At 38.5% G+C, this 144,179-nt stretch overlaps 1 protein-coding gene and 1 non-coding gene across 5 annotated transcripts; one reads left to right on the top strand and one right to left on the bottom strand.

Annotated features, from left to right (window-relative positions):
* The first annotated feature begins 38,538 nt into the window (after nt 1–38,538).
* LOC115030488 (small nucleolar RNA SNORA48) lies at nt 38,539–38,678 on the top strand. The gene has a single exon (XR_003836083.2). It is a non-coding gene; the product is annotated as a small nucleolar RNA SNORA48 (small nucleolar RNA).
* Nucleotides 38,679–47,045: 8,367 nt separating this feature from the next.
* On the bottom strand, nt 47,046–111,086 carry Lnpk (lunapark, ER junction formation factor). 4 transcript variants are annotated; one of them, XM_021155622.3, is made up of 14 exons: nt 110,456–110,590; nt 105,238–105,326; nt 102,608–102,649; nt 100,666–100,853; nt 87,589–87,647; nt 83,675–83,715; nt 80,687–80,770; nt 80,551–80,602; nt 69,530–69,727; nt 64,066–64,171; nt 62,696–62,766; nt 61,821–61,991; nt 60,284–60,366; nt 54,262–54,435 (listed from the first exon to the last, which is right to left on the bottom strand). In XM_021155622.3, the coding sequence occupies exons 2-14, from the start codon at nt 105,262–105,264 to the stop codon at nt 54,427–54,429; spliced, it is 1,131 nt and encodes a 376-aa protein (XP_021011281.1). In that variant the 5' UTR covers nt 105,265–105,326; nt 110,456–110,590; the 3' UTR covers nt 54,262–54,426. The 4 variants fall into 4 exon arrangements, with proteins under 4 accessions (XP_021011279.1, XP_021011278.1, XP_029328627.1 ...); XM_021155620.3 differs by lacking the exons at nt 60,284–60,366; nt 110,456–110,590 and adding an exon at nt 110,957–111,086 and having other exon boundaries at nt 47,046–54,435; XM_021155619.3 differs by lacking the exon at nt 60,284–60,366 and having other exon boundaries at nt 47,046–54,435.
* Nucleotides 111,087–144,179: the final 33,093 nt, after the last annotated feature.

Genomic DNA, 144,179 nt, shown 5'->3' with positions numbered 1-144,179 from the left:
AAGGATAAAATATTTACAGCATAGTTAAGGATTGGGCTAATTTACTAAAATGGCAGTTATATGTTGTCCTCTCTAGCCCCGGGCAGTTGGCTAGGTTTCGGGTACCTCGCACAATCTCCCTCTTCTTGAGCCACTCACCCTGTCAGGCTTCCTGATTCTCCCCAAGACCTCACCACCAGGTTCCCTTTCAGTTGCCCCTACCTGGGGATTCCAGCTGCTATTCCTAGGGCTAACCCGGCCCTACCAAATGTTCACTTTGCTCAAATAACTTTGCTTTGGGTTATTTTGTTCACAGCACTAGTGCCAGAGAAAGGTGACCTGTTTCATTTTTAAAACATGGAGGATTTATCTACATTACCAAAAGAAAAGTTACCAAAGCAATGCAGCTCTTTTTCTGAAGGAAGAGGTGGAGAAATGCCTCATTGAGGGATATAAAATTCTGAAGGGAGCAGAAACAAGGTTTTACAAGACTATTTCAGATAATGTCAAGTACAAGAACAAAAGAACATAAACTAAGGCTCAGAAAGGGTCAGACCCTCAAGGAATTTAGGCGGAATTTCTTTAGACACAGAAGCAAGTTTATAGACTAAAAATCAGAGGGTTGAAATGGGGGAAGGCTGTTGTAAATTTATTTGAAGCTGTTAGATAAAAATTGTTCCCAGAGTTATGCTTGAACCATAGATCATAGCTTCTAATTCTTAGAACAAAGCAACCTGAGTGGTGTAATGGGCTCTCTTTTAGACATGTCATTTTTTATCTCCTTTCAAATTAGTTCTTTAGCAACCTGGCCGAGTCTTAGGCTCTATAATCTGAGGAACCCCATGCTTCAAAATTACCAGCCAACATTGCTCTTACAGATGAGAAAAATCAAAGTGTCCAAATATACCTGTTTGCCATAGGATAAGCAACTGGTCCTTCCCTGGTTGAGTAGACTGGAACCCAGGGCTATGGAATAGCAAAGATGCTACTTGCTATATTAGACCTTGTGTTTTAATTTTTTTTTGAAGCTATAGTGTTGACATTCCTGTTGACTCCAGACACCACCATTGTTACTCTTTGCCTACTACTTTAAAAGACGCCTCGTATTTTCTGAGTCATTTACTTGATGGTCCTGGTAAAAGTAGACTAGTTTGCTCAATGAAGGTGATGTATTCAGCAGGGAAAGAAAATGTTCCTACAGGAACATGAAACTTGAGTTAGTAGCTGTAAGATGGGTAGAAGTTGAATGTGTGCCAAGGGAAGATAAACAGGTAAGAGAGTGGGACAGCAGAGGACTCAGGCAGTGTCCTTTGCACAGGCCAGCTCACACAGATAAGACCAGAACAGGTCAAAGGGACAAGCCATTTGGGCTGGCTAGTTTTATGTCAACTTCAAGAATTATCTGAAAGGAGAGGGACTCAATTGCGAGAATACCTCCATAAGATCTGGCTGTAGGACATTTTCTTATTAAGTGATTAATGAGATATGACCCAGCCCATTGCAGGTGCTACCATCCTAGGCTGGTGGTCTTGGGTTCTGTAAGAAAGCAGGCTGAACAAGCCATGGAGAGCAAGCTTCAAGGTACCATTACTCCATGCATCAGCTTCCTGCCCTGTTTGAGTTCATGTCCTGACTTCCTTTGATAATGAACAGAATTATGGAAGTGTAAGCCAAATAAATCCTTTCCTCCTGTGGTGGTTTGACTAAGCTTTGCCCATGGGAAGTGGCACTATTAGGAGGTGTGGCCTTATTGGAGGAGGTGTAGCCTTGTTAGAGGAAGTGTGTCACTGTGGGGATGGGGCTTTGGGGTCTCCTATAGATGCTCAAGTCTGGCCATTGTGATCCAGACCTCCCCCTGGCTGCCTGCAGAAGACAAGTGCTTCCTTACTGCCTTTGGATGAAATTGTAGAAATCTTGGCTCCTCCAGCATCAAGTCTACTTCCTACCATGATGATAATGAACTGAACCTCTGAAACTGTAATCTAGCCCCAATTAAATGTTTGCCTTTGTAAGAGTTGCCCTGGCCAGGATGTCTCTTCACTAAGACACCTCCCCAACTTGTTTTTCATTGTGGTGTTTTGTTACAGCAATAAAAAGCCTAACTAAGACACCTTTTGGGGAAATTTTCAAACAAACCTCACCAAAAGCAATGGCTAGCATAGAAGAAGTCATGGCATCTAGGAAGGTGGGCCAAGGTAACTGGAGACAAGAGAAGGATCCAATGTTAGCTCTAGCAGAGGACCTGACTTCAATTCTCAGTACCCATGCGGCAGCTCATAACCACCTGTAGCTCCAATTCCAGGAGAGCTAACACCTTCTCCTGACCTTTGCAGGCCCCGAGCACATGAATGGTGCATACTACATTCATTCAGGCACTCATATAGACTCAAAAAATAAAAACAAGTAAGTCCTTTTTTAAAATACTGAAATAGCGGACTAAGCGTCTTAGTTCATTAAAGCAATTAAAATAAAATACCACCTTCTGGCTAGGTTATAAACAACAGAACGTCATCTGGCCATAGTAGGGCAGGTCAACGATCCCATCTACTCAAGAGACTGAGATGGGAGAGGCACTTGAATTTAAGAGTATAAGAAATCTAGGTGTTACCATGAGATTCCATCTCAACCAAAAGGAAAAGAGGGAGGTTGCTCACAGAGACTCTCTGGTACCCTTTTCTTACACAGTGGAAATAATTTCCTTGCCCTCTGCAGCCTCTTGTATAAGGCTGCTAACTCCAGCCATTAGATCTCTGCTCTCCTGGTTCACTTTCCCTGAAAGGTTTTTTTCTCCTAATGGTATCGCCTTACAGGCTGAGATTTTAACATATTGACCTTAGGGGAGACTCAAATATCCAGACCATAAACAAACACATAATGGTGTGAAGGGTGCTATGTGAAAAATATTCTTATCTGTAAGTAGTGGGTTAAACTTGTAAATCAAGCAAACAAACAAGACTTTTAAGTAGCCACGGTATTTGTTGCACACTCAGTATTTACTAGGCTGGAGCCCTTAGAAACATCTTGCTTTTTTCCCCTCTCTCATTGCTTTACGGTTTCTAGAGCATCACAGATGTCCGACGTCAGCGACTGAACCTCTGTGTTCCTCCAAATTCAATACTGAAGTCCTATCTCATAAGAGAGGAGGTTCCAGATGGGGTTAGGCAGAATCCTCAAGGATGGATCTGGTAACCTCCTTGAAGAGCTTACTGGGTATCCCACAGCTCCTTCCCCAATGTGAGGAAAAAGTCCCTTCAGATACCCAGTGTCTCAGTATCTTTTCTTAGGCTCCACATCCTTCAGTACTGTGAAAAAAAATATTGCACTGGTCGTAAGCTGATCTCGCCTGATAGGTAGGATGCAGTTGTAGCCCTCCACCTTGAGTCCCTTTCAAAGCAGTCCTGCTAAGGCCTATATCCCACTACTAGAGCTTTGTACCAACCACCTTGATGCAGTCTAGAGTAGAGAAGGGCATTGAATGCTTGTTTGGGTTGAAATAATTGAATTCTATATCTTCAAGAATGAAGCAGATGGGTTTGCTTATTTTTTAGTAACCCAACTCTAAACAGAAGTCACTTTGTCTGGTACTCAATCCAAAGCTAGTCATCTATTCCAACACTGAGGACAACTGTGTCAGGTGTTAATACACATGAAACCCTGTGTAGTAAAAATGACTGGTGACTGCATAATAGCGAAGACTACAACAAATGGATCGTCTCCTTATTGGCTGACCTTACGATCTGACCTCACTCCCTCTGTGTCCCTCTACTTCAAGATCAAACAGATTGAAATCAGAGAAAGCTGATGACTGATAAGGTGTTTCTTAAACAGAAGTAGTTGGATTGTGAGTGACGACAGTGGACAAAGAATGGTTTTTTCACCAGGAATAACATGGTGGCTGAAACATGGGGATAAGGGAAGAAAACAGCTCTTAGCCAACCTCCTCTTAGACACCAGGGCTTCAGTTATCTCTTTCAAGTTTGTTTAAAAAAAAAAAAACCCAAGATAATCTAAACGTAGTTCCCAGTATCTGAGATGCTCTTTTTCTATTCTGAGTATGCTTTGGAAATAATGTCATCCATGGATGTAGTTCAGCAAATAAAGTCTGCATTTACTAAGTTAGCATGCATCAGGAACCTTGCTGCATAAATGCCCCATTCTATATTGTCTCTCATTGATCCACACACTCTATGAGGGAGCTCTTAACTCTGTTACAGATGAGAAAGTCGAGGTTCAAGGAGCCTTATGATCCACTTGGTAAAGCAAAGGTTTACCCTCAAGTCTGGCTAATGACTCATACTTGATGTAACAGGACCATGCTCCACACCCCCTACAGGACTCTTGGAGACTTGGTTGCAGCCTTGGTTAGACTAGAGTGTTCCCAAGACCTTTGTCCTCAGAGTATATATTGAATAATACTTCCTTAATCTCTCTGCCATTTAGCAACTTGAAAAGCACCTTTCGGCATAGCATCTCAATTGATTAATAAAAGTTCAATTGATTAATAAAAGGTCAACAAGCAACTCTCACTTTTCATCTTATCAGTAAGGAAACTGTTGAGGAGAGTAGTTAGAACTGAGTTAATGTGGTCAGAAATGATGAACACTTTGTAGGTGGGAGGGGAAGGACATGAACTCTGGCACACAGGTAATACGACAGGGACCAAGGTTAGGCTTTTCATTCCCGTGGGAAAGCAGCCATGCTTGTGAGAACACTATCAGCACTGGGTCTACCTATCCACCCAAAGCAGGAGTGGTAAACAGAGGCCAAGGTCGGCTCTAAGGAGCCCACATCTTACTCCTTTGGAAAATATTTTTTGGCTCATGATGAACAGATTAAAACATTCCAAACTCATAGCAGGACTTAAGTCAGAATCCAAAATATTTCTTTTCAATTTCCACAATGGTTTTCTCCTTTCTGAAAATTTCCCCTTAATTAAGTGCCCGTCTGTTCCTATGCATCCTCATTTATTTTCCAAAGTACAAAAAAAAATTATATGCTCATTCTCCAAACTGTGACATCCCTGTGCCCTTCCCAATTTTAGATCTCTCCAGTATATCTGCTTTTTTAAGGCTATATTCTTGGTTAAGGAGAAATTAGATGATATTTGGCTAGATATCCAAGGAAATACAAATTCTACCCTTTCCATAGGGACTAAGAGACAGAAAACACACAACGAGAAATAGTACAGATGAAATGTAATACCACTTTCTTATCAGCCAGATGTGTTCGTCTTAGATGAATCCTATTTCCTATATACCAGTCTCAGAGGAAATCCCTCTGGCTCTTATGCTATATTTGTGTTCCAGGAGTAATAGTGACAACCTTGGATTCCATTCCTGGAAATTCTCCCCTGTCGACCTGCCAACACATACCAAATCGTATCTTTAGAGAGCATAAAGTTGAAGTTCAGTATATAATCGGAATGAGCTGTGGTTACAGTGGAGCTAACCCTGTGTTCTCTCCTTTCAATGCACTCCACTCATGATCAGCTTCAGACAACTATAAAGCAACCAACAAAGCTACCAGAGAAAAGGTTCACAAGATGGGATTGGATATATGTCAGGGAAGATTCTTCCTCCTCCAATGAAATGGATAGATGGGATTGGGCATATGTACAGTAATGAAAGTTCTGAGATGCTTAAATGCAAAGTCAGGGGTTTAAGTAGAGCCCCAAAACCTCAAAGCTCCATATCCCAGTCTACAACTTAACAGATAGAAAATACCTCATTTTCCCTCCAAAGAATAGATAAGCATAAGAAATGCTTGCTTGCTTTAAAATGTTCTCTTATTATCCGGGCAGATCTTGCACATCCTTCTCCAGGGTCTAGCCTGATAAGTGTAGTCCTTGCCCTTCATCAAAGAATATTCTCTATACAACAGAAAACCACAACCTTTCAAAATGCAGAGCTGTGGAACTCAGTCTCAACAGATACATTTACAAAACACTTCCACATCTAAGACTTGGGGAATATTTTGGAAGAGGGAGCAGAAAGATTGGAACCTCAGAGGATCAGAATCTGTTGTAAAATTGTGTCTCTTAGAGATGTCAGAAGCTACATCCATAAAGTCTCACCAACATGACTGCTAAACATTGGTTGAATAAGGACAACATCAATAGGCTGTTAAACAACAATGGAACACTGAAACGTAGACAGAAGAAAGCCCAGAAGGCTCAACCCCACACAAAGAACGACAGGCAACTAAAGAAGGGTGAGAGTGGGAGAAACAGTCTCCCTCAGAGAAAAGCACAACAACTGATTATCAATACCAAATGTCAGCCCTGAAAAATAAATATAAATAACATTGTACAGTCAGAGCAAGTTATGTTTATATATTTGGGAATACATGTATAAATACATGTATGTATATTATATAATAAAAACTAATGAAAGAAAGGCCAGGAATTTGAAAGAGAGGAAGGAGGGGGCACATGTGAGGGATTGGAGAGAGAAATGATGTAATTACTTTATAATCTCAGAAAAAAAAAGAAGTCGATAAATAAAATTGAAAAACTGTAAAAGCCATTCCTCAGCCACCTAGTTCAAATGTTATAGAAATTAAATATGATGATGATAATTGAATGTAGAAGGACCCAGTCACATCTGAATACTGAAGATCTGGTAGTTGAAGCTCATACTCTGGAAGTTTTAAGTTATTGGTTTTGAAGTTCTTTTGTGGCTGCTCTTCTTCAGAATTTTTAATCCAGCCTCTTAACTTGCTAATTCTGTGTACTAAAAGCTGAAATGTGTCCAATTCTACTTCCAAAGAATGATGGTGTACCAAAGACACTTATTATGTTAAAATCTGTTTGGGCATAAGCTGGAGTCTGGGATGTTTAAATTACCATTTTTAAAAATTAGACAATAGTATTTCCTCAGTGGCCCTTATATCCCTTGGAATCACAAGTCCGGAAAACAAAGCCAGGTAATTTGGACACATTTCCTAGGACTTAAAAATAGATTTAAATGTCTCTTAATAGAATCTTAGGAAAGATACCCACAGATACTGCTCTGGCCATACTATGTAGTGTTTCTCTGTGACAAAGAAATGGCTCCGTGGCCTCAATGCCCCCCAACCTGTGCCCAGCCCTCCTAGACTTTGGACACATTTGAGTGTGTGAACCCTGCTTCAAAGCAATGAGTCTCAACTGGAGATTATATCAGGATTCCCTGAAGGGGCTCTCTGTGTCAGCCTCACCTTCCTCCCAGATAGCTATGGACAAGGGCGGCAGACTTAACTATCTTCCCAGCGGCTCTCAACCTTCCTAATGCTTTGACTCTTTTTAATACAGTTCCTCATGTTGTGATGACCCTCCTAACCATAAAACAATTTTTGTTCCTACTTCATAACTATAATTTTGCTACTCTTATGAATCATAATGTAACTTTCCGTGATTTTAGATGGTCTTAGGGGACCCTATGAAAGGATCAATTGACCCCAAAGGGGTCACAACCCACAGATTGAGAATTGCTGATTCAAACCATCAGTGAAACAGAAAGGAAAGGTGTTACTGTTTCCTGAACATGATAATTTATATTCCCTTCCTAACACCAAGGCAATAATAAATTCTACTATCAGAGTGTGTCTCACAGTCAAAGCCTTCCACTAATTTGCCTAATTCATTCAAGCAACCTATCAATAGAGAGGAGTGGAGAAGTCTTGCAAGCTAATCATTTCACACTGATAAAACTGTTAAGTTATCCTAGTCCAAATAGCCAAAACAATGTCATGTGGAATAAAGCCTTACTTTCTAAAGCCTAGAATCTTAGGGAAAAACTAAAACTAAAACTAAAATAAATTAAAAGTGTAGCCAAAGCAATTTGTCCTATAGGTTCATCAGTGTGGTTGCTGGCATCTCAATATCTGAGAACAGCCACCTTTGCAACATACTCTAAAACAAGCCAAGTTCCCAGACTTGCTCTAGAATGGTGCTGCTAAAGATGTGACCTGAAAGGATGTATTTTTATCTTATGTATATGAGTAGTTTGTCTGCAAACGTCTATGTGTACCACCTGCATGCCCTTAGAAGCCGGAAGAGGGGATTAGATCCCTTGAACCTGGAGTTGCAGAAAATTATGAGCACCATGTGGGTACTAGAAACTGAAACTCTTAACAGCTGAGCCATCTCTTCATCCCCAAATTGTGGCCTATAGACTAGGCATCTGAATGTCACTGGAGAGCCTGACAGACATGCCAGTTCTCAGACCCAGAACTGTGACCACTAACGAGAAGTCAAGTCCAGCAGCCTATGTTCTCAAATCCCTTCGGGTTATTCTGATATGTGTACTAAGTTTCAAGAATCATGGATAAGGCTTCAGAATTTTCTGGAAATCTGAAAAAAAAAAAACAAAACAAAAAAACAAGATTCACGTCTAACAAAACCCAAGGTGACACAATCCTATCCCATCACCGAATCTCACTTTGAACAACACGACTCTGAACTGAAGAGAGCAAAACCTCTCTTGGGTTCAATTGCCAATCAATGAGTAAGCTTTAAGTATTGGACCAGGCCTCCAGCATTTTTCAAAAGCTTCTCACGCAATTCTAATGCATCGTCAACTGGAGAACAAGCTCTACAGGGGTCTGCAGCTCCCTCAGCCCCCTGATGTCCTCATTCTCTACTCTGGAAGCATTCTGAGCCCCTTCCTGCCTTAAGAGTTGGAGCCAGAGATCTCAACTGTTTAAGTCACTTTTCAAAGTGCAGTCTCTCATCAGCTCAGTGAGATTTGTAACAACAGTTGTTGTCCAACCCGTCTTGGACTCACATCTGAAGATAAGGGTCATTTGGGGATTACCGCTAGGGCTGGTGTCCATGATGTTTCTGCCAGTAAGTAGAACTTGCTGCAATGAAAGTCACTTACTCTCCAGAAAGCACAGTCCCTGGCCGGGGACAAGACACAAAGCTATTCTAATATTCTTAGTGTCACAGCAAGGCCCTTCCAAGTAGCTTCAACAGTGGCCAAGGAGATGCTAAACCCATTAACCTAAGACCATACAGGTACTGGGATGGCACCAAGAGTCAGGGAACATGGTAGATACAGGAGCCTAAGGCATTCTCAGGGTAAATGTTTGAGGAGATGGTCTCTCACTATACAAAACCACTGTAGCGACTTTAAAGAAGTCCTGATGAGGAATGTGGGTAAAGAATAATATTTGACCAAAACAGTTATAGGCCCAATGGCTAAAAAATGTCTTGACTTGAGACTGTTTTTCCCCCTGGAGTGGCATGTACTACTGACAGCTCATCAAACAAAGGGAAGCAGAAAGAATAGAAAGTGCATATTCATGTGTAATAACAGACTAAAAGACAATGTAGGAACAAATATTGACAGACAAATATTTTCCTAGAGAAAGTGGTATGTATATTTTAGCTTCATAAAAATACACTTGAAAGACGAAAAAAACTTTTTTTTTTCCATTTTGGCTTCATTAGAACAACAAGAGGCTTTGTGTCTCTCATCAAAGCACACCCAGATCCTTTTGTCATGTCTGAGAAACTATTGATTCCTCTATTAAATTGTGCTATATGGAAAAATCTTGACAAGAGCAATATCATTTATTAGACTAACAAATATGTTAGTTGAACCAGCTTTGGAGACTTCTAAAATCCATTATACAACTGCAGCTCTTTTTCAGAGACCAGGATGTATTACAGAGACCAATTCTCAGGGCACAGTATGACTAATTTACTGGCACATTCCAAGAGACCATTATATCTTAAGAAGTATAGAAAAATTATAACCTTCAACTTTGGGGAAAATCACAAACAGCTGATGCTTCTGTACTGAAAATCTCAACAAGCCAGGTCCACAGCTCCGAATATCTCAACACTCAGCATTTTCAGACACTCACAGAGAAAACCGGAAGAGGAACAATGAACAACAGAGTGGACCCAAAACCTGGGCTGCTTTTGAGCTTATTAATCTGCACAAGGTCATCAACATGCCCCACCTCGCCCGCAGCGCTGTCTGTTCATTCTGAGCTTTCCATACCCTTGTCCACTCTGCCTGCTTCAGTCCTGTTTCATTTTTCCTATGGACCATGCACTCACAGAGCCCCCTTTAAGCCCTAAAACACTATACCCTAGTCCTAGATAAACGCATGATCCTCCCAGAGCTCACCTTATTCAGCCGCCCAGAAAGAAAGCAAGTCTTACTCAACAAAGACATATGAATGCCATAGCCAGCCCAGCTCCCAGTGTCACGTTCTTCTAGCTCCCGGCTAAACAAACTTTGTCTGTTGTGATTCAGGACAAAGAAATCCCACCCCATCTTAACTTAAAACACTTCTATGACAACCTAGGACCCTCACCTGAAGATCTTGGCTATGCTAAGGGCATTCAACAAAGGATGCATGGTCAGTGCCCAAGGTTTTAAACAGACAACCAAATCTACCTGCTGCCAAATGTACAGCCAACCCCTCTGAACTGTGGGCTTGGATTGGGGAAAGGTGGTCTTTGAAAGAACTGACTTTTGAAGGGAGTTAAGGAAGATTCCAAGGGGAACTCCAGAGTCCTCAGACCCTTGCCCATCCTCTTAGCCTACAGACAAAGTGGAGCTTCCTCATAAACCTCCCCAGAACCCACAAGAAAGAAGGAAACTGCAGTACCTTCACCCACATCAAGATGAGAAAGGCTTGCCATCAAGTAGGCAAACCAGAGTTGTGACAAAGTCAGCCTTGGTCAGTGATCTTTGCTAGTGTGGCAGCCTCTGGTGTGCAGCAGAAGACCCGGAAAGCAGGTAGGGGACTGAAGAAAAGGAAGAAGAAAAGGGAAAAAGAAAAGTCTCCATGTGAAGAAGAGAATTCTAATGTTTACCCATAAGCAGTTCTCTATGCCCTCTAGGACTTTGTGGTTCATGGAGGCATTGCTCTTCCAAGCACTTAGGTAGGTCCGTGTGACCAGTTAGACCAAAGCGAGCAGCAGCGAGATGTAGTGTTTACTATGAGCCCCTTCATGACACCCTACCCGGATCAGGGACAGCAGAAGCTCTTGCGATGGGAGGCAAGCTTTATCAACACTTTGTCACCAATGGTGACACCAAGTGTCACCCAGATCTCCAGACCATTTTGCTTCAGAAAGAAAGAAATTCTACTTTGTCAAGCTATTTGATTTTAGAGGGTATTTATACTAAAGCATACCCCAGCCTCTCCTGTGGACAGAGAAAGGGTAGGAAGCAGAGAAGTGTTTGAAAATGAGAAAGAATAGAAGCCAAGGAGAAAGAGGGAGATAAAGGGGAGAAAGAGAAGGAGGAGGACAAAGGGGAGAGCCAACTATAATAACCCCTCATATACACTGCCTTCTGTTAAAGTGACGGAGACATGTGTTTCATAACAACTCCCAAGGGAGAAGGCAGTGCTCAAGGGTCACAGCTTCCCACTGGGATGCTTGTGTGTGCATTCATCTTTCTATTGAGTCACACCTAGTGCAATACACATACATACATTAATTACTTATTCATTATCAAGCACACACCAAATGCCAGATATCACAAGGCAATAGAAGAGACCAAAACACAGACATGGTCGCTGGCCTTATGGAGCCTATAAACTACTGTTTCCTCCCCCACCCACCCTTTAAACTGTCGGGAGCCCCTTCCGACTGCACCTGGCAGAAGGACAGAATGATTAAAAACTCAGACACCAGACAGTGATAAGTTTGGGGCAGAGCTCCGGAAGCTGCTTTGGCTGGTTCTGCAGGAATCAGCTAATTGGTCTGGGTAAGTTCATGAGTTCCTTTTCAGTTGCTGTAATGGAATTATCTGAGATAGATAACTCCATGGAGGAGAGCTTTGCATAGCCTCACAGTTTCAGAGATTCAGTCCTTCCTGGTGGTTTCTGTCCATTATTTTAGCCCACTGAGTTCAGGGTGTGGCAGAGAGGAGCAGCTCATAGGGTGGAAGGTCAAGAAGCAGAAGGGTGGGACTTTCCTGGGTTTCCCCTCTGATTCTGTGCCCTGGTGCATGCGACAGTGCTCCCCATCTCTTCAGTCAGTCCTCGCTGGAAATGTCCTCACGGACACAGATGTGCCACACCAGTGCAGGTGATCCAGTCAAAGCAGCAACGAAGATTAATCAATCACCAGGAACCCTCGTGGGCCGATTTTCTCATCTCCAACACAGTGAAGTTAGGTGTAATGACCTCCACGCCACTTTGAGTGTAATATAAAGTCTAGTAATAACAACAGCAATAGCAATTGATATTTATTGGCCGCTTATTACACGCCCAGCACCCACTGAGCCTGGCCTATTGCATTTAATCCTTCTTAATCATTCACCACAGGGAAGGCATTCTGCTCTTTTCCTAGCTCACAAATAAGAGGGGAAGAGACCTTTCAGGCCCATAGACCAGTAAGTACCACATTGGAACCACAACCCGTAGGGAAAGCTGGCAAAGTCATGAGCCCACACACTTAACTATAGTGCAGGTGGCTATCACCATAAAATATGTCCTTCACTGTGGCCAAAAGGAAACTAAATTTGGGAGCTGGAGAGATGGTCGAGCAGCTAAAGGTGCCAAACCTGAGTTCCACCTCTAATATCCACAGAGTGGAAGAAGAAAACTGACTCCCACAGGTTGACCTTTGACCTCCACATACCTGCTGGGATGCATGCACCTCCCATGCATATAAATAAATATACAATAAAGAAAAAAAAACGATGCTGCTTTGAATACCTATGCAAATAAATAAATAAATAAAATATCCCTCTGACAAATTTTAACACGGGAGACAACACAGCTGGGTTTTGTTGGTGTTTGGTTTGTAGCTTTCTCTTGGAGGTATCAGTGAGACATCCCCTCAGGTCCTAAAAAGAGCAAGCGCCTGCAGAAAATGCAGAATAGTTGTTTTACGTCTCTGCTCAGGAAAGATGTACTTTCGTTTAAAATGTACCATGTTCCTGCTCTATGTTCATCCTTCGGCCTCATCTAAGGCATAGAAAAGACAATGTGTTTTCTCTTTAAACAAGACCCGTCTTTCTCAGTCCCTGCAACCTCTGGGACAACTTCTAACCTTTCCTTTGCTGCCCTTGGATGGGTTGGACTGCTGGTAAGCTGCAGCCTGGGGTTCGCAGGTCTTAGGGGCCAGACACATCTTACCTGAAAGTCCAGCTACCATCACTCTTCATTTCAGCCTCTGTTGGTTACTTGTGTTCCTGTCTGTCCTAAGAACTAAATAAGAAAACAAGCCAACAAACAGGTATAGACATTTTTCTCTAGGTTTGTAATGGAAACTTCAGGCCGACTGGGTATTTGGTGAATCTCGGAGATCTAACTTTTTAATTTAAAAGTTGTTTCGAAAGAGCACTTGAGTAGAAAGTCTAAATAACTGCCTGCCAGTTCCAACTAGCATGCCTGGGACCCCAACAGTGAGAGAAGGCTATGCAACTGTTGGCAGGAATGAGACACCGTCCAACACATAACCTGGAGGCTGGATCACTTACAGACAGTGCAATTGGACAGCTCATTCTGCTGTCAAGATGCCCCTCCAAAGGGCACCACACACATCCTCGTGTTCATTCTGTTTGTCCGGAACAGTGTCTTTACAATGCTTCCAAGTGCACTGAGTATTTTCTGAACAGAAGACCTCATGTAGAATACACACGCTCATGTAGAATACACACTCTACAGCTTGTCGTGAACTCAGACGATCTGGCAAACAGGAAGTGTGCCCCTCCCCTCAGATGATCCTGGCAAGTGCAGAGAGAGCAGCAGCCGATCTTGGTGAGCACTCAACAGCCTCATACACGGGCCTGTTGCCTGCTTGTTACTTCCCTGGATACTTTATGCTCTTTAGTCAGTCTGTTTAATCCAGGTTGCTTAGTAACACAAGGAGATTATGCACAGGCTATGTGTGCCAAAAGCCTGTCTATACTCCTGACCCGGTGGCTTCCTCACTCTTAGCTTCACCTAGCACTGCACCACTGACCCTAGAGAGTAATGCTCACCAAAATATAAGTCTGTACCTAACATTCCACTCTCAGAGTATACGACAACTCAGCTCCATGAACCCCTCAATCTGATTCTGGATGCTGACATCTGTGATTACTTCAGATGCTGGGTCGGTGTTGCAGGCCGTGTAGCCAGTCCAAGCTTCACTAAGTTCATACTCAATGCATAGATCCAAGTGGCTCCTTGTGTGCCTACACTGCTCCAGTTATGAAATGTGTCCTTGTGAAGTTCACCTCTAGTGGGGGTAAAGACACAGAATAAATAACACATGATACACCAGATGTTGCCATTACAAGGAAAATGAAATAAAGTAGAGGGATTAGAGAGCGTTGAGGGTCCTAGTTATGATACAGTGATGAAGGAAATTTTTTAAAAGAGACATTTGGGCAGAAACCTAAAAGAGATGAACTCGGAAGCCACTTTCATATTTGTGGGAAGAGTGTTTCAGACAAGTGGGGGAGTGAGTCAGAAGCCCTTGGGCATGATGTGCTCAGACGAAAGCAGAGCCAGTGTGGCTGGAAATGCACACGCAAAGGAAATGGGAAGCAGTACAGTGAGCGAGATGACGTAACACGTCGAAGAATTGCTAGGTCAGCCTGGTTAGCGCTTTGAAGGCCACATAGGGACTTTTGACTTCTAATCCAAGTGGAAAGAGGAAGCAATGGAGGCTTCAAACATATGATTGGTAGAATCTGAATTAAATTAAAAAAAAAAAAACATTTGATTATGTCTACACAACGTGCACATGAACATTCAAAGCCAAAGCCTTGTTCTCTATAGACAAGCTTGAAGACAAATCTAAATGCATATTATCTGATAAGGGAATAAATAAATGTAGTATATCCATACAATGCAATGGTTTCCAGAAATTCAAAGGAGTGAAAGAATCGTGATTTATGCCTGTGATCCTAACACACAGGAGAAAGAAGCAAAAGGGTTGCCAAGAGTCTAACCTGGGCTATATGATGAACTTCAGGCTAGACTAGGCTATGGAGTAAAATCTTGTCTGAGAATGGAAACAATAGACTTATCCTATAATAGGGAGACAATATCTCCTCCAGACATTGTAGACCATCAAATAAAAAGTCCAATGCCACATATGAATCACCTCTTTTCAAGGTGTTGGTCCTGCCTTATTAGACTCTCACGAGTATTACAGGCTATTGTTATGCTCACAGTTACACTTCAGAACTTGATGATAAGATCCCACATTCCAGTATCATATGACACAGAGAAATCAAGCTGGTACCAACCCAAAGCTTCACCCCTACTGGCTGGTGTTTACAGTGCTGGGCGAGTCTAAAGATGCTACAGGAGGGGGACATCATCAATAGTGTTACCAAGCTGTACACTACAGTAACCATGAGCCTGGCGAGGTACCAATAGCAGCATAGCTGTCATGGAAGCAATCAACCACTCCATAAGATAGAAGCCATGTCTGGTACCATTAACCAGAAGAAAATCCATGGCTAGGCTGTGTCATAGTCCTAAGGTAGAATCTAATACTATTATTCTGTTAAATGGATATAGTAAATAAACTGCCTCCTAAGTTCTTATCGTTATCCATAGCTAAGTGTGGCTCCCAACCCTCACCAGAGAAGCTTCTTTTCATAGTCAATGCTAACACGGAGACCCACAACTGGTCAAGATGATGAGAATAAGAGATTTTGGAGTACTCAGCTCTAAATACGACTCTGAAAGACAAGACAAGGCAAGAGCTGATGGCATCAGAGACTCTGACTGTGATTGGAGCCTAGTTTATGACAAAATGAAAGAAGCTTGTGACAGCACATTGGCTACTGAAGTCAAAATCTTAAATGTGTAATGGTTCAAACCCACTGAGTCTACCTTTAGAAATGTAAGCAAAGGAGATGTTTGAAAAGTCAATACATATCCGTTTCTCATACTGTTATTCTATAACCACTAACAACTTAAAATACTTGAAGTACTATTAATAAAATAAATTAAAAGCAAATAAAAGGATTATAAACAAAGCATGTAAAACACATTAAGAGGAGCTGGAGAGATGGCTTAGAAGGTAAGAGCACTTGCTGCTCTTCCAGAGGACCTGGGTTCAGTTTCTGCACCGACAACTCACACCTGTCTGTAACACTGGCTCCTAAGAATCCAATGTCTCTGCCTTCCAGGAGTATTTGCATTCACGTGCACATAGCCACATACATATACATACATGTAATTAAAAATAATAAAAATGAATCTTAAGTCAGGTAGTAGTATCACACACCTTTAGTCCCCAGCACTCAGAGGCAGAGCAGGTACATCTCTGCGTTCAAAGCCATCCTGGGTCCATAGAGGGAGTTCCATGACAGTAAGGGTTACACAAAGAAACTCTGTCTCAAAAAAAAAATCTTTAAACAAATTAAGATATATTATTCCATGTAGATACTATCCAATCACAAAAATAGTGATTTACTAATATAAAAAGAAAATTAAGGTGCACTGTTAAATGTAAAAGAAAAAATTTAAACTTACTAATGATATTTATAAATTTAATAAGAAATTTTAAGTCCACAGCATCTTATATAATTCCATTTGAAATATAGAAAGTCATGTATGCCAATTCTCCATTTTAAGAACATTATTATTTAATTATATATGTTTATGTGTATGTGCACACGTGCACATGTTCTTGCATGTAAAACACCATGGCATACCTGTGGAAGCCCAAGGACAACACAAATAAGTTGGTTCTCTCTTCTCTGTGGGTTCCTGGGTTTGAGGTTGGTTGCTAGGTACCTAAAAATCCTACAACCCAGAAGGAGCTAGACTTGGCAACCATTATAGTTCAAAAAAGCTCACAGAAGGGATTTTTAACTTTCCAAACACAAAAAATGAGAAATGATCATTTATGTGTATTGAAATGTCACAATAGGAATCCATCCCATAATCAGCCTCCAAACGCTGACACCATTGCATACACTAGCAAGATTTTGCTGAAAGGACCCTGATATAGCTGTCTCTTGTGAGACTATGCTGGGGCCTAGCAAACACATAAGGGGATGCTCACAGTCAGCTATTGGATGGATCACAGGGCCCCCAATGGAGGAGCTAGAGAAAGTACCCAAGGAGCTAAAGGGATCTGCAACCCTATAGGTGGAACAACAATATGAAATAACCAGTACCCTGGAGCTCTTAACTCTAGCTGCATATGTATCAAAAGATGGCCTAGTCGGCCATCACTGGAAAGAGAGGCCCATTGGACTTGCAAACTTTATATGCCCCAGTACAGGGGAATGCCAGGGCCAAAAAGTGGGAGTGGGTGGGTAGGGGAGTTGGGGGGAGGGTATGGGGGACTTTTGGGATAGCATTGGAAATGTAAATGAGGAAAATATCTAAAAAAAAAAAAAAGAAAAGAAATGTCACAATGTACCTTGTAAGTATATGAATTACCATGTATTAATTAAGAATTTGATCTTTAAAAATAATGATCAATGGTTTCTCAACAGCTACTATGACTTTACCTCAGTCACCAAAGCTTGGCTGTCAATGAAGGGTGAGCTTTGTCTCATACACATAGAAGCACCTATCTCACTGCCCTGAATGCATTTGCAGGTCTCTGTTATGAGAAAGCATTCACAACTGACAAGTGACCTTTGAACCCTGAGATCCAAGACCGAAGCCAAGCATCCAGAGTCTCTTCTTCAGTTCAAGGACTCTGTGATTCTGTGATGTCCCTATTGTAAAACTGACCACTGACAAGACGACACACCTGTGATCATGGGTGGCACAAAGCCATTGTACCAGACAGCCCAAGCCCTTGAATGGCCTCTGAAAAATTCCTTTGTCCCTCTCTTCCAAGATCTGACTCATGTTTTCTCCTCCCAACCAGCTCACTGGGAGAACGGCAATACAGTCATCCTTCCATATCTGTGAGGGATGGATGGCAAGACCTGCACCCCCCATATATACTGAAATATGTGATGCTTAAGTTGTTCATATAAAATGATATATTTGCATATGACCTATCTACTTCCGTTCGTAGGATCACAAGTCATCCCTGCGTGGCTTACAGTGTCTAACTCAACACAAATACTATCTAAATCATTGTAATAAATTCTTTAGAGAATAATGGTAAGAACAAAATGTCTGTATGTGCTCAATACAGATACACTTTTTAAAAATATTTGCAGTTCTTGGTTGGCTGAATTCAAGATGTGGGACCATAAATACTGACGATCAAATGGGTTTTCTATGGCAGTAAAACCACTCATGTTCTATAGTGTAAGCTCCTCCCTCTGTTTCACTACCTGCTTCTACCAAAGTAAAGAAATACCCGGGCTCGTTTTGTGAGTTCTGTCATTAAAGGAAAGGTCGTTGGCAATCAGTGCTGTGCCCTCCAGAAAACTTTCACAGTGAGCAGTAAAAGAGTGAGGCAGCCCGACCCAGACGGTTTTCACCTACAGAGCCACGCCTGCGGTGTTTTCTGGTGGCCTTTTTGTTGCTGAGGCTGGGGAAGGGAACAAGAGGGACAGCTCCTGCTACCTCTGGTTCCCAATGTTATTTTTGCATAAATGGGTTTTATCCAAAGCCTTGCAGGAGTGTTGATGCCCCGGCACTGATTCCTGAGAACGGAGAGAGCCAAAAGGGAGGGCCATGACTGTGCCTGAAAACCTTTTCAAACTGTGTTACAAGCCAGCCCCGCCGCACAGAGGGCCCCTATTCGGCTCTCTACATGGTCCTGAAGTCTCTTCAAAGCACTCAATTAAAAAATGTTGCTTCTATAAAACTCAGGGCAGACTATTATGGCGCAAACAGCTGCCATGTGATTAGAAACACAGGAAATGGTCTGAAGATGTTTGGTGCTCTAAATCTCTTCCTCTGCATCCCACGTATGGTACCCAGGAAACGATGCAGCCTGTTAACTTGTGGATTTTGTTTTCAAAATACCATTGAAAGATATGCACTACAGCAATGTCTGACCTGCAGAAAACTGTAGAGAGCGATCCGACTCAAGAGCTTGGCGCTCACTTCGTTCACCTGGTGCTTTACAGTGTGTTTTGTAGCATATGCTTCTTAATTCTTGAAGACATTTCAGACAATGCACCTAAAGCTTGAAATTTTGATTTTTTTCGTAACATTGGTCTGTAGACATTTCACAATATTACTGATGCAACACCATTAACCCACAGTAGCGTCCCAGGAAATGATTCTGTGCTAAATAACTGATGTACACAAGATTGCCTCCTGAGGGCAGCTCTCCAGCACCGGTGAGGGAAGAGTAAGTGCCGATTTGGGTTAGTGAAACACAAAATAATTGTTAGGAATCCTTACTTAAATTCCTACAATGTCCATTTAGGGCATTCTGCTATTAAATATATTATCAAATAGTAACATGCTAGGAAAAATAACTTTAATCTCCTATAAGACCTTTCTGAGTTATTAATCTATTTTTTATAACTCATAATTCTCTTAAAAGTATAAACTGTTCTATCCTTTAGAAATAAAGCTTGGGTTTGTTTTTGTTTTTTTTTTCTACTTTTCTTTTTTTTTTAACTGCATTTCCCTGGTTTTCTACAGCATATATAACACTGATTTTACAATGTTTTCTAAGTGTAAAAGATTTTCAAGTAATGTGTGGTTTCCTTCCTCACAGTTTTACGAAAAAAAAAAAAGCCACTATAGATTGTAAGCAATGTTTGTCTTCCTGCCTATTCAAGACCACAATTGAGAAAGTTGAATTCCAGATCTTTAAAAATGACTTTAAGTCTATTTGCACAACTAAACTTGGTTATGAAGCCATGTAATCATTCTTTAATTTTCCCCCGTGATTTGCGTGGACTTCAGGTAGTAATCTAAGCATTCCCTTCCCTAAGATGGATCAGGGGATGCACACACAACATGTAGTCAACACTTGGTTTTGTTTAAAGACACTTGTTGATTTGAAAAAGAAAAAAAAAAGATGAAATTGAGCAATGTTCCAGCTTTAATACATTCCGCATCATCATGATTTTGATAAATAACACAGGCGTACTGAAGGACTTTATAAAGCCTCGTGCACAGGAAGCTTGGGGAGAAGAGTTGAAAAGAGCTGAAAAGAGTTGAAAAGAGTTGAAGAGGCAAAACCTTCTCTTGACAGGAGGAAAAAAAGAAATCTAATGTGATTCTGTGGGAGGAGCAGACATCTCTGTAAACGGAGAACAGGAAACAAGCAAACAAAATATAAACGTTCAGAGGGAAAACTGTCTGCACAGTATTAGTGTTAACCTTCCTCCATGATGCCCGACGTTACAGGAAAAGCACACTTCTTTCCAAAAGCTCAAGGGAAGGAGAGTTTTGAGAACAAGTGACAGAGAACTCTAATGTCTTATAAAGTCAAATGCACTCACTTTCCAGTGTGGTCCCAGCAAGGCACACCAGGATTAGATTAGATATGCATTGTAATAGTCAAGGCTTGCTAAGCACTGCTCTTTAATGTGTACCTCAGCACATTATATTTACTTATACACTGTTCTAGATAATTCCATTGTTTATACTTAAAATTAGATTTATTTTCTATGCTCTTATTTTAACAGTATGAGTCCCTAGAGAAAAAGTTATATTGGTTTCTAATATAGCGTTCCTTTATGTGTGTTTTGTAAATGCCTATAAGACTCTATAACCAAAAGCATTCACCAGGAGGCAGCTTACCCAGATCTTAGGCACAGGCCACAGAGAAAATAGCCACTAACGGGTTATAACGACAAATGCAAATCTAGTAATTAAACGCAAACTCACATCACCCTAAATACTTAGTGCCACAGTTAATGCCTGCTTCTTCCCCTGTTGCCATGGAGATGAAGAGCAGCTGGTAGGCCCTGTGTCTGTGGTTCCCCAGCTAGCCATGGCTGCACATCACAATTACCTAGGGATCCCTGGAAAGTCCAAACGCTGACTTACTTCCCTCCCTGAAGTTCTCACTGGGCGTCGGCCCTGGAAAGATCGTCAACTAGGTTTTGCATATTCATCTCCAGCATTTTCATAAAAATTTGTTTTCTCCAAATTATTTTCCAGTCTAGTGCCATGAAAGAGTGAGAAGTTATGTGAAACATTTAGTCTATGACATTTTTTTAAAACTCTTACGTTTGTCCAGATGTTTGAATTGATTCAACTATTTAACAAAAAAAAATAATGTTGCATCTGGATAGGAATTCAATAGCAGACCCTATGCCAGTGTATTCCTACAAAAATACGCTGCTTTATCCTCTTCCAACTCTTTAGCAACTCAGACCAACAGCCACAGGGGTTCCCTGAGCAATTTATAACATTAAGTAACTTTGATTGCTTATTAATTGATTTGGTTTTTTTAGTTGTCTACCCAATGGAAGAGTCTATAAAGACATTTTCCACTGTAAGTCTTTCCATTTTTTTCCCCTTCATTTTGCAAGTAAATAAAATTAAGCTCTAAGAGACCAAGACATACAAGGAAAATAAGAGGGAACGAAGCTACAATGTTCTCTGAATGAAGAGCCAAGCCCAGCTCTAGGCTCCCGTACGAGGTATGTTTAACCTTATTGAGAAATGGAATTTTCCCATTAATGTTTGGGCTGAACCTGTAAATACAAGAAAAGTACGTGTCTGCTGGAGATTGAATGCCCTTTCCAGCAGATGAGAACACATTGAGAGTTTATAGCCTGTGCCGCAGATTTAGGAACTCATTGCTTTTGTTGATTTGTCTACCAGGCTGGGTAACCAGCTCCTCCGAGACTTGCAGCATTAGCACCACACCGAGGCCCGGGAAGCAAGATTAAATTAAAGAATGAGCCTAAGTCTGTAAAAGTTTTGTACCCACAGAGGTACCACAACCACTTATCTGAGTGAATAACATTTTGGCTACAGATGGGTTTTTTAAAGGCATCTCAGGTCTTTACTGGAGTGATCAGGCTTGGCAGGCACGATTCTGGCATCCCATCCTATGGATAGATTGAACCTCAACTGGGCTCATCAGTCCAAGGAGAGGGAGGAAAGCCGGAAGTGAGTTCGTCCCCAGTAGAATCCCCCTAGGTAAGTAGAATCTCTCCACCCTCTTTCTCTGATGCGGTGGACATTTGAAGGGCTTGAAGGGGTTTGTTCCCTTGCCTGCGCGCTGCAGGTTCTGAGCACTCTTCACACCTCCCATCATCACGGATGCTCCCCTCAGAGGTTCTCCTCTCCCGAAGTGAAATGTCTCTTGACTTCCATTGAACCCTGAGCCGAGCCACCTACCCGCAGCCCGCCCATCTATGTAAAACGCTGCGAAGAGGATATAAGCGGTATAAAATCTTGATAGAACAAAATAAAATGTGCACCAATGTGCATCTGATAGATGCAGCAATTGATTTGTGGATTAGGTTTTTATTTTCAGCCCATTGAAAAGAAATAATGTATGGAGGCAATCTAGTACTAAGCATTTTAGAAAATCTATTTGAGATCATTTCTGCAGAAGCCCTGACAGTTTGTCATAAGAGGGGAGGAGAGCAAAGGATAATTGTCTCCAGTCTAGTAAAACACAGAATAACTGCCATCACACTTGAGTGAGCTTATAGCCAGCCGGTCCCAGGGCCTCCAGAAGATAGAGCAGTTAATGTTCCCTTTTATTTCAGAGGTTATGTCACTTGTATCACAGATTTATACCATGATACAGCAATTTCATCCAAACAGATGGATAATGATGTCAAAGGCAGAAACCCAGTTTTTATTGAGTTTTGCAAAGATTGCTCAGATAGCTGCTTCAATTGAAAAGCCCCAGCAGTACCTCAGCTCTTAATCTTTGTAATCTCAGTGGTATTAAATTTCATCATTTTTGTTTGAAGGAGGAAAATTCTGCAGTAATGGCTTCCTAATAGGAAACACAGAGGCGGCAAAGCCGGGGGGGCTCTCGGTGCGGCTGCGCCATAAGCACTGCTGATTTATAGGGCTGTTTATGACAGAAAGGAAAATTATCTTCTGCAGGTATAAATCAGGTAAAGAGTAGGAAATTGAACTTAGATATCATCTTGTCAGGTGCTTAATGTCCTTCCTCCTGTCACTTTGGATAGGCCCAATTTGTAGAATACTGCACGGGTAAAGGATGACAATTAACAGTGACAAGGCCGTAATAGATGAAGCCATAAACCCGGCCTGCTGGTGCGCCATGCTATGTATGATTTTAAGATGAAGTGGTGCCAAAAGTATATATTAGCTCAAACCAACCATTTCCTGTGTTCAGCAATACCCAGCGTGGTACTTGTTTGTCACTTTCATTGAGATCTACATACTACAGTTTACATATTAATGAACCCATAACACCTCACCTTTCCTGAAAGTCAAAGAAGTTCCACTGCGGCTTATTTGTTGTTTACTTATCAGAAACACAAGGATTATTCTCCTAAGGAGCAAATAAGGAGGTCTCTCATTACGATGATCACATTTCTGGCGACCACCCAGAGGGAAGGGAACTTAAATTCTCCAGACTGTAGGGGGCCGGGGCTGCTAGGGCAGTGCCTGGCATGGGGGCGTGGCAGCAGCTTAGTCCTCAAAACCAGTCTAGGTAAGCATTCAAAGTCTCTGCCCAGAGAGCCAAGGCAGAGCTAGCTCTTTGCCATAAAGGCTGCAGAGGTTAGAGCCTAGATAGGAGGTGAAGCTGACCGACCTTGGGGCTCGGGCCACCGAAGGCAATTATCTGCAGAGTTTATGAACAATATAACAAGGAAATGAACTCGAGGACAGCAGCCGTTTTAGCAGCTCTGTTAAGGCCAAGTGGAGAGTCTGGCTGCCAAGAATGGAGGGCTTCTTGTTGTGGGCTCTGTTTTGTTTCCCGTTCCATCAAAGCCACACAGAATATTTGGTGTGACAGGGAGATTCTATTTAGAGTGAGCGAGGCACAGCACTCCAAGGATCCCCGGTCTCCTGATTAAGTTTCCACTGCTGGTAAATGAGATTCAGTTACACATTGGAGCCCAGTCAGTAAGCTGGCAGATCCCAGGCAAAGAACAGTTTCAGTGTGAGAAAATCTACCCCAGCTCTGATAAACAGTAATTGCTAATAGTAATGATGTCCAAGAGGAAAATGAATTGAGAGAACATCCTTCCCCAGAAGAAACAGGTCTAAGGGATTCCAAGACGCTTACAAACACGAGGAAGTTCTAAACCACCGTTGCCAATAGCTGTCATTTCCAGAGGACTCTTGGCACCTGTTGCAACATACAAGAAGAAATATTTCAACTAAATCTCCATGGCAGGACTCAGCCTAAGCCTATTGGCCTTCATCTGCCCACTCAGATTGTCTATTAAATGCTACATTGACATTGAAAGGTATCATGCAGTTCATACTCAAAGGATGACATTTGAACCACTGTTTATTTCAAATCTATGTTGGTTTTTTTTTTTTAAAGAAAGAATATTCTGCTCCTTAGATCCCCAGGCATTCTTATCTGGTAAATAAAGTTTTTTTTTAAGTATACATTGGTATTTGACATCTGGTTTTAAATCTATACTGTTTTCCAGCCAAGAAGCATTCATCTGTCTGATTGTGAGCATTAGTTAAGTTCCTGATGTCAGTGAACAGTTGGGAGAGGTTACATTGGGAAAGCAGACAAGTGAGCAAGCTAGGAACCAGAAAGGGCAGGCCCAAAAGGAAAGGGGTCGGAGGGATGAGAGGTCAATGCTAGTGAGCCCTCGCCCTCGACATCTAAGAAAGGTGAGTTCAGCAGTAAATGAGGCAGGGACTAAGAACAACATCAATCACTAATAGTGAGGCAGAGTGGGGAGTCAGCCATCTGCAGATTGAGAAAGGATATAAGAACCAGAACTGATCATAAACGAGGAAAGTACAGTTGCAAATGGACCAGAATTTATGGAGAAGTTAGGTTGACCGTCCCTTCCTAAAGTAGTGCCCTGGGGAAAGGATATCCACAGGACACTAGGTGGACATTAGTTTTTAAAATGAAATGCAGAGGTCAAACCACAGAAAGTGGAGAAAACAAGGACAGACTTTTTTCAGATGTTAGGGTAAGAGGAGAAAGCAAAGGAGAGGCATGGGAGAGGTGGAGAAGAGAAAGAATTCTGTGGGAAGGGTTGAAAGCTGAGATCTCTGGGCTGGTGAGGGGACAGAGTAGAAGTGGGGGCTCAGGCAGGGGTTGGAATAGAAAGGCATATGGCAGGTCTTGGGATGGGAGCTAGAAAATTCTTAGCAAGACAAAAGGATCCAGCTCTAAATATCTGTCAGATCACAGAGGTAAAGAATGCCAAAAATACCAAAAAGGAACACAGCAGATGTACATTTGTAAAAACACCGCTTATTATGTTAGGCTTTGAGAACCCAGCAATAACACCTAATTAAAAGCCAGCCAATAGAATAATAATAAGCTGGCACTATTTAAAAATATCTTCTTTTTAAATGTTATTTTATGTATATGAATGTTTTGCCTGTGTGCAAATGCACCTGCACCCTTTGTGTGCCTGGTACCTGCAGAGGTCAGAAGGGGGAGCCCAATCTTCTAGGACTGGAATTACAGATGATTGTGAGCCGCCATGTGGGTGTTAGGAATCAAATCTGGGTCCTCTGAAGAGCAGCCAGTGCTCTTAACCTCTGAGCCATCTCTCCAGCCTCTTTAAAATATTTTCTTATTGTTAAGTAAATTAGCCTGGAAATGTCAGCAGTTCTTGGAGAAATTTGCAACCCTTAATTTTGTTCATTTAAATGTTTTTAAAGATTGCTTTATGTATATAGGTATTACAGAGAACCATCTCTCTAGACCCAATTTGAAGTGTTGAACATAACCGCCAACATGTTCAAGACACTTAGATAAGATATGTGACCAAGAATGGATAGTCACTACTAAATATCAACAATTCAAGAGAAAACTTGTTTGTGGGGCTAAGGATCAAACATGGGGCTAGAGCTTGCTTGGCAAGCACTCTCTTGAGCTCCACCAGAGCCCCCAATGTGCTGTTCTTGAAGGATACCGTGTCTCTCAGGCACACACACTAATCCTATGACCCTGGATTCTCACCAAGGCAGATAATCTCCTTTCTTTACAAGCAGGGGCCTCTGCATACGCAGCTAGTACAGCGTTCGAGACTTTTCCGAATCTGTTGGATTCAGTATTTGTGAGCAGGGAAGACAAGTTCACAAACAACCAAGACTACAGATAATCTAACACGTTTAACTAGCTTGCTACTGTGAATGCTACTGTACGTAAACTGTGCACAGTGAGGTGCAGCTGAGAAACCAGCTCTCCTCCTAGGCAGCTCACATTGGTAAAGCTCTGCAGCTGGGCTTCTTCCATAGACTTTTCTCTCTTCGTTGATCACTGACACCTACGAGGAGATAGCGTAAATCACATTCATCTCTTTTCTTGGCAGTTTTCTCTTGACTTCTTAATGCTGTTTGGCTTCTCTGCATTTAACAATTTGGATTAAGTTAAAATCTAATAGAATTAGGAATCCTAATTTATAAAATAAATCTTTCAATAAGCTCAATCATTTTTATCAAGATTATAAAAAGCCCTAAAGTAAGTATAGGAGTATAAGAAAGGAATATACTATTTGCTCACTGTAAAACACAAAGCCATGTTTAGAAATTTATGAGGCTAATAATTTTCAAGGCCTGGATTAATATTTACTCCTCCCACATAGGAGAAAAGATGTGCACTAACTTGACTGTGTAAGGTTTTCTCATGCAACTCTAAGAACAAAACCTCTACTCTTAGATAAACTGGTCTCTACAGTACATGATTGTGCCTTGTGCCCATGGGGGAAACTGAGCAAAGAGAGCTGGCTGGCTATTCAGAAAATACCTAACTGAAAATATAGTGCCTGAGTTGACCTCTGAAGGATTTTAGAAGTTTAATAAAATAAAGATGAGATGAAGGAATCCTAGTTAGAATGGCAGGAGCAATATCAAGAACATCAATTCTATGTGGACATGTTGTTAGTTATCTCATCAAAATATTCTTGCCTTAATGGAAAGTATTATGATCAAAGATAGATGATAGATGATAGATGATAGATAGATAGATAGATAGATAGATATGATAGATAGATAGATAGATAGATAGATAGATAGATAGATAGAGATGATAGATAATAGACAGAGAGACAGTAGAGAGATAATAGATAGATAGATAGATAGATAGATAGATAGATAGATAGATATGATAGATAGATGATAGATAGATAGATAGATAGATAGATAGATAGATAGATAGATAGATAGATAGAGATGATAGATAGATGATAGATAATAGACAGTAGATAGATGATAGATAGATAGATAGATAGATAGATAGATAGATAGATAGATAGATAGATAGAGATGATAGATAGATGATAGATAATAGACAGAGAGACAGTAGAGAGATAATAGATAGATAGATAGATAGATAGATAGATAGATAGATAGATAGATAGATAGATAGATAACAAATAAAAATCGTGAATAAATATATTTTTTAAAGATTCAAAGAAAAGGTTAAAAAAAAGATGCCTTTTCATCTACTAAATTTTGAACATACAGAAACGTGTAAGGTCTAGTCCTTAATCTCATAGTTATGACACTGTGTGTGGAAAGGCATCATCAACCCAACAAATAGTAAGTCACTGTTGTCTGCCTTTAAAATGCTTTGAGCAACCAAACGAGCAAAGCCAGACTTACAGCATCACATGAACTCTGTGCATCAACGGAGTATGACATCCAAGCAGGCATCCAAGCAGAAGGATAATAAGATCAAAAGAATAATAAGAAAAGTATAAGTGTTAAGTCCTTAGCTTTTTATCAGGTGATAATGTTGGCTTCTCATCAAATCTCCAGATTTCTCCAATGTAGAAATTATCTCCACGTAATAGGAGAAGAAACTGGGGCACAATGGGTAGGCACTTGTCCAAGGTGACACAGAGAACAGATTTCAACTCTGGATGGCTGGGTCTATTCACATGTTGTTAACTGAAACATCACCACAGATATGTAGTGGATAAGATGAAGAAAATGTGGTGGGATTAACTCCACCACTACTCCAGTTTGGAGAACATTTGGATTCCATTTGGAGGACCCCTCAAAGTCATCAGGAAGGCAGTCATTCTCAAATATATGCTGTGCATCTGCAGTGCTGCCTCTGAGACACTGCTGGCTCCACCAGGGAAGCTGAGTCTCTGTTTGGAAATTGTAGTAGATGGCTGTTGTGGTTTCTGCTCAAAATTTCCATTCTCTTGAGAACACTACCCTAAGTTCCTTCTCAGCCATGCGTTTAATATAGGGACAGCCAGGTTTACAAAAGACCTCCTTGGAATCTGGGATTCCTGGTACTGGAACTGAAATGGTAATTGATGGACTTCGTTGTGTTGGAGGTGGGCTTGGTTGCCATTATTGTCTGTTTCCTCCACCCTGTAGACAACACTGCCTATAACTGTTGGTACGACCGGTGAGGGTCAAGCCAGCAGGCTGAGAGAGACATAGCTGGAAACTGGAGAGAACAGTTCTGAAGGGATTTGAATGTCTCGATGAATGTCTCGATGCTACTATCCTTGAGCTCAAGTCACGTACCTCTTCTGCCAGAATTAAGGCATATGAGGCAAATCTGTGGTCTCCTAAAATAGTCTCGTTTCTCTTAAACTAATTTAACTTCTGCCACTTAGAGTTAAAAAAAAAGAGTTCTAACACAGACATAAAAGAGTCATATACATACAAAAAAGTCATAAAAGACATAAAGGAGTTATATACATACAAAAAATAATAATTTTTATAAAAAAGTTGCTGTCATTGGATGGATGGATGGATAATAAGTAGGTAGATAGGTGGACAGATAGATAAATGGATGAATGGATGCCTGATAGATAGATAGATACATGCATACATACATACATGCATGCATGCAAACATATACATATATATATATATATATATATATATATATATATATATGTACTAAGATATATGGATATGCAGATAACTAACTGATCAGGAAACTCTTTCATGAATGTGATTAGCAACTGAACATTCAGTTATTGTTGCCAAACTTCATCTGAAGCTCTTAGGGCTTTAGGGCTTCTCTGCTGCCAGGACTTTTTGAGTTATGTAATTCTATATACTAAAAACCATAGCACTTTCCCAATAGCCCAAGTTCTTAAAGAATCTGCGAAAGATGTATTCTGAGTCCAAATGGTATATAAGTTCCAATTCCATAATAAAGAAACTGACTTTTAACTAAACATGGCAGAGTGTAAACCCCACATGTATACTTTTTCCCTTCAAAGTCATTAGTCTACAGCAGTGCCTCTAGTCTTCAGAGGCTGTGATCTCTCAGAGCAATACCGGAACTCTATTTGGAGGTAGTCTTCCTGGATTACCACCTATTTCTGTGAATATTCATAATGGCACCAAGTTTTTTACCACTGGAGACGAGTCTAGACTTTTGGAGTGAGCCAAACACTGAGAGCCAATGTTGTTGATTAAGCTAGTAATTGAGCTTAAAAACCACTTGGCATTAAAATGGTATTGGATATAGAAATGAAGATAGGTGTTTTCTTTCATTATTTATGAAACTGCCTTGTACTTTTACTAAGTTATATACTATTTACATTTTATATATAGTTTACCTACAAAGTAAAACTTTAAAATAGAGGGCTGGAGATATGGTTCAGTGGTTAAGAGAACTGGCTGCTCTGCCAGAGGACCCGGATTCAATTCCCAGCACCTACATGGCAGCTCACAATTGTCAGTAACTCTTGTTCCAGGGAATCCAACATCCTTATATAGACATATATGTAGACAAAACACAAATGTACATAAAATAAAAAATATTTTTTAAAACTTCAAAATATTATTTGTATGATTCAAATAATTTGTCTAATAGATTCATAAATGTAAATATAAAAGACCATTTTTTCCTACGTCTAAGGAAGGTCTGATAATAACACCAATAGATACACTGTCATATGCTTTCATATATGTTATGTAACCTTATATTTTAATATCAAAATTTTATTTTAACTTAAAAACCATCATTTAGCTAGATATCATTTTATTAGGAACAAGAGGGAACAATATGCAGAGATTCTTTATACTAAATGTAATTATTTCTTTTTTGGAAAAATAGAGCTGTTGTGGCATTAATAACGTTGCAGGGTTGTCTTTTAAAACATTTCCTCCCTTTTCAGGACACTCACTGGAAGACACTGGAATGAGCAGGAGTCCAGGCTCTTCTCATGCCTTCAGAAAGGCTGTCATGGTGGAGCTCTTCCAAAAACTCCTTTCCTTGTGTTCTGTGAAGCCATCCACGCAAAGGCTTCAAAGCAATCTCCCAAGGTCCCCAGAAAATACGTATATCTGATTTGAAAATTATCCTATCAACAAGACTGTACCAGTATTATCTTTACTAGTGATTTCATAAATAAATAAATAATAAGCAAGCAAATAAACCCCAAATCTTTTTGAAGCATCACTCAGGCACCCCAGACAGAGATGTCACACGCATGGCTCAGATGGCTGCTGCGTTTGTACTGTTACCCTGTCTCGCATTCTGAGCAAACACAAAGGCTATTTTCCCCGAAGGGTTCAGAGGGCATACGATTTCATTTCTACAGAAAATTGTTTCTCAGGATTTCAATCTTCTTAGCTGGGGATGACAAAACATAATATCAGAAACACTTATTCCTCTTATCTACCATATTTTCAAAGCATAAATAAAAGCTCCGTACACATTTAAGACAGGTGGATTCCAACTTAGGGATAAAAACAGATACGCGGCATGAAGAAGTTTGATAATGTGAGAAGATGTAATTGAAAGATTTAAGGGAAGATCGATGCGAGAGCCAAACCCTTTAAAAATATTTTTGGATTGTCAGTCTCGTTTTATTCGAATGGCGTTCAATTTCTCTAAATCTGGGGTTAATGAGACAAGTGACGAAAAATTAAATTGGATTTTTAGCAAAGGGGATTCAAATGAACACCATTTGGCTAAAGCTTCTCCTTCTTCTATTTCTGCGCACAGGGGTGAGCAGTCCTTCGGTTTTCAACCTCATTACACTCTTGTTCATAAGGCCTGGTATAAAAACTTTAAACCTCAAATGTTTTTAGAATAAAACAAACCATGCATCTACGAAAAGATGAGCATAATGGCTTTCTGTAACATGCCTGGCGCATTTCAGAGCTGGCCTTGCACGGCATTGGCTGAGCCATTCCCATTAACGTTAATATCTTCTTAAGCTTCTACTGTTCTATCATTTAGGCAATAATTCGAGGATCAATTTAATTTCACAGGAATCTCACTATTCCAGGCTGACTTTGTCACAAAGAAATTTTGTTCAGCTCACTTAAGATTGCATGGTGACTCTTTTCTGGAGAAAGAGAACACGGCCACACTCATGCATCTACTGCCTATCTGTCGCTCCACGTGTCATCATGGACGAAAGTAGATGTAAAATAGGATTGCTTCTGAGATATCAACACCATCTGTCTTGTCTCGGCCTCCGGCGTATTTGCAAAAAAATCATACAAACTCAGTCATCTAGAAAAATATTACGGCTGATCCCTGAAGGGGCCACAGCTACCCTGCTCCATTATAGATGCCATTTTGGGTTAAGTCATTGCCTTAGTAGGTCTCTTATAATGCATTGATTTTTAATTCAGGAGTGTTAACATAGTGTGTCACATGTAGGATATCCTTTAGATATCAGGTGTTTCAGAAGACTACATCTGGGTTGAGGTAAAATCACACTGGATCACACGAGTTCACTCGCTCCATGCTCTTAACTATGAAAGCATCAGCAGACAGCAAGAGTCTTGAGTGCTAGGACAGTGGACCGTGGAGAGGGAACAAAAGTAAGATTCTATTTCAGAATTATTTCCCATAGATTTGGGCAACTAACTATATTCTTAGCACCAAAAAGTGCTTGTAATGGTTGCTAGAAAATTCGGAAAAGGGCCTTTCTACTCCTAAGCAGTACTTCACACACTCTCATTCACTGACAAGGGGAGGGCTGAGGAGTGTGAGCTGTGACCGTCACACTAAGACTCAAGCTTTGTGGAACTTCTCAGCTTCCATGAAATGCATGGAGACTGTATAACAGTTTTAAATACACATGCACCAAACAGACACTAATGCACATAAAAGGTCAGTAGGTTCTGATATAATAACAGTGGGTGATGCTCTCAATTCTACATAGGTCCTCTAAAACAAAAATCAAGGACATCTCCGAGTTAAAACCACACCACAGAGGAAATGACTTAGTGGCTATGTAAAGGATATCCCATGGGAACGCTACAGAATACACACTCTTCTCAATAGCCCATGCACTGTCTCCAAAATAGACCACATTTTAAATCACAGATGGTCAAAAAAGTTGCTCGTAAAAGTTATCAGATTATACTGCAATAAAACTAGGATTCAAGAGTATAAAAAGTGCTCAAGCGCATGCAGGCTGAACCCGTCTCTTGAACAGCCAGTGGATTGTTGAAGAAACTGTGGAGGAACTTAAAGAGGATGAAATGTAGCTTAGCGGAACCTGTGAGACACAGGCAGGAACAGCAAAAGCAGTTGTAAGAGTGTGTAACTGTGGGAGCCTGCATTAAGGCAGAGGGGTCACAGATAAAGACTCATGCTTTGGCCAGGAGTCCTAGAAAAACACTTTCAAGCCTCAAAGCAGTAGGCATCAAGAAATATGTTTCCAAGCAGAAGCTACTATCACACACACACACACACACACACACACACACACTCCATCAAAGAGTTGATTCTGCAATAATAAATTCCAAGAGTGAAATAGGAGGCTATCATGGATTCTAAGTGAAATCCAAATGACCTTTAGAGACCATTTTGAAAACTTGCATTTGCATTTTTGCAATAGCAAGGAAATGGCCCACCCACCAAATGGAGGAGTAGATGAGGAAAATGTTGTACTTATATATACCCCTAATTTACATATCTATAAGGAAAAGTGAAACCATGACATCTGTAGGACTATAGATAGACTATACCAAGGGAAGTAAGCCAAGGACAAGAACCAGTCCCCGGGACTATCAAGGATACTGTTATGCTTGCAGACAGGAGTCTATCATAACTGTCCTCTGGAGGCTTTACCCAACAGCTGACCGAAACTGAAGCCAAGACCCACAGTCATTAGACAGAGCTCAGGGAGTCTTGTGGAAGAGTTGGGAAAGCATTGAGGGACCTGAATAGGATAGGGACTCCGTGGGAAGACCAACAGAGTCAACTACCCTGTACCCTTGCAGGTTCTCAGAGACTGAACCACCAACCAAAGACCATTCACAGGCTAGGCCTAGGCCCACCCACACATGTGTAGCAGATGTACAGGTGGGTCTTCATGTGGGTCCCCCGACAATGAGAGCAGGGACTGTCCCTGAGTCTGTTGCCTGCCTCTGGATTCCATTCCCCTAGCTGGGCTGCCTTATCTAGCCTCAGTGGGAGATGATGCACCCAGTCCTACAGTGCTTTGATGTTCCAGAGTGGGTTGGTACCCAGAGGAAACTCCCTCTTCTCAGAGGAGAAGTGGAGGTGAAAGGTGGAGGGGCTATGTGAGATGGGAACTGGGAGAAGATGGGGAGCTGTGATCCATATGTAAAGTGAAGAAATAAATTAAATAATTGAAAAAAAGAAGGAAAGAGACTTGAAAAACTAGAGCTCCCAAAGCTTAAACATCTGTAATAAGAAATCAACAAAAAGTAAACCTACTAATATATTCTCACAAAACCCAACGTCCTGACTTAAAAGATATTATAGAAATAACATTTACATTGAGAAACAATTTAATACACTGCCACAGTAAGATGATAGGTAGGAATAGGCAGTATGAATGAAGGGATAAAATGAACTGTTGGGGGGATTTGTAGAAACAAGAGGAAATGCCTAAAGGCTACAGAGAAGCACAGAGCAAGTGCCTCTGAGACTAAGCACATGGCTGCTACTTTCTTAATAGCTATAAGTTCTGTGTTCTTATGTAACTTGCTACAGGGGATCTCTAAGTGTCCTATGTGCATTCGTTTTTTTGACAATCTAAACATGAAAGAACCCTAAACAAAATAACCTCCAATATTGAACTAGCTTTTCTAACTTAGAAATGCTTCATTCAAGAGACTCCAACACAGCTTAATTTTCTTTTCACACTTCTTTGTGTGCGCACACGGATTCATGTACACACCACTGTGCACATGTGGAGGTCAGAGGGCAACTTTCAAGAACTGGTTCTCTCCTTCTAGCATAGGAGTCCCAACGATCAAACTCAGGTTCTCAGGCTTGGTAGCAAATACCTTTACCCACTGAGCCAATGTGCCAGATCTAATTTAACTTTTAAATGATGAGCTAGTAGAAATAATTATAGATATTATAGAAGACAATAAATTTAAATATCAATAGGTGTGAGACTATTGCTTGTTACCTCAATAAAAGAAGCAGTCTCTGTTTTAAAATTCCATTATAAACCATAAAAACTCCCAAACAACAACTTGGGCTATTGCCAAGGCTACTGGCTGCTCTCCACACAATCATGGTAAAGTGCTATTGCCGAGGACAACGCCTACATGTCTCCATGAACACAGTGAAATCGAGCTGGTGCCTATCTAGAGCCTTTGCCCCTAATGATTAGTGTTCACAGTACTAGAAGGTACTTCCCACACTAGCAGAGAAGAAAGATAAATATCAACCCTGCTACCAAGTGTCCAGTCCACTGTGGTAGCATGCAGAGGGAGGGGCGGGGGAAGGGCAGGGGGAGGGCTGCACAGATCTAAACCAGATCAGGTCCCAACACTGAGATGTTGAGGTAGACACAAGCTCCTACTCCTAATGCAATGCCTGCATGACACACCGATGGGATGGTGTCTCAAAAGCTGTGTAGCCAACCACTATCTAAAAGCTGTGTAACCAACTACTATTTAATTGGATTTAAGTCTCACCCAATGAGTTGGAACCCATGCCTGACACTACTCAGATGGCCAAGAATCTGAGACTAGACAGGCTATGGACCTAGTGGGACACCAAATACTGTTCTTCTGAAGACATGTAGCAATGACCTCTAACAACATTCTGCTATGCTCACAGATAAGTGTCTCATGCAGCCATCATCAGAGAAACTTTCTCCTGCAATAGATCGCCATTAACACAGAGATCTCCAACTAGATAATGTCCAAAGAGTGAGAAACCTTGGAACAGTCCGAAATGGGAAGTCTTCAACAGATCCCTTCTCTTGAGACTCAGGGAACATGGGAGAGGAGGAGTCAGAAAGGTCTTAAGAGCCTTGGGGAATGGATAATACAGAGAAAATAGTGCCTTCCTGACACAACAGGACTGGTGCACATATGACCCTCAGAGACCGAGGCAGCATGCAAGGGGCCTATACAGGTCCAAACCAGATTGGGTCCCAGCACTGAGATGCGGAAGTAGACACGAGTTCCTATACCTAATTCTAAATATACCTTCAATTAACAACCACTCACAAAGGAAAACTTAGTTTCTCCAAGGGAGTCTCACTCGGTATACAAACCACATATAAGGGCAGGCCCAGGCCCAGAAGAAAATGGCTAACACAAAATGAACTCAAAGGTATTTTGGGAGATTAATTTTTGTCTCATATTGCTGTGTCTGGGCATTTTTTTAACCTTACTGTTATTTTGCTTGTATATTGTGGTTTCCAATTTTGAATTTTTATGCTCAATGTATGTGTGTGTGTGTATGTGTGTGTGCGTGTGTGTATTTCTCATATATTCTTTCTTTCTTTAGTTTGTTCTTTGCATTTTTCCTGGTTTGCTTGTCTTTTTTATTTGCCTGTTGTTTTCTTAAGAGAAAGGAAATGAAAGCACGAAGTTGGCGGGGTAAAGAGATGGGGAGGAGATGAAGGGGAAAATTATGATCAGAATATAGTGTATGAAGATAACTCTACTTTCAATTTAAAATTAAATTAAAAAAAAAGAAATTCTAACATAAGACAAGGCATGGGAAACATGAAACTGGTAATCAAGTTATCTATTAGGGGATGACCACAATTTGGAGAAACATGCTCAAGAGAATGTCTTCATTTACAGCCCTTTAAGGATACATTTGTGAGAGTCAACCTTTCTACCTTTTTGAAATTATTCAATTAATGCATGGACAACAGTCTACATTCTAATCCATTGTTTTGAAGAAAGAAAGAAAAAAAGACTCTCCCCCAGGCCTCTTCTCGATTTTAAGTAGCAGCCCTGATAATCTATTTTAGTCAACACAGAATAAAAGCAGTGGTTGACTTCCATAACTGCCTTTGTTCTACCTTGTTGGCCCCTTTTTGCCCTATTTGAATAGCACTGTATCTCCTTCAGAGTCCATTCTTAATGAGGTTATTTACCTTGCATACCCAATGAGATTGTACCTTATATAATAAATTCTCTGCTCTCAGGTATGTCTGAGGGGCAGCCTATTCAGCTATTAAAAGGTATAACCTTTCAGCTGAGATAGGTCTTAAGGCTGGACACAACTTCTATACTGAACTCCCAATTACTTAAAGATGTCACCATAGCATACAGAGCTATTTACATTTACATACACTAGTGGATGGGCCTTGCAAACACCCACTAACTACAAAATGACTTTTTAAAGCTCATTTGCTACCACACGTATAAATGTTCTTGCTTATGTATGTTAATGAAATACACGTGTGCTAATGATGCAAGCTGGGCATTAAAGAATAATCATTTTAATGCGTTAGCATTGCTATCAATTATGTGTGCTAATGAAATGCATGTAGCTACATCCATTTGGACTGTAAATTTCCCTCTGGTCAGTAATTGTTCTTACCCCTCCACCCAGCTGTTTACCAAACATTGTAACATTGACTACCTCAATTTCAACTTCTATTATTACCACAGTGGAAAATAACAAGATCTGAGAAAGATCTGAAAGTCTAGAAGTAACCAAGGGATAACCCACCATTTTGACAATAAATTTAGTCTTCCACCATTGATTGGCGGTTGAGACTGTTGGTAGTTGAAGAGAAATGGGGGAGGGCCTCAGGTACTTCTTTGAGTCCATGCACCATTTGAATCATGTACCATGAGCCATACCATTTGAAGATATTATCTAAACATATTTTAAAGAAATATAGAATTATTTTAATTAAAAATTGCAATAAAGCTTTCCCTCAAAATTCTGACTTTCTCACCTTTTGTCCTATTTTATTCTCTTTTTATTGAAACAAGTTCTCACCCTATAGCCCAGGCTGGCACAATGAAGCCCAGGTTGGCCTCAAACAAACACAAAACCACCTTAATTCAGCCTTAGATAATGAGATTTTAGGTGTGCTCCTCCATATCCCTGGGCTTTTGTGCATCTCTCTCCCCCAACCCCCAGGGCAGTGTGTGAATGCAACCTCCCTACTACTATAAATTATGCAGTCCAAGCCTTGGCCTGGGTAAACCACCTTTGTGATTATGGTGTCTGCCCTGCCATGTGAATATTCTTTTGTATGTCTTAATCTCAGATTCTCATTACTGTAATCAGTGTGCTTGATGGTGCTGCACTAACCTAAAAAGCATCTGTTTCTAGTGATCTCCAAGTATGGTGCTGGTCAAATCAAGTAGCTACATGAAGAAGAATAGAACTTGGTCCTTATCTCTCACACTTCACAAAACTGAACTCCAGATGGACCAAGGACCTCAACAGTAAGACCCAATACCCAAATCTAGCAAAGGAGAAAGCAAAGAATATTTGAATTTCCTGGCACAGAAAAAGACTTTCTGTCAGGACATCAATGGCGTAGGGAGTAAGAGCAACAGTTTAAGGCCTGAAAAGATGGTTCCGTGGTTAAGAGCACTGACTGCCCTCCTGAGAACCTGGGTCTCATTCCCAGCACCCGCATGGTGACCCATAACAATCTGTAGCCTCAGTTCTAGGGCACTCAACACCTTCTTCTAGCCTCTGCCAGCACTAGGCGCCAGGCATGCACACGGTACACAGACCCTCATGCAGTCAAAACACCCATATACATACATAAAAACTTAAAAGACCAACAATCAATAAAGAGGACCTCATAAAACAAATGCTCTATACAGCGAAGGGCATCATCATTCAAGTGAAGAGGCAGCTTACAGAATGGGGGAAAAAATCTTTATCTCTGACAGAATATCTAGAATATACAAACTCAAAAATTAAAATCAAAAAACAACTCAGTTTGAAAAAACAGTGGCATGGAACTAAGCAGAGAGTTATCAAAAGGTAAAATACAAATGGCTGAAAAACGTTTTCTTTAATGTTCAACATCCCAAGTCATCAGCAAGATGCAAATTAAAACTACTTTGAGATTACTCCAGTTTAGATAGATAAGATTAAAAAAAAAAACAAAAAACATGCTGTTGTGGGTGAGAGGCAGAGGAACATTTGTGATTGATGGGAGTGCAAACTTGTGCAGCCACTATGGAACTCAGTATAGAGATTCTCAAAGAAGCTAAACTAGATCTACCACATGATCCAGCTATCCCACTCCTGGGCATATACCCCTAAAGACTCTATATTCTAATATAGTGATACTTGTTGATCCATGTACAATGTTGTTCTAGCCACAATAGCCAGGAAATGCAAACAGCTTGGTGTCCATCAGATAGTGAATGAATAACGAAATGTGGTATATTTTCACCGTGCAATATTATTCAGCAGTCAAGAAAAATAAAATCCATGCCCCCCCCCCCGGCAATGGGCAGAGAGACACCATGTTGGTGGTGTTATTCTCACATCTGGCAAGGGCAGAGATGGCAGTTCTTTGTTCATCCTAGCTTGATGCCTGGCTTGGTGGCCAAAGGTGCCTTATGCCTAGGATTCATAAAAAATCAAATCAAATCAAATCAAATCAAATCAAATCAAATCAAATCTAGGCAACACAGCACAGGAGGAGGAAGACAGACAAGACCTGCCCTCCAATGCCAGCACAGACAGGCCATAGACACCCACTTGCCACCATGTCTCACACACACAGATGGAGGATGCCACCCAGGGGCCCACCAGTGTGTGACCAGCCTGCAGTGGGAGTCATCACATGCAAGTAAATGGTGGTCAGATAGGAGAGACAAAAGTGAAGCATCTTGAGCATTTATGAAGAGAGAAGGAACTGGAGACTCAAGGGTGGAGAAGAGTAACCTGTTGTGAATGGCCATTCCTGCCACATGGGGCCATGGTGAGGTCCCAACCCAAGCTGCCACTGAAGGCCACGTCTGAGTCCAAGGCAGCACAGCAGCACGGGTCGGTGTTGATGTTCTTGGCTCATATTACCACTAGAGAATATGGGGATATCCCTTGTTAGGTCAGCCACCAGGGACCACGTGAATGTTCAGGGGCTGTACATCACTGGTCTTGCCTCTCCGTGGATACAGTGCTCTAGAGAGCTGGCCCCATCTCTCACCAGCAGCAACACTTGGAAAGCAGGCCCTGTGCTCACCAGGCAGCACACTGGAGCTGGTCCTGGTGGCAGAGGTGTGGATAAGCTGGCCCCGAAGTGAGTGTGAGAGAGTTGACCCTGCCACTCATCTGCTGTGAGGTGGCACAGGCGCAGAGATGATGCCCCCACCACCACCTTCTCCAGCAGTTAGGAAAGCTGCCAATAGGGTAGTGTGCTTGGGAGAGCTAGCCCTGCCCCTCACCAGCCGCTCTTGGGAGAGCAGAATAGCGCAGTAGGGAGCAAATGGGATCCAGTGAGCCAGTCTGGAGGACAGAACAAGGGAGAGCCGGCCCTGCCACTTGCAGACTACAACAGTTCAAAGACCTTGACTGGGCAGCACAGTGGAGCTGTGGCAGGAGGCACAGGCACAGGTGAACTGGCCCTGAGGGCGTAAAAGCAGGAGAGATGACCCTGTCTCTTCCTGGTGGCTGTATTGAGTAGCCTAGCCAGAGAAGCCCTGAAGAGCTCACCATGGTGGTGCGGAGAGGGAGAGCAGGCAGTCTGACCAGCTCAGATCCAGGGCTCTGAATTGGCCCACTCCAAAATCTATATCTGTGAACTGGTTGGGACTAACGAAAGGGCCAGTCATACTGATTCAAAGCCACAGAACCTCCATCACGCCATGGCAACAACAGGGAAACCAGGAGAAGTATCGATGAGGATCCAACATTGATGCTGTCACAGAAGCCAGAGATCTTGAACCAGACCAATGACTCATTGCAATGAACATTTGCAAGTGAAATGTATGGAAAGCTAAAATAATGTCTGCCCTGGCAAAACAAGCACACTAGTGTAAACTTGGTGACACGGGAGTGACCAATCACTTTCTAATTGGATTTAAGTTCTACTCACCAAGACAATGGGTACCATTATCAAGTCAATAATCTTGTTAGACAGGTCATAGGCTCTGGGGAAGAACATACTGCTATTATTCTACTAAGTGGACATAGCATCAAACCAACTCCTAATTACTTGCCATTATGCCCATAGACTAATGTAGGTCACACCATCATAGAAATTGATTTGCTTCTATTTTCATAAAAAGTTGGTAGGTTAGGAAGGGGGAAGAGAGAAGAAAGAAGCTAGAGGAAGTTTTATTATTACTATTATTATTTCTGCAAGAACATCAAGCACTGTTAATAGGTGGGCCATCTCTCTAGCTCTACAGAGTATTAAAAAAGATGAATAAACACCTTTAAACAAAGACACAATAATTGTTTTGAATCAACACTCAAGAACTGAGATCTGAAAGGAATTAGAATCGTATGAAAGTGAAAAGTTAAAGTACAAATGTTGCTTTTGTTCATTCCCTTCCGTGGTATTAGGGACAGAATCCAGGGCCCTACACACGCTGGTAAGAGCTTTTCACACTGACCTATAGTGTGTGCTGCATCTACTTAATAGTATAAATCATTGAGACAAAATACAAGAAAGTTTTCAATATAGGTTTACTGGAAGGTGTTTTTAAGCATGTGGAATTTTAGCTTTCAGCCAGGAGACTCTTTAGCTCATTTTACATTATAATTCTCATGCTATAGTTACCCTCAAGCTATGAAAGACACAATTCCCTCAGGAAAAAAAAATGAGTCAGATGTTTGAAAAATAATGTATATGGAATCTGGTGATTCTATGAAACACAGCATAAAATTAAAATAAGTTAAAAAAAAAAAAGAGTCCCCTGACTTTTAGAAATGATGCCATTCCCTGCAAAGACTGATTGTCAGATCCTAGGAATGCTCCTGGGGGTGTCAGCAGATGTGGTTGGAAAAGGGTTATCCAACCCTCCTTACTCTGCTGAAGTTCTTGGCAGAGCTAGAATCTCATGCTCACCCATCTATCAAACATCTGGCAATAATCTGGCAAGTACATATTTGTATGCTCTTTGCAACTACCACAGTACAAGGATTACATTTAAACAGGGATTATGAAAAACACATGTACATGCATAATGAACTACAGGAAAGGCTGCCCCGCCCCCAATTCAACAGAACACACCAAGTACTGCGGATGAAAGTTCTGGGTGAGCAGAGGCTAGTAACCTAGAGATGACACATGACACATGACACATGAGAAAGTAAGGTGCGAGGCCAGGCGCCCAGACTTTATAGATCCACAGATTACACCAAGAAGGCAACTGGCTATCACCTATTCTCTACGTAAAGTCTGGGGTGGAGCTATGGGTAGCAGCCATCCATACCCTTCTCCTCCCAGCTTCTACTGTGCCAAAGCGAAGACCCAGAGGCACAAGAAAAGATAAACTAAGATTTTTACCATTCTGGCAAAAAGTTTAAAATCTCGATGTAGGTGAATATTGATATTGGGGGACGGAGTATTACTGAAAAAACAAAATTCACTTGAAGTGTGGAGAACCATGTTTTGCTACAACTGTGCTAAATAGACAGCCGAAGCTACCTAAGGAACACTGGTTCCCAGTGAACTTCCAGACAGTATAGAAGTCTGCATTTTTTTGTAAAATCAAAAAATCAAGCAAAAACTCATACCAAAAAAAACCCCCCAAACTTGGAAACAAAATCAACAGCGTGGACTGAGAAATACATTTTGATGAGATAATAAATGCATAATTCTTTTCAGGCTTTCAGGGAATATCTTTTTGAAAAGGTATTCTGTTGTGGTGATTGGTCATTTGGTTGGTTGGTTGGTTGGTTGGTTGGTTGGTTGGTCAGTCAGTCTGTTGGTGGTCACTTGGTTGATTGGTTGAGTGGGTGGGTGGTTGGTTGGATTTTCAGATAGTTTTCTACTCTGTAGTCCATTCTAGCCTTGGAACTGTCCTGTCTGTAATACAGGCTGGGCTGGAACTTGCTATCCTCCTACCCCAGCCTCCCAAGTCCTGGGATTACAGGCATACAACATCATGCTTAGCTGAAAGACAATTTATTAAATGACACAGAATCAAAGAATGTAAAGGTTTTAGAAATTCATTCAACATCAAGAATAGAAGTGTAATTTATGCACAGAGCAACTTCAACCATCTTTTGTGTTGTTTCAAATGTTCCATTCTGTGCTTTATAGGGAATGCTGCAAGCAGAAAGAATACAGTGCTACTTACTACTAAGCAGAGAAGTCATAGGCAGCAGAACACTCGTAAGTTTCTTCATAACATCCGCAACAGAGCTTGAGATATCCTGACCAACAAGTTCTTTGGTGTATTCTTTACTCCTTTGAATACTGAATAACCCATTATTATAAATAATTATTACACTACATTTAATCATTTTAAAGTACATTAGATAAAGGAAAATGTTAGTAAAAATCTAACCTCATCAAATGGTTAAGAAGAGATAAAACATGAAATACACCTCAGATACCTAAGTTCAGATCTTGCCTCTGCCACTTACTGAGGGACTTCACATGAGATACTTAACTTTAGACATCAGTTACTTTATCCACAAGATGGAGATAAAAATTATTCCAAAGAAGCCTTCTAAGATGAATCTAAGAAGTCTTACAACAGGCTGGATAAATATTAAGCACTCAATTAACAGTTCCACACCATAGGAAACTAACACATAGTGCCTCCGATTACACTGCTAAAGTTAGACCTTTAGAACAAGTAACTCTAAAGTAATAGCCCTACAAAATCTCACATATACTATATATAATTATCTACATGTTAATCTCCTAAATAGCGAAATTAATTTTCAAATCTATTACAAATTCTCCTCAATTCTCAACTTGTGAAGCTGGAATTTTATTTGCAGTAACTGTTCTTTGTAGCCTGCATTACTACACACGAGAGCAGGCTCACTTCTAAAGTTCTATCCAAAGGCAGCTTTCAAAAACGATTGCACACACTTAAGAGTCTCCATAGAGTTCAGGTGTGAGATGCTCAAAGAAATATTTTAAGAAATCAAAGATTATGGCATCATATTGAATATAAAAAAATAAGTACTTATTAGAAGACAAAAGCTTTGACTCATTTCTCTTAATTAGAAGAATTAATGAGCTATGCATGTCTATATATGTGCACATAAAGGAAGGCAGAGGAAATATGCAAATGTGGGGAGAGGACCTTCATGGTGCCAGACAAATGGAGAGTGCTTTAAGCTACTAGAAGTGATGTGGGCTTCCTAATTCTTACCCCTGTACTGTTCATAAAGCGTTCATTCCTCCTCTTCATTTCCTAGGTAACAAAGGTCCCTAGATTTTATCTCTCCCACTTTTAGAGCTGAATTTAAGCCAACTCTTTTTCGAAGACTTACTCATATAAAAATGTTCTGAATTTGAAACTCAAGAGTATTAACTGAAATCTTCTGATCTTCCTGTAACAGTGATTTGCTATAGGCCATTGTTCTAGTTTTTAATTTATTTTAAAATACTAAATGTAGATAAAATAATGAAAATTAGCAGTTAATTTTGATAGTAAATTTAGAAAATGAGGAAAAATGCATATCTTACAGCTGAAATAGAATCAGTCAAAATATCATATTTTTTCAAGTTCTTTGAATGTGCAACATCACACACACACACACAATTATCATATTAAGATCAGACCATATGTACTGTGTAACATTGTATCCACTTTTCTCTTAATACTGAACCAGTATTCCTCACATCATTTTAAATTTTAAAAACTGTATTTAAAGGTTTAACTCTCTCCTTCCATTCTAAACATTCTGGTATATTTTTTCACTATAATAAGTACTTAAAACTAAAAAAAAAAAATGCAGAAGAAATTAAGGAGGGAAAACTGGGGTGAGAAGAATCAAGACTAGGCATCCTTGCAATCATGTCCTGAGATGCCTACATGGGACAAGAAAATTCCTCAGCATTGGCAGCTGCTCCGTTTCTGTAAGTAAGTTGAAGGGCTGCCATCTCTCGCTAGTGGCAGGTGTCTACAGACAACAGCAAGTGGACTGTGATGGAGTCTAGAATGTGGTAGCAGCAGCTTCCGGTGAAAAAGAGCTACAAGAAGCCAATTCTGCTCCCACATAGGGAATAGCTTGCTCAGACCCTGTTTAGCTTTAAGAATATAGCTACATATATAGCTGTTATTATATGATGTCTAAAGAGTACAAACTGAGTGGATTAAAAACTAAGAGAAAGAAAACAATGTGTCAAAAAGATAGAAAGCTGTCAAATAGCTTTGCAGAAAGTTTCCGTGCTGGGGACGAGGCTCAGTGGTAGAGCGCTTACACTAGGCCCTGGGTTGAACCTCCAGTAAAAAGGTTCAAAAAGCAAAACAGAAAAAGACATGGATAAGATAAAATTAATTGTATGATATCATTACAGAAGCAGAAGATTCCTGGGGGCGGGGAGAACTGGAAACAACTAAAGAGTAAACTGGAACGGAAGGAATAGAAATGTAATATTCACAACCACATGTACTGTGCTTCCTCACAGTATTCTAAATTTCAGAACTTAAGTGACATATTTTAAGGTGTTCTTCCATTCAAAAGTAACCACCAATAAAGCCATCATGAGTCCAAAAGCACACTGAACAACACTTTTACATTAATTTTACCACTCAGTAAGTACAACATGGTTTCTTTTGTGCCTAGCAGAGTGGCTTCATCCATGAGGATTAGAACTCTCTCTGTGTGAAGGAAGATCCATCCAGTTTTACCTAAGTCTAAACACACTATGATGCTGAGCAATCTGCATTCTCCCCAGCACCATGGCCTCCCTCTGACTCCTGCTCCTCTTAGGAAATTAAATGAGCTCGGTCTTCTGGTCCTGGAACAATGTGTGCACACATATAAAACTGCATTTCCAGAGGCTTCTGGACTCCTTGAATCCCACAAGGAAGGGGGAGTTACAGAGAGCTGGTAAAGTGGCAGTCATGGAGCAATTAGGGCAGGATGGGAACACAGCAAGAACTGTTCCATTCTGGGCACGCTGGCCTGGCTTTTAAGTCTGACATGTGAGTACTAACGGAGGCCCTCTCACTGTCCACAGTGTCTCTCAATGAAAGAACCCTCTGAGAAGTCACTAACTTCCTCACATCATTCTGATGCACAGTGTGCAATCAAAAGGCCAACTTGGTCTCCTGTCTGTCCCATGCACATTTCAATTTCACTTCACCACTTACGTGGAGTTACTGTTCTTACCTCAGAACTTATGGTTGAACCCGGCTATTAGACAAAACACAGGCACCATGAGCTCCTGAGACCAGGGTTTCAGTCTCTTCTCTGTCACCCATGCCTGGCTCATAGGTAGCATTCATTAAAGGGAAAATGAATGACTAAATGCACAGGGTAGAACAGAAGTTCTACAGATGGCAGAACCTGTATGCAGCATTCTATTACCACAAATGGGTCTTTACTATCACTAAATATTCTTTCAGTCAATTACAGGAATATGTAATAAAAAAATTGGTAAAACGTCTTTGAGCTATGTTTTAAAACTTACCCCTAAAACATAAAATAGCTTTATATTAATCTGTTATCAGAGCAATAAGTAGCAATCTTTATTAGTGGACAAGTGGATCTTATTGGAGACCAAGCTTATGCTGGAAATAAATTATGAACTGCTTATTGTATAAATTACAACTATTTCCAAAAACACTAAACTTCACAAATTTCACAACTGGAACTTAAATGCATTTTAAAATTTTTCTTTTTTGCAATAATTGCACGGAAGATGGAAACTAAAGCACTATTCCATATACCAAAGGTAACTGCTGCGTCTACTGCTCATGTCAGGCTGATGTATGACTATGAAACAAAGGTCAACCTTCTGCACTCATACATTATCAAATTTGAAAGCACAGTATTTGATTCTGACCAACCTTTAAACTGCCCACAATATGTGTAAAAAAAGAGATGGAGTTTTACCTTGGTTTTCAAAAAAAAAAAAAAAATGAATCCATGTTTTGGAAGCAGAGAGGCCAGAGGTCAGGGGCAAGGTTAGATGTCAACACCATGAATCTCACAGTGTCTTAGCTTATCAACGAGGTCTAGTACAATGATTACAAGCAAAAATTGCTATACTAATGAAGACAAAGATCTAAAAGATTAAATAGTCCAGGCCCTCTGACAGAGGGCAGTACTTGGTGGGCAATAAGGCAAAATTAAGGACATAAATCACTCTTTAGAGCTTATAAAACCCCACGGTGCACAAACGGTCTGCATGCCTTGGGGACGGACTGTTGAGGACAGAAGTGGCAGCTGCCATACCTCTCACGACTCTCGGGGAGTACAGCAGCAGCCTGAAACCGAGCTTGCTGACCAGAAGACAAGCCATCACTTCTGCTCCTCTTCCGACCACGCACACTACGATCCTGCTGACATTCGATTTAGTAGTCATGTGGCATATTGGACTCATAGCTAGTGTTTGTTGGGTAGATAAATTGGTTTTATCAACCTACTGAAACCTAAACAGCTTCTGCTCTCTCCATCAGTGGCCAGCAGGAGGGGAGAACAGAGAACAGTGGAAAGAAAAGCTTGGCTTTCAGTAGTCTAATTTCACTGCCCAGATGTGGTTTATTATTACATTATTTATTTGGGGTGGGGGTACATGTATGAAGTCCATATATGGAGGTCAGAGGACAACGTTCTAAAGTCAGTTCTTTCCTTCTACCATGTGAGCCCTTGGAGCTGAACTCAAGTAGTCAGGCTTGGCAGCAAGTGGCTTTGCCCACTGATCCATCTGCCTAGCTGCTGTTCTGAAATAAGCTGTACTACAGGAGATTACCATATTTAAGGGGAGAAAGGTTTCATGAACAATCAGAGGGAATTCAGATCTTCAAAAACCAAAAGGAAAATGTGCTGAAAAGGAACAACAAGAACCCATACACAATATTCAATCAAAATAGGTCTCAAGAATATTGATTTTATTCCAGTTTATATTCAATTTCAATTACAGGACTCAAAGTATTCTATTCTGAAAATCCATACACTGCATACACTGTAGCTATGTGAACACATAGTTGAGAATAAGTTTATTCCAAGTATATTTGATTTCTTTTGAAAGGTTGTTTTTATAAAGCAAGCCATTGCAACTTTTTAAAAGACGCTCTCCTTTATTAGGTGAGCAAAGCCTTTGGAATTCTTGCTAATAGACAGTAAAACATGAATAACCAGTTTCAGTTTTGGAAACAGCTTATAGTTCATAAAATACACACCGAATGTCTTAATAAAAGCACGGGATCCATTTCCATTTGCTCTGTTTTGCGTTGAGGCAAGAACCCAACTTTAAAGTCTATATGCTAACCTATATTTTGAAAAAGGAAATAGTCTTAGATTATGTTGCATAAAAGTGTGTGTGTGTATCGAGGCCCCACTAGACGCAGATGTCAAAAAGTAGAACTGTAAGTAAGCTCTAAGCAAACATCAGTCATAGCATCAGATGGGTTAGAAGCAGGCAAGTGAAAATCAGTCCAGAGCCAGTACTCTGAGGCAGGCTCATCTCTGTGAGTTTAAGGCCAGTATGGTCTACACAGCAATCCAAGATCAGCAAGAAATACATAGTGAAACTGTGTGTGTGTGTGTGTGTGTGTGTGTGTGTGTGTGTGTAGTGTACTATGTATACTCTTAGATTGATATCTTTACATATCTCATAAGAAGCAGGAAAAGGATTGTTGAACTCAAATGATCTTACCCGAAATTCTTAAACCCAACCCAAGTATCAGGCTCTTCTGAGCATTGCCGACTCTCCCACCTCATCACATGTGTTTAGGTCATCTCCAGCTTAGTTCACTCATGTTATTGAGGCTCCCCTGTATCAGGCACCAAGAGAACAAAAACAATATATTCCAGCCCTCAATTACTGTTCCCTCTCTAGTCCCAAATCCATCATTCATAGGAGCTTCACACAGAAACAGCACGCCAACCTCGTGTGTTAGTTAGCAAAGGCAAGTCCACCACTAAGTAACTGGAATCCAGCTTTCTGATTATTTATGTAATATGTCTGTGCCAAGTACTGGTTTACTGTGGTTTGAGATCAAGAAGAATATAATAACTAAGAAACATAGTCTGTGTTCAATATTCCATGAGAACTGAGAAGCAGACCTAATAAGCAACCAGGGTTCTCCCATACAAATGATATGTGAGATACCATCCAACCATGACAAACTGAAGGGCTTTAGCCCAACTCCATAAGCTAGCAAAGGAGTGCACACAGGTAGTAAAGAAAACAATCATAGTCACCATGTTTAAATCCTATTTGCAGCTCTATAAACCAGCTTTAGGAAATGAATTCCATCTCCATGTGACACTTGTCTCCCTGACGTCACTGGAAGAACCCTAATAGTGTGATTGTACCTAGAGTACAAGCCTGAACAACAAGCAGCATTGTGTGCACCAATCCTGCCTGCAACCCCGGGCAAAGCAGACTAAGAAATTTATTTCCATGAAAATAAAATTTTCTCAGTTTTCCTAAAGCAAATGGCAGGGATCTGGTAAAAGCCTCAAGTAGCTAAAAACTTGGCCTCTTTTCACAGAATTCTGGACTGAGGGAAGTTTTTAAGAACACTTTTTAATCTTCTCAGAATACTTCCAACATTTATCAGTTTTGATGCCAAGGGAAAAAGGCAGGGATGGCCAGCATGCTCCAGAATCCACCTGTCACCACCCCTTAGTAATGGGGTGACAGCAGCAGGCAACCAACCATGCCGTACATTTTTTACACAGGTGCTGCAGACACAAACTCAGGCCCTCCTGCTTACACAACAATTTTCTCAGCTCCACTTCAGCAATTCTAAACAGCATTTTACTTTTACAATGATTTCATTTGTGTGTGTGGGGGGGGAGCACAAATGTGCCACAACAGGCACACAAAGGTCAGAGGACAACCTGAGGGAGTTGGTTCTCATCCTCCACCGTGTGGCTCTCAGCAATCAAACTTAGCTCGTAAGACTTGGCAGCAGACACCTTTACCTGCTGGGCCGTCTCTCGGGCCCTAAACAAGGTTAAAGGTAGTAGTTTGAAAAAAAAAAAGTAGAAAATGACAATTAGTTTAAATAAGCTGAGACAAATTAATTGCCTAAAGACTGATGCAATTCAATAAGGTTTTAATTCTGCACTCATTTTAGTTTTCATTGTTTCAAAGACACAACTATTCCATATTTATAATTGTTTGTCTAACTTCAGAATATTTTTATCTGATGGCTAGTAGTATTAAAACACAGAAATTTAATAAACTTGAAATAAGCCAAATTATAAAAGGTTTTAATTCATAACCATTTCTACACTGATTCATCATTACTTGGAACTGTATGTAATGTCATCTACAATTTTTATACCACATAGAAACATTTTTTCTGCTAACTTCCTAGAGCAGTTCCATTGCCCACAACCACTCAAAACAGCTGTTCTCCTCAGTCTACCCTTCAAGTGACACATACAAAAAGCTAACATGGTATATGGTAGGCAATTAAGGTAGGTACTGTCAGTTAGAAATAAACCTGTTAACGAAATCATAAACATATTAATATTGAAACAGTGAAAACTCATGGTACAATATAAATAGTCCTTCATTAAATCTGACTTGGCTCAGATGCCAAGTATCCTTGACCTAAAACTGACAATCATTTAACATTCTGGAACTCAGCATATATTATCTTAATGACAATCATTAAATAATTAAAAGCAATCTCTCCTCCCCCCACCCATCTACCTCTCTCTCCCCACACACACGCGCACACACGTAACACATTCAGCTACAAACTTGATTCTACTGTGAAGATGTATATGTACAATGAGTACATGGTAAAAACCTCAGTTTATTAATAAATAATAATTTCCAACCTTGGGTTCCAAGCAGTGCTACTACAATTCAGCAGCTGTATATTGAGCTCCTTCGGTATCTACATAAACGAGGTATTTCAGGAGGAAGAGCTTGAGAAATGCAGGCAACTAGGAGAAACACTGCATGTGTGCAGCACTGAAAACAATAACCTCTGTATACTGAAAGGACGTAAGCAGTGGAGCGGAGGTAGCAGCAACAGTAGTTGTAATGCAAAAAAGTTGATGTGAGAGCCAACTGGAAAGACAACTGCTCTGGACTTTATCAGTCAATACAGTAATTCAGATGTCCTCTCTCAAACACAGAAAGACTGAAGACAGCCACAAAGGTCTGAGGACCCACTGCACAGAATGGATAGGAAAGCAGCATGATCGAAGACAGAGTTTAAAAGGTAGCTTTCATCCCGTGAGGTGACAGAGGCAGGAGTTAGAAGGTAATACAATGATGATTAACAGTAAGGCTTTGGGAGCGGAAGAAACAGTTCAGCAGCAGAGCAGGGCTTAGCATGTATGAGGTGGTGGCTTCAATGCCAACATCACAAGTGATCTTACAGTCAGATCTCAGACGTTTCCACATGCCAATAGAGACCTCTAGAAGGCTGCTTATTCTCTCTACATCCTGTTTCTTTCCCATACTTGATACAAAATCTCCACAGGACTGTTCCCCCCAAAACAAAATTGTGTGTAAGCACACATACATAAAGCAGGCAGCATTTGTTTGGTGGAACAATGCAGATTTATCATTAATATAATTCAAAAGAAATGGAAAAATAATATAAGTGTAAAATGTTTAGGGGTGAGCAAGGCACAGCAACTCATAGAATGATTCCAGCACCAAGAATCTGAGGCCTCAAGTCACAAAGCCAAGCCAGGCTGAGCTATACTGCAATATTCTACAGGGGATGTGGGGGAAGAAACTGGGAATGAAGACTTTAAAGTCAGAGGGAAAGAGGGAATATATTTTAAATTCTGGCTTTAATACTGATGCTATTTGGTGAAATGACACACAGGTTTGCATAAGTAGGGGTTTTTGTTTTTAAGAAATACTGACTTCACTATGCCATGGCAGTAGGTGGGTAAATACATAAACAGACCACACTAAGATCTGATATTCATAGACAGACAGTAATTATTAAGTCCCTGGGCTTGAGGAGAGCTCCCAGAGAATGAATGCACAGAATAAGAACTGACAATAGCTGGAAGCCAGAGAGCATCAACATTTAAAGATGGCAGAGGAAGTCTTCAAAGGATGCTGAAAACAAGAAGCCAGGGAAGGTAACAGCAGTGCACATCCAGAACCTAAAGGATAAAGGTGTCTCAGAAAAAGGACACTCAGCTGAGTCAATCTGCCAAGCAAGAGCATGAGTTAAGCACTGAGCAGTCCCTGGATCTGGTACGTTATCCACATGAGAAATGAGCAGGCACTCCACATACAGACAGAAGAAATGCAAATTGTGAAGACAATTGAGGGGAAAACAAGATACCCTGCAGTAAGAATTCAGAGCAAAGACAAAGTGACCTGATACAGGACTAAAAGGGTTAGCTTCAGACAGGGAGAAGAGGAGGCTCTCTCTGTCAGAGAAAAATGAAGCTGACATTGAGGCAGAAAGGGCAAAGTATAGCCACAGAACCGAGTGAGAGTCCTATAGCTTCAGTAGAAAGGTGTGGGTAGGAAAGACAGAGAGAGAAGCTAAGCCCTGTCTTCAGGCCACACTGAGGACACAGTGAGAGGGACGTTAAACAACGACAAGCTGAGCATTTGTGAACAGGGAAGTTCTCCCTCATTTACACTAATCTTAATAATCAGAAAAGTGGAGTCTCATTCACTTCAGACATTGTCTACTATATCAGAATAATATCTTCTGTTTTAAAATACACCAACAATTACCCACCTGTTGTGTTAATTTTACTAAGCTCCTTTTAAGATTTGGATTTTTATTTTTAACTACGTATATCTGTGGGGAAGAGAGTGCACATTAGGCTAGTGTCCTAGGAGGCCAGGGAGAAGCCATCAAATCTGCTGGATCTAGAGCTACAGGAGGGAGCAAGCCACCCAAGCTGGGAGCTGAAAAGCACACTCTGGCATTCTGTAAGAGCAGTTCCCTAGCTCCCCCTTTATATTCCTTTTGGGGGATGTCTTTATAATATCTTCTTGGTTTCATCATTCGATCCCATTTCTCTGAGGTACTCATTTTTGAGCAGTGCACATCAGACGTTTTTAACAAGACTTAATGTGGTGCTAACACACACATACACACACACCTTGTAAAATTTACAAACAAAAAAAGGTTATATGAAGCTGGAAAAATGGCGTAGTGACTAAGCCAAGTTTGATGCCTAGCACCCACGTGGCAGCTCACAGCCATCTGTAACTATCATTTCAAATGACCCAGGCATCTGGCCTCCACAGATACCTGTCAAGACACGCTGGACACAGACATTTATGCAAGTCAAACATTTATACTCATAAAATAAAAATAAACACATCTTTTTATAAAAAGATTACATTCTAGTTTCAGTTCTCCATTTCTTTAATCTATCATTGACACGTGCATATGACATTAATGCAGAAAATTTCTGTTCAGAACAACTAAATTGAATGCTCATAGTTTTCTTTAATTTCATTATCTACCAAAGAAAGGATCTATGGTCCTTCCATATTTCACAAGGGTTTCAATAATACCAATAAATTCTACCATGTAACCTAATACCTATTAATTATCTAGCAAGAAAGCTAGGCACATCATATAACTTATTTTTAACTTCCCAGTACCTATGGAAAACATATTATTCTTTTCATTTTACAGATTAAATAAATGCAGAGAGGTTAGGTGAAATGCCCACGATTGCAAAGCTGACATTCAAGTCCAGTTCCACATGCTTCAATTACAGGCACTACACTAAAATGCCTCAGAATATTAACAAACTGGGTTCTTTTATATATGTCAGATGAGGTATTAATCATAAATATAAACTTTTAAATGATAATAAGTATATTAAACATTTGATAGCTAAAGGATTAGCCAGAAACACTATTGTAACATGTCTCCCCTAAGATGTAAATTCACTTCAGTTGTTTCAACATAAGACACATAAAAGGAAACTAGAACAAATTATCATATTGTGTTTAAGAATAACTAGTATACATCAAAAATCTTCCCACCATCTGATGCTTGGTATACATACTCAGTCTAGTGAGTTTCATTAAATTTAACTGCCTTATTTTTAAAAATGCATTTATTTGTCTCTCAAAGTTAAAAACTACCTATGCCATAATAGGTTTCAAAATCAGAAAAAATTTAACTTCTGATTAGAAACACTAAACCTCTTATGTCTCTGATTTTTGAAAGTCTAAATGAAAAGAAAAACATCATAATTTGCTATATAGTTATCATACAGTGAGTTCTCTCTACCAAGGTATTTTTCAGATAGCCAAGTCATCCATCAACACATTATGTGAGGAAGTCTAGATATTTAACAAAGAAAAATGCTGCCAGGTCATCTTTATTTTCCTTAACAAAACACACACACACACACAAAAACCATTTATATATCATCATTATATTACAAATATAAATAATACCAAGAATTCAAGTACAGTCAAGTGCAGATGTATTTCCTATTACTATGTAAACATTAACTATATACATCATGTGCCTTTGGCCCAGTTGTAAAATAAAAAACATCAAAAGAAATACTGCACTTGACTGTTTAGTTGCATTCTTACTGAGAATTCGTACCAATGCGTATGTAATTAAGGTTACAGCTTTCAGCATTACTTGGTGTAAACACCTAAACAGATATTTCCTTCCCACTGGCAAATATCTCCAAAGTTAAAATTTAATGATGAAGTATTCAAAATCTTAATTATGTTTCAACCCTTAAACACTATGGAAGAAATTATTCCTAGCCAAATTTGTTCCTATGTCAAAATGGGTATTATTTACAAGTTATACATGTAAAAAACAAAAATGTTTTTTTAACTTTAGAATGCACAGCTATGCCTCTGCATATTAACTGATACCACGTGCTTTTACTGTCAATACCTAGTGGTAGTACTGGATACACTGAACTTGCTGGGCAATCTGAATATGAATAATATTAAGCGTATATCTAGAAGGCAAATTTTTCTTGAGTACCACAAAAAAAGCAGTAGCTAACATCAACAAGGCTACAAATATCCAGGAAGGCACATGGAAGTATTTACTACTTTGTCACCAAAGATTCTTCACTTGGTTCAAGATTAGGAACAGAATCAGCTCTGAGAACAGGTGACTTGGCTTCCTTTGTTGAGGTTTCCTCGTTCTCAGTCTCTTCTTGGTTCTCTGCTGGCTCCTCTGGACCAGATGTTTTTTCAATCACTTGGCTTGTCTGCTCTGTAGCTGGTATTTTGTCATCTCTCTGCTCAGTACTATTGTCAAGAACATCTTGTTCTTCTAAAGAGTCTGAAAAGAGAAAAAGACATAGGACTTCAGGGATATCTAAATGTCAAAACTGCTAAATAAGACAAGCCAAAGATAAACATACAAACATACTAAGAAGCGACAGAATGGTCTAACATTACCTTTTAATTTTCACTCTATGGCATAGCACTTAGAGAATTAGTATAACTGAATAACTGAAGGAAATAAACCCATGCTTTAATAATTTCATACACAATGAGTTTGACCTGTGTGCCTGGGGCACTTCTTGATTGATGTGAGGTCCCCACTCACTGTGGACAGTGCCACCTTTGCTCAAGTGAATTTGGGCTGTATAAAAAAAGCAAGTTGAGCAAGTCATGGGAAGCAAGCCAGTAAGCAGCACTCCTCGGTGGCCTCTACTTCAGTTCCTGCCTCCAACCTCTTGCCTTGAGTTCCTGACCCAGCTTCCCTCAATGATGGACTGTGACCAGCTGTAAGATGAAACAAACCCTTTCTTCCAGGGTTTGCGTGTTTTATCACAGCAATAGAGGAACCTAACTAGAACAACAAGAAAGAGTCTAAAAAACAAAACAAGCATACAATCACCCAGGTTACTGAACAGAAAATCATTTTTCTTACACCTAAGCAAAACTGTAAGCAATGTATAAATGTATGCTTTTGTGTATATGCATATATGGACTAATAGATATGTATGCACGTATGTAGTGTGTATGTGTAATCTTATATACATCTCTATTATTCAGGGAAGGAAGAAGTGAAGACCCACATTTTCTATTTGTATGTCTTAAGGGCTCCTTATTTAAACTTAGGACTTGGATGAGGCCGCACCCTTAGTGTATAAGACAAAGAGAGGCTTTCTTCCTTCTTCTGTAAACAGAAAGTCGTGTTCTTAGTCCCTCCTGAAAACCTACTCCCTCTAAATTCTATTTCTGAGTTTTAACTTAAATCACTTAATAATCTAATAACAGATTTACTAATTAAACTTTAATTCTTTATATTTTAAAAAATGAGACAGAAGGGAATGATAAAAGCAGAGATGCTTTGAGTCTCATAATTTCCAAGTCAAAAATAAAAATTTAGCTTTAAAGTATTTTTTTCATAGTAAATCTAATATTCTTGCTAGCAGAAAAATAATTAAAGCACATGAGCTTATCAAGGGCACAATTTCCTCATAATTCCTCAAATTTTCCATAATTTCCTTTATGGATAAACTATAAGTGCTACTGATACAAACAAAACAAAGCAAAGCCTGGGGAAGGCCAGCCTGCTTAAGAAAAGAGTCTAGTTAAATGCCTGTGACATGGCCAAAATTTCACAAAGTAAATAGTTTTGCAAAGAAACTATGCACATTATGCACAGAGTGTACAGAAGTATTAGAAACCCATGGCTTTGGCATACTAGCTTAATAAACACAAATACTGCTTTTGTCAGAACTTATAAAATCTTCTAGAAGTACTATCTCCTTACACAGGTATCCTGGACCCCCATCTACAGGGTTAGTTACAACTACTTTCTTCTTTTACAGAATAAAAGCCTGAGATTTCAGCTAGGGGCAGCTACATAATGATGTCTTACTGTATGACAACCCAAATAGCTGATCACAAAAAGCAGTGTGCAGTGGTCATAAATCATATGGTGACACACGAGCATAGGAACCCTACCTTGTTATAATACAGAACCTAAATGCCATTGCTGCACTACTTGAAATCACAACCAAAACCCAAAGAAGAAAAGTATTAAGTCACTCAAGTTTCGTTAAATGAGCAGGACAGAGAGGAAAAGAGAAAGGACAAATGAAACTGTGAATATATACAAACCATTGCTGCTATAAAAGCCAACAAGTTCTTCTGCGGGAATCTTAGGAACTGCCAACCATTTGTAATACAAGTAAGTCTCATAGAACTTATTCACAGAATTTTAAGAGTCATGATTTTCCACAACTCTTCTGGCTTAAAGCAATACTTACTTGGCAAGAACTTTGCAATTTGCTTAGTAAAGCCTTCTGAAACCAACCTATTAAGTCATATAAAATAGAAAAAACAAAACAAAACAAAACCTAATAACATAGGACACAACTCAAAAACACCAAGTTTAAGTGAGCATAGGCACAAACCACTGGCCAGATTCTAAGAGAATGACACAATAGCAAAGAGGTCATGGTTCAAAGTTTATTATATTAAACTGTATTAACTTCAAAACTTTACAAAGTCAAGAACAATTTTTAAATTCTAGGTTTGTATAAAAAAGCAAATACAAAAAAATGGAATCACACTACTAAAAATTTCAAACATCTATAATACATAAATTCGAAGAAACAGTATATCTCAATTATTAGAAAACATGACATTTTCCTATATTTCTGACATGACAGTCAAAATTATATTTCAGAAAATATATAGAAAAGTAAACACTTAATAAAACAATGACTAGGGCTTGAAAATAACTGATGTGCCTATTTATTTACATGGACTTTTCTTCCCTTGGGTTGATCTGTAGAAATCTGTAGATTGTTATCTTGATGGGAACAACACACACACACACATACAAACACACACACACTGGCACGTGACATGCCTATGACACAATCATAGGATTTTATGTTTACAGGAAACCATACAAACAAGTTCTAAATGATCAAGTACATAGTATTAACAGATCTGTAACAATTTCACATCTAAAGATTAGAGCATTATAACGAGACCATTTATTAACCATGTACTACCCCAAAATACTTATTTCAATTTAAAATAGTTTTGAAATATAAAATACGCTTTAAAATATGTTAGTATTTGACCAGAAGATACCAAAAGACTAAGACTCAAAATAGTAACCTCAATGACCTAATTATATATGCAAGAAAAATAATTCAAATCAGGTTTACCTTCTATAATACAAAAACAAACAACAAACAGAATACCAATAACGTGATAAAACAAAAACAATACAACACTCTGTTTCATTACCCACTCCTATCCACTAACTTCCACTCCAATATTACTAAGAGAACAGTGTTTTTCCACCAAATAATAGCAATCGGTAACTGGCTATTCAGACTAAGCCTCAGCTCAGCTAGACAATTGAAACTCAAAAATGAATGTAACTATAATAAATAGTATTGCTTCACCTATAAACACACACATGCAAAAATATATAAGATCTTTACCTAAGTTTTAGATTTTTATCCTAGCTCCTAAAAAAAATTACAATTTCAGTCTTCAAGTTCATAGGTTGTAAAGATGACATTTTTCACAAAATTTGTCAATATATTTATGGAACAAAGGCATGAATTTTACCTCAATTCATAACAATGACTCAGTTAATTATCCCACTAAATGATAACCAGTTTTTAAATATACATTAGTTTATACACATATACACATACTAAAATTCAAAACACAGAGTACTATTTAGCTATTTAGCATTGGTTAAAAATTCAATTAAACAAAGAGTTTCATTTAATGTCAATGAAATGATCCCTAATGATATTCTGTTATAGAATCAGTGTCTAGCCCAATCGTCATCAGAGAAGCTTCCTCCAGCATCTGATCAGAACAGATTCAGAGACCCACAGCCAAACATTAGGCAAGGCTTGGGGTAACACTACAGAAGATGGGAGAGGGGCCCAGACTACCAGGAGAACATGGCCCACAGAATCAACTAAGCAGGGCTCAAAAGAGTTCACAGACTGAAGCAGTAACCACAGAGCTTGTATGTGTCTGTGTGCAAGGCCCTCTGCTTACATGCTGTGGTTGTTTAGCTTGGGGATCTTGTTGGACTCCTAACAATGAGAGTGAGGGTGTCTCTGACTCTTTTGTCTGCTCATGAGACCTTTTTTCCTGGATGGGTTGCCTCATCCAGCTTTGATATGAAGGTATATACCTAGTCTTACTACAACTTGCTATGCTATGTTCAATCATTATCATTGTGAGGCCTGCTCTTTTCTAAAGGGAATCAGAGGAGGAGGAGCAGTGGGTGTGGGGAGAACTGAGGTGCTGAGGGACTGGGAGGTTGTGGTCATGATATACTATATGAGAGAAGAATAAATTAAAACAAAAAGGTTCATTGCAAAGCAATGAATAACCTAAAACTAAACAACATCTGAAAATGTTTAAAAAATGAGTCAAAAATAAAATTATATCTGTCTAAAACAAACTACAACAATATACTATTCAGAAAGTCCAACATAAAGATTGAAGCTTTGGTGAGGAGGCACATATAAACAGGAGCCAATGAAATCTTCATTATCAAATAGTACAATTTTCTAGAGCATAAGATAAATACTGAAAACAGAATTCTTATTCATCCAATATAACCTAATAGTAACAGTATTTTGCATATAAGAAAAAAATAGATATCAGATTACCAGGCAAATATTATACTAGCCTACTTAACAATTTCTGCCAATCCTGAATAGATGTCATGAATTTTCATATTATCCTATGGATATAAGCTATTTTTAACTAAAGCAATTACATGAGCTCCAAACAAACACAACTGAGAAATGGAAACAATATGGTTTCAAACATAGCAAAAAAGAATCACTAAACTTATGCAAGAATGCAGACCTCCTTGCTCTGATTACAGCTATGAATAGAATGCTATTCATTTGAATAGCACAGTATTTTGGAAAGCATTTTATTTATCATCATTATTAATAGTGTGGGGAAGTGCACGTGACATAGCATGCCTGTAAAAGCCAGAGGCCAACACTGTGGAGCCTCTTTCTGCCTTTCTGTAGACTCAAGGGATTCACACTCAGGCTAACCAACTTTCATGACAAGTACTTTTACTCACTGGGTCATCTTGCTGACCCCAGTTTTGAGGGGGAGGGAAAAAAAAATCAATCAACAATTTTAATGTCAGTTAGCAGTTAATTTTTATGTATTTATGAATTATGTATTATATATTATCATTTAATCATAAAAGGAAATAAAGAATTTAAAAGAAAGCAAGTCCTTTTGGTATGCCATACCTAGTACAGTTTTAGATAAAGTAATTAATTTCCCTAATTTCTTGTGTTTCTGTTATCTGTTATCAAAGTATCTGGATGTACAATTCTAGAATTTAAAAAAAAATTCAAGGATTAACAGTATTTCTTCTAAATCTCTGGTAAAAACTTGTTAAGATTCCACATGCTGCTCTAAAATGTGATTCAGAAATTTTAAAAACCTTATCCTAAATACAAATTCTTCTATCAGAAGCCAGACCAAACGTAACTGCAAAGTCACGTGGCATAGACTGGAAAGAGAAAGTCTTAGTTCTAGATTGTTTATATAAATGTTTGCTGATATCTGTTGAAAGAAAATTTCAGAAGGAAGTTATCTTTTCAGAGTATTTGTAAATCCAATAACATAATCTGTACAGTTTCTGCTATCAAAAAGCTATTGCAGTATGTTTAAAGATACAAAATGAAAACAGAATTGTCTGTCCAGTTCTCAATCTTCTACAACACTGATGAGTTTAGAGATAAAAATTTTAATCTCCCAGCTACATTGGCTATGAGCACAAAATAGATGACTGAAAATACACTGCCTTATTTAATAGCTCAATTTAACTACATGATGCACCACCAGTGTGAAAATAAATGCAGCTCCCTTGTTCATCAGAAATACTCGGCATCATTTACTATAGGATCCAGCTTTAGACGGATACTGGATCACAGTGTAATAGGAGACTTGGAGAAAAGTTTCTGTCTTCTGAAGAACCAAAAAGAAAAAAGATGGCCAGCCACTCTGATGAATCCAAAGAGAAGTATGAAAAAATTACTACTGTAAAAACGTCTTTAATGAAACAGAATCACTGCTTCAGCTTTCAGTACTGTGGAGTCATCAGACCCTGCTTCAAGTTTGTCTTCACCTATTAACATTACCTTACTGGGGTTCACTTTGAGCCAGTTAGACTTCACTCCGGAGATTTCAGATAGAAAATGAGACATCTGAGGTATTGTTCCTCCTAGATTAGATAAGAAGGAAAGGTATAGCTGTATGTTGTTTGCTAACTATCCATCTTGATCTTAGTAGAAGAAATAAAAAATAGGACCCATTATCAAGATTTATATTTTGTTGGCTTTTTTTTTTTCCTTTTTGAAAAAAAAATCAAACCAAAAATACTATTGGTTTTTAAGCATTAACTTTAGCTTTCATAAGCAAGGTTACTCATGGAACGGACTTCAGTTTTTCCTCTAGGCATCTTCAGTATAAAATCCTTTATTCTCAATTCCAAGAGGCCGCAATGCCAAGGCAGATGGTTTGCATGTGTCAGCATGCAGCTCAGAGCATGACTTAAGCAAAAGAGAAAGGTTGACACTGTTTGGAGTTGATGTTGCAGACTTCCAGATGAAGATGCACTCACTCAGCGATGGAAGTACACAGGCTCAGTCACAGCTGTCTGTATTCACGTTCACATGGATACTTGTTAGTAAGCCAAAAGCCAAGCCCAATTCCACACATATTTCAGGGTCATTCTTCATGGTTAAAAAATAAAAACAACTTGAATCTCATACTAACCTTGTGATATCTATTTATTGTTTACATAATCCAGATAAAGCAATTAAATGCTTTTATGAAAATAGATCAAACATATGTAAATAATAATTGCTACTAAATTTGTCAGTTTCCAGTCTGTTTTTATACACTAGGTAGAGCACCAAAATATTATGGTCTACTTCATAATTTTAGCCATTTTCATAATTTAGAACTGAGTAACAAAAAAAAAAATGAGTGAATATTAGTAATAATAAACAGTTGGAAGTTTTCTACTTCACCTTGTCCATTTTTTTCATGAAACTTCCTTAAGAATTCTTAAGATAGAGTTGCAAAATGAATTCTAAAATACAAGTTCTGAAATATCTTACTTCTACACAACAAAGTGACTCCTTTGTCATAGGCAATGTTATGGTCCTGGGCCTCTAATAATAAAATGTCCAAATGAAGCTAAGTATTATTAACCAAGTTTTCCAAAACATGCAAAGATGACTTTCCAACTCCTGAGTTACCTGCTTTCTGGTCATTTCTCACAAATGGCGTGGTAGACACACATGGATTCTACCCACACATATTCTAAATATTTTGTCCTTACAACAATTGCTTCAAAATGCTTGCGTTAGATACATCAAAATTATTCCAGAAAAGCATCACTAGCCAAGTCTCTCAAACTATACAAGAGTTCATTCCAATGGCAATGCTTAACCAACTGGTGCTAAACACTGCTGATCATAATATGATCTGCATTTGAAAACTGAAACACATCATAGCAACCACAGAAGAAGCCATCATAGCAATAGCTGACATGTGTGCATGCTTAAGAATCTGATACATGAATTCATTGTCATCTTTAATAAATACTGTGCTTATATTATTAGGCTACACACATTATCAAAACAAACACTTTAGTTAACATATTTATACCTTCAATGAGCTGGCTTTCTGCTGAGGGCACACTTTCTAGTAGCATGGGACCAGTTGAACTTGAGCCTTCCACTGCCTGCCTCTTCTCAAAACTAAACTCTGGAAGCCGTGGAGCTTGAGGTCTCGTTTTTCTTGCAGGATTCAAGAAAAAACAGTAGGCACATCGAAAAGCTGCATAGAATTTTTTTTTTTAAGAGAAAAAAAAAAAAATCAACCAAATTTCAAAAATTTATCAGACAACTCACAAGATTACTTTTATAAATAGCCAGACTCAAGTTAAAATTTTTAACATGAATTGGTTACCTTATTATATATAATAAGTATTCAAATCAACATTAATTTTAAAGCATATTGCATAATTACTATGAGAATGTAAATATTGATTTTAAAGTAGAAAGGCTATAAAAAGTTAAATAGTAGTATAATAGCAAAATTATATAATTATTTAAGTAATTGACAGAACTTGCATTTCTAATCAATAAAATAACTGTATATTTTGAAATCCAGAATCTTGTTCAAGAAGATGTAGTATGTTAAATTTCTGAAGCAAAATTTATCATGTGATCATTTAATAACAGCTGCATGTGAAAATAATTGATGACCTCAACTGTAAATGCTAATGCTTAGATCCCACCCCCATAATTAATTCAGACTCCCTGTAGATAGTACAACATCTGAGAATAGCTGGCCTAGAGGCTGTGCATTATAAGAAAGAACTTGAGTTATCTTTTCTGCTTTGTTTTAGTATTAAATAAGGAGACAATGTACCTGGCCAATATGTACAGGCAGTACCTAAAATAAAGTGACATTACATGGGATGGACAAGAATGATACATTTCAGAGTAAAATGTTTAAACCTATCCATAAATCCTTACCAATATATTCAAATTCTTCCTTCAAAGCCATGCCATTGTGAGAAAAACACTGCTGACATATGAGGGCGTACCTACACCACAGGGAAAATAAGACTCCAGTTACGGATAGAGCTCACCAGAGAAGCCACTCGGCTGTGCTATAATAAAGGAATGTTACCAAATCATTAACAACCAGTATGGAAGGGAATTTAAGAGTTGGGAGGTGCTTGCTTAGCATGTGCAAGATCCTGAGTTCTTTCCAAGCACCTAATAAATACTTAAAAATAAAATAAACACAGGGCATAAAGCATAAAGTACACACACAAAAATAGGTGTATATATGCATGTATACATATAGACGTCTGTCTACCATTTATAGATGATATTAAAAATAAACTAAGGAACAGCTGAATATATCCTAAGTTCACAGAAACAAGTTTAGTCCGAGGACTAGAGAAATGCTCAGCAGTTAAGATCATAGCATGCGCTGCTCTTCCAGAGGACTTGAGTTTGAGTCCCAGCACCCACACCAAGCACCTCACCACCACCTGTACCACAGCTCCACTGGATTCATGCCTCTGGCTGCTGCACTCACATACATACAATATAAAATATTTTAAAAAAAGAAAGTTTTAAGTTCAGAAACAGTTTTCTCAATGATTTATTCCTGGGGATAGTGGCTTCCAAATTTGTGATTAGATAAGAATGGAAATAATGGGGCCTTCTTAGAGATTTATAACAAATGTTTCAAAAAATTTTTAAAAAGCCCTAAAGAATCTTACAGAAAATACATTTAACTCTGTATAATTGGGGCCAATAGTAAATTTTTATACAATATGGTTCCTATGTGTTTCTCATTTATTGGTAACACGTAAGTATTGGTCTCATTTTCTGTTCTCTAATCAGAACTTAAGAGATTCTTGGCTTAATAAGATCATTCATTCTGTTTTGAATATACAACTCATATAAACATTAAACTATAGTCCCTTTATGAAACTGATACCAGCTAGTAAAGTTGTCAAATATGTTCTCATGAATTTTTTTGAAAGTCTAGATAATGACAAATGCTCTGCACACTCCCAGAATTATGGTAAGGAACAAATAATATAATAATCTGAGAAACATTTGAAAAATAGCAAGAGCTAAATAATGCAAATCGTCTTCATTATTATTGGAAGAATTTCCATCACTACCAACAACAGTGATTCATATAAAAATTTACTTTATATAATAATTTGAACAAATAATTCAATTTCTCTAATATGATAGCAGAATTAAAACATACAAATACAAACCAAACATCACACACACGCACACACACACACACACACACACACACATCCATTGGCCAATGTTTTCTCATATTCCTTTAACTACTAGCGTAGCATTACCTGTTCTGTGGACCATCACCAACTAAGTATTCAACAATTCTATCCAGAGCACCTCGTTCTCGGGGTAGAATGGGTCTTGCTAAAGGTGGACCTGGAGGATGAAGGCCTAGCAAATAAATAAAAACACATGAAACTTGTATATAGAAGATACACAAGATTTAATTCAACTTCCAAAGTGGTCTAAGATTGTTAGAACATTTAAAAGATTTTAACAAAGCAATAATACACTTATAAATCACTTATAATACACTTTAAAATTCACTTATAAATCTCTGTACAATATTAAATATTCATTAAACCTACCATACTATAAAAATCTACTACATATGAACTACACCAAGACAACCAACATGATTCATTAGGATATGAAACTATGTTGGGTTCTGTACTAACTAAATTTTAAAATAGCCTACTCCTAAAAGCCTATGATACGAATTTGAAGACTTCCACTTGGGACTCAGAGAAACAGATCAGGTTCATCTTCCCAAAAGACTATGAGAAATATATGAAGTGTATGAAGAATTAACAACATGTGTGTCAGGCAATATAGGTTAAATTTCACTTACAAACTAAAAACCAAGAGAAGCCTTTGCAACTGTTCCAGTCTTTTCTTTTTTGTTTTGTTTTGCTTTGGGTGTTTTTTTCCCTACATTAATTTCACATTTATTTATTTTACATCTCAATTGCTGCCCCCCCGCCTTTTCTTAAAATTTGTAAGCAGAGGTAGGAGTCTAAACCCAGAGGAGCTGTAGCTGTCCCTAGAGTTGAGAAGATAGCACCGGAATTCTGGGGAAGACAATGAAGCTCAAATTCACAAGGCAGTGACAGAGGAGGTTGACATGAAGGAAAGAAAAGGAGAAACCCCTACAGAGGGACTATCAAACACTCAGTAGATTACAGACGGGCTCATGCATCTGAGGAAACTATCTGAGAAGAGAAAATTGTCTTTCAAAAAAATTAAGGGAAACAGTATTCACAGAATGATTGCCTATTTCCAAGAGTTAAAGAAGAAAAGCTTGAAGAGGAGGAGGAGGAAGAGGAAGAAGAAGAGGAGGAAGAGGAAGAGGAGGGGGAGGAAGAAGAGAAATATACCAGTAAAATATGCAATGTCTGGCATTCAAAAAATACTAGCCATGTAAACAAACAAAAATACTACAGTAAGAAAAAAATAAAAATTGTTTCAGATATGACTGAATTGGCAGGCAAAAGTCCTAAAACACTTATTATATCTAACTTCACACGTTTGAGAATCTAGTGAAAAGACTAGGTATGCTAAGTAAAGACATGGAGAAAAAGTTAAAATATCAAAACTAAATTTCAACCATGAATGCAACAGTATGTAGGGTTAAAAAAAAATCAACAGATGGGATAAACAAGCATTTAGACATTATTAAATATGTAATATAATATATTATTAATAATTACTAATTTAATTATATATATTTGTGTACTTGAAGATATAGCAATAGAAACCATATAAATTAAAATAGAAAAAGACCAAAAATTAAGGGGGCAGAGGAGAGCAGTAAGTTGTAGAATAATATCACATATTCAAATAAACAGTTATCTAAAGAAAAATATATACACAATTAAGAAATACATATTTTTCCAAATTTGAAAGTTTTAAAACCACTTAGCAAAGAATCTTAACAAATCCCAAACACAAGACATAATTTTGCACCCCACTCTCCCAAAATGAGCAAACTGCTTAAAAGAAGGCCAAAAGGTGCATTATAGAGGAAAGGAAATAAGAATGACAGCCAACTTTCATCAGGTGCAAACTAAAATGAAACTTATCATTGACATTTTGAAAATGAAAGCTGTCAGACTAGAATATATATCCAGCATAAATGTCTCTTTTAAATGAAGGCAAAGCAAAATGAGGTCTTTTCTCAGATGTTCAAAACACAAAAATGTATCATTGGTTAAACAACTGTATGGGAATGATTTTTAGAAGTCCTTAAGACAAAAGAAAGTGACAATAGATTAAAAATATAAAAGACTTGGGCTGCAGCAGATCTTGGTGTCTGTTAACTCCTATTAGCATTGGTGGTTCCTGCAGAGGCACTGATTTGTTTACAAGGTCCCACACGAAGGCTCACAACCATCTCTAACTCCAGGCTCATAGTATCTAATGCCTCCCTTCTGTCCTCGTGGGAGCTAGGTGCATAAATGTATACGGCAGAGCTTGGGGTGAGCACATTTGATGCCAGCACTTGGGAGGCAGAAGCATGGTTGACTATGGCTTACATAACAAGTTCCAAGCCAGTCAAATTTACATAGTGAGACTGTATAACTGATTAAAGAAAAAATTATAGGGAGATTTATAATATGTATAGAAATAAAATGTAAAAATAAAAGCAAAAAGGAAATGAAAAGTAGCAGACTAAGTGTAAAAAGTGAAAAGTATAAAATATCCCCAGCAATATCTGAAACCCCAATAAACTTTTTAAAAAAATAATGCTAAATAAATAACATCAAGGCCAAGAGAAGAAAAATATAATATTGTCAGATCTTTAAAACTGTATGCGAGATGGCATCATATCAGTTGAACAACTCTGACTACAGAGATTTACTTAACTTCGGTACAACCACTAAAATCACATGTCGAAAAGTGTTAGAAACAATATGGCAGTAAAAAAAGGTTAAATGTAGTCAAAAAATTTCAGTTCAAAGGGACAGAGAAAATGAGGGACAGGATAGCACACACATAGGACCAATGAGTTTACTTCATAGGGAACATTTAAACTCAAACTCACACATAATCATTGCATCAAATTTCAGACACTCCTACGGTGAAACTGTTTGTCTGAATAAAAAAAGCAACTGTTCATTAAACGCTCTGTATAACTTTTTAAATGAAAACAGGAAAAATAAATACATTTAAGTTAAAAATTACAGAAAATATATAAATCTGCTAACACTAAGTATAAGAAACCTTGAATGACTATAAAGTTCACCATGACAAAGGCATCAACTTATCAAGAACAAGGGGCCAGCATGATGGCTCAGTAGACAGAGGTGCTTACCCTCAAGCCTGATAGCCCGAATTCAATCTCTGGAGCCCACATGGTAGAGAGAACCTAAGACCTCATGTTGTCCTCTAACCTCCATGCCCATGCACACACCCATGCACACCCACACATAAATGAATAGATGTGACTGTTTTTCATTAAAGAACAACATACGAAGCACTTAAGTGCATCGTACAAAACTTTCAACACAAAACAAAACTAACAAAAGTTTAATAAATTTAAGAAAAAGACAAATCTAAAATGATAGTTGACTGTTTTAACATTTTTCTATCAGTAATTTGATCTGCATAAAATTAGGAAAAAAGAAAAGACCTGAACACTCACTACTCCCAGCTTTACTTAATGGACTTTCATACCTACTCTGCCCAACAGGAATAAATAAATACATGTTTACTCAAGCAGACAGAAAGCAGTTACAAAGATATTGCGTAATGGGTCATAAAACAGGCTTCAATACATTTAATCAGTTCCAAAACAGCATCCATTTCCTGATTAAAGAAGGATGAGGATCAGCAACAGAAAACAGCTTAACACTCAACCAACACTTAGGATTAAGTTATATCTTAATAACTCAGTATGCAAAGCAAATCAAAACAGAAATTAGAAAATATTTAGCTAAGTAAAAAGTAAATAAATAAAAACTATAAAAAATATGTATACAGTTAAGAGAGGATGTAAGCAAACATTCTACCACTGAGCTACATTCCCAGTTAGATGTTAAAAGCATTTATATCAACTTGCTGGAGTATTTTAGTCTTGCACATACTAAAAATGAACATGTCCACAAAGCAATCTGGGCACATAAAAGCCTTTATTAAAGTATTTTAAGTTTTCTGCAACTTGATAATAACTTGGTTAAATAACCTGGTAATGTTAAAAATAGTATATCTTAATGCTCATGCTGTGTGGGCAACAGTAAATAAACATCAAAAGGAATTATCGTAGGAACACTGGGCATTCTTACAGTTTGGCAAATTATCAAGTACCTGCTGGTTATTAATTTTCAAGCATATGGGAGCACTGTGATAATATAAATTAAATTGATTCTCTTACAAATATGTTACAATAGAAAAATGAACTATTAATCTTCCCTATGATAAATTATTTAACTCCTTCACATTTTTTGGCAATGTACAATATAAATAGTATTTTCATAGAATCTAATTAAAAACTTGGGCAAAACATGCTTTATTTATATACACATGAAATTTAAACTCCGGCTGCTGTGCAGCCCTGTGCTATGACGGGGTCCTTACAGCTATGGAGTGCTTAAGCTGCATGTGAGTTAAAAGACTTACCCAAAGTCCTTACAGTAAACAACAAAACTCGCATTTACAACTTATAGGTATCTCAAATTAATTATTTTAAATCCATTTAACTGTCTCAATTTCACAAGATATATGACTATACTTAAATTTTGAGGTATTATTAAAATCATATTAAGTGCTGTAAAATTTTTATGCATTTCATTTGTAGTCAGTTCTTTTAATTTGTAAATCAATAGTTTCCTAGTCTTCTATAATCTCAGTTGAGTTTTTAAAGGAATACAAGAAAGAATCTACCATAAGTAACACTAGCTTTTTTAAATTTTTCATAAATCCTTTAATTATCTACCTGATTAAAGTAGTATCTGGTCTCAAATCATTATAAACTCTAGTTATGTAACAGTTAATCATGAAATACTACAGTACCTGAATTAGAATTAAACACCATAAATATAGCTTACTCTTATTTAATAATCTGACATGGGGAAATACAATAAATAATGCCACCTGCTAAAGAAGTGAGTGGATTTCCATGCCCCCAATCACACATTAAAAAAAAAAAAAAAGGAAAAAAGAAAAATACAAAGTATGTTATACCCCTGAATAAAATCTACAGCTCTATCACACTCCTGGTAGAACTGAAAGGAGCCTAATCAAAGAATACTACAGTTCCATGACTTAGAAGGAAAAGAATCTACTAGCTCTTATTTACAAAAGTAATATCAGGCACCACAATGCTTGAATATTTTCCTGAAATATGGTAATTGTCATGTTTTACTGTCTATATGAGGAATTAGCAAGGAATATAAGTACTTTCTAAAGCGTTCCCCTCTATCCCTACCATATATAAATCTGGAGCCATTCTAAGAATTGAATATAAAAAGATAATGCTACACTGTAGACTACAGAATGCTACAAAGTTTTATTGCCATTTAAACAAAGAAGCCATAACAGTTAAATGAGCTCAAGAAATAGGTTTTGGTATCACAAGGTGCCAGCTGTAAAGAGTTATAGCTAATTGAATATGGAACTCCTGCTTAATCAGATAACTGCTCTGCTATTTCCAAATGAAATGCTATTTCCATACTGTCTGAAAATGGCCCATTTTATTGGTAACCAGAGAGAACAATATAAACTGTAAATAACATTAAGTGCTCTGTTTACCCATTCCAGGAACTGAAGTAGCAGGGGATCCAAGGCGCCTGGGCAAGGCTGGAGCAACAGTCCTTTCTGGCGGTCCCCCAGGAGCTGAAGCGTCCTTCGCTGGCCCAGGAGACACTGGACCTTGTGGAGGAGGACCCTGACTAGAGCTTGATGGTGCTGGGGAAAGGTTTCTTTGAGCTGCAGTTCGCTGACGAATCTCTGAGAATAATAAGCATATTTTAGACTTAATGTCCAATATATCATATTAGCCACAACCACAAATGATGTTGGCTAAAATTTTGTGGCACCAAAAGACACTGCATTTAACCACTTATAATGGAACTCTACATAGAAAACTCTTTTTATAAACACATAATTCAACTGTATGTTTATACAACAAAACTTGATTTGTCTATCTACTAACATTTTAAAAATAAATTCAATATAATAACATCGCCACCCAGTTATGTGTCACATCTTTTTATATTAAGCCTTCCTACGATACAAAAAAGGAAACATCAGAATTAGTGAAACTTTGCTTTCAAAACTAAAAATAGTAATTTCAGTGAGGGAATGTATCATAAATATCCTGGAATAATAAAATAATCCAAGTAGTCATAAAAATGCTATTAAAAACTTGACTTCATTATTTTGCTACCCATTGCTTTTTTTAATTAGATATTTTCTTTATTTACATTTCAAATTATCCCCTTTCCTAGTTTTCCCTCCGAAAACCCCCTCCCCCCTCCCCCTGCTCACCAAACCACCCACTCCTGCTTCTTGGCCCTAGCATTCCCCTATACTGGGGCATAGAACCTTCACAGGTCCAAGGGCCTCTCCTCCCATTGATTACCGACTAGGCCATCCTCTGCTACATATGCAGCTAGAGCCATGAGTCCCACCATGTGTTTTCTTTGGTGGTTTAGTCCCTGGGAGCTCTGAGGGTACTGGCTAGTTCATATTGTTGTTCCTCTTATGGGGCTGCAAACCACTTCTCCTTGGATACTTTCTCTAGCTCTTTCATTGGGGACCCTGTGCTCAGTCCAATGTATGGCTGTGAGCATCCACTTCTGTATTTTTCAGGCACTGGCAGAGCCTCTCAGGAGACAGCTATATTAGGCTCCTGTCAGCAAGCTCTTGTTGGCATCTGCAATAGTGTCTGGGTTTGGTGGTTGTTTATGGGATGGATCCCCAGGTGGGGCAGTCTCTGGATGGTCATTCCTTCAGTCTCTGCTTCACACTTTGTCTCTGTATCTCCTTCCATGGGTATTTTGTTCCCCCTTCTAAGAAGGACTGAAGTATCCACACTTTTTGGTCTTCCTTCTTCTTGAGTTTCATGTGTTTTGCAAACTGTATCTTGGGTATTCTGAGCTTCTGGGCTAATATACACTTTCAGTGAGTGCATATCATGTGTGTTCTTTTGTGATTGGGTTACCTCACTCAGAATGATATCCTCCAGATCCATTCATTTGCCTAAGAATTTCATAAATTCGTTGTTTTTAGTAGCTGAGTAGTACTCCATTGTGTAAATGTACCACATTTTCTATATCTATTCCTCTGTTGAGGGACATCTGGGTTCTTTCCAGTTTCTTATTATAAATAAGGCTGCTATGAACATAGTGGAGCATGCGTCCTTACTATACATTGGAGCATCTTCTTTTAGCTCTATTGTTTATTTTCATATACATTTTGCCTTTTCTAAATCAATGGCATCTCTTATCTCACTTATTCACTACATAGCCTAGGCTACAAGGGGAGACCCAGAGTAAAAAAAAATAAAATAAAATAAGGGAAGAATGAGGCTATAGTTAAGTAGTGAAACATTTGCCAAGAACTTGTAAAGACCTGAATTCAATCCCTAATGCTAGAAAAAGGAAAACTAAAAGAATAATGTAAGCAGTCTTAAGTAATCTAGTTTACACAGTGATTACTTTTTTCAGGGAATGAAAAGATGGCTTAGCAACTAATATATTTGATACCCTTGCAGAGTACTTTAACTTCAACTCCACAGGCACCAGGAAGGCATGTAGCACACTTACACAAATAGAAAAAAAATAGAAAAAAACCAAAACCCTCATATACATAGAATAAAAATATTTTTAAGTTACTTATTTTATATTTAAGTATTTGGCAGTCATGTATGTAGGTCTGCTATGTGCTTGTCTGGTATCCTCATCAGATCCCCTGGAACTGGAGTTAGAAATGGTTGTGAGCTACCATGTAAGTGGTGCTGGGAACAGAGCCCAGGTCCTCTGTAAGAACAAGTGCTTCTCACTACTAGCCATCTCTTCAGACCTTAAACATTTTTTTTTTAAAGTACAGATATTAGGGATACTGGAGAGATGGCTTTCCCACAGTTTAGAGCAGTGCTGGTTCTGCCACAGGACCTGAGTTTGGTTCCCAGCACCCATGCTTACAATGGTCTGCAACTCCAGTTCCAGGGGATCTGATGCTCTCTTCTGTCCTCTCCTAGCACCAGGCATGCATGTGGCACAAGATAAACATGCAGGCAATCACTCAAATTAAATAAAATAATTAAATACAAATATTAATTTACATATTAGATACTTCTCAAGTTATTTATGAGTTTCTTGAGTGAAAATCTAGATGCAAAAAATAAAATCTGTATTGTTAATAATTCTTGATATGAATATTCTATAATAAAAATAAATAACTTATTTTTATTTTTCAAAACTGACCTAGGCATCTTCAATAGTAACTTGAATAACAACTCCCAGCATCTGGAAGCTATAGACTATTCACAGAGTTATCTCCTTAGCAACTGGAGATGAGACTGTGCAAGCATGCTTGCTGATTCTCTCATGGAAAGGGTAGCACATCTAAAGCACTATGTTACCAAGCATTATATTTATAATGCCTCTCAAGAGTCTTGGTAGATAATTGGGGTGATTTACTGATGACTCCTCCTGTCCTCTACTTTCCAAATTTAATCACCATCAAAGTACATCAACCTACCCTTGAGTTCTCTCTCTAATCCAGTGGTTCTCACCTTTCTAATGCTGTGACCCTTTAACACAGTTCCTCATTTTGCAGTAAACCCCAACCATAAAATTTATTTTCATTTTGTTACTTCATAACTGTAATTTTGCTACTGTGATGAACTGTAAATATCTGATATGTAATCTATCTAATATGTGACTCCTGTAAAAGGGATATTCACCTCCAAAGGGAGTTGAAACCCTAGGTTGAGAACCACTGCTCTAGTCTCCTCTTTATCCACATGTTACCATAACTGTTTGGTGCATGCCCTCTACTCATAGTTATACTAGATGATATCATAATTGATTTATATATCTCAGCTTTGTTCTCTGTTCTATCCAATCTCCAAGCTTAAAAAAGTTTTCTTGATTTAGATTTCATCTTACACCCATCACAATGGCTAGGAGCAATAAAATAAATCCCAGCTCAGACAAGCAAGGATATGAAGTAGGAGGAACACTTGTCCATTCACGGTGAGACTGCAAACTTGTACAGCCACTCTAAAAATCAGTGTGGCAAAGTTCCTCAGGAAGATGGGAGTTGATCTACCTCAAGTTCCAGCTATACCACTCTTGAGATATACCCAAAATACTCATTCTTCCAGAGACAGTTGTTCAACCATGTTCATTGCTCCTCTGTTCATAATAGCCAGAAGTTGGAAAAAACCTAGATGCCCCTCAACAGATGAATAAAGAAAATGTGGTGCATTTACAATATGGAATACTACTCCGCTGTTTAAAAAAAAAAAAATGAAATGATGAAATTCCCAGGTAAATGGGTAGAATTAGAAAAAAAAATTACCCTGAGTGAGGTAACCCAAGAAAGACAAAGCTATGGAATCAATTATGACCAAGCTATAATCTGCAGAACCACAGAGGTTAGGTAGAGAGTAAGGGACAAGGGGGACAGCTAGATTCCTCCTAAGAAACGTAAATAGAGTAATTATAGATGGATGGGAGACCTGGAACAGGAAGATCAAGTGGGTTGGGGGGAGAGGCGGGAGAAGGCTGGACAATGGAGGGAATATGAGGAGAGACATCTAAACTGAAGGGCCATTTGAGGTATAATATGGAAGCCTAATATAGTAGAAGGTTCCTAAAATATACAAATATATGAAGGCAATCTAAATGAATCACCAAATAATGGAAGAAACAAAGCCCCAACTGGACATCTCTTGTCACTAAATGAAGCTTCCAGTACCGGAAGCTTCTTGGCCAAATGGGTCCCATGGGAACCCCCAAACAACACAGGCTGTTGCCAACACTGTAAGTTGTTCTCTACAAACTAATGGCGAGGCCCTATTGCTGAAGACAGTACCTACATAACTCAGTGGGCGATGAACAGTCCCAGCTGGTGCCTACATAGAACCTTTACCCCTACATGCTATCACCTTTGGTACAGGAAGGTACTACACATGCTACCAAAGGAGAAATGTAAACACGAACCCAGCTTACAAACCCTTGATTTACAATGGTGTCCTGCCTGCAAGATGATAGTACAACGGTGGGCAAAGCTTAAGGAAATAATCAACCAATATCTGATTTGACTTAAGGCCCACTCCACAAGATGACACCCACATCCAACACTGTTTGGGTGACCAAGAATCTAAGACTAGATAGCACAAGGACCTGGGGAGAAACCAAATACTACTGTTCTACTAAAGAGAACACAGCAATAAAATGACTTCTAATAACATTCTGCTATATCTAGTACCTTGATCAGTCATCATCAGAAAAGCTTCCTCCTATAGCAAATGGGAACAAATACAGAAACCTAAAGCCAGCCAAGAGACTTGAAACATTCAGCCCTAACCAGGATCTGTCCATCAAATCCCTCCCCTTAGGGATCAGGGAACTCCCACAGAAGAGGAGGAGGAGGATACAGAGGCAGAAGGTATAGAGGACACTAAGCAAACAAGGCCTTCCAAATCAACAAGATGATATGAACGCACAGAAAGGAGCATATTAGCAGTCCCTCAAGGCACCAAGTTTTTATATTCTATCACCTGAAGAGTACTTCTTCACAGCTGTGATTTGTTTCTACCTTCTACTGTGGTCCTAAGTATACCAACTATTTATATGTGTGTAGTATACTCCTTTCAATGAAGAGCACTGAAGTAGGAACTACAACCTTATTCCCTCAAGACATGATAAGGTAACAGGCAAAGAGTATAAGCTTAATAAAGATCTATGAAAATGATCTATTTTCTTCCTACATTTCCATTTAAATTTTCCAACTCCCCATTACTCAACTCACATGCATAATAAATAGAATAATGCCTTCAACACCTACAACAACATTCCTAGGCCTTATAAAATTGGAACTAGAAATATAAATCAGCTCACCTGGTGTTTGCTCACTGCACTGAAACCTCAGACTAACCTTAGGAGACTCTTACCTCACTCGCCATTTGCTCTGGCACTTCAAATTACATGTGCGTTCTGTTCTGTATGATATTTATCTTAACATTTACTTTTTTCTCATGTTGATGTCTTATTTCTAGTCTGATTTGTTTTTTAAGTCAACTCTGAACAACTTACACCTTATAACTGATCAATGTCCCATTTGATAATTATTTTGAAAAATTTAAACGAAATTTAGAAATTCTAAAGAAAAAGAAGTTCCCATTAACTTTTGTCAATCAACATATTAGTGTCGCACACCTTTAATCCCAGCACTTGGGAGGCAGAGGCAGGTGGATTTCTGAGTTCAAGGCCAGCCTGGTCTACAAAGTGAGTTCCAGGATGGCCAGGGCTATACAATACAGAGAAAAAAACCCTGTCTGGAAAAAAGAAAAGAAAAAGAAAAAGAAAAAGAAAAAAGAAAAGTAATCTCTAAGGCTAAGATACTGTGATTAGCACTATGAAAGAGATTCTGGATTGCCCACAATGGGAAGCAAAACCACAATATACTACTATACATAATGTCATAAGCATAGAACTAACAAAGTATACTAGAGTCTAAGACAACTGGGATTGATTCAACTCAGTGATACAATATAGACAAGATTTGAGGTGCTTGAGATGAATACTGAAAAACACATGGAGACAGAAATGTTTCTGCTATCTATATTAAGATATATATGGCAGGTTTAAATAAAGCCTTATAAATAAAAAACCAAGTAAACAAACAAACAAAGCCCTAAATCTGCCTCCCCCCAAACAAGGTGGAAGGTATCTATGTGCTTTTCTCTTGAATCTATATTCTGTGACTGTAGGCATTTGCTACTCATCAACCTTTATTTAACTCTACCAATACTAATTTACTGTCTACCTCTTTATTACATTCGGAACAAAGAGGCTGTCCTTTTTGTTTACTATTGTATCCCCATCAGCAGACAGACATTCAGTAAACATTTGTTGAAAGAGAAATAGATATTAGTACATGTGCTGGACAGATTTATGTCTACTTGATTCAAACTGAACTCATTTTAAAGGGAACCTCAACGGAGAAAAATGCCTCCATAAGATCAAGCTGTAGGCAAACCTATAGGGCATATTTTTTTCATAATTGGTTACTGATGGAGAAGGGCCCAGCCCATTGTGGGTGGTGCTACACCTGGGCTGGTGGTCTTGAGTTCTATAAGAAAGCAATCTGAGCAAGCCATAATGGGCAAACCAATAAAACATCACCCCTCCATGGCCTCTGCATCAGTTTCTGCCTCCAGGCTCTGGCCCTGTTTGAGTTCCTGTTCTAACTTTGATGAACAGTGATATGGAAGTGTAAGCCAAATAAACATAAACACTTTCCTTCTCAACTTGCTTTTGGTTATGGTGTTTTATCATAACTAAGACAGTACATTAGAATTAAATATAACCCTGTACTTCAAGATCTTGAAAATTAAAAAGGTTAGTCCTTAGAAAAATTTAGTACTGTATAATCAAACTCTTGAAAGAAATTTCATTTTTCACCATTTTCAAACACACATTTCTACATGATATAGAGAGTTTATAGAAATGTGAATGGTGGCAAATTTCATTTTACAATTCCATCCAAGCTTTATTGCTTTTTAATATGAGACAAAAATCTTTCCATCTTCTAGTCCATGATAATACAAGCATCTAAGCAGCAAATAGTTCTATTTAATATGTATACACACAGATCCCTACTTTTTTACTTTTTATGCTATTCCTTCATATCAAAAAGATCAGACAATAAAAATTCCTTACCAAAAAATATTAGGGGAAGATCCTTCAAGGTATCAAAGAAAGAAAGAAAGAAAGAAAGAAAGAAAGAAAGAAAGAAAGAAAGAAACAAAGATAGGTCGGTCGATCCAGAAACCATTTCAGTTAAAGAAGTCTAAGAAGTCTAAGGAGAAAAGACAACTAAACATAGCATAAAACTCAAATGGGATCATAGACTAGAAAAGGGTAATGTATCGTATAGCTATAAGCATACCTTCTTGCTGTGGTAGCAGAAGAAACTTAGACAAGAACAAACAGAACTCTACACTGCCTTTGCCATTTATCTATAAATCAAAACTGTTCTTTAAAAAAAGACATATACTTGAGACTGAAAGAGAATCTCAGAGAAGATGGACTAATAATCCAGTAAGTGTATTTCTTTTAACATAAGGCAAATCAAACAATACTATCCTCAAAATTGGTAATCACTAAGCACAGATATCTATTATACACACATCAGTTACAGCTCAGCAATTGCAAGAGAGCTAGCAAAATAAAGACACTTAATGTAGGATCCTTTTGGAGAGTAGATCTTTTCAAGGGTCAAAGATGAATGCTATATATGTATTCAGTACTTGTGCTCACTATCAACTAAAAGGAAAAGAAGGGATGGGGAGAGAAAGGGAAGGCTAGCATGCAGTGCAGCAAAATTAAAGACTTCAAACTAACAGAAACTCAGAACTAACAAACATAAAATCAACAACTACGTGACTACGCCACCTATAAAAACCACAGGAAGCTACGATGGGGCAGGAGAACTGACAAGTTACAGACTAGTCTGGGCTACAGAGCAAAACCCTGTCTCAAATAAACAAAAAGGTAGGAAACTGAAAGATATTAAATAAGACTAAACAATATAACAAGTATAATTCCCAAAAAGTAGAATAAAATTATAACATAATTTAGAACTTTTTAAATGTAAGAAAAAATCCAAAATAGTAATTATATGCTGAGAATAAGATAGTCTAGAATATACCCAAAAGAAATACTACATTTTAAGTTCTAAATTTTTTGAAGGGGGTGGAACTGGGAAAACAGTAGAGCAGTAAAATGTGTGTTGCTCAAGTTCAATCCCCAGGACCCACAAAATGAAAACACAGGCGTGGAGTCCCAGTGCTGGGAAGACAGGATCTCTGGAGCTTGTTAGCCACCAACCTAGCCCACTCGGAGAGGCTGAGAGACCCTTCTCTGAACCCAAGGTAAATGGCACCTGAAGAATATGACAGCATGAGTGTCCTTTGGTCTCCACATGCACGCACAGCTGCACACACAACAGCATCCCCCCTACACATAGACAACAGCATCCCCCTACACATACACAGTTATTAATTTTTTAAGGTTAAAAAATGATACACTGATGTCTTTATTCACTAAGGTATCTGCCTATTAAGCATTCAGTACATTTTAATGTCTTTATTAATCTGAGGTGAAGGAATTTGCATGCCATGGTGCACGTGTGGCAGTCAGAGGACAACTAGCAGGAGTCATCTCTCTCTCCAACGTCCGGATGCCAGGGATGGAACTTAGGACACATGCTTGGCAGCAAGTGCTTTACCCACTGCCTCCTCTGGCCTGTGTACTCCTTCAATGTGTGTACTCAAATGACTGATCATATTAGAATTAAATATGAATTCTCTCTAAGACTATCAACAAGCAGCACAAGTATCCAAAGCAAATGAAAATATCAGCAATTTTTCTATAATTATGATTTGGTGTCAGAAGAAAATTTTCATCTGGTTCTTCAAAGTGTCTAAGTAACACTTAAATTCTCAAAATAGGCCTGGTGAGATGGCTCAGCAGGTAAGAGCACTGACTGCTCTTCGGAAGGTCCTGAGTTCAAATCCCAGCAACCACATGGTGGCTCAGAACCACTCGTAATGAGACTTGACACCCTCTTTTGGTGTGTCTGACATCAGCTACAGTGTACTTGTGTATAATAATAAATAAATCTTTTTTTAAAATTCTCAAAATAACTTATTTTAACTAAATGATAAAATACCTAAGAAAGTTTTTTAAAGTAATAACCCCAGCTTCCTATAAGTACCACATTAAAAAACATATTGGCCAGCAGTATTACTTATTCAAAAGATTTCTTAACACACTATTAAATGATTCCTACAGTCAAGCTAATTAGCCATATCCATTATACCAGTTCTTCTGTATGTGGAGAGAACACATAAAACCCAGTCTTTCTAAGTTTCAAGTACACAATACAGCATTGCTAACTCTAGTCACCATACTGTACATTAGCTGTCCAGGCATCTTATTCACCTTTATAACTACAATTCTGTGTCCTTTGACCAATACCTCCCTATTGCTCTCCTAAACCTTATATCTTGGGAAACAATTTCACACTCTGCTTCTATAAATTTATTATCTTTTAAGAATTAGTACTATATACACAAAATTGTTTGGGACTGGAGAAATGGCTCAGTGGTTAAGAGCACTGTCTTATCTTCCAGAGGTCCTGAGTTCAATTCCCAGTAAACATATGATGGCTCACAACCATCTGTAATGGGATCTGAAGCCCTCTTCTGGCATGCAGGTGTACATGTAAGTAGAACATAAATAAATTTTTTTAAATGCTTCACATATATCAAAAGTTCTTCTATGATTGCTTAACAGATGTATAAACTATACTGATTATGAAATAGGAATTTCACAAGAAACCTACACACGCATATATATGCATGTGTGTGTGTGTGTATGTGTGTGTGTGTGTGTATTACTTTAATGGTATATGAACTTTTACCAAAAGAGCAATAAAAAAAAGAAAAGAAAAGAAAAATAGAACAAGTTAATATTTCTCTAACCCAAAATCCTAGTTATAAAGTCCAAGAGAGTAAATTCGTCTCACTCAGCAATATCAATTAGAAAACGTAAAACTGTGACTCATTTAATCTGCACAGTCCTTGTGGATATTTAGAAAAGATTACCTTCTCAAAGCTATAAATGCTAGTGTAACTTTAAATCAGCCTTTGCAAGAGTGAGAACTGCAGTTTTCTATGTATTTGATATTCTTCAAGGCCACAAAACCTAAAAAAACTTACCAGATTCTAGTGAAAACAAAAATACAAAAATTAAAAGCTAATGCAAACTCAAAATATCTTCCACATCTACTTTAGGAGATATTTTATGTCAGCATTTAAAGTGACTTCTAGAGGCAGATGAAGTAACTCCCTAGATGAAGGCACTTCCTTCCTAAGTCTGAGAGCCTGCGTTCAATCCCTGTGACCCACATCAAAGGAGAAGGACTGAGTCAACTCCACAGAGCTGTCCTCTGACATGAAAGCCTTGGTACATGAAACACACAATAATAATAAATTAAAATAAAATGACTTGAAAATTTACATAATACTTAATATGATGGCGATGATTGTATGGTGTGTAATACAACTTCAAAAATTTGCTGTTATATGAAATTCAGTTTTCTTTTTTTCTCATTTTTAAATTATTTTACTTTTTTATTAAGTAAATGTGTTCTTTTAGAAAAAAATTTAGCCTTCGCAAAAACCTTCATTCTCCAGAAGGAAATCATAAAAACGAAGATATTAATAAGATATTTCAAAGATTATTATTTACAAGGTAAAATCTTGTAAAATATAGGTGAAAATACTTACATTTTCAGATGAAAACCAACTATATATTTTAATCTCTTATTCAATATTCTAACTCATCAACATATTCCCAGAAAACAAAAACAAAATAAAATTAGTGTTATCTACCCTGAGTAATATGTCAGATTACCAGAAGTACATTAACATAGAAGCATTTAACTTTAACACACACACTTGTAAACTCACTTGGGTAAATACGGATCTTTCCAACAGCAGCAGCAGTTTCTACAAAGTTATTTACCTTGTCCTGGCTTTGCAGTTACAGCTGCTCCAGCAGATGGCGGCTCAAACTCCTGTCAATTACAATAATGTTTAAATTATACAGTATCCTATTACAAGGATAAGTTGTAAGGGAAAAATAGTGTTATCAGTTTTACCTTTGCTTTCTTTGAGTCTGGATCAAACCTTTCAAGAATTAACTTAGCTGTCTTATAAGTTTCTTTTTCCATGACTTCTTCAAGCTGCAAACAAAAATTTCCATTAATTGTTAAATTTTGAAACATATACTATTAATTTTTTATAAATTTTATTCAAAAGGTATTAAAGTATCAATCTTAGAATTAAGAAAGATAAAGTCACTCCCTCCTTTTTGTACTTATATCTAGCAAATGTATCTAAATCGAAAGATTTTCCTGCAATCAAATAATAAAAATCTAAGCTTTTAAAATAGTGTCTAACTTCTAATATGTTACTTGCAATTTAACAGCTTTACTGCAAGGAAATACCAAATATCACTAATTGTTTACATATAATGAGGAGAATAATTACATGCACCAACTTCAATAATGTAATGTGCAAAAATCTATCAGCCATCATTATTGGAAGTTATTAGACATGACAAGCAAATGACAGGCAATTCCTCAGATTTATTTCCTCACAGCACTTAATGCTATTAATTTAAGAAGGTCGTTAGCCAAGAGCTTTACAAAATAAAATCTCTGTGCCAATTAACTGCTGTCAGCATCGATTTTAGATTATTTATTAGCAGAAGCAATTAGCTTGCTGCAAACATGGTGAAAACTCTAGCTGAGGGAACAGCCATGGAATTTGCTCAAGTGACTCAAAAACAAACCTCTCCATCCTCTTTTCTTACTTAGATTCAAACATCTTTAGAAGAAGAAGAAAAACCAATCACAGAATTTAAGTCAAGTTTTTACTAAGTTCCATGCTCACGCTAGAGACTGTAATTAAAAGCTTCATTGTTATAGCACTTTATAAGCCTAATATAGGGGTGCAATTTTAAAAGTAAGTAATCATTAGTAAATAGTTCAATAGTTATGGTCCAATATCAGAAAAAGTAAAACTTTAGTACAAGACAGTCAGCTATGACAAATAATTAGTGTGCAATATAAAATGCTTTTGGAAAAATTGGAACCTGACCCTTTCCTTCTTGGTGACCAATAACCACTTATATTTGTTATATGTCCTATTCATTCCAAGACACTTATCTTAATAAGCAGCCCACATCACATTTACTTAGTTAAAGCATAGTTTTAAAAGAAATGCCTTGCCACAATTATAGTTAATAGACTGCCCATTAAACATAAAAATTTAAGTCCTTAGAGGAATGATTTATAAATCTCAATTTAGTAAAACAAAAATATTTTACTAGTTATTTCAAAGTTATAATAAATTCTCAAGATGAACAATTTTCTTATGTAAAATTTATTTGGGGCTAGTGAAAAAATAGGAATGGGGGTAAAGAAAGATATCATGAAATACATCCCCAAATCAACATCATGAAATATTAAATAATTGAGTCTCTCACTAGACTTTTAGACCTATATTATCCAACAGAACTCTCAGTAATGACAGAAATTCTTCTACATCGGCACAGTAAAGTTACTAAGATGAATATGGTAAATAAACACTTAAAATGTTGCTTTGTGACCTAGAAATTAAGTTTACAGTTCTATTTCACTATAAATAATGAAAATGTAAATAGTCAAATGTGGCAAGTAGCTACTGATTCGATCAGCATAACTACAGATAAAATCTATTGCTAGGTTTATGATTGGCATAATAAGAAAATTAAGTCAGTCTCCGAAAAACATTGTAGATTTTCTCCTATTATGTGATTCCTAAATTTGGCACACACACAAAACCATGTATACATGACAAGAAGAGAAAGTGGAACTGTCTATGGGAACGAAGGGAAGTAATGGAAGCAAGGACCATAGGGAGTATGAGATGGAACGTGCTCAACATATAATATATACTTGTACAAAGTGATCCTATGGAGCATAATAAATATAATGAATATATGTAGGCAAAGGTTTTAAAAGATAAAAAGGTTTAAATTTTTTTAAAAATTAGATACAACTATAGTCTTTAACAGAAAACTCAAAGTCCAAATGCTATTTCAACAACTCTATTCCTAGCAGGCCAGTAAACCATCACCTGTGTGTCTGTGCTCATTTACTTATCTTAAATAAGATTACATTTTAAACACTAATAAATCCAGTCCCATTCTCCTTTATGTTTTTCAATTTTATCTAAAATTATTTTCATACAATATGCACCTCTGTCATGAGATACTGTGCCACCACAGGCAAGTGACCAAGGGCCAGAAACCAAAACCAAGGGCTAAAACCTCGAAAGCCAGAAACCAAAGTAAGTTGTCCTCAGTTTAAGTTGATTACCCTGTCACATCAACAGAAAACTGCCCATATATACTTGATCAAATTTCATTTTATGAGTTTCTACTTAATATCATACTATCAGCAACTACGACCATTTCCATACTTTAATACTAAGAAAATATGTAAAATCACTAAGACAAACACCAAGATCAATTCACTTGTTACAAACTTTAGATGCCAACCTCACACTAATCTCTCTCCCTCCCATGTCTCGTCCGTGGGGCTCTAACATAATCTAGGCTCTAACCCTCCATGCCTCATTCAGTTCTCCAATGTGAATTATTTACTTGCTTCTTGACTTCCAATTAACATAAATTCTCAGAATTCAAAAATCCACACACCTAAACTACTTTTTCCTGTATATTAACTTAAAAAAATCATAATTTAATTTCAACATTAAAATACTGTCAAAAAGGGTTCCTTGGAGAATCACTAAGGTATAATATATAAGTATTAATTACCCTTTTCTTTCCCTTTTTTTTCTTTCTTTTTTTTTTGATTTTATATATATGATGAGTACATTATTGCTCTTTTCAGACACACCAGAAGAGGGCATCAGATCCCATTACAGATGGTTGTGAGCCACCATGTGGTTGCTGGGAATTAAACTCAGGACCTCTGGAAGAGCAGTCAGTGCTCTTAACCACTGAGCCATCTCTCCAGCCCAATTACCCAATTCTTAACTGATTCATATAAATTAACTTTAAATAAAATTTAACTTACTATCTTTTTCTTCTGGGATTTTAAATCATCCAATGCTTCATCTAGAAAACAAGATTTAAATCAAATATTAAAATGTCTAGATATAAGAATCATCATAAATATTATATGTGAAGCAAACACCAAAAAATGTTCAGAATTTCTCTAAATTTATCCCATATGTAGAGATAAAAGTTATCTTTATGTTTACCCATACATCTCATATTCTTCCTGTATTATACATTTCAAGATTCAGAAAAAATTTAAATGGACTTTATATAAACATAATTCTTAATATTTTTTTTAGAATCAATACTTTTTTTTTCTTTGAACATTTCATCCTCATTAATTTACAAATACCAAACCTCCTTATATATACTAGTAATAAAAATATTCTTTGTTTATAAGAAGTATATTGCTTATTTTAATAGACTTTTGAAAATCTTTATTATACTTGAGAAGAGACTTCCAAAGTAACATCAGTAGCTTTTCAAACTTAAGGATTTCTAAAATGTACATACTTATTTAAGTTAGCAGAATGGAACATGAACAATCATTTCAAAGGATATCCGTTAAACCAGATATGGTGCTGCACATTTAATCCCGGGAAGAATCATAGACAGAAAGATTCCTGTGATTTCAAGTCCAACCTAATCTATATAACAATTACTAGATGTCAGGGCTACAGGCTGAAATTCTGTCCCCCAAAATAATTTTTTAGATAAAAATAAATAATATGAGAGAAAAAGAAAAAAGGAAGGGTTAGAGGGATGGCTCGGAGATTAAGGGCACTTGTTGCTCTTGCACAGAACTCAGCTTCAATTCCCAGCACCCACATGATGGCTTCCCACCATCCTTTATCGCAGTTCCAGGGAATCTGATACCCTCTTCTGATCTCCACAGGCACCAGATATTCATGGTGCACATACATATATGAAGGCAAAACACATATTAAATAATTCCTTAACAAAAAAAGATCCTTTTACAAATATATTGTTTCTATTTCTTTCCTGTAGAAATACTTAATTAGCAAAAACAAGAAGTAACTCCTGCAAGTTGTTATCTCGCCTCCACATGTGCACTGGACCAGAGTTTGGTTCCCAGCACCTGTATTGGGCACAACACAACCATTTGTAACTCAAGGTCCAGAGATCCAATGCCCTCTTCTAACCTTCACAGACATCTGTACATACATGTGATATATAAACACATGCAGGCACATACATACATACATGCATAATAAAGCTGTTTTAAGTGAAAAAAGTGTATTCAAATAGTGTTTGTTAGAAATTAAGCACGTAATTATATTTAAACATAATAGGCTCTACCAAATAAGTAGAGAAAGGCAAAGTGTGAAAGTGTCTGAAAATAAGTAGTTATTTGTGCTAAAGCACATATCCTAAACTGGACAGAAGTGAGATTATATGCAAGGAGCATACATACTTAAAAGGCCATCTATTCATAAAACCTTACTTATATACTGAAGCAAAATATCTTTAAATCAAGTAGTACTTATAAAACTACTAGAAATTTGATATTTTATATTAATATTTTATTCATGTCTAAGTATGATAATGTATTATATTTGTATTTTTATTTCTCTAAAATACACCTCAAAATAATAGGCAGTGAAGAAGGTGAAGGCAAAATAAAATTAAGAGAGACCATGAGTTGATAACTATTTAAGTCAATCATAGGTACACAAGAGTTCGCTAGACTTCACTTTTGTACAGTGAAAATAAAAAGAAACATACCATATAGAAAGTTCATTTAAGATAAACTTAATGATATCTCATTAAGTATATATCTCATTGAACACAGAGCAGTCGAGCTAGTGCATAGCTAGAGCCTTCACCCCTGGTGACACTAGCGTACATGGCACTAGAGGTCCTTTGCACACTACAGAGAAAGGCAAACACCAACCCAGCTACAAACCCTATGCACTACAGTGGTGACTTCTCAGCATGACATGCTAGTGCAATCATAACACAAAAGTTATAGGAGTAACCAACCACTCTGGCTTTAAGGCCTTTCCATGCCTGACACTGCTCAGGTGGCCAAAATCCTGAGAAGAGACAGGCATGGACCTAGGGAGAACTAACTACTACTGTCTGCTAAAGCAGCAGGACTCAGTCTTTGAGGGTCAAATGACCTTTCACAGGCATTGTTCAAGACCATCTGTATATCCAATACTTGTATTATAGTTCATAACAGTAGCAAATGATAGTTATGGTTGGGGGTCAACACAACATGAGAAACTATATTAAGGAGTCACACAGAATAAGGAAGGTTGAGAACCACTGAGCTGTAGAAACAGAGCGATAAAATAACTCCTAATGACATTCTGCTATACCCATAGATCAATACCTCCCTCAACCATCAGAGAAACTTTCTCTTGTAGTAGATGAGAACCACAGATGCACAACTGGACAATGTGGAAGAGTGAGAGACTTCAGAACAGTCCGTCCTAAATGAAATGTCTTCCTCAGACCTCTTCTCTCAGGACTTAGGGAGAAATGTGGCAGGGGCAGCAGAAAGATTATTAGAGCCAAGGAAACAATGTCTTCTAAACAGGACAGGTTCACATATCACCTCAGAGGCTTGCAGCAGCATGGACGACCAAGCTTGCACAGATTAAAGGCATACATGAAAGGCAGATGTGAATACAATCTCCCTGCCCCTATCCAAAAAACTGTCTCCAAATGACATCTTCTTGCAAAGGAAATGAGTTTTCTCCAGTGGAGTGTCACTGAATAGGACCCACGCCCCACAGGAGATAGCCAACACAAAAAGAACTTAGAGGCATTTTTGCAGACTTTTTGGCTCTCATTGCTTTGGTTGAACTATTTCTTTTTTGTCTTACTGGTCTTTTGCTTCTATATTATGATTTGTGGTTTTTGAGTGGGTTTTGTATTTTTTTATATATATATATATATATATATATCTGGGTATGTGTGAGTTTCTTGTGATTTTTCTTTGTTTAGCTTTTTTTATTGTTTTATTTTAACCAGTTTTTTTTTTTTTTCTAAAGAGAGAAAGTATGGAGCTGGGCAGGGAGTATCTGGGAGGAGTTGAGGGAGGACAAACAGTGGTCAGAATATATTGCCTAAAACAATTTTTAATTAATAAGTTTCTTTAAGTTGTTTGTTTGTTTGTTTTTAAACACAGGGTTTTTCTGAATAGCCCTGGCTGTCCTAGAACTCACTCTGTACACCAAGCAGGCCTCAAACTCATGGAGATCCACCTGCCTCTGCCTCCTGAGTGCCGGGATTAAAGGTACCACCACCCAGCAAGATACTTTTTAAGACCTGAAAAAATCTTTACAACTTGCACATATATAAAACATATATAGAAACAGATTTTTGTATTTGTATATTTCAACTAAAACCAAGCTAAAGGGCTGTGACGTTAATGAGAGTAATACAGTTAAAAGAAAAAGCTAGAGAGATGGCTTGGTGGTTAAAAGCACTTTCTGCTCTTGAAGAGGACCCAGGTTTAATTCCCAGCACCCACACTGCCACTCATAACCATCTGTAACTCTAGTTACAGATCCAAGGGATCCACTGACCTCACCTAGACTCCATAGGTACCAGGAACACACATGCAAGTAGAACCCACATGTACATAAAATAAAATGAATAAAAAGAACAAGTATGTATGTACTATATTTTACTTTGTACCAATGTTGTCCACAAAGATTAATTTAACAAATACAATTTGCTTTTATTTAAAAATGTTTTATATAAAAAAAACTAAATAAGAATTGACACATACAGACAGAACCTTCTTACACTCATCACCTTTGTTATGTTGTACAGCAAACAATCTGATACACCACACTATCTCAAACCATTTCATAATTGGCTTAAAAAATAGCACACAGTAAGATGAGTTTGTTTGTTTCCTTAATATAGATTTATAAAAATATTTAAACTTACTATTTCTCTCTGTTCTCTTGGAAAAGAAGAAAATAAGCACAGTTCTTAATGTCCAGATGCTAGAAAGGAAGCAAAATTCAAAACAAAATCCATCATTACAAGAGATAAATCAGAATCTACAGGCAAAAATAAACAGTTTCAATTAGAGTTAGACGTTTCTCTGTACGTATCAAAAATCAAAACCTGACTGTTTTGTTAAGAATACCAGAGGATCACTGACATTTCAATAGCTGAGTTCTCAACCTGAATCCCAGGGGCCTCCTGGAACTATAGAATTCATTTCTCTAGAGAAACCATTGCTTCTGCCAATTTCCAAAGGGTCTATAAACCCCCAAAGCATTAAGAACAGTACTATAGAATGCTTTATTAATTCTATTATATTGTATTTATGTGTATGTGCATTTGTATGTACATATGTGTGGGGATGCTCAAAGAGGCCAGAAGATGTGCAACTCCCTGCAGCTGAAGTTAGAGTTGGAAACCTACCGACATGGATGCTGGGAACTGAACTCAAGCTCTCTGAAAGAGCAGCACAAGCTCTTAACCACTGAGCCATCTCTCCAACCCCAAGAATGCTTTCTAATATCAGTTCCAAAAACTGTTTCCTATCTGTTCCCTTGTGTTAACAGGCAAGCATGCTTTGCTTTTCCAAACAAGAGTATTATTACACAATCCCTACCATTTAACATTGAAGAGATCTTCTTTATTCAATAGAATAAGTTATCTGGAGAAAGAATTTCAGAGGCGGAACAAAGCCTTACTGTCAAATAAATACTTGATAAATAAAATTTAGCTAATAAATAACTCCTTTTAAAATGTTATGGTAATAACTTTTTAGACTTTGCACTACTAAATATATCCAATAATATTAAAAGAATTAAGAGAAACTAAGAAAACAATCCTATCACAAGGTTGTCAAGGTCATCTCTACAATAAATCCAGGCAACCATAGGCCAGCCACATGGCTCTGCTTGTCAAAGAACTGTGAAAACCTGACAACTTGACACCAAACACCAGAACCCACATATAATCAACCCACAGAACTGCCCACTGTCCTTCATAAGTATATCATGGCATGTCTGCCACCACACACAAACACACACACACACACACAGGCACGCACACACAAACACATGAAAAGATTAAAAATTGATCATAACAGGCAATTAAATTGAGTCAATAATAATAATAAAATCGCCCAAATCAAAGAGACTCAGATGGATTTACTAATAAATTCTATTTGACTTTTAAAAAACTAACACCAATGCTTCTTAGACTACTACATCATATAGAGTGGGAAATAACACTACCAGTTTTTTTATGAAGGCAGTATTATCTTGATACAAAAAGCAGAAAACAAGAAAATTATAGGCCATAGTCTCCCTAAAGACCACAGAAATATAAAAATTACACAAAATATTTAAAATACAATTCAAGAAAGTATCAAAAAGATCATCTGCTATGCCATGCTGATTTTGTTCCATAAATGTAGGGATAGTGCAAGAACATATACAATCAATGTATAGTGCACCACATTAATGAACTCTAAGACAGAAATCATGTGATCTCAATAAACACAGGAAGAGATTTTTAACAAAATCTAATAACCTTTCATGGAAAATTTTAAAAATCTAAGGAAAGTAGTAATATAAAATAATAAAGCTATATAAAACAAACCTATAGCCAACACTATACTAAGTGGGAAAACACTCAAAGCATTACCTAAAATCAAGAGCAAGAAAAGTTGTCTACTCTGATATAATCGAGTACTGTTTAAAGCCACCTACAGTACTAAGACAAGATAAAGAAACACAAGATACAAATAGGAAAGGAAAAGGCCAAAGTATCTTTATTTGTATTTGATAGAACTTTACACATAAGAGACCCTAAAAACTCCCCCAATAAACTGATAAAAATTCTCAAAGAAGCAGGATACAAAATTAACATTTAAATAGCAGCCTTCCTAGGAAGGGAGTTGACAAACAATTGGGAAAACAATCCCATTTACAATTGCTTCAAGAAAAAAATTAAATACTTAGAATAAACCTAGCCACAGAAATATAAGACCTCTACAATGAAAACTTTGTAAAACTGAAGAAATTTAAGACACTAAAAGACATGCTATCTCCCAGACCCACACTCATGGACTAGAAGAATTAAGACTGTGAGAATGACTATATTACCAAAAGCAGTCTACAGACTCATTCAATGCAATCCCTACCAAAATTCCAACATCATTCCTCACAAAAATGTGTATGTGTGTGCCTGCGTGCATACATGTGCACTGTGTGTACACGCATGCATGCACAGTTACTGGAGGTATCTCCTACCTAATTCCAAGTTATACTACGGAGCTATAGTAATAAAAATATCACTGAACGGGCACCAAAAAAAAAAAAAGCACATAAATCAATGTAATAGAGAAGACCCAGATATAAACTCACAGTGACAACCACCTGACTTGACAAAGATGACAAAAATATACAGCCTTTTTAGCAAATGACACTAGAAAAACTCAACATTCTCAAGTTAGAATGGAAACTAGATAATTATTTCTCATATTGTACAAAAAAAAAAAAAAATGAAACCAACAACACAAGCTGAGAGGTGGCTTAATAGCTAACAGCACTGGCTGCTCTGTCAGGAGAAAAGGAGCTCCAATCCCAGCGCCATCAGTCGTGCCTCCTCACAGACAGAGCTCAGATTTGGGTCCCTCTCCTTGTCTTTCTCTCTTGGATCAGTGACTTTGAAAGTCAATGAGCCTGTGAGAAACACCTAATGAAGGGCTGAAACTTGCTAAGCAATGTGCAAGACTGAAAGCAGATTTGAAAAGATTACCAAAAAATGCCTAAAACTATTCCAATGTCCTCATTGTATTTAGGTTCAGAATCTACTTTGAAAGTGCCAAAACAACCAGCTCTGGCATGATTTATATAACTGCAGCAAGAAAAATAAATCCACACATAAGCATAGATTTACAAGATATGGCCTAATAAAAAGACAAAGATCTCCAGGAAACAAGCAAACAAATATAAAAACAGAATGAAGTCGAGCTAAGGCAAAAATAAATGAAGTAAGCCAGAAACTGGATGGTGGCAGGCATAAACTCTGCAATGACTTTATCTGCTATGACTGCAGACACAATCAGACCTTTAGATGACTGCAGCCCAAGCCAACAGCTTACTGTAATTTATATAAGAACAAAGGACTCTGAAACAGTCACCCATCTAAGCTGCTCCCAACATTTCTTGTCCTTCAGCAACTGTAAGGGACTTATTAAGCAACTAAATTCTGGGGCAGTTTGCTACATAGCTATAGATAATTCATACACACCCCTAAATTGTTATAATGTAGTTTTATGATAGGAAAACACCAAATAACTAACACTAGATTCCAACATGATTCTTACAGCAGCTACCTAAGCAGCTATTAAGCATTGTCTTTTTCAAGGGAAGAGAGATAAGGAGAAAAGTTAAACACCACTTATTCGCAGTGAATCCCCAGAAAACAGTCCCCTCTTATTTACAAGAAATATGCCCCCCAAAATCCCACAACCCCTCCCCCCCAGTGATACCTGAAACACAGATGGACTGAATCCTTTGCATCATTACCTTACTAATGTACTATTGTTGTGACACTTTAATACAGTTCCTCATGTTTTGGTGACCCACAATCACAAAATTACTTTGTTGCTACTTCATAAATGTAATTTTGCTGTTGTGAATCATAATATAAATATCTGATATTCAGGATATCTGAGTGCAACACCAAAAGGAATTGTGACCCACAGGTTGAGAACTACTGTACAGATGGTTTTTCTTAGATGCCATAGAGCATTGCTACCCTGACCAGCGTTAACTTGGCCTCCTTGATGCTTTCTTTGCTGTACTACTCTTGTGTTTTGGGCTCATTATTAGAGTAAACATTAGGGTTAGCTAAAACACTGTGCTATCTTGGACAATCGATCTGATAACTAAGAGACTGACAGGTCACACATTATAGTATAGATCCACTGAACAAGGGCATGGCTGATGATCTGGGCAGGGCAGTGTGGTATAAATGTCATCACGTTACTCAGACCAGCAAATTTAAGTTGTGCCTTTTTTATGTATAGAATATTCCATTTAGTTGTTTTCAGATTGTGGTTAGCCGTAGACAACTGAAACCATAGAAAGCAAAATCATAGATAAGAGTAACAGCTGTACTCTGAGAGAGATTTAGAAGGGAAAAAAAAAGTAGAGAGGAAATGAAACCAGAAAGGGATTGCAGAGAAGGTAAAGATGGAAAAACAGATTTCTCTTAAATGAGTATATACTTTTTAAATAGTATACATAACTTTTAAAATGTAACTATAAAAATTGGGATATATTCTCCTCAAACCAAACCTGCCCCCATTTCTGGACAGTCAATCCTTTCAGTTTTTATCAGAACTACTCCTGAGGAAAATCAGCTAACAAACAATACTTCTTGTGTCCACTTTCCAAGATTTACAAAGGCCTTGCTCTTAAAAATGTTCTGTTGCCATTCTTCATGCATACACAAGTTCTTATTCTAGGGCTAAGTTAAAGGAAATTATTTTGTATTTTATTATAGAATTTAGAAACATAATTACAGTAATTCAGGGATCTATGCTCTACTTATCCCATCTAAGGCTTTCCTCTCCTAATAATTCAATGAAATTTATGAAAAAACAGACATGGTTTTGAAAGTGTGTGTGTGTGTGTGTGTGTGTGTGTGTGTGTAAAAGGGCTAATAAGAGCACATTCTCCATTCTCACCCAATTCCAGCCTAAGAAATCATTCAAACAAGATAAGAATAAAACTGTAATCGCCTTTTCTGGTAAGAATGGAGTTGCAACTATAAAACCCGAACTTCAGAATAGTCACAGAGAGGCCAGCAGGATAAACCTTCCCAAGTGTACAGTCTACAGCTCGTGTCAGCAAAATGATAAGAAACATAACTAAAGAAAAGGAAGAGATAAAAAAAAATAAATTATTCAAAAGTGCTCTATTTCTAAAGAGCAGTCAGTATTTCTATGACAGGGAAGGAGAAAAGGGATTCTGACCCATGAGAAAATACAGTTGCCTAACTTCACTGGCTGGGAAAGGATAAAATTTCACACGAAAATCTAGATAATAAAGAAAATTCCAGTCAATCTAGAACACATTCCATTAATCCCAAATAAGTCTCGCACAAATAACTGGCACAAAAATAAACATATGGTAAGTCTTTTTTTTTTTATTAAAAAAACTTCTTTTTAAAGTACATTATATTTCAAAACTAAACCTACCTCCTATCAGGAAAGTGCACTAAACTGAAAACTAGAAACTCAATGGGAGACTGCCATACTATATCATAACATAAAACCTAATCATTAATTTAAGCTGACTTTGAAACTGTTTCTGACTGAAAATAATGAAAAGAGACAGACCAGGGACAAATAAAATAGAAGGTGCATATGTTAACACCACAAAAAAAAAAAAAAAAAAAAAAAAAGACAACTAGAGAAAGAGAACTTACCTTTTTAATTTTATTACCACAGATTAGTTGTATAAAATAATGGGTTTCAATATAACATTTCCTTACATATGGACACACTGTACTTTAAGAAGATCTATTAAAATCATTTTTAAAGGTACAGCTCCTTTCTAATAAATCAGCCACTAGGCAGTATCTGGGGTTAAAGAGACTTCAACCAACACCTCAGCCCTATACAAAAATCAATTAAAAATACATTACAAACTTAAGTGTAAAGTGTTTCTTTTAAAAGGCTTAGAAAGAAAGACACAGAAGGAAGCTTTGGGGCATATAACTAAGCAAGACGTTTTTATACTTGCCAAGTAAAACAAGATCCATAAAAAGAAAAATGACAAATAGAATCTCATCACAAGAAAAAATTAACATTCTGTTATAGGACCCTTAAATGGCTCAGTGGGGAAAGGCACTTGCCATCAAGCCTAAGGACTGGAATACAGTCTCCAGGACCCCACATGATAGAAGGAGAGATCAAGTCCTTCAAGTTGTCCTCTGATCTCTACACCTGGGTGTTTACGTGGAGGAAAGAGAGAGAGGGAAGGGGGAGGGAGAGAGAGATGGAGGGAGGGTATAGTAGGCTGGCTGACTGAACTTATTTTAAAAGGCTGTGTTTGCCAGTCTTCTAACTAAACTCAGGAAATATCCAGTAGCTAAGAAGAATGAAATTTGTATGTAGTTGTTTGAACAAAATGGTCTCCATAAGTTCATATATTTGAATACTTGGTCCCCAGTTGGTAGAACTGTTTGGAAGGGACTAGGAGGTGTGGTCTTATGTGTCAGTGGAGGGAGCTCTGAGGTTTCAACAAGCCCAGTCATTTCCACTGTGCCCTCTCTGCCCTGTGGTTGTTTTCTCTTACCCACTGTTCCAGCACCATGCATGCCTGCCTGCCTGCCTACCCACTACCATGTTCCCCCTGCCATGATCATCATGGACTCTAACCTTGGGAACCATAAGCACCAAATTAAGTTCTTTCTAAATTACCTTGGTCATAGTGTTTTGTCACCTCAATAGAAAAGTAACTAAGATCAAAGTATTCTTAACAGCTTCCAATTAAAGTAAGGCTATAAAAAAAGAAACAGGAACATGAGCACCTTTCTCAATTCCCTTGCTTAAATTTCTTCCCCAGAGTCCCACTGTAAGAGAAAACAATTAAAAAAAGATCTTAATTTAAAAACAAACAAACAAACAAAAACACCATGGAGGAAACCCATGGTAACTCCTCTGGGAATATCAATTTTTATAGTAACTAATTTCTGAAATTATAGAGAATAAAATGTCTAAAGAAAAAAGAAAGTGAAGGAGAGAAGGAAGGAAGGAGAGAAGGAAGGAAGGAGAGAAGGAAGGAAGGAAGGAAGGAAGGAAGGAAGGAAGGAAGGAAGGAAGGAAGGAAGGAAGACATAAGACTGCTTATAAATGATATAATAGGCTGGAAGTATAACTAAGTGGAAGAGTGCTTGTCTAGCATGCATGGCGCACACCTCACACACACACACACACATAAAGGAGTTCACTGTAAAATGAACCAACCAGAACTGAATGCAGTTCAGCTGTAAATTATTTACCTAGCATGCATGAGGCCTTGAGTTGATCTTAAACACCACATAAAATTGAAGGGGGAGGAGAGGACACTCACATACATGATGTATATGTGTGATACAGGCCTTTAATCCAGCCACTTAGGAAGCTGAAGTAGAAAAATCAAAAGTTCCAGGATTTGTCCAAGCTACAGGATGACTTCAAGGCCAGCCTGATTCACTCAGCAAGACCCTGTCTCAAAATAAAAACTAAAAAGAAAGGGTTGGGGATGTAACTCAGAGATAGAATGATTGCCTAACACACACAGAACAACTGGAAAAAAAAGTGTGTGTGTGTGTGTGCGTGTGCGTGTGCATGTGTGTCTATGTAGCCAACTCTGGCAGGCATGTGGTACACTCCTATATTCCTGTCACTCAAGAGGATTACTACTTAGAGGTCCCATGGACTCAGACACTATTTCAAAGAAAAAAAAAAAAAAACAATTCCTAAAGCAATGCATATCTGTCAACATAATATGGTTACAAAAGTCTAAGTATACCCAGACCTTCCCTCCCTGTGACAAAGCCTAATGATGTCTATGAACTAAATGTTCCATTTTGATTATAATTTAGTGGGGCTAGAGGATGGTAGAGTACTTGCCTAGCATATGTGAAAAAGCCCAGGGAGTTTGAGTCTTAGTACTAGGGGGTTGAGGGGTGAAAATCAACCTTTGATCCCAGTGCTTAGAAGGCAGAGGCAAGAGGATCTTTGTGCATCAGAAGCCAGCCTTGCCTCAGAGAGTGAATTCCAGAACAGCCAGGGTTACACAGAGAAACCTTGTCTCAAAAATCAAAAAAGAAGATGAAGATGAAGAGAAAGGAAAAAGGAAGTGAAGGATGGAGGGAGGGAAGAAGAGGGTAGAAAAGAAAGAGACAAAGAATACCTAAGACTGCTTATAAATGATACAATAGGCCTGAGGTGTGACTAAGCAGGAAGAGTTCTTGTCTAGCATGCACAGGCACTGGGTTAAATCACTACATACACACACTCAAATGCTTCATGGGCAGGGACGACTATGGGGCAGTGAGCCGTGCACAGTCAAACCTGGAACCCTGGTGACCTTAAGAGAAGATGACTCATTGGGCCGAGGCTCTTACCATAGATCACGATAGAACAAATTCATTCCCCAGAACCCACATGGTAGAAGAAGTCACTTGACCCAAAACACACACACACACACACACACACACACAATTTGAGTGTTCTAGTTTCCTCTGTACAGCTGATAAAACACTAACCAAAAGTAACAGAAGACAGGACTGCTTTACTTAGTTTATACGTCACATATCACAATCCATCATTGAGTGAAGTCAGGGCACGAACTCAAACAAGAACTCGAAGAAGGTAGGAAGCATGGAGGAACTACTGGCTTGCTCCTAACCTAACACGTAGCAGCCTTCTTATACAGTCCAGAACCACCTGCCTAAGGAAGATACCCCAACAGTGGGCTGGGCCCTTTTAATCAATTAGCAAACAAGATGATCCCCCAGAGGGTAATCCATAGGCCAATCGATCCAGACAATCCTTCAAATGAGACTTCTCAGATGACTCTGGGCTATGCCAAATTGATAATTAAATACACTTGGAACATGTAATACAGTTTTTCTAACTCTAAAAAATGATTCAGGCTAAGAGAACAGCTCAGTAGAAAACATTTAATACTTGACCACTGTATTCCCAATGTCACAAATAATAAAGCCAGGCAATGGTGGCACACACTTTAATCCCAACACTTGGGAGGTAGAGGCAGGCGGATTTCTGAGTTCGAGGCCAGCCTGGTCTACAAAGTGAGTTCCAGGACAGCCAGGGCTACACAGAGAAACCCTGTCTCAAAAAATAAAATAATAATAATAAGTGATTTATTTGTCTCAAAAGTAATTCTTGTGACTTAGTAACAGATCCAGCAAAGCACAATTTGGGGCAACAATTAGAATTAGCAGAGTTCTAATGAGAGATTTATAAATTACACTTTAAATTCAGAAAATCAAACTGCTATATCGAATTGAATGTAAAGTTCGAGTATTTTTCCTACTTTTATTAAAATATTTAAATCAATCAAGTATCTCATACTTTTAATCTTATTTTCTCCCTACATTTTATGAAAAATAGAAAGGAAGCAATGTAAAAGAGCTCAGCATTATAAAATCATTTCTACTTTGGAATTTTAAAAAAAACCAAAATATTTCTTTAAGAAAGGGAAATAAAGATGTTAAGAGAGAGGCTGGCAGCACAGCTCAGAGGCAGCGCTCTTGCCTAGCATATAAGTAAGGAGGCTCAAGGCCAACAACCAGAAACTAACTGCAATGTTAGACGTGAGTTAACTTCAGGTCTCACAGAGCACACACATAAACGTGTTCACTCTACACATGCAAAGTTGATTATGAGTTTTGGAGTTCAAATTTGGAAATATGTCCTGCACTAAAGATTAAACCAAAACCTGACCTAGCACTCTTGACACTTTTTATATATCCCATTTCTTCCTGTCAGATCCTACCAGTTTTAACTTTCAGAATATTTCTAAGTTATCTATTCATATCTAATGTTACTGGGCAGACCAATTTACCTTTATCTTTAGATTACATTTATTAAGCCAAGCAATGGTGGTGCAAGCCTTTAATCCCAGCAACCAGGAAGCAGAAACAAGCAGATCTCTGTAGGTTTAAGGTCAGCCTGGTGTACACTGTGAGTCTCAGGCCAACCACTGTACATAGTGAAACCCAGTCTCAAAAATGAAATCAAGCAAGACCTTATAGAGCAGCTTCCTAGATATTTTACTTTTGTCTCCATAAAACAGCATATATGTGACCCTCTTGATATAATTTCTATCTTGTTATTCTTCCACTATAGAAGCTTCTTCCCACTTCACCTACTGTGAAATTCATACTCCCAAGCTTGATTTTCCATAACCTCACTTCACAGCATTTATCTCTCCATCACACATTACAAATATGCCTGTCATCTATGCCCCTCAAAAACTATATACTCAAATTCTCGGTCTACACATTTTCTATTTTCTAGTTTTAGAAGCAAATCCTTCAACTCCTAGACCTTGTTTTTAACAATATAAAGTATACACAGATGTTTAAAAAAAATTAAAACATTACCAGAAAACATATAGAATAAAAGAACTACTTAAAATCATTCCATTAGAAAGAATTACCACTAATATTTTTTAAATAATCCTTTATATAGAACTTTCTAGGTATATGTGCCACTATATGCTCCATATAGTCTTCATAAACTTCAACTTTTTCTGTACTTGTTCCTCACACTTAATGCTCAATTCAAATACCACTTCCTAAAAAGAGGCCTTCCAGGACCCTTGTAAAGAAACCTATTTTAAATCACATCACTTGATATCCTTTATTGCACACATTTCTCTCCAATTAACTGTATGTCTTTGTTAACTTATCTCTATTTCTATCTGCCCAATCACAGAGGAATTCAAGTTACAGGGAGCAGAATCTTACCACTACTTTTCACATCACTGTGATCTGGATCACTACTGAACACATTGCAGATGCCTAATACTTAATAATTAAAGAGATGATGGCTTTGGTAACCGTGTGAACGGTGTGGGGGGGTGTGTGTGGGTGTGTGTAGGTGTGGGTGTGGTACTAGGAGCCAAAACCAGAGCCTCACATATACTAGCAAATGTTCTACTAATATGCTATAGCCCCTAGACCTTTTGTATTTTCTATTTTTGACACAGGTGCTCAGTAGGCTGCATAGCCTAAATCAATTCCCCTACAGTCCAGGCAGGTCTTAATCTTGTGATCCTTCTGCCTCGGTTTTCCAAGTAGCTGGGATTACAGGCCTGACTTTTAGCTATTGAATTTTCTCTAAACCTCATACTCATATTTAGCCATCCATTTGACAGTTCCAGTAGGAAAATACAGTGGTTCACCAAACCTCCTCCCGCTTGTTATTCACTATGTTGATGAATGATAATGCCCTCAACCAAATATTCCAAACTATAAACCTGAATTTTATCCTTGAAGTGATTCCTCCTCTTCACCCCATATCCAATTACCAAGCCTCTCAATTCTACTTCCTAAACCTCCAATCCATCAATTTCACTCAATCCATCTGCTCCTCTCCCACCCACCAAATACAAAGCATTCATCATTTCCCTTATCAACTACAATATCCTTCCAGCTTCCTACTCCAGATCCACTCTTACTTCCTTCTAATTTATTAGAAGCTACACTCTCAGTGGCTAAAATAACGCCATGGTTAATCTTGTCAATTTGGCTAGATTCAGAATCACTCAGGAAACAGACATCCAGACATGTATAAGAGGCTTAACTAAATGTAGACAGACCCACACTCTGGGCTGGGTCCCAGACTTAATGAAAAGGTAAACACAAGTGTAGCAACAGCATTCGCCTTACTCTGTATCCCAACTGCAAATGCAATGTGATGACACTCCTACAGTCACAGCTACCACTGTTCTTGCCACCATGTCAGACATACTTTATACATAATCCATTCTGCAAGTCTCAAATTCAGACATCAATTCTTCAGAAGTCTGTAGTAAACAATTCCATTGAGATCCTTCCTCTTAGTGCAGCCTTTGGTTATATAATCAATCACACAGTAATCTAGGCTCTTGCGCGCGTCCGACTCGACCAGCAAGAACTACGCTGCAACAGGATCCTTCTGCAGGATCCTTCTGCGCGTTTATTGGGAGAGCTTGATTGCAGAGGCGAAAAGACCCTCAGCCCAGCCCTGGTGCTGCTTTATATAGGCCAAGGAGAGGCGTGTCTCACACCCGGATTGTGTTGTGTTTGGTTGATGCTTACAACCTCATTTGCATTCCTACATCTGATTGGTTACTTTCTCTCTTATCTGATTGGTTACTTTCTCTCTCTTCTGATTGGTCAATTTCTCTCTCTTCTGATTGGTCAATTTTGGTCAATTCTCAAAACCTCATCTTGGCAAAAAACTTTCCTGCCTATGTATGCGTGGTGGCCAGCAGAAGCCTGTGCCACTTTGCAACGGCACATGTGGCTTCCCACACTAGGCAACTGTTGTGAAGGACTGTGCAGCTATGATCAAAGTTACTGATTTTAAAGTGGGAGATTATCATAGATTACTCAGGTATATCAAGAGCATCAGAAGTTGACCAACAGCCTAGATCTATAGATCCTCCCTCCTGAGATTCTGAATAGACCACTGTCTCATCCCTAGAGACTCCAGTCTATGAGATTCTAAGCAAAGACCCAGTTAAGCTGCCTGAATTTCAAACTTCAGAGCTCTGATATAATGAATGAGTGTTGCTTTAAGCTGCTTCAGACCAACTAAAAACTTACAATCAAGACTCTTTCTAGACCCCCAACACTAAGCCTGAGTTGGGGCCCCTGTTCTCATAGCATTTTGCATTTCTGTGATAACATTAATCATATTTATTACTTTACACATAGCCTAAGATCTATAGCCAAAGATTTTTCAATTTTGTTCACAATACACAAATATAACCCAATGTCTACACAACTGTTATCCATATAAATGTTTGCTAATTAAATGAAAAACCTGTTCCCCAAAATTTTCAGTTGAGATATACCTCCTATAAAATACCAGACTATGAAGTACTTAAGGAAGAAATTATTGATTCTAACAATAATTAAAGAGAGGAGTTTGGGTGAAAGATACACATTTAGAGTCATCTGAATACTTACTATTTCAGTTTTACAAGCCTCTGCCACTCAATACCTCCCCTGCTCCATGCCCAATCCCTACAGGAATCATGGCCATCTATCAGAAAACTATACATTACTAGTAACAATGGTGATATCCTCAGGTATACCTTTGGGTTATAAAGTAGAAATTATCCTACAATTTAAAAAAAATAATTATCAAACTGCAAAAATGAATTTATTCAACCTGAGACATTAATATTTTATAATAAAAAAATTAAAATTATCTGGTCAAAAAAGAAAAAGATCAACAAAAATAATACTTACATCAAAGGAAAAGCAAAAAATGGGAGTGTCATGACAAGTCTTGCTGTAAACTCATCAGGAAGATACCACAAGTACACAATTAAACAGGTAAACAGGTAAAGAATTGAAGAATAGATAATTAATCTTCCAACCCATAATTTTTGCAATCTCTGATTTTTTTCTCTAAATTCTTCCAATGCTTGAATTTCCTGTTAAGAGAAAAGTATTCCATATTGTGAAGTCTCATAAATTATTTAAAAATTAAAATTGAAAGAATTAACATGACAGAAAGATTGTATAAGATTCCTAAAATTCAATGTAATTCAATGCCCTAACATTTTAAAGCAAACATATGGAATAGTAAACTAAAAGTGAAGTTAAAAACTAAATAAGTCTACAATTACTTTTTAAACTGAAATATTAAATACTATTTTCTTAAAGATTTTTTTTTATATATGTGAGTACACTGTAGCTGTCTTCAGACACACCAGAAGAGGGCATCAGATCCCATTACAGATGGTTGTAAGCCACCATGTGGTTGCTGGGAATTGAACTCAGGACCTCTGGAAGAACAGTCAGTGCTCTTAACCTCTGAGCCATCTCTCCAGCCCCTAAATACTATTTTTAATCTATCTGTTTATCACTCTATTGCCAAAGACTAGAGAAATGAAATTGGCATCAGCAAATATTTATGGAGTCAAGAAAATAAAACTTCTCCACATACGGCCTTTAAAAATCTGACAAAAATAAAAAGAATAAAAATAGTTGGGCTAAGTATGGTGGCCTATATCTTTAATTCTGGCACATAGAGGCAGAAGCGGGCAGATTTCTCCAAGTCTAAGACCAGCCTGATATAAATAGACAGTTTTCAGCCAGAAGACAGAATATGGTGAGGCTATCTCAAAACAAAACAAAACAGTGATTGAAATTACATCATTTCACAGTGTAGTCACTACTTCCAATATCCTGAAGGACAAAACATTATAAATAAGAAAAAAATTTAAAGCTATATAATTGTTGCACAGTAGCCTGCAATCTTTATTAAACTACCTGTTACATTGATTTACACCATGTTAGCTCTAATTGCATTCTAACGGGTTCTATTACTACTTGATACAGGCTTCTTAAGTCACTAAAAGACTTCAGATTTCTTTTTTTTTTTTTTTTTTTTTTTCAGCTCATAGTTCTCAGGACTCCTCTGTATTAGTGGTTGTTAACCTGTGGGTCACTACAACCCCTTTGGGGGAGTCACATATCAAATGTTCTATATATCAGATATAGATTATATACACTATAATTCATAATAGCTAAATTGCAGTTATGAAGTAGCAACAAAATAATTTGATATTGTTGGGCTCTTGGGGTCCTGCTTGGGTTCTAATAATAAAGACAGGGAGACATCTGTAAGTATAAGGCTGTTTGCTGGGGAAGTCCCTCAGCTTGTCCATCAGACTTCATCCAACTTCTCTCCACATGGCTCTCCCCCTGTTCAGGTTCTTTCTCTCCTGCCCAGCTCCAGCTGCCAGTTCATTATGCAAAAAGACTCACTCTTTACTCCTTGAGTCTGAACCAATCAGCAGCAGGACAACACCTGACCCATCTCTCTGTCTCGCCCCCTTGGCACTGAAGACAAGGTGACCTCGTCCATGGCAGTTTGCCATTTCTTTTGGAGCAGGTAAGAGAGCAACAAACATTTACTTTACTTATTCTGCTAGCCTGGCACCAGAGGCACAGACATTAACAACTGAGAATACAGATACAACTTCATAGCCAGTTGACAAAGTACATTGGTGTCACCACACATGGGGAACTGTAGTAAAGGGTCACAGCATTAGGAAGGCTGAGAAGCACTGTTCTATATCATCTTTAGGTTCTCATATCTCTTTTCCAATATAAAATTACTAAAGTAATATTTAATTAACATCTAAAATACATTAAAGTACTTTAGAGCCAAAGAACATACCTTATCTATATTTTCTAGAACTTCTACTGTTGAAGGTTTTGCCTGTTTTAGAGACAGAATAAGACCTGGCATTAAAAGTTGTTGCAACAAACATTTTGTTAAAAACACACTTATGTAGTCATTAAGGACCATTTTAATTCTCAACTAGGTTTCTCAATGTTACCAAGCTATCTGTCTATCTGTTCATAACTATAATTGAAAAACTATAATTACCAAACTATGTAAGATTCTTGAAATAACTTTCTCTGAAACTTTCGACTTTGATAGCTCTACTTTTACCATTCTTAACCTCAACAGATTTTTATAGAGAGAAACATATTTTCACCCAAAGGGATTCATATACCAAAAGATTCAGGAACTAAATATAGTCTAATTCAGTAATGCTCAGGCTCTGTGCTAGCAGCACACCAACTGATTTCAGGAGTGAAGTCCCCACGGGGCTCTAGAGGTAAATAAAATAAATAAAAAAATAAAAAAATAGACTACCTTCCTTGTGATTCCCAAAGTTCCAGAGGGGATTTTTTTCTTTTGTTTGATTGATTGATTGATTTAAATGATTATAGATATGTGCCTGTGTGTATCTATATACCATGTGCATCCCTGGTGCCAAAGAGGCCAGAATAGGGCACTGGATCTCCTGTAGCTGGAGTTATAGCTAGCTGTGAGCCACCAACGAGGTGCTGGAAATGGAGCCAGGGCCTCCAGAAGAACAATCAGTGCGCTATCCTCTGAGCCATCTCTCTAGCCCTAAGTACACAGCTTTTGAAAAATGAAACTGTTAAAGAGTATATAGGAAGACTTTCTAATAGCAGAGATTATTTGCCAAAGGTATTTCTATATAAGCCAGAATGGTTCAAATGGCAATTGAGAAAATATTTATAACAGTATTATATCCCTACAAGAGTTGATAATGTAAGATTGAATCATGAAAAATTGCCATTTTTGTATGTCAAAGCAGAATATCAGCAACTTCATATAATTCAACCAAATAAAAAAATAAAAAATGATAAATTAATTCTCAGTCTGTCATAATTTTTTGTTTTTGTTTTTGTTTTATTTAGTTCTTTGAGTTAGGGTTTCTCTGTGTAACAACATCCCTAGCTGTCCTGGAACTCACTTTGCAGATCAGGCTGACCTCTCACTTAACAGAGATTCATTCACCTGCCTCTTTTTCTCAAGTGTGGGACTAAAGGCATAAACAGCGTCCCCCACTCCCCACCCCCGTGCCAGCACCCCCCACCTGGCTCTGTCAAAGACTTTTAAAGAGGAGTCACTTCATTCATCTGTGGAATGAAAAAAAGAGATCCCATAGAAGTAGAAAGTAAAAAATCTAAGGGAACTGGAAGTAGAGAGTTGAAGAGTTGAAAGCTTTGGAGGTCAAGGGATACAAAATACATAGAGCAAGTTCTACAGATGGTGCATTGTGACTACAGCTTATAATTATCATTATAACTTACTCTTTTTGTGAGTTTATTTCATTTTAAAGTATGCATATACATATGTTTCTGTGTGTAGTTCCACGAATTTAGGTATTTTGAGAGGCTAGAGGTGCCAGATCCTTGAAACTGGAGCCCCAGGCAGTTGTGAATGACCTGATATGGGCACTGGGAACTCAACTCTAGTCCTTGGCAAGAACAGGTTCTCTTGACCACGTAACCATCTCTCTAGCCCTATATACTATATTCTTGAAAAATGCTAACAGAGGGAATGTTTCTCACCACAAAAAAATATAATCATGTGAGTTAATGCATATGTTAATTAGCTATAGCTAAACAATGTAATGTATACACTTTAAAACATCATGTTAACATACAATAAATATGTTATTTTACCTGTGGATTTGTTTTGGGGGGGGATTTTTTTAAAAGAGGAAGAAAGTCAATATAACACAAATCTAAAACATGGATCTAACAAGTCAGAAGCTAAATTACCAAGTATTACTAGACTCTACTATTATAAGGAATAAGGAAATTAGTTTATCTTAGACTACATTATCTCTTCTTACATTAGAAGAGTATTTATCAATATAATTTATATTTTATATCTCTAAATTTGAGATACTTTCTCTAAAGGCTTATCTAATAAAATCTGCATTTTTAATTTTGTTCAACCTATAACTCTCAAAAGCATATTTAATGTATCAGTAAATTTATGTGACATGCTAATAAAAAAGCAAAACAAAACAAACAAAAATTCCTTTAATACCAGCAGAGGCAGGACAAATTTCTGTGAGTTCAAGGCTGCACAGTAAAACCCTGTCTCTAAAAGAGACAGACAGACAGATTAGATAGATGGAATAGTATACAAAAACTGTAAGTATGGTATAAAATTTTTAATTTCAACTACTTTTAGAATAAACTTGGAACTTGGGCAGTATGAAACTGTTATAAGAAAACTACTTGTATAAAATACATAAATAAAAATAAATTACTAGACATAGTAGATACCCATAATATAAATAGAACTCCAAAATAATATCCAAAGAAGTAATTCTAATGGACTTAAAATGAAATTAAATATATCATTTCAAACTCATTCAAAAGTATACTCTAAAGGATAACTTTGTGAAAATCTTTGTAATGCTTTTTGTTAGATTTTAAAAATTAGCAATACAGAAAAAGTTTTCTTACCCTCCATCGAGAAAATAATCCACCCATCTTTTATTTGTAGAAACTTGGCACTATAATAAATATCATGAGTTGTCCAAAAGAAGTCACAGCTAGAAACAAAGTAAAATATTTAAAATTTTTAAATTAAATATAGAACACATTCTCTCTAAATTGTTTATGTTGCAATACTACATTAAAATACAGTAAATTATTTGTTAGCCTCCACTTAAAACTCTAATCCCGATAGTCATTGGTATATTCAAAGTAAGGACATATTTAAAAGTAAAAATAGAGTTTGAAATATTAGTTTTAATGACAAATCACTTTAGAAAGTATACACATACCTACAGATTTCCTGGTCTTTTTAATAGTTTCTCTATATTGTTCTTATTATTAAAAAAAAATAAATCATTCAATAATCTGAGCCTTAATTTTGTGAATTAAAGTGAGTAATGTTAATAGTTTATCACAAGGCAGCCTTTTAGTATAAACACCTTAGAGGAAAAAAAAATTAGAGAACAAGAAAGCTAGGGATTTGCCCCACAGCACATAAGAAATAAGCCCTAAAGTCCCTCTATCTTCAGACTTCTGTTTCTGAATACTGCTGCTCAACACCCAATTTAAGCATATGTTACTAAACTTCTAAGACTCTCAAGTTAGGTGAATTTAAGTTCAGCTAGCTGTGTATTCTCTTTGTTTATCTATGATTCTCCAATGTTATATAAAGACTCAGAAATAGTAAGATCATAAATCAACTTAACAGATAATCATTTTATAATTTCTTCTTCTTTTAAGTTGAAATGGTAATATTATACTCTCAAATTGATATGTTATCAGGCTACAAGTATATGATTATTTGTGTAAAACCATACATATACACACATGCACACACACTTATTTTCATAGGTATATCTCACATATCTTAACCATAAATATAATCACAAAATAATTATCAGCACCCAGTAAGAACTGCAATACTATTTATATGTCAGAATTATCTCAAGGCATATCTATTTTAAGAGTTTCTTTTTTTAGAAAAGTAATGAATGCCTAATTATAAAGTACTTTCATTTACAAAGTAATTTCTTATGGACAAAAATATTATCTGTTCTAAAACACTCTGCAGCATGCTAACTTAATTTTACAAACTACAATTAAGTTGCAAACTAAATATTAATCCAGTTTTATATATATATATATATATATATATATATATATATATACTCCTGCTCAGTATTTGAAACTCTAAAATGTGATTATGAGGTATTCTGGAAATCTAATGAACAAAAGTATAAACTCTGAGTCAAGATTAAACAAATCTTAAAATCTTAGGATTCTAAAAATAATTACCAAGAAAGATAGAAGTAAAGAAATTTAGATGATCACTTAATTTGTATTTCTCGGTCATCGCCACACTATTTTGAAACTGGCTTTTGATATCTGGCAGTGTTTCATACACAACTAGATTGCGTATTTCCATTTCTAAAAGAAGTGTATCCCTTCCAAGCTTGTAACCATCATACCTTGAGACCAAATTCTGTTTTGGCTGGATTTTTTTGAGACAGGGTTTTTCTATATAGTCTAGCCTAGCCTCAACTACCTTTCTGCCTCAGCCTCTGAGTACTGACTGGAATTACAAACCTGTACTATCATGTCCCACCTGGCTTAGACTGACCTTTTACTGTCTGAAATTAATAACAACATCAGTTACACACTTGGCACAAGATCTCTAAGAAGTTCTAAAACAAATGATTCCCAAGAATTTTATCATTTAGATACTGTCCCCCTCTACTTCACAAATTAAGATCCTGAGGCTACAGAAGTAATATGCTAAGCCCCAAAGATACTAGGTAGCAAAGTCAGACACATTATTTTAGTTTTATTTATTTTTTCTAATGCAACCAATCATTCCAAACAGCATGAAGTCAGAAATGAAGAATACTTATATAGCATAGGCTGGAATATAGCTTTATAGGTTAGAATGTCTATGTATACAATATAAACAGCTGGGGATGCTGGTCAGAAGTAGAGCATTTATTTGTCTAGTACATATGGATCCCGGAGCTCAATCCTCAGCACCATAAAACAGAAAAATAAAAACAAAATTAAATAAAATATGTGAGAGTACCTTGAACCTTCTCAAATAGTTGGTAAGCAACGCTACTAAAATGGAAAATGAGTTATAAACAAGAGACAGTGTTTATGGCAATGAATGCATCATCAGGTAGCCCAATCCCTACCAGATTAAATCTGAGTGCTTACACTTGCATTTGAGAAAAGCTAAATGGCTTGCTAAATTCCTAGGGTTTCCGTTAGAACTTTTAGAACTAGCCTAAAATAGTCTTTACTGCATATTATTTTTTAAATGAGCATATGAAATATGTTCTTAATTCATAATGAATACCTATTTTATGTCAGTCATTTATTTGGAAAATGTTTTGCTGTTAAAAAAACAATGATTTAGCTCCAGGCTCCCTGAAGCAAGAAGTTGTGCTTTTAAATTTACCCTCTGAAATATAAGTAATAGTTACTAAATCCATGCTTTCATATTCATAAGCATAGCAACAATCGATTCTTATTGCTTCAGAAACTTTTCTATCAAATTCTAGTATTATTAAAGCTGACTTACTATAATGTACATATGACAGTATTTTTAACAAATGGGAAACACAGGAAGATTAGCTATTTTCTATAGTATTGAGTTCATTTCTCTATCACACCCATTGCTTCTGTCCTTTCCTTTACTCCAATTCTGACTGACCATCACTTACTGTAAAAAAAAAAAAAAAAAAAAAAAAAAAAAGGAGCCAAAAGATTAAATATCCCTGTTTCTCAATTTCCTTATTTGCAAAAGACAGATAGTTAGAATCCTCTAGGGTGTTGAAAGGTTTAACTCTGCCCTGACTTACCCTAGTGCCTGATAACATAGTCATTACCCGTAATTGTTTTTCTTGCTGTACTTATTGCCATTTTCTAATCCATCTCTACTTTCTTGCCCAGTAACTCTAGCATTTCCTTCTGAAGCATGAATCACTCCCTTCCTCACGCAGCTTCCCCAAACAAGTGCAGTCTCTTTCCAGCTCTGATATCACAATGGGACTTAGCATGTATGACCTTAAGGGCTGAGTGCATCTAAATGTGGGGGGGTGGGGGGGAGAGGGGTTAAGATTTATTTTCATGTGTATGAGTATTCTGCTTGCATGTATGTGCACCATGTGTGTGCCTTGTGCCCAGGGAAGTCAGAAGTGGGTGTTAGAGTTACAGATGGTTGTGACCCACCATATGGGTCATCTGAGTGCCCCCAACCTTTACAGCCCTCTACCATACTGATGATGTTTTCTACTGTTATTCACACTCAAACTTAAGTGTTTTTCTTGAATTCTCAACTCACTTCAAATCACATTAAAACAATGTGATAAGGATTCAAAACATGGCTCAGCCATTTACCAGCTATATGATCTTAAACTTAGAGAGTTCTTAAACTCTCAGCTTTGGCTAATAAAGCAGTTAAAATATTTACATTCCTTGGAATTGTATAAATTTAGTGAACTTATTTATCACTTGGCACAGTATTTAGCACATAGTATTTAGGTAATTTTAGCCACTACTATTGCTTTTACCAAAAACACATGTAATATCTAAATGAAGCATATGCCTAACATTCCATTAAATGAGTGCATATTTTAATTATTTCATAATTTAAAATCTGTAAGTATAAAATAAGTTTGTGTTTTTACTGAAAATATTTTTCTCATTTAACCTAGCATGGAAATAAATAAAGCAGAGTATTTTTCAAGCACTTCCCATTATAATAAACTTATAAGCCTTCATAGAAAACAACAAAAGAAATGGAGTTTTGTGGTTTTTAACCTTTGATTCCAAACTTAAATATAAACTAGTCACCTTTAACAGCACCTCCACATTATACTACACAATTTGGGTTTAAATGTGATTTGTTCGAAATCGCTTTCAAATGTCCAAATAGGCAACTCTGAAATATCTTACACCAGGTTTATTGCCCAAAAAAATAAATGATAAGCACACTTCTAAAAGCACTTTTAATATGAGATGACCACCACAAAATAAATACATATGAAAATTAAAAATAAAAAAGACTGACAGGGAGATTTCTATATGAACTCATACCTTTGTTAGAGTCACCTATCCATGCATTCTTCCAACATATAAGCACCATAAACATTTATTAACATCATTACTATGGTGACCCCAATAGATGTCAAGGAACTTTTTAAAACTTCACTTTTAAATGAACCACTCTTGCTTAAGGTTCATATTCGAAATCAACTTTGTTCCTCTAAGAAGGCACTATGGAGACCTTTGGTAACTAGGTGTTAGTCCTGCCTGCCAGCTTGAACATATGCCTGTAACTAAATTTACTCACATCCATCACACCTCTAGACAATGTTGTCAACGCTAAGACTGAGGCCACAGAGACAGAAAACAATTGGCTCTAAGCACCACAAACCAGAAACCAAAAAGTAAGAACAGAACACGTAAAACTCAGTGAGTCGCAGGTGTTGCTTAAAACTGCACGCAGAAATAAATTCACCAATCCGAACTCTCCGTCCGCAAACACACCATCAAAGAATTAAACCTACTGATGCCCCTTGGAGTTGCTTTTCCCGGGTCGCTCCTGTCACCACGCACCTTCGTCCTACCCCACCCCTCAGACTGGCCGCTGTCCCTCCAACAAGTAAGTACAATGGTTGTGGAGCAGCTCCTCTAAGTCGCTCACAATCCACGCCCACACGCGAACAGAGCAGCATGACACTGACAGTTTTCAGACCTTCCCGTCGTGCCAGCTCAGGTGGATGCGGAGGTGATCGGAGCTCTCAGGGTGGATATTTCAGCTTAGGGATGTGCTCTCTGGGATCTTCTGACACTTCTTAACACAGGGGGGCCCAAGGGCTCGGGCTCTAAACAGCCACTGCGCGGAATCCCTGAGAACATACCCGGAAAGAACACCGGCCTCGGGGGAGGCAGAGCCGGGTCTCGTGCGCTCCGGAGCTGCTCGGGCCGCTGTTCAGGGCGATCCACGAGAGAAGGCGGCAACAGTGTACGGAGGGCAGCAGCCCCGCGGCGTGTCCCCAGCCGCCACCAAGCTCTAGGCCACTTGGCAGGGGCGGAGGCACCCGGGCCGGCGCGCGGAGGAACCCGGAGACTGGTTCCCGCAGTCCGGAGCGCCTCCGTCTACGCGGCCCTCCCTTCACAGTCCTACCTGAGGAAAGCGGGCGCCGCTCGGCCCCGGCGTCCACTCGGGGAAGCCTGGGTCGCCACGGCGTAGAGCCTCCGGAGCAGGCAGCAGCACCTACAGAAAGAGCGCTGGGCCCGGCCAATGCCTTCCCATCAAACCCCGCGCTCCTGCCGCCAGCCAATGGGCGCTGCAGCCGGCGCGCGCCGCTCCCCCCATCACGTGATCCGGCCGGCCCAGCCGTTGGTGCCTCAGAGTGGCGGGTGTGGCCGGAGGATTTAGGCTGAGTATCCTCCGCGCTAGTGTAGGCTGTCCGTCCTCCGGGCACCACAGGGTAGGGCGGTTCCGACTGACTCTTACTAGTTCTGCCTCCTTTTCTCGTGAACAACTCCCACGCCCCAGTCTCGCCGAGAAAAAAAAAAAAAAACTGATCCTGATTGTCCCAGACCTGAGCGAGAGAAGAGTAGGGAGGACAAAGGGGAGGGACGTTGAAGGTCGAGACCTGTGTGTCTGGAAAAGAGAGGGTACCTGAGATCCCAGATCAGCTGTCATCCAGAAGGCAGCAAAAAGGTTTACATTGCATAGCTCAGAAGAAGCCATCCCAGCCAAGTGGAGAGAGAGACAGACATCATACATACACCGCCTGGCCATACCCCATGAGGGCTTTAGGCTTGTTTCTGTTGCTCTTGGACGTCAAAAAGGGTCCTTTCATGACTAGGCGCTTACCTCACCAGCATGAGAAGAACTTGAAAGGATAAGGATGGTCTTTTCAAGCTAAGGGGTAGCAACAAAGGCTGAGCTTTCCAAAATTACACTCTTAACAATCTCCAAAACCTCTGAATAACTGGGCCCCCTTAAACAGTAGTGCTGTATTTCCCTAAGAATTGAAAACGACCTAAAGAAGGCTGTATTCCAGTCAACTGCAAGTATCAATAACAACACTTCAATAGGGGGGAAGGGGGGCGCTCCATAGGCAAAACAAGGAGGGAAACTTCAACAAAAGCTTTTATGTTCTATCCTGTGTTCAATCACTTTTACGGGTTTTTCTTCTTTAGTTAAGGAAGAAAATGTTTCTGATTTTCAAAGTGCAATAGATATAATAATGTGCTATGTTTACACTGACAACACCAGCAGAGAAGAAGGCATAGACATGGTATCTAGTTTGTAAGATAATCCCCTAAATTCTAAGATCTTCAGTTACAGCTTTGTAAAGTTAAAAGAATAGGAGAGAGCTAAACTTTAGTGTGCCGTGTATCGCCTCACCAATGTGGAAGAAAGTAAACAGACATTTCACCAGTTTTTATTTGGAAAATTAGCCATTTTATTTCCCAGCCTTGGTAGTTTCTAAGAACATAAAACTCGTGCTGCCTCTTGTCTCAGATCTTTCCTAAAGGGAACAGGAAAGGTTTTTTTGTTGTTGTTTTGTTTTTGCTTTGTTTTGTTTTGACTCTTGCTAATACTTGTCCTAGGGTTTTTCATTGAGCTCTCAGGGAGTTTAAAAACGGGACAGAGAGAAAAGAGCTAGCTAGAGGCAAAGATTCTAAAAGATCTAATCCTGAGAAAAAAGTTTCTAGGGAAATCACATGAGAAAAAATTTTAGCCTAGCCAGGTTTGAAAGGGAAACATAAAGTCTAAATCATCTCTCAAATCTTTCCAAGTATTTTTCAAGTGAGGAAACAAAGTAGAAAAATATGTATAGTGCTAAAGACAGCACTATATAGACATTTGTCTTATAAATGGAGAGGTAAGACCTCCGCCGAGGATATGGCTAGATGGTAGTCCGCTTATCTAGTGTATACAAGGCCCAGGATTTAGTCCTCAGTACCATGAAAGAAATGAAGAAGGAAGTGAAAAGGAAGTGTGTCACAGGACAATGCAGGAAAGACAAACAGAACTAAACATGGGATATATTGCTAAACTGCAGACTACAGGATGATTTTGAGTATTTATGGACTAGGCCCTTCGTTAAGTACCAAGGAAGCATACCATAGCTACAATAAAGCATCCAACAGGAGTGGGAAGAAAACTACAAGTTAAATAAATGTTCCATGTTCACAGTGTTAGAAGGCATCACAGCAGCCAGGGATGCTGGGAAAGCCAGTGGAGCGGCTGTTCTAACAAGTCCTCAAGAATGGCTCCCTACTAAGCCTAAACCGTAACAGGACGGCATCTAAAGAAGTGAAATCCAGAGACTACTTTGAGAAAGGAAACAAACTGTTCAAGCTGATAGAATTTTAAGTCTAATTTAGGAAGGGGGTATTCAATTTTCTTAGGTGTTATGAAAACTTACAGGTGGGGAATTTATCAATCTAGCCAGAGGTGTTAGAGTAAGCTTTCTTAAGGAGGTCACACTCAAATTAGATCCAAAAGATAAGAAACACAATCGTGAAGAAACACAAGGAGTGTCCTATGTAAAGGCCTTTTGTTAGAAGCAGGCATTGCAAGCCTAAGAGACTAAAAGGAGGCCATTGTGACTGGACAAGGAGACAGCGATACAACGTGAAACTGGGCACCACACTAAAAGATCAGTTTGGCCTTGTTTTCTAAAAAACAAAACTTAATCCTTTTCTTGAGAAAACAGGAGTCTGATAAGATCAGAGCAAAATCATTCCAGCTACGGTGTGGGAGCACAAGTTTGGCCAACATTGGACCAATTAAGATGCACAAGTGATGGGTAAAGTTAGACATAGTTTAATTGACATGAGAGAGAGGAAATGGAAATAAGAAGGGCAAATGGAACAAATTAGAAAGTAAAGCAAGAGGCCTTGGTGACAGACTCATATCAAGGTTTCAGGTAAGAGAAAAATCACTGGAGAGTTCTGGTGGGCCCACTGCTAATGCCATCATTGAGAGATAGGGAGCACTGGAAAAGAGCCAGGGTTAGAGGGAAATGGTGATTTTAACTTGAAGAAAGAGTTTAGAATGATTTTATGACTTCAAAAGGAAGTGTGAACACTTGGATTTATGGGTCTGAAGCACCAAAAGGTCTAAGCTAGGCAAAAACGTGTTCCTTTATAATCTGCCCTTTTCTGCAGAGTAGGCACTTTCTTTCAAATGAAGCCATCCTTATCTAAGTCAGATATTTTGTTCTGTTCTTTACATTTAGAACAGAAAATTAAAAGCGGAAGTGTGGAGAGCCTTTGGGGGTGTCACTTGGCAGGAATCTGATATTAGCCATGACAAAGAAGTAAGTACAGGAAGGTACCCGATGTTGGCCAAGGACAAGGCAGTAAGAATCTGATTTTAGGGTAGAACAAAGACATAGGCTCAGATATCTTGATCACTGGAGTGATCACGGGACTTTGTGTTTATTGTCTTGCTTGTTCCTTGACTATTGTCTTGCTTGATTCCTCATTATTCGCCCACCTGCATTTAATTAAAATGGTATGAAAGCAGATTGGAAAAAATAAACCCACCTTCAGTCTCAGAATTGACTGAACCCATGCCACAATGTTATCTAATTGTCTTTTTTTCTTTTTAATCCAAACTCCTGCGCTGGAGAACCTGTTGACCGACTGAGCGAGCTTGGTCACGGAAGTCACCATAGTAGTGTCCAGGTTTCCCCACGAATCGCCAGGGGCCCTTGTTAAAAATCCACATTCTCAGTCTTCCCTTAGAGATGCTTGTCCAATATGGAAACTTGGATTTTTAATAAGTAGCACTGTTGATTCTTTTTATCACTAAGTTTGTTCAAGCACTGGTCCTCTGTTGCCAAAGACTAACTGCATGGGAAGTTAAATACTTCGCCAAGGCGCTTACTAAATTCAGACTCTTCTCACTGGGGACAAACTACTGCAGCTGGCTGCACTAAGGAGCTCAATGGTGCCTCTTCAAGATTCCTTGCCTCATACTGCCCTGTCAGGGCTTTCCTACTTTTCTATTTTTTTTTTCTCCTTTCATCCTACAGGTTCTTTCTGTATAATAGCTTCATGGTTTGTGTTTTTATGGGATTCCTGGTTGTGCCAACAAGTGGGTCTCTGTGTCTATATCTGCTTCTTGTGCCTTTTCTTGGGTCTTTCCCGCTGGTTTTTGGTTTTTCCCGCTGGTTTTTGGTTTTTGTTTGTGTCCTACTTCAATGTATTTGTTTTGTTTTATCTTATATATTATTTAATTACCCCTTAGGTGCTTGTTTTTAATGATGTGTGTAGCCTTCCCCAGCCTTGAGCAGGCTGGCTCAGACCTGTTCCGCCACTGTGAAAGAGACCACCTAGATAGGTCTGTTGTTCTGCCACCTCTGCCAAAGATGCCGCTACCTGCTGAGAGGCTGAACCTGTTCTCCTGACACTATCCTGACTAAAGAAGATCCTGGTGTGGTGGGGGATGAGATTCCCCACCCCTTTATAAGCCATCTCTTCAGACCCTACCAGTTTGTATTCTAATGAGAGACAAAAGGAGGGAGGTGGCTCCAGATGAGATGAGAAGTAGGGAGATTCTGGGAGGGAGAGAAATTGTAATCAATATATACTGTATAGAAAATCTATTTTTCAATAAAAGAAAAAACAGTTACTGAGATACTGGGAATGTAGCTTGTTAGTCAATCGCTTGCTGAGTATGTAGTAGGACCTAGGTTGCATTCATTATATGTTAAAAATACGTAAATAAATGACAAGTAAATGTAGTTAAGAGTTACAGCCATTTCTCCTTATTTTGGATTCTTTTGCTTTTGTGTTTTTTCTTGGTTTGTTTTGCTTTGTTGAAGATTCTAAGCCTCAAACATGATAATATGCAATCTATCTCTGAGTTATCAATTCCTATACATTTTCTCCATAAAATTGAAGAAAATTTTGTTTTTGTTTTTCTTAAATGGCTATTCTGCTTTGTCAGTATCTTCCTGATCACATGATTGCCCTCATTACTGTTAATTACTGTAATGGATTACTTAGAGTGTTTTTAAGGAATGAAACAGACTTGCACTGTGAGAATAAATCTCACTGGCTTAGCTATGTGCTTTGTGTGTGTGTGTATGTGCTTTTTTTTTTTAACATAGTTGATATAATTTGGTAATAATTTGTTTGGAATTAATAAATTTAAATTCATAAAGAATGTTGACTTTATTCTTTCCTTTGTAATAATAATGCCTTCCTCTGGCCTGAGCACTAGACTGCTAAGTATTCCTGTCCTCATAGAAATACCAAACACTGTTTTAATCCCCAGTACTAGAAACGGTTTTGTTTGTTTTTTTGTTTGTTTGTTTTTCATTTTATGATAAATCAATCCCAATCCTGGAAAGCTAGGCTACAGAATACTCTGAAGAGAGAATGTTCTGGTTCTTTACTTACAAGCCATCACTTGTGCAATAAATAACCCATCAAGCTTGGCTTCCTAAGGTAAAAATACTTGAAGTGAGATCTACCCTTGTTATTTGCAGGCAGGGCAGGAAGGTCGTCCTATCACCCAGGTATGGGTTATGCAGAAGTGCTCAAGAGCACTAGCCTTGCAAAATTACAGTTCCAAGTACTGCATGTGATATTTGAAATATATGTTTTATGAACTCTTAAAGAAATACCACACATAATCTCTGCTTATATTGTAACACACTATAAACAACTGGTATAATGTTTACCTCATGGGTGCTGTTTGTACCATAGAAGCTCTATCCTTCAGAATAATTTTAAATTATTTTTAAAATAAATTAAAAGATTCAGAGTCTTGCACCCTACAGTCAAAAACCACTAGGAACTTGAAAAGCAAGGGGAAAAAAATGAGACAGGAAGACGGTGTTTTGTCTACATGCATGTCTGTGTGAAGGAGCCAGATCCCCTAGAACTGGTATTACCCACAGTTGTGTGTAGGTTTAGATTTTTTTCAAAACCTACTTTAGGGTTCTTAAATGCTTCAACATCCCTTCTAACCCACTGTCTAGAGGTAGGGGAGAAAAGGTTAATAGGAAAAGTAAGTGGGGTTTTTTATTTTTAAGAATTATTTATTGAGAGGGCTTTGCTGGAGCACCTGGGGGAGCCATCTTGGTTCCCGGATCCCTCCAAGACTAATCTGCACAGGTGAGAGTGTAGACCACAGAAGCTAACAGCTTCTGGGACAGGCAGAAGCCACACAGCTTCTGAGACAGACCCCATTTCGGGCTCCAGATATCCGGGCACCTTCCCTGCCAGAGGAAAGGTGTCTGCCCCACCCGGGAGGGCTTTGTCAGAGCACCTGGGGGAACTATCTTGGCTCCCGGATCCCTTCAAAACTAGTCTGCGCAGGTGAGAGAGTGGACTACAGAAGCTAACAGCTTCTGGGACAGGCCCTGTTTCAGGACTTCATCTTCTGCCAGGTGGCAGGTCCGAATGCCAGATGTCTGTGCACCTTCCCTAAAAGAGGAGAGCTTGCATGCAGAGAGTGCTCTGACCACTGAAACTCAGGAGAGAGCCTGTCTCCCAGGTCTGCTGATAGAGGGTAACAGAATCACCAGAGGAACAAGCTCTACCAGAGACATCTATAACAACTAACTCTAGAGATTACCAGATGGCGAAAGGCAAACATAAGAATCTTACTAACAGAAACCAAGACCACTCACCATCATCAAAACACAGCACTCCTAACTCTGCCTGTCCTGGGCACCCCAACACACCTGAAAAGCTAGACCCGGATTTAAAAGCATATCTCATGATCATGGTAGAGGACATCAAGAAGGACTTTAATAACTCACTTAAAGAAATACAGGAGAACACTGCTAAAGAATTACAAGTTCTTAAAGAAAAACAGGAAAACACAACCAAACAGGTAGAAGTCCTTAAAGAAAAACAGGAAAACACATCCAAACAGGTGATGGAAATGAACAAAACCATACTAGACCTAAAAAGGGAAGTACACAAAATAAAGAAAACCCAAAGTGAGGCAACGCTGGAGATAGAAACACTAGGAAAGAAATATGGATAACGAATATCAACAACAGAATACAAGAGATGGAAGAGAGAATCTCAGATACAGAAGATTCCATAGAGAACATCTGCACAACAATCAAAGAAAATGCAAAATGCAAAAAGATCCTAACTCAAAACATCCAGGAAATCTAGGACACAATGAGAAGACCAAACCTACGGATAAAAGGAGTAAATGAGAATGAAGATTTTCAACTTAAACTACCAGCAAATAACTTCAACAAAATTATAGAAGAAAACTTCCCAAACCTAAAGAAGGAGATGCCCATGAACATACAAGAAGCCTACAGAACTCCAAATAGACTGGACCAAAACAGAAATTCCTCCAGACACATAATAATCAGAACAACAAATGCACTAAATAAGGATAGAATATTAAAAGCAGGGAAAAATGTCAAGTAACATATAAAGGCAGGCCTATCAGAATTACACCAGACTTTTCATCAGATACTATGAAAGCCAGAAGAGCCTGGACAGATATTATATAGACACTAAAAGAACACAAATCCCGGACATGCTACTATACCCAGCCAAACGTTCAATTACCATAGATGGAAAAACCAAAGTATTCCACGACAAAACCAAATTCATACATTATCTTTCCACGAATCCAGCCCTTCAAAGGATAATAACAGAAAAAAACCCTAGAAAAAGCAAAAAAATAATCCGTCAAAAAACCTAAAAAGACAGCCACAAGAACAGAATGCCAACTCTAACAACAAAAATAATACGAAGCAAGAATTACTTTTCCTTAATATCTCTTAATCTCAATGGACTCAATTTCCCAATAAAAAGACATAGACTAACAGACTGGCTACACAAACAGGACCCAACATTTTGATGCTTATGGGAAAAATACCCAAACTTATGGGACACATTGAAAGCATTTCTAAGAGGAAAACTCATAGCTCTGAGTGCCTCCAAAAAGAAACTAGAGAGAGCACACACTAGCAGCTTGACAACACACCAACAAGCTCTAGAACAAAAGGAAGCAAATTCACACAAGAGGAGTAGACAGCAGGAAATAATCAAACTCAGGGGTGAAATCAACCAGGTGGAAACAAGAAGAACTATTCAAAGAATCAACCTATCGAGGAGCTGGTTCTTTGAGAAAATCAACAAGATAGATAAACCTTTAGCCAGACTCACTAGAGGGCACAGGGACAGCATCCTAATTAACAAAATCAGAAATGAAAAGGGAGACATAACAACAGATCCTGAAAAAATCCAAAACACCATCAGATCCTTCTACAAAAGGCTATACTCAACAAAAGTGGAGAACCTGGATGAAATGTACGAATTTCTAGACAGATTCCAGGTACCAAAGTTAAGTCAGGATCAGGTTAATGATCTAAACAGTCCTATATCCCCTAAAGAAATAAAAGCAGTCATTAATAGTCTCCCAACCAAAAAAAGCCCAGGACCAGATGTGTTTAGTGCAGAGTTCTATCAGACCTTCAAAGCAGATCTAATTCCAGTTCTTCACAAACTATTCCACAAAATAGAAACAGAAGGTACTCTACCCAACTCATTCTATGAAGCCACAATTACTCTGATACCTAAACCACAAAAAGACCCAACAAAGATAGAGAACTTCAGACCAATTTCCCTTATGAATATCGATGCAAAAATACTCAATAAAGTTCTCACTAACCGAATCCAAGAACACATCAAAACAATCATCCATCCTGATCAAGTAGGTTTCATCCCAGGGATGCAAGGATGGTTCAATATACGGAAATCCATCAACGTAATCCAGTATATAAACAAACTCAAAGACAAAAAACACATGATCATCTCGTTAGATGTAGAGAAAGCATTTGACTAAATCCAACACCCATTCATGAAAAAAGTCTTGGAAAGACCAGGAATTTAAGGCCCAGACCTAACCATGATAAAAGCAATCTACAGCAAACCAGTAGCCAACATCAAAGTAAATGGTGAGAAGCTGGAAGCAATCCCACTAAAATCAGGGACTAGACAAGGCTGTCCACTCTCCCCATACCTATTCAACATTGTCCTTGAAGTCTTAGCCAGAGCTCTTCGACAACAAAAGGAGATCAAGGGGATACAAATTGGAAAAGATGAAGTCAAAATATAACTTTTTGCAGATGATATGATAGTATATATAAGTGACCCTAAAAATTCCACCAGAGAACTCCTAAACCTGATAAACAGCTTCGGTGAAGTAGCTGGATATAAAATTAACTCAAACAAGTCAATGGCCTTTCTCTACACAAAGAATAAACAGGCTGAGAAAGAAATTAGGAAAACAACACCCTTATCAATAGTCACAAATAATATAAAATATCTTGGCGTGACTCTAACTAAGGAAGTGAAAGATCTGTATAATAAAAACTTCAAGTCTCTAAACAAAGAAATTAAAGAAGATCTCAGAAGATGGAAAGATCTCCCATGCTCATGGATTGGCAGGATCAACATTGTAAAAATGGCTTTCTTGCCAAAAGTAATCTACAGATTCAATGCAATCCCCATCAAAATTCCAACTCAATTCTTCAATGAATTAGAAAGAGCAATCTGCAAATTCATCTGGAATAACAAAAAACCTAGGATAGGAAAAACTCTTCTCAAGGATAAAAGAACCTCTGGTGGAATCACAATGCCTGACCTAAAGCTTTACTACAGAGCAATTGTGATAAAAACTGCATGGTACTGGTATAGTGACAGACAAGTAGACCAATGGAATAGAATTGAAGACCCGGAAATCAACCCACACACCTATTGTCACTTGATCTTCGACAAGGGAGCTAAAACTGTCCAGTGTAAGAAAAACAGCATTTTCAACAAGTGGTGCTGGCACAACTGGTGGTTATCATGTAGAAGAATGCGAATCAATCCATTCCTAACTCCTTGTACTAAGGTCAAATTTAAGTGGATCAAGGAACTTCACATAAAACCAGAGACACTGAAACTTGTAGAGGAGAAAGTGGGGGAAAGCCTTAAAGATATGGGCACAGGGGAAAAATTCCTGAATAGAACAGCAATGGCTTGTGCTGTAAGATCAAGAATTGACAAATGGGACCTCATGAAACTGCAAAGCTTCTGCAAGGCAAAAGACACCGTCAATAAGACAAAAAGGCCACCAACAGATTGGGAAAGGATCTTTACCTATCCTAAATCAGATAGGGGACTAATATCCAATATATATAAAGAACTCAAGAAGGTGGACTCCAGAAAGTCAAATAACCCCATTAAAAAATGGGGCTCAGAACTGAACAAAGAATTCTCACCTGAGGAATACCGAATGGCAGAGAAGCACCTGAAAAAATGTTCAACATCCTTAATCATCAGGGAAATGCAAATCAAAACAACCCTGAGATTCCACCTCACAGAAGTCAGAATGGCTAAGATCAAAAATTCAGGTGACAGCAGATGCTGGCAAGGATGTGGAGAAAGAGGAACACTCCTCCATTGCTGGTAAGATTGCAAGTTTGTACAACCACTCTGGAAATCAGTCTGGCAGTTCCTCAGAAAATTGGACATAGTACTACTGGAGGATCCAGCAATACCTCTCCTGGGCATATATCCAGAAGATGTTCCAACTGGTAAGAAGGACACATGCTCCACGATGTTCATAGCAGCCTTATTTATACTAGCCAGAAGCTGGAAAGAACCCAGATGTCCCTCAACAGAGGAATGGATACAGAAAATGTGGTACATTTACACAATGGAGTACTACTCAGCTATTAAAAAGAATGAATTTATGAAATTCCTAGCCAAATGGATGGACCTGGAGGGCATCATCCTGAGTGAGGTAACACAATCACAAAGGAACTCACACAATATGTACTCACTGATACGTGGATATTAGCCCAAAACTTAGGATACCCAAGATATAAGATACAATTTGCTAAACACATGAAACTCAAGAAGAATGAAGACTGAAGTGTGTACACTATGCCCCTCCTTAGAATTGGGAAGAAAACACCCATGGAAGGAGTTACAGAGACAAAGTTTGGAGCTGTGACAAAAGTATGGACCATCTAGAGACTGCCATATCCAGGGATCCACCCCATAATCCGCTTCCAAACCCTGACACCATTGCATATACTAGCAAGATTTTACGGAAAGGACCCAGATATAGCTGTCTCTTGTGAGACTATGCCGGGGCCTAGCAAACACAGAAGTGGATGCTCACAGTCAGCTAGTGGATGGATCACAGGGCTCCCAATGGAGGAGCTAGAGAAAGTACCCAAAAAGCTAAAGGGATCTGCAACCCTATGGGTGGAACAACATTATGAACTAACCAGTACCCCAGAGCTCTTGACTCTAGCTGCATATGTATCGGCCATCACTGGAAAGAGAGGCCCATTGGACACGCAAATTTTATATGCCCCAGTACAGGGGAACGCCAGGGCCAAAAACTGGGAATGGGTGGGTAGGGAAGTGGGGGGAGGGTATGGGGGACTTTTGGGATAGCATTGGAAATGTAATTGAGGAAAATATGTAATAAAAAATATTTTTTAAAAAAGGAGATCAAGGGAATACAAATTGGAAAGGAAGAAGTCAAAATAATCACTTTTTGCAGATGATATGATAGTATATATAAGTGACCCTAAAAATTCCACCAGAGAACTCCTAAGCCTGATAAACAGCTTCAGTGAAGTAGCCAGATATAAAATTATCTCAAACAAGTCAATGGCCTTTCTCTACACAAAGAATAAACAGGCTGAGAAAGAAATTAGGAAAACAACACCCTTCACAATAGTCACAAATAATATAAAATACCTTGGCATGACTCTAAGGAAGTAAAAGATCTGTATGATAAGAACTTCAAGTCTCTGAAGAAAGAAATTAAAAAGGAACTCAGAAGATGGAAAGATCTCCCATGCTCATGGAATGGCAGGATCAATACAGTAAAAATAGCTATCTTGCCAAAAGCAATCTACAGATTCAATGCAATCCCCATCAAAATCCCAACTCAATTCTTCAGCGAATTAGAAAGGGCAATTTGCAAATTCATCTGGAATAACAAAAAACCTAGGATAGCAAAAACTCTTCTCAAGGATAAAAGAACCTCTGGTGGAATCACCATGCCTGACCTAAAGCTCTACTACAGAGCAATTGTGATAAAACTGCATGGTACTGGTATAGTGACAGACAAGTAGACCAATGGAATAGAATTGAAGACCCGGAAATGAACCCACACACCTATGGTCACTTGATCTTTGACAAGGGAGCTAAAACCATCTAGTGGAAAAAAGACAACATTTTCAACAAATGGTGCTGGCACAACTGGCGGTTATCATGTAGAAGAATTAGAATTGATCCATTCCTATCTCCTTGTACTAAGGTCAAATTTAAGTGGATCAAGGAATTCCACATAAAGCCAGAAACAGTGAAACTTATAGAGGAGAAAGTGGGGAAAAGCCTCGAAGATATGGGCACAGGGGAAAAATTCCTGAATAGGAATTCCTGAACATCAATGGCTTGTGTTGCAAGATCAAGAATTGACAAATGGTACCTCATAAAATTGCAAAGCTTCTGTAAGGCAAAAGACATAGTCAATAAGACAAAAAGGCCACCAACAGATTGGGAAAGGATCTTTACCTATCCTAAATCAGATAGGGGACTAATATCCAATATATATAAAGAACTCAAGAAGGTGGACTCCAGAAAATCAAATAACCCCATTAAAAAATGGGGCTCAGAGCTAAACAAAGAATTCTAACCTGAGGAATACCGAATGGCTGAGAAGCACCTGAAAAAATGTTCAGCATCCTTAATCATCAGGGAAATGCAAATCAAAACAATCCTGAGATTCTACCTCATACCAGTCAGAGTGGCTAAGATTAAAAATTCAGGAGACAGCAGATACTGGCTAGGATGTGGAGAAAGAGGAACACTCCTCCATTGTTGGTGGGATTGCAAGCTTGTACAACCACTCTGGAAATCAGTCTGGTGGTTTTTCAGAAAATTGGACATAGTACTACTGGAGGATACAGCAATACCTCTCCTGGGCATATATCCAGAAGATGTTCCAACTGGTAAGAAGGACACTTGCTCCACGATGTTCATAGCAGCCTTATTTATAATAGCCAGAAGCTGGAAAGAACCCAGATGCCCCTCAACAGAGGAATGGATACAGAAAATGTGGTACATTTACACAGTGGAGTACTACTCAGCTACTAAAAAGAATGAATTTATGAAATTCTTAGGCAAATGGATGGATCTGGAGGGCATCATCCTGAGTGAGGTAACCCAATCACAAAAAAAAACCTCACATGATGTGCACTCACTGATAAGTGGATATTAGCCCAGAAACTTAGACTACCCAAGATACAAGATACAATTTCAAAACACATGAAACTCAAGAAGAACGAAGACCAAAGTGTGGACACTTTGCCCCCTCCTTAGAATTGGGAACAAAACACCCATGGAAGGAGTTACAGAGACAAAGTTTGGAGCTGAGACGAAAGGATGGACCATCTAGAGACTGCCATACCCAGGGATCCATTCCATAATCAGCCTCTAAACGCTGACACCATTACATACACTAGCAAGATTTTGCTGAAAGGACCCTAATATAGCTGTCTCTAGTGAGGCTATGCCAGGGCCTAGCAAACACAGAAGTGGATGCTCACAGTTAACTATTGGATGGATCACAAGGGCTCCAGTGGAGGAGCTAGAGAAAGTATCCAAGGATCTAAAGGGGTCTGCAACCCTATAGGTGGAACAACAATATGAACTAATCAGTACCCCCAGGAGCTTGCGCCTCTAGCTGCATATGTATCAGAAGATGGCCTAGTAGGCCATTATTGGAAAGAGAGGCCCAATGGTCTTACAAACTTTATATGCCTCAGTACAGGGGAACGCCAGGGCCAAGAAGTAGGAGTGGGTGGGGAGGGGAGTCGGGGGGAGAGGGAATGGGGTACTTTTGGGATAGCATTGGAAATGTAAATGAAGAAAATACCTAATTTTAAAAAAAAAGATTTATTTATTTATTTAGGTATATGAGTACACTGTAGCTGTCCTCAGACACACCAGAAGAGTGCTTTAGATCCCTTTACAGATGGTTGTGAGCCACCACATGATTGCTGGGAATTGAACTCAGGACCTCTGGAAGACCAGTCAGTGTTCTTTTTTTTTTTTGGTTTTTGAGACAGGGTTTCTCTGTATAGCCCTGGCTGTCCTGGAACTCACTTTGTAGACCAGGCTGGCCTCAAACTCAGAAATCTGCCTGCCTCTGCCTCCGTAATGCTGGGATTAAAGGTGTGTGCCACCATGCCTGGCCAGTCAGTATCTCCCCAGCTCTGGAGAAATAGTTTCTTGGGGCAATCCCACTTCTTGTTGTCTGGATACCAGCAGTCCAGTTCAACAGCAAAATCAAACATGAACCAGTAGTGGGTGGCAGGATTCAACAAAAACAAGGCTTTGCCAAATCAGTGCAAGTCAGCAAAGCAGCCAGAATCAGCTGGAATGCCACCGAAGTTCTTTGGTGAAAGTCTCTGTACAAGTGAATACAAAGGAAGTCCAGTGAAGCCCAGTGAAGCCCCCTTGAGTGTCTATTTTCAGAAAAACATCGCATGCCATCCTACAAGGCAGTTTCTCAAGCTGTTAAAGAAACCAGGGATTTTCACTTCGGTTGTGACCCACATTGTGTGGTTGCTGGGAATTGAAGCTGAGTCCTCTGGAAGGGCAGCCTAAACCATTGGGCCATCTCTCCAACCCACCTAGACATATTTTTCTTTGTACTTTCACTGCCTAATAACTCAGCCTTAAATGATATATCTTAATCTCTGTTTTTTAATTTTATGTACATGTAAGCATTATAAATTTGTTTAGCCTGTCTTGAAAGTCTTGCTGAACCTGAGCTGATCAGGCCCTCGTTTATTGACTTCCACCACTGATTACCATATTCCATGAATGTACCGTAACATCCTATACTACTAATGAACACATAAACTATTTCTTGATTTAGACTATTATCAACAATTCTGTTATAAAGGATTATTTGTGTTCATAAATTTAATCATAACCTAGAATGGGGATTCTGAAACTTTTTCTACTTTTCTCTACTCTACTTTAATGCAACTTTGAGTTTATAAGGTATGTAGAATAGGTACACAAGTCATTTCCCGATAGTACGTCATAAAGAAATTTCATCTCAAAATACATGCTAAGCAATTATTAAAAGACAAAATTTACAGACTAAATGTGATAAATAGGTTGTGTTAAATCTTGGCTAAGCATTTTATACTATAGAACATGGGCTAGCCTCAACATTTTTCAGAGTTGATTAGAATTTTTATAATTATAATCAGTGCTATGACAAATACTTATTACAAAGTGACGGAAGTATATTTAGGCATTTCCCAATATTGTTTGAAATTTTGTCCTAATTCCAAGACAAATTTATTTAATAGTTTTTATGAGGCTTAAGCCATCAGCTCAAGCAATAGTTTTGAAAATCAAGCATTAAAACAGAATGCAATGTAAAAGCAACATCAATTTGATACAGGCTGAGCAATGACAGTATGGAAATATTATAAAAGCCACTGCTTTGTGTAGTTAAAATATAGCTTACTTTCTGGTTTTTGGTTTTGTGTGAATGGAATAAAAATAAGTTTGTTTCCAAAAGACCAGAAAATGTTATGTGTAGAGTAAGAGTCCAGCTCCTAACACAGTGGCCTGCCCTCAGCAACACTTGGTAGTTTCAGATATGTCACTCTTCGTCCATGGAATGAGCATATTACACCAACTAAAGAAATGTCCTGTCTTGCATGTCTTTATGAAAAATCAATCAACTGCACACGAAGGTTTTGTTACTATTCAGTGTTTTCCCATTTGTATAGTATGTTGATATTTTTCTTAATGATTTATATTAGTGCATTTCACACTGAGGAAGGAAATCAATATTATGTTGCTTATATGTTATCAGTGGTGTCTCCACTTAATGGCTCATCTCTTCACTCTCCTAATAATACCTTGATGGGGGAAAAAAGTGTGTGTGTGTGTGTGTGTGTGTGTGTGTGTGTGTGTACTGTTTTTCAAGACAGGATTTCTCTGTGTAGCCCTAACTGTCCTAGAACTTGCTCTGTAGACCAGGCTGGCCTTAATCTGCCTGCCTCTGCCTCCTGAGTGCTTGGATTAAAATGTGTGCTACTGAAGATGGCCTAGTCGGCCATCACTGGGAAGAGAGGCCCCTTGGTATTGCAAACTGTATATGTCCCAGTACAGGGGAATGCCAGGGCCAAGAAGGAGTGGATGGGTAGGGGAGCAGGGCAGGGGGAGGGTATAGGGAACTTTTAGGATAGCATTTGAAATGTAAATAAAGAAAATATCTTATAAAAAAAAGTATGAAATATATTAAAAAAAAAAAAAAAAGGATGTGTGCTACCACTGCCCAACTGGGAGAAAGTTCTTAATAAAGTCAATGTATCAGTCTTTTCCTTAATGATTAGTAATATCTGTTTCCTATTTCAGAAATCTCTTCTTGCCCTTCATGTTAAGAGTTGTTTTTGTTATCATTATCATCATTATCATTATATTTTGTTCTGGATTAGATTAAGATTAGAGAAAAAGGTGACAACTGTAGTTCTACACTCCTCTCCATGGGGGAATGAACACTTGTAAGAGGTAATGTGCTCCACTCTGCAGTACTATCTTGGTGTATAACTTTAACCCTATGACAAGAAGGTGAATCACAGTAAGAGTGTTTGGTAGAAGAATCTGCTTACCTCACCTCATGGTAGCAAGCAAACAAGAGAGGGAGAGAAGAAGACAGTGTTGGGCTCCCAGGGTTTTCATGTGCACAGTCCCCAAGAGAGCCAACTTCCTTCCACTAGCACTCCAGAAGGCTCCACTGTCGCCCAACAGCAACTCAGTCTAGCAAGCAAGCCTTTCAGGGATGCTAATGAACATAGATATCCTTTGCTTATACATCAAAAAGTGCTATGTGTAAAATACTTCTGACTTTGGTTTTCTGTTGATCTATTACCCTTTTTATATATTGCATAAGTTGGTACGCTATTTGGCTTCAAATGTAGAGAACTCTCACAATGGTATGGACTTGCAGGTATTCTTCTGTTAAGGTTTCTCTCTGGCTTTTAGTATCAAGGGTAATCTAGCCAGCCCCATAAAATGAGTCAAAGAATACAATTGCTTTCCAAGGTCAATTGCCATTATTTTTGCCTTTCATCTTATCTTTGGAATCAGGTTTTCAAGAACTCTACCATCCCCCCGCCCCGCCCCCCCAAAATCAAATTGGGCTTCATTCAACTCTCTTTTTGTATATGCATTTCCTCTCATGTAAGCCTTTTTGGAATGTTGTATTTGTCTACATTGTTCCCATACAAGTCTCTTGTTTTCCAAACTTGTTCTCATTTTTCACATATTCCAACACCTTATAATAGGATTCTAAAAGTATTCTCGCCTCTGGTTGCTTAATAATCAAGCACTTCTATCAAGGAAATCTGCAAAAGAAATTGAAGCTATAGACCGTTTAAAGGGGAAGATTCTTCCAGACAATCTAAGTGGAGCCAATAGAACTACCCCCCTGGCGATAAGAGGAGTCTAGCTAGAGTCAGAAAAATGTCAGGAGAGGAAAAAAAATGAGCAAAGGATGAGCTAGGGATTACGTCAGAATTATGTCACACCTAAGGAGGATGTGGTGCATCAGCAATGACTTTGGAACCAGAGGGAAAAGGCAAGAACCAAGGAGTACAGTTAGCCTTCAGAAGCTCACCTGGCTAACAGCTGGCAAGTGAGGACACAGCCCTGCCAATGTGGAATTAAACTCAACAAACTCCCTGAGTAAACCTGGAGACACATTCTTCCCAGTCAACAGAAAGGAGCGCACCCTACCGATACTCAAATGTCTGTAACCTAAAACATAGAACCAGCTAAGACACATTCTGTCTGGATTCCTGGCCTACAGAACAATGTACTAATAATAAATGTCACTTCAAGGTAATAAACTTATGGTTGGGGCTAGCTAGATGGCTCAGTGGGTAAAGTCACCTAATACTAAGCCTGGCTACCTGAGTGTGATCTAGTAACCAACACGGTGGAGGGAAAGAACCAACTATATGTGTGCCATGACATAAAAGTGCACACACACACACACACACACACACACACAGTATTTTTTTAACTTTAAAACATGGCAATGTGTTAATTGCAGAAAAAAGAAAAATCTTAAAGCAAAAATATCTTCGATAGTTCATCAGGTAGGCTTTTACATAGAATGATATCTGCAAGGAGACTGTGTTCACATTGTTTGCTCGCTGCCAATTTGGATGCATCCATCACACTCTACTGAAGTAACTACAGTGATTCTGAGTGTTCCATGCACCTTTGGAAAGAATATGCTAACACTGAGTGGAATCTATAAATGTCTAAGTGGAGTATGGAGATGTGATCAGGGCAGGATTCAATACAGGAAGAGAGATGGAGACTGCGACAGAAGTATGTTAGGAACTTAAAGCTGAGGTTCTCCCTAAGAGCAGCCCAGAGAAGCCATCCCACTGTTGCCAGGGAAAGCAACAAGACAGGAACAAGTCCTTGTTAGAATAGTCAATATCCTCACCTGTCACTCAAAAGACAGGAACATAAGTATGCTGAACTGGTATAGGGGAAAGCCAAAGTCCAGCAAGCAACCAGTAAACAAGATAAACAAGTATGGGCCAGTCTACCACACCCTCATGGCCTCAGCCATAGAAAGTCCAAGGTTCAAAGTATGATTCCCAGCAGACAGTCATATTAGAGACAAAGTTGTAACTGGTAGGCAAGAGTCTGGGGAATTCCTGCAAAAAATGGAGGTCCTGGTAGTAAGCAGGAAAAACAGTCTGCCATGAGGAACTGAGGGTAACAGCCCTCTTCCTTCTGGCAGAGCCTTCTACAAACAAGATAGGAAAATCACATTGGCCCCAGTTACAAGAAACATTGATACCAATATCTCCTCAAATTCATTTTCTAAATTTACCTTTATTCTAGCAACAGGTTTCTTTACAAACTAGCATTTTCTTACATGTTTTATTTGATTCTCCTCCCCTGCATACACACACCTCACTTCCATCCGCACCTTACTACCCATTCCACCACCATCTCTGCTATAACCTCTTCCACTTTAATATTGCATGTTTCTGTTGTTCCAAACCTACTGCCTTAAAGCCTCTTTCCCCATTCCACTTTCTAGCTTCCAGCCCACTATCCCCACTAATCCCATACCTAGATATACATACTAACATATTTTGACTTGTTTTGTTTTAGTTTGTAACTCATCCGAAAAGTTTTTCATGCTATCTTTCCCTGTTTATACACTAGTTCCACTTGTAGCTCTCGTGCTTCCAATCACCCACTTCCTGTACTGTTTTATGGACCTTTCCCTATGCCTAAACTGTTTTCGTGCATAGTTCTCTTGCTCTAAACACCCATTTTCTGTGCCATTCATTTCTTGCTCCCTCGTTTCCCATCCTCCCACCCCCTCTTCTTTTTACTTCTTACCTATCAATTCAAAACACTCAACTACGTTTCACTCAATCAGTTCCCCAGGGCTGCTGTCTCTGAAACTTCTCCGGATCCAAGTAAAGTAAATGTCTACTTTTGCAGGTCAGCATCATTACTGCTACCAAATCATCATATGTGTTACTGTGCTAAGCTTCCTTCCTAAAACAGTGAGGGTCTTAAATTCAGTTGACAACTCACCAGGAAGAATTAAATAATACGAAACCAATGGAGAGTGAACAGAAGGGAAAGTGAAACCTGAAGGACACATGCATCCCACACAGTGGCAAAAGACAACAAAGAAACACCATCAGAAAACAAGCGGCCTGCACACCTCTACAACACTTCAGCACTGGGGACTAAAGTTAATGAGCTGAAATTCCAGAAGAAAAAAAAATTCAAATCCTACTTTTTAAAAGGATCATTGACCACATAGAGAACTCAACAAGCAAATGAGTAAGTAAATCAATTGTGAACCTAGATAAGAAAGTTAAGCAAGGGGCTGGAGAGATGGCTCAGCAGTTAAGAATATGAACTTCGAGCACCCGTTTCGAGCTCCAGACATCCTGCCACCCTCCCGGCCAGAGGACAGGTGTCCACCCTGCCTGGGAGCCCTTTGCCTCAGGATCAGCGGGAGCCATCTTGGTTCTGTGACTCCGCCGAACGTAGTCTGCACAGGTGAGAGTGTGCACTACAGAAGCTGACAGCTTCTGTGACAGGCCAAAGCAACAGAGCTTCCGGGAAAGGTCCTGTTTTGAGCCTTCATCTTTGGCCAGGAGGAGGTCCAAACGCAAGATATCTGTGCACCTTCCCTGTAAGAGAAGAGCTTGCCTGCAGAGAGTCCTCTGACCACTGAAACTCAGAGAAGAGAGCTAGTCTCCCAGGTCTGCTGATAGACAGTAACAGAATCACCAGAGGAAAAATCTCTAAACAGAGACAACTATAACAACTAACTCCAGAGATTACCAGATGGCGAAAGGTAAACGTAAGAATCTTACTAACAGAAATCAAGAACACTCACCATCATCAGAACCCAGCACTCCCACTTTGCCCAGTCCAGGGCACCCCAACACACCCGAAAAGCTAGACCGAGATTTAAAAGCATATCTCACAATGATGGTAGAGAACATCAAGAAGGACTTTAATAACTCACTTAAAGAAATACAGGAGAGCACTGCTAAACAGGTAGAAGACATTAAAGAGGAAGCACAAAAATCCCTTGAAGAATTGCAGGAAAACACAACCAAACAGGTGATGAAATTGAATAAAACCATCCAAGACCTAAAAAGGGAAGTAGACACAATAAAGAAAACCCAAAGTGAGGCAACGCTGGAGATAGAAAACCTAGGAAAGAAATCTGGAACCATAGATGCAAGCAAGCATCAGCAACAGAATACAAGAGATGGAAGAGAGAATCTCAGGTGTAGAAGATTCTATAGAGAACATCGGCACAACAATCAAAGAAAATACAAAATTCAAAAAGATCCTAACTCAAAACATCCAGGAAATCTAGGACACAATGAGAAGACCAAATCTACAGATAATAGGAGTAGATGAGAATGAAGATTTTCAAGTCAAAGGACCTGCAAATATCTTCAACAAAATTATAGAAGAAAACTTCCCAAACCTAAAGAAAGAGATGCCCATGAACATACAAGAAGCCTACAGAACTCCAAATAGACTGGACCAGAAAAGAAATTCCTTCCGACACATAATAATCAGAACAACAAATGCACTAAATAAAGATAGAATACTAAAAGCAGTAAGGGAAAAAGGTCAAGTAACATATAAAGGCAAGCCTATCAAAATTACACCAGATTTTTCACCAGAGACTATGAAAGCCAGAAGGGCCTGGACAGATGGTATACAGACACTAAGAGAACACAAATTCCAGCCCAGGCTACTATATCCAGCCAAACTCTCAATTACCATAGATGGAGAAACCAAAGTATTCCACAACAAAAACAAATTCACATATTATCATCCATTACGAATCCAGCCCTTCAAAGGATAATAACAGAAAAAAACCAATACAAGGATGGAAACCACGTCCTAGAAAAAGCAAGAAGGTAATCCCTCAACAAACCTAAAAGAAGACAGCCACAAGAACAGAATGCCAACTTTAACAACAAAAATAATAGGAAGCAACAATTACTTTTCCTTAATATCTCTTAATATCAATGGACTCAACTACCCAATAAAAAGACATAGACTAACAGACTGGCTAAATAAACAGGACCCAACATGTTGCTGCTTACAGGAAACTCATCTCAGAGAAAAAGATAGACACTACCTCAGAATGAAAGGCTGGAAAACAATTTTCTAAGGAAATGGTAGGAAGAAACAAGCTGGAGTAGCCATTCTAATATCTAATAAAATCGACTTCCAACCCAAAGTCATCAAAAAAGACAAGGAAGGGCACTTCATACTCATCAAAGGTAAAATCCTCTAAGACAAACTATCAATTCTGAATATCTATGCTCCAAATACAAGGGCAGCCACATTCATTAAAGAAACTTTAGTAAAGCTCAAAGCACACATTGCACCTGACAAAATAATAGTGGGAGACTTCAACACACCACTTTCACCAATGGACAGATCATGGAAACAGAAACTAAACAGAGACACAGTGAAACAAACAGAAGTTATGACACAAATGAATCTGACAGATATCTACAGAACATTTTATCCTAAAACAAAAGGATATATCTTCTTCTCAGCACCTCATGGTATCTTCTCCAAAACTGACCACATAATTGGTCACAAAACAAGCCTCAACATATAAAAAAATATTGAAATTGTCCCATGCATCCTATCAGATCACCATGGACTAAGGATGATTCAAAAACAAAATAAATAATAGAAAGCCAACATTCACGTGGAAACTAAACAACACTCTTCTCAATGATACCTTGGTCAAGGAAGGAATAAAGAAAGAAATTAAGGACTTTTTGGAGTTTAATGAAAATGAAGTCACAACATACCCAAACTTATGGGACACAATGAAAGCATTTCTAAGAGAAAAACTCATAGCTCTGAGTGCTTCCAAAAAGAAACTAGAGAGAGCACACACTAGCAGCTTGACAACACACCTAAAAGCTCTAGAACAAAAGGAAGCAAATTCACACAAGAGGAGTAGACAGCAGGAAATAATCAAACTCAGGGGCGAAATCAACCAAGTGGAAACACGAGAACTATTCAAAGAATCAACCTATCGAGGAGCTGGTTCTTTGAGAAAATCAACAAGATAGATAAACCCTTAGCCAGACTCACTAGAGGGCACAGGGACAGCATCCTAATTAACAAAATCAGAAATGAAAAGGGAGACATAACAACAGATCCTGAAGAAATCCAAAACACCATCAGATCCTTCTACAAAAGAGAACCTGGATGAAATGGACAAGTTTCTAGACAGATAACAGGTACCAAAGTTAAATCAAGATCAGGTTAATGATCTAAACAGTCCCATAGAAGCAGTCTTTAATAGTCTCCCAACCAAAAAAAGCCCAGGACCAGATGTGTTTAGTGCAGAGTTCTATCAGACCTTCAAAGAGGATCTAATCCCAGTTCTTCACAAACTATTCCACAAAATAGAAACAGAAGGTACTCTACCCAACTCATTCTATGAAGCCACAATTACTCTGATACCTAAACCACAAAAAGACCCAACAAAGATAGAGAACTTCAGACCAATTTCCCTTATGAATATCGATGCAAAAATACTCAATAAAGTTCTCGCTAACCGAATCCAAGAACACATCAAAACAATCATCCGTCCTGATCAAGTAGGTTTCATCCCATGGATGCAAGGATGGTTCAATATACGGAAATCCATCAACGTAATCCAGTATATAAACAAACTCAAAGACAAAAAACACATGATCATCTCGTTAGATGTGGAGAAAGCATTTGACAAAATCCAACACCCATTCATGAAAAAAGTCTTGGAAAGATCAGGAATTCAAGGCCCAGACCTAACCATGATAAAAGCAATCTACAGCAAACCAGTAGCCAACATCAAAGTAAATGGTGAGAAGCTGGAAGCAATCCCACTAAAATCAGGGACTAGACAAGGCTGCCCACTTTCTCCCTACCTATTCAACATAGTACTTGAAGTCCTAGCCAGAGCAATTTGACAACAAAAGGGATCAAGGCGATACAAATTGGAAAGGAAGGAGTCAAAATATCACTTTTTGCAGATGATATGATAGTATATATAAGTGACCCTAAAAATTCCACCAGAACTCCTAAGCCTGATAAACAGCTTCAATGAAGTAGCTGGATATAAAATTAACTCAAACAAGTCACTGGCCTTTCTGTACACAAAGGATAAACAGGCTGAGAAAGAAATTATGGAAACAACACCTTTCTCAATAGTCACAAATAATATAAAATACCTTGGCGTGACTCTGACTAAGGAAGTGAAAGATCTGTATGATAAGAACTTCAAGTCTCTGAAGAAAGAAATTAAAGAAGATCTCAGAAGATGGAAAGATATCCCATGCTCATGGAATGGCAGGATCAATATAGTAAAAATGGCTATCTTGCCAAAAGCTCTCTACAGATTCAATGCTATCCCCATCAAAATTCCAACTCAATTCTTCAACGAATTAGAAAGGGCAATCTGCAAATTCATCTGGAATAACAAAAAACCTAGGATAGCAAAAACTCTTCTCAAGGATAAAAGAACCTCTGGTGGAATCACCATGCCTGACCTAAAGCTCTACTACAGAGCAATTGTGATAAAAACTGCATGGTACTGGTATAACGACAGACAAGTAGACCAATGGAACAGAATTGAAGACCCTGAGATGAACCCACACACCTATAGTCACTTGATCTTTGACAAGGGAGCTAAAACCATCCAGTGGAAAAAAAAGACAGCATTTTCAACAAATGGTGCTGGCACAACTGGCGGTTATCATGTAGAAGAATTCGAATTGATCCATTCCTATCTCCTTGTACCAAGGTCAAATCTACGTGGATTAAGGAACTCCACATAAAACCAGAGACACTGAAACTTATAGAGGAGAAAGTAGGGAAAAGCCTTGAAGATATGGGTACAGGGGAAAAATTCATGAATAGAACTGCAATGGCTTGTGCTGTAAGATCAAGAATTGATAAATGGGACCTCATAAAGTTGCAAAGCTTCTGCAAGGCAAAAAGACCACCAACATATTGGGAAAGGATCTTTACCTATCCTAAATCAGATAGGGGACTAATATCCAATATATATAAAGAACTCAAGAAGGTGGACTCCTGAAAATCAAATAACCCCATTTAAAAATGGGGCTCAGAGCTAAACAAAGAATTCTCACCTGAGGAATACCGAATGGCTGAGAAGCACCTGAAAAAATGTTCAACATCCTTAATCATCAGGGAAATGCAAATCAAAACAACCCTGAGATTCCACCTCACACCAGTCAGAGTTGCTAATATCAAAAATTCAGGTGACAGCAGATGCTGGCAAGGATGTGGAGAAAGAGGAACACTCCTCCATTGTTGTTGGGATTGCAAGCTTGTACAACCACTCTGGAAATCAGTCTGGTGGTTCCTCAGAAAACTGGACATAGTACTACCGGAGGATCCAGCAATACCTCTCCTGGGCATATATCCAGAAGATGTCCCAACCGGTAAGAAGGACACATGCTCCACATGTTCATAGCAGCCTTATTTATAATAGCCAGAAGCTGGAAAGAACCCAGATGCCCCTCAACAGACGAATGGATACAAAAAATGTGGTACATTTACACAACGGAGTACTACTCAGCTATTAAAAAGAATGAATTTATGAAATTCCTAGGCAAATGGATGGACCTGGAGGGAATCATCCTGAGTGAGGTAACACAATCACAAAGGAACTCACACAATATGTACTTACTGATAAGTGGATATTAGCACAAAAACTTAGGATACCCAAGATATAAGATACAATTTGCTAAACACATGAAACTCAAGAAGAATGAAGACCAAAGTGTGGACACTGTGCCCCTTCTTAGAATTGGGAACAAAACACCCATGGAAGGAGTTACAGAGACAAAATTTTGAGCTGTGACGAAAGGATGGACCATCTAGAGACTGCCATATCCAGGGATCCATCCCATAATCAGCTTCCAAACACTGACACCATTGCAGACACTAGCAAGATTGTGCTGAAAGGACCCAGATATAGCTGTCTCTTGTGAGACTATGCCGGGGCCTAGCAAACACAGAAGTGGATGCTCACAGTCAGCTATTAGATGGATCACGGGGCCCCCAATGGAGGAGCTAGAGAAAGTACCCAAGGAGCTAAAGGGATCTGCATCCCTATAGGTGGAACAACATTATGAACTAACCAGTACCCAGGAGCTCTTGACTCTAGCTGCATATGTATCAAAAGATGGCCTAGTAGGCCATCAATAGAAAGAGAGGCCCATTGGACTTGCAAACTTTATATGCCCCAGTTCAGGGGAACGCCAGGGCCAAAAAGTGGGAGTGGGTGGGTGGGAGGATAAGGGGGACTTTTGGGATAGCATTGGAAATGTAAATGAGGAAAATACCTAATTAAAAAAAAAATATATATATATATATATATATATATATATATATATATATATATATATATACCAACTGCTCTTCCAGAGGTCCTGAGTTCAATTCCTAGTAACCACATGGTGGCTCACAACTATGTGTAATGGGACCTGATGCCCTCTTACGGTGTGTCTGAAGACAGTGATAGTATACTCACATACATTAAATAAGTAAATCTTTAAAAAGAAAACAAAAAGAAAGAAAAGAGTTAACATGAATGAATAAATTTGGAGGTGAAGTTTCAAATCACAGAGGAAATTTTCAGTAAGGAAACAGACTCTATAAAAGAACCAGACAGACATGATACAAATACAATACCCAATAAAAATAACACAACTGATTGTGTCACAATAGACAAGATGACGAAAAAGACGTGTAGGCTTAGATTTTTTTAAACCTACATTTATTAAGGGTTCTTAAATGCTTTAACCTCCCTTCTAGTCCACTACCAACTAGAGGTAGTGGAAAGGAAAGGTTACTAGAGCAAAGGAGGATGTGGACCTGTTTAGAAAGAGTTCTTTGGAGCAAATCCAATGTGCCTTGTCAGGAGATCAGCAGTTCGGTTCCAATGAATCAGCAGCGGCAGATCAATCCACTGGCAAACGGCATTCATGAACCAGCAACAGCAGGTCCAGGTGGATCCAGAAGAAACAGTAAGGCTCTGCCAATCTGCCCAAGTTTGTGGAAGCAGCAAGAAGCCACCAGAACACCACCATAAGTTTTCATTTTTGGTGCATTCCTCTCTATGAAATCACAACAAATGATGACCAACAAAGCATGGTAAGGCATACCAATAGTATGTACTATCATTGTCAGTGAAGACCAGTGTCAGCAAAGCCCAGTGATGACCAGCAAAGAATGGCAAAGTGAACCAGTGGCATCCAGCATTGTCCACTGTCTGTTGGGTTATATTTATATACTTTCCAAACATCATGTGTTCTCTTAAGCATCTGCTCCAGCAAAACATCACATGCCCTTTTCCAGACTGCCTCCAGAACACCACCATGTGTCTGTTCTTAGTAACACATCCTCCCATGTGTCTGCTTCAACAAAAACATCCTTTCATAAGACAGTTTCCAGAAAAGCATCACACGATATAACTGAGTCTCCAAAGAAACCAGAAATCTCTACTTCAAGAATGGATGTTGGAGAACAAGATTGAGGCAATAATGCATATACAAAACCCAGAATAATTAATAATGATCAAACCTTCTAAGAACTTGGATACATTCAGGAGACAAAACCCAAGAATCTACAAGATGGGGAAAGGAACTGAGGTAAATATTAAAAGCATGAGCAATTTTGTTATAAAATTATAGCAAAAAAATTCCCAAGTCTAGAAAAATGAATGAACATGCAAATGCAAGAAGCATTCAGAATCAAATGTACAAGAGGCAGGAGAGATGGCCTGGTGGTTAAGAGCACTGGCTGCTCTTCCAGAGGATCAGGTTCAATACTCAGCACCCACATGGCAGCAAACAACCATCTGTAACTCCAGTTCCAAGGGATCAGATACCCTTTTCTGTCCTCCCTGGATAGCAGGCAAGAGAAGGTAATCAAATCCATGGAACTCAAAGCAAGGGAGGGGCTGCTTGTAGAAAGATGGCACAGAACTGGGAAGGCAGTGGGGAGAGAGATTAAATAAGAACAAATTATTTAGCTGGGAAGTGGTGGCAAATGCCATTAATCTCAGCACTCAGAAGGCAGAGGTAGGCAATCCCTGAGTTTGAGGCTAGCTAGGATGGCAAGGGCTATACAGAGAAACCCTGTCTTGAAAAAACAATTGTGAGAATACTACAGTAAAACACATTACTTTGTTTGCTAACATATATACATATATAATATATATAATATGGTGTATATATCACTGTCTCTGTCTCTCTGTCTCTCTCTGTCTCTCTCTGTCTCTGTCTCTCTCTCATGTGTCTCTCTCATGTGTGTGTGTGTGTGTGTGTGTGTGTGTGTGTGTGTGTGTGTGTGTGTGTGTTAGCTGGAGATGGAGCTAGAAATGATAGAACACTTACCAAATCTTGAATTTGATACTGAATGATGCAAAACAAGATGCTGTTGTTGCTGTTGCTGCTGCTAATGATGGTGGTGGCGATGTGATGGTTCTGATGCAGCAGCTAAGTGGGTGGCAGTTCACACCTATAAATCTCAGCACTAGAAAGGCTGAGACAGGCAAACTGCCACAAATTCAAGACTAATGTAGGCTACAGAAAGTTTTGAGCCAGCCTGAGCTACTGAGACCCTGTCTTTAAAAAAAAAAAAAAGAAAGAAAGAAAGGAAAGGAAAGGAGCTAGAAAGGAGGCACAAAGGTCAGAGGTTAAGAACAGTTGTTCCTGGAAAGAACCAAAGTTAAGTTTCTAGCACCCAACTGGCAGCTCACAGCGGTAACTCCAGCTCCAGGTGATCCTATGGCTAATCCTGGCTTCAAAAGGTGCACAGACTCATACATGCCGGCAAAACACCCATACACTTAAAGTTTTTAATTTTTTAAAAAAGGGATTATCAGAAAATGACCAGAGATGACAACTACAGAAATTAACATGGTTGGTTGGTTGATTGGTTGGTTGGTTGGTTGGTTGGTTGGTTGGTTGGTTGGTTTTCAGGGTTTCTCTGTGTAGCCCTAGCTGTCCTAGAACTCACAGTGTAGACCAGGCTGGCCTTGGACTCAGATATCAGCCCTCTGCCTCATGAGTGCTGAAATTAAAGGCATGAGCCACACAGCACTTCAACAACAGCCTTAGGCTGTTTCTGGACCTTTTTTCCCCATATCTCAGTGACTGGAACTTTTAGGTTTTACTTGTTATTCATGTTTACCTACCGAAAAGAAAGATAGAGAATAAGAAAGCAGAAAAACTGTACGTTAGAGCCCAAGAATTGTAGGAGCCATCTATTTTTAAGAGTTATGTTGTTCTAAAAAGATTAGCAGGTGATTGGTGATTTGTTTACACATGTACATTTTGTTCCTAGAGTCTAGAAGGTAGCCCCTAAAATCTTGGTATTTCCCTAGTGATAAGAGTGTCTCTGTTACTTATGGTGAAAAACTCAGCTTATACATCTACACTACCCTAAGGCCAGACCCAAGGATATGGTTTAGTGAGTAAAGGTGTTTACAGCATGTACCAGTTGGTATTTTTTTGTTGACTTGACCCAAGTTAGAATTATCTGAGGAGAGGAAACCCAGTTGAGAAAAGACTGACTGGTCTTTAAGCTAGCCTGTGGGACATTTTCTTAATTGCTGATTGACGTAGGTGGTGCCAAGCCTAGGCAGGTGATCATGGGATGTATAAAAAAGCAGGCTGAGCAAATTATGAAGAGCAAGCCAGGAAGCAGCATTTCTCCATGGCTTCTTTATCAGTTCCTGCCCTAGCTTTCCTGAATATAAGCTGAAATATACTCTTTTCTCCCTCAATTACTATTGATCATGGTGTTTTATCACAGAAATAGAAATCCCAACTAAGGCATAGCATAGACCTAAAACCTGGGTTTGATTCTTGGATATCATCATGGAAAGAGAGAACTGACTCCAAAAGTTGTCCTCTAAACTCCATACACATGCCATACATACATGCATAAGCATATTTTAAATCTCAAACTCCCGCACATACGTGCACACAAGCACACACACACACTATAAATAAAGTCCTCAAAAGAATATAGTTCAACATTTATACACCAAAGCTCCAGGGAGCTTCCCAGATTTCCACACTTAATGGAAATTGTCACACACTGACAGGCAAAGGATAAGAACCTAAAAAACAAACAAACAAGCAAAAACAACAACAACAAAAAAAAACCCCTAAGAACCTAATAAAAGCTTCATTTAGAACTCTCCCAGACTTTGCTCTGGGTACATCTTTGTTCAACTGGTTAGAATTTGTATTTCGTCCCCATAACCAACCATAACCACATCTTTCAGCATGATTTCTGTTAATCCTTCCAGTGAATTATAAAGCAGAGCAGATTTGGGGGAAAACCCTGACATGCATGTAGATTCAGAGGTTTGGATGGGGTTGGCAGTCTAAGGACTATGGCCTCAAAGCTCAAGAATTGGCTGATCCCTCCTAGTTTGGTCCATTAGCAAGTGTCAGAACACAGATCTCATTTCTCCTGTAGGTAGTCATTCAGTGTTGGGGGTGGGAGGCTGCTCTGTTCTGTTTTGTCTGGATGAGCTGTTGTGTTTGTCTGGGTTACCACCTAACGTTTAGTCTGACTTTAGAGATTTATAGTCAGCCGTCAAAGCCGTAGCTCCATAGCTTTGGGTCTGCTCTGCACGTGTGCAGCAGAAAAGTGAGAGCAAGTATTTATTATACTGGTTTACCGACAGAACTGGAGGATTGTCTTCAAGCCTTTATCTTCCAAGACTTTCCCTGACACCTTGCAGTCCTCAGGGTTCCTTTGCCTAAATCTTCTGGCTAGAAAGGTAGGATTCCTCTTCCACTCCTACCTGCCACTGGTTCCCACAGTTGGGACCACCCACAACGGAACAGCAAGAGATAAAAGAATGGTTTTCAGAACTATGAACTCTCTTAAGAGCTAATACACCCCTGTTTCTCAACTCCTCTGATCAGAGAACAAGGAAGAACACAGACACACCTCTGCTGTCTGCCTTTGATTAGCCAAGAAAAAAAAAGTTACCCCACGCAGTCTGGCCTGTAAGCAGTCCTTTTCCCAGACTTCTGAACAGAAACTAGAATCTCGGAATTGTAACCGTAAGAGCCTTTGGCTTAAGACTGTGAGTAAAAATGGGAGGAAATGAGAAACTCACCCCTGAATAGCTCACCTCTCCAGCATTTCCCACCTACCTGTTTTACTCTTTATAAAGTCTCAAGACATCTGTTTTATGGACTTTGCTTAGAGTTTTTAGTTGCTAATTATCAAACAGATATCAAATATCAGACATCAGGAGTTCTGCCTGCCTCTTCTTCTGTGGTAGGGGCTGGGAAATACAGATCAGACTAAAGGCCTCATGTGTGATAAGCATGTGCGCCATGGCTGAGCTCTGCTGCCGCTCATTGGCTGAGCTCTGCTGCAACTGCAAGCTTGAATTCTTTATTAACTGTCTTTTATAAACTTAGTATACACACAGTACTAGGTTTCATTGTGGCACTTTCAAACAAAGTTTGTTTTTGTTAATTCCCCATCCCTCGACCTGTACACTTTTTGATAACTTCTTGATTTCACAATGATTTTTAATGTCTCCTATAAAGAAAAGAAGTATTCTTTTCTTTCATGTTTCAACTTTGCATTAATAATATAAATATTTAGGATAGATGTCAAATGTGGGGAGAGTACTTGTGGGTCTTGTATCTGTACTACAGAATCTCTGGTCTTGGGCTGGCAAGATGGATTAGTATGTAAAGGTGCTTGTGGTGCAAGCCTAACGGCCTAAGTTTGATTCCTGGACCACATGGAAAGGTGGCAGGAGAAAACCAGCTTTACAGAGTTGTCCTCTGATCTCCAAACGTGGACACACACACGCACACGCACATGCACACATGCACATGCATGCACACTGTTACTGTCCATCCTTACTGTTCTTGTTGTAGTAACACGAGTTTCTATTCTTTTGGCTCTGTCGGACTATATCAAATGACATAGAATGTTCAATCCTTTTTCAATGTGCATGTATGATCCCCTGTTCTCATTAACGGGATTATCACACAACCAGAGAGCCTCCTCCTCGGGTCTCTGTGGAATGTTTGCCTCTTGTCCAGCTCCGCTTTCATTCTGATTTGAAATCTTTGGTTTTTCCAATTTACTCTCCATGTCGGAGTGATTTCTGCCAATGTTATTGTTTGTCTTTATATTTCTTGTTCCATGTTACACTTTCTATAAGTTTTTTTCATAGTTTTTTTATAAATATTTTTAAAGACATAAAAGAAGGTCCACTTGTAATAATGCAAATAGCAATTTCAGTTTCCTAAGTGACTGACTTCTGTGTTCCAAAGTGTCTTTCTCAGTTGCAGTCCAAGTGCGTTGCAGGTCTCTATCAACTTTTAGAATAAGTTTTTGCTGTTGCTGTTTTGGTTTGGTTTTGTACTGGGGCTTTCCTTCCAAACCTTTGAAAAATAAAATTTTGAATCTTAAAATGTACAAATGCACTTGGCCTTTGTGCTGCAAAGCTTGAATGGCTTTATAATGGGTAGCTCTTTATGTTACACTTCATTTAAAAACAAAACAAAACAAAAAAGCATCCATCTTGACATGTATATTTAACATACCCCGTATGAGGGGTATGAAAAGCAAAAGAGTCATCAAGGACCATCGAGGTTAATAGCTGTGAAGGCCGGTTCTCTTTCCTCAGCAGACTGAAGGACTGAGCCACACGTGGTGTGCATTTTGCATGCTTATTAGCATCTTTATGGGTTGCTGGGAGCTTCCCCCACACACACATTTCACAGCTGCTATGTTGTCAGATGACTCTCCAGGAATGATTTCAACCACAGGTTAATATTGTCCAAACTTTGTTCCACATTCTTTGGTTGTTGTTGGGTTTGTTTGTTTATTCATGTGTTTGTTTTGAGACAGTGTTTATATAGCCCTGGATGTTCTGGAACTCGCTATGTAGACCAGACTGGCCTTGACCTCACAGTGACCATCTGCCTCTGCCTCTGCCTCTCCAGTGCTGGGATTAAAGGTATGTGCTACCAGACCCCCACCCATGCCCCACAGTCTTGAATAAAACTGGAGGAAAGTTTTTCATTGATGACAAAATTGAAAATGACTCATAAGCTTTTTAATCACAGCAGTAAAGCACGATAATGATAAAGTAAAGACATGGCTCACATCTGACAAAATCTACACTGTAAGAGTGATATTTGGTATTGCTTGTTTGCTGAGTCTTCCGGGGTGTGTGTGTGTGTGTGTGTGTGTGTGTTGAAACAATGGGGAACACACACACATATATGTGTAAATAGATGTACATTTATGTGTGTGTGTTTCCCATTGTTTCCATTAATTCTTCATAAATCACTATTGTTTCCATTTAGAACATTTTCCTTCACATTTCATGCAAATATTAACTGAATTCAATAGCTAGCTCTAGGATTTGTATTGAATTTTCATTATTTCAATCATGTCTTATTGTCATAACTTCTGACAGTTCTCTATAAGACATAATTACTGGGGCTGGTGAGATGGCTCAGTGGGTAAGAGCACCTGACTGCTCTTCCGAAGGTCCAAAGTTCAAATCCCAGCAACCACATGGTGGCTCACAACCACCCGTAATGAGATCTGATGCCCTCTTCTGGTGCGTCTGAAGACAACTACAGTGCATTACATGTAATAATTAATTAATTAATTAATTAATTAATTTTAAAAAAGACATAATTACTTCAACTGTTTTTCAGCACTTCAAAATAAAAGGGGAAAGTATCATCTATTCTTTGATTTATATGTAAGAAAGAATAGCTTTTTTGCTGCTATCTGTCAAAGATTTTAAGGGTCTTCAGTATACCCTTTCTATCTGAAAATCCACCCAATATAAATAATGTCTTTCATGAAAATAATTTATAAATAATACAGTATTAGGCTACGAGTCATGGCTCATACCTATAATGTCAAAACTTGAGAGTTTGAGGCAGGAGGGTTTTCATGAGTGCAGAGACAGCCTGGGTATAGAATTAAACCCTTTTCACAAAGACAAAAAAAACAAACAAACAAACAAAAAGATTTTCTAAAAGTATGAATATGAAAAAGGAATGCCGGGATGAAGTAGGAACGCTGGGGTTGGGAAATGACCCAGTGTGCTTCATAAAGCACTTGCCTTGCACACATGAGAACCAGTTTGGATCCTCGGTACATCCATAAATGCTGAGTGGACC

Source organism: Mus caroli, unplaced genomic scaffold (genome assembly GCF_978045245.1).
Source record: "Mus caroli unplaced genomic scaffold, Mus_caroli_1 scaffold_2, whole genome shotgun sequence".
Classification (NCBI taxonomy): Eukaryota; Metazoa; Chordata; class Mammalia; order Rodentia; family Muridae; genus Mus; species Mus caroli.
This window is presented reverse-complemented; position numbering and strand designations above follow the sequence as displayed.

Bases quoted from the DNA above. Each gene is read 5' to 3' on its own strand.
- Lnpk (XM_021155620.3), bottom strand. From the start codon at position 105,264: ATGGGTGGATTATTTTCTCGATGGAGG. The intron at 80,603-80,686 runs GTAAAACTGATA...TGTAATTGACAG, and splicing joins CAGACTCAAAGAAAGCAAAG to GAGTTTGAGCCGCCATCTGC. The intron at 61,992-62,695 runs GTAAGGATTTAT...AATTCTATGCAG, and splicing joins GGAAGAATTTGAATATATTG to CTTTTCGATGTGCCTACTGT.